The sequence below is a fragment of the Acartia tonsa genome, chromosome 3, assembly GCF_053477335.1.
Source record: "Acartia tonsa isolate MP-2025a chromosome 3, ASM5347733v1, whole genome shotgun sequence".
Taxonomy (NCBI): domain Eukaryota; kingdom Metazoa; phylum Arthropoda; class Copepoda; order Calanoida; family Acartiidae; genus Acartia; species Acartia tonsa.
Window position 1 is genome coordinate 21713675 of NC_137262.1, and position 112376 is coordinate 21826050.

At 31.2% G+C, this 112376-nt stretch overlaps 6 protein-coding genes and 1 long non-coding RNA gene across 22 annotated transcripts; 1 reads left to right on the forward strand and 6 right to left on the reverse strand.

The window, feature by feature from the left end:
* Window positions 1-8980: 8980 nt before the first annotated feature.
* Window positions 8981-23107, reverse strand: nesd (SHC binding and spindle associated nessun dorma). 2 transcript variants are annotated; one of them, XM_080153132.1, is made up of 20 exons: window positions 23049-23107; window positions 22013-22097; window positions 21728-21794; window positions 21034-21080; window positions 20686-20828; window positions 20283-20388; window positions 18328-18436; window positions 17521-17560; window positions 17345-17397; window positions 17096-17220; window positions 16846-16938; window positions 13779-13878; window positions 12472-12633; window positions 12278-12331; window positions 12112-12164; window positions 10578-10703; window positions 10241-10342; window positions 10004-10072; window positions 9602-9798; window positions 8981-9481 (listed from the first exon to the last, which is right to left on the reverse strand). In XM_080153132.1, exons 1-20 carry the CDS (start codon window positions 23069-23071, stop codon window positions 9352-9354), a joined length of 1884 nt encoding a protein of 627 aa, XP_080009258.1. In that variant the 5' UTR covers window positions 23072-23107; the 3' UTR covers window positions 8981-9351. The 2 variants fall into 2 exon arrangements, with proteins under 2 accessions (XP_080009258.1, XP_080009259.1); XM_080153133.1 differs by lacking the exon at window positions 10004-10072 and having other exon boundaries at window positions 9087-9481.
* Window positions 23108-23114: 7 nt separating this feature from the next.
* LOC145313634 (uncharacterized) lies at window positions 23115-37628 on the reverse strand. 8 transcript variants are annotated; one of them, XR_013877431.1, is made up of 16 exons: window positions 37487-37628; window positions 36825-36975; window positions 36206-36257; window positions 35808-36082; window positions 33749-33925; window positions 33460-33584; window positions 32712-32800; window positions 32218-32333; window positions 31311-31499; window positions 29443-29549; window positions 29183-29229; window positions 28074-28237; window positions 27639-27863; window positions 26794-27332; window positions 23843-24599; window positions 23115-23611 (listed from the first exon to the last, which is right to left on the reverse strand). XR_013877431.1 is itself a non-coding variant. In XM_080153131.1 (15 exons), exons 1-15 carry the CDS (start codon window positions 37579-37581, stop codon window positions 24032-24034), a joined length of 2919 nt encoding a protein of 972 aa, XP_080009257.1. In that variant the 5' UTR covers window positions 37582-37628; the 3' UTR covers window positions 23115-24031. The 8 variants fall into 8 exon arrangements, 2 of the variants coding, with proteins under 2 accessions (XP_080009257.1, XP_080009256.1); XR_013877430.1 differs by having other exon boundaries at window positions 23829-24599; XR_013877429.1 differs by having other exon boundaries at window positions 23115-23276; window positions 32712-32821.
* Window positions 37629-37671: 43 nt separating this feature from the next.
* MED7 (mediator complex subunit 7) lies at window positions 37672-39402 on the reverse strand. The gene is made up of 3 exons (XM_080153135.1): window positions 38848-39402; window positions 38160-38226; window positions 37672-37864 (listed from the first exon to the last, which is right to left on the reverse strand). The coding sequence occupies exons 1-3, from the start codon at window positions 39370-39372 to the stop codon at window positions 37773-37775; spliced, it is 684 nt and encodes a 227-aa protein (XP_080009261.1). The 5' UTR covers window positions 39373-39402; the 3' UTR covers window positions 37672-37772.
* Window positions 39397-40727, reverse strand: ND-ACP (NADH dehydrogenase (ubiquinone) acyl carrier protein). Its single transcript, XM_080153136.1, has 3 exons — window positions 40566-40727; window positions 40031-40223; window positions 39397-39720 (listed from the first exon to the last, which is right to left on the reverse strand). Exons 1-3 carry the CDS (start codon window positions 40697-40699, stop codon window positions 39601-39603), a joined length of 447 nt encoding a protein of 148 aa, XP_080009262.1. The 5' UTR covers window positions 40700-40727; the 3' UTR covers window positions 39397-39600.
* Window positions 40728-43479: 2752 nt separating this feature from the next.
* Window positions 43480-44704, reverse strand: LOC145313638 (uncharacterized). Its single transcript, XR_013877432.1, has 3 exons — window positions 44518-44704; window positions 44042-44168; window positions 43480-43611 (listed from the first exon to the last, which is right to left on the reverse strand). It is a non-coding gene; the product is annotated as an uncharacterized LOC145313638 (long non-coding RNA).
* Window positions 44705-45426: 722 nt separating this feature from the next.
* Window positions 45427-60887, forward strand: LOC145313640 (uncharacterized). Of its 7 annotated transcripts, none has more exons than XM_080153141.1 (19): window positions 45427-45578; window positions 45755-45828; window positions 47072-47205; window positions 47456-47521; window positions 47972-48045; window positions 48516-48563; window positions 49178-49240; window positions 49576-49688; window positions 52356-52458; window positions 53030-53092; window positions 53329-53451; window positions 55561-55620; window positions 55953-56099; window positions 57439-57609; window positions 57739-57892; window positions 58014-58080; window positions 59457-59610; window positions 59832-60059; window positions 60249-60887. In XM_080153141.1, the coding sequence occupies exons 1-18, from the start codon at window positions 45500-45502 to the stop codon at window positions 60011-60013; spliced, it is 1875 nt and encodes a 624-aa protein (XP_080009267.1). In that variant the 5' UTR covers window positions 45427-45499; the 3' UTR covers window positions 60014-60059; window positions 60249-60887. The 7 variants fall into 7 exon arrangements, with proteins under 7 accessions (XP_080009267.1, XP_080009268.1, XP_080009269.1 ...); XM_080153142.1 differs by having other exon boundaries at window positions 60255-60887; XM_080153143.1 differs by having other exon boundaries at window positions 60277-60887.
* Window positions 60888-62168: 1281 nt separating this feature from the next.
* LOC145313639 (uncharacterized) lies at window positions 62169-101205 on the reverse strand. Of its 2 annotated transcripts, XM_080153137.1 has the most exons (22): window positions 100478-101205; window positions 99553-99880; window positions 98861-99106; window positions 87666-87779; window positions 82559-82618; window positions 79471-79527; window positions 79190-79228; window positions 75259-75333; window positions 74909-74947; window positions 71617-71691; window positions 69989-70040; window positions 69437-69554; window positions 67346-67407; window positions 66846-66976; window positions 66451-66510; window positions 64770-66349; window positions 64159-64427; window positions 63868-63996; window positions 63521-63563; window positions 63155-63240; window positions 63008-63094; window positions 62169-62725 (listed from the first exon to the last, which is right to left on the reverse strand). In XM_080153137.1, exons 2-22 carry the CDS (start codon window positions 99873-99875, stop codon window positions 62633-62635), a joined length of 3738 nt encoding a protein of 1245 aa, XP_080009263.1. In that variant the 5' UTR covers window positions 99876-99880; window positions 100478-101205; the 3' UTR covers window positions 62169-62632. The 2 variants fall into 2 exon arrangements, with proteins under 2 accessions (XP_080009263.1, XP_080009265.1); XM_080153139.1 differs by lacking the exon at window positions 87666-87779.
* Window positions 101206-112376: the final 11171 nt, after the last annotated feature.

The following is a 112376-nucleotide window of genomic DNA, read 5'->3' on the forward strand; positions in this document are numbered from 1 at the left end:
GCTTATCAAACCTGCTGCTAAAAATGGGTAAAATGTTACAATTAAATACCAACACATTTCAGAAAACTTCTAAATACGTGTTGTTTATTCTATCTTACTTAGGTTTAGTTGCTCTATAATTATCACATACTATATCCGTGAAAATTTCCATTTACAAGCTGTCCCCAACAATTTGCTTTTACCAATTTTAGATATTTTTATCTAGATACAAAAAATTTACTTTCCGTAAAATACAAAATATTGGAGCTGAATTAAGTAATGTTCAAAGCATCTTTACTTAAAGCTCTAGGATCAAAAGCATAGAACACCTCGTTTAATCAGAAGCTCTAAATACATATCTGATTTTCCCTTTTATATTAACTTACTCGTATGTACAGACGATGTATAAAAATACATCAATCATTACATCATCTAAAACGAGATAAAATCAATAGAAACCATTGTTTTTGAGGTCCCAAGAACCATACAAAGGACGAGAAAGCTTTTATTCTTTTGAATTTCAAAAAGCCATAATCTTTTAGGATAATGAAAATTTGTTTTACAACATGGAACTGTGACAGATAATTTTTCATCTCTGTACAATCAAGGTCTTTCAATTTCCATCGCATCACAGAAAATTACATTTCAAAGTTCAATAGAATTTTCCCAAGGTACAAGCAAGGCTATTGCAGAAAAACACTAAGAAGTTCGACATGCTTGTGGGCCAAGACAATTTCTATTTTCTTGCCTCCAACGTTTATTTTCTGGCTTTTGTATGATAGAGCAACCGTATGCAAATTTTAACATGACTTAGGCGAGGAATCGAACTAGTTACCACATTGACAACTAGCTTGAGTATAACACTACAGTCAGAGAAAGCTTAACTCTAACTTCAGTTGATCAGATCATCAATGTGTGAATTCTACGAAACTATTCTTGTTATTTTTAGTACTTGCTGTTAGAAGAGAATCTGAAAATCAATTTGTCTACTGATTGTGTTGTCACATCTTTACTTTCAACAGAGGTTCTAAATTTAATAGATTTATGTTAATCACACAAATTTTAATACTTCAACCAGCTAAAAATGTGAAGTTATTACCTGCATTTTTGGGACCAAAGAATCAATATTATCCAAATACGTATTCCATGCTGAGCAGCCAATAAATTGCAATTTTATAGTTAATCTAAGTTATAAGCAGTATATCGAACGAGGAGGTATGTCCTGTACAATCATTTAGTTTAACTTGTCTGAGAAATGAACGGACAGACATATCTAAATTTGAAAGTAGCTGCAAAAAAAATATTGTAAAAAAAAAGAGTTCTCTATATATAATAGAAACATATTAGTTTTTAAAAATTTTCAAACATCATTGTAGATTTTAATGAAACCTTTCTAAAAGAAGGTGTATCAACTTTTTTTTTATAGCTAGCCGGTTCTTTTAGTAAGTAGTAGATGTAAAATTTTTCATAGAATTCAGATATGCAATCGTTTTTTTTGTAGACCTCTTATTTTTAAAGTAATTTAAGTTTTTTAAAGTCGGTTTTAAGGTACTAAAACGCAACAAAATAAAAGAAGAAAATGGCCAGTAAGAACAAAAATAGTAAGATCTTTAATTTGACACCTTACTTTTAAAATTCTGTTGAGTAATTATTGAAAAAATCTATTTTTTTAACCTCGGTTTAATAAAAACTTTAGACCTAAATATTTTCTCAAACAGACATAAAAAACATGGGTTCATATATACCTTTAGAATCAGAAAAATATTACGAATCCATTGTAAGCAAAATTGAAAAAAGGTAAAAAAATAAAAAATTAAACAAATAGCCAATTGTATTTTTTGTTCAGGCAACACTATTGTCTTCCCTTTTTTACCCCCTCTTTACCCCCTTCCCATTTTTATACTCAATTCAAGAATTAAGACGTTGCCTGTACAATATAATATGATATTTTCATATAATTCCTTTTATTGTAGTTTATATACTATATTGTAAACTTTTTTTTTCAATTTTGCTTACAATGAATTCGTAATATTTTTCTGATTCTAAAGGTATATATGAACCCATATTTTTTTATCTGTAAAATAATAAAATTAAGTTCAAAGTTTTTATTCTCGTGGGTTTAAAAAAATCGATTTTTTCAATAATTACCTGACAGAATTGAAAAAGTAAGGTGTCAAATTAAAGATCTTGCTATTTTTGTTCATAATGGCCATTTTCTTTCTTTTTTTTGTTGCATTTTAGTACCTTAAAATCGACTTAATTTTTTTTTAAAAAACTTAAATTACTTTAAAAATAAGAGGTCTACAAAAAACCGATTGCATATCTGAATTCTATGAAAAATTTTACATCTACTACTTACTAAAAGAACCGGCTAGCTATAAAAAAAAAGTTGATACACCTTCTTTAATAAGTAAGGATGCCAGCATCCATGAGTACTAAATCACAAATATATTTTGAAATATCATGAAAGAAACACAAAGATCGTCAAATTAAAATTTCAGCCGTACATCTTATATAGAAGACGATAAATCCAGGAATAAGGTATAACCAACAAGAAAATTAATTCGAAAATTGATTTGTGGGGCAAAATAACGCAACCTTTATTAAATTGCCTTTTTCAGCTGTCGTTGGGGGGCAAAATTTGTATTTCACAATCGAGAAATTATAGGGTAATTGCGGCATTCTCTTAATATTGAGCATTATTTGTAAACAAAAAACAGAGTGATTGCAGACAATAGTTTGTAGGAATAATAAAGAGGGACTGTCCACAAGCAGAAAAAAAATTTAAAGAAGATTTCATGTTGAAATAATCATGATCTAAATTCTGACCTCTAACCATTAAGCTATTCTACACTTTTTTTGTGCTCCTTTAGTGGCGACTCTTTTAGTTTTCTTTTCTATTTTTTTTGCCTCTCAAAACGCTATATATGTACCCAATTTTAGAATATTTAGAGGTAACATTTTTAAACGGCCTTGATCGCCATGCTGTCATATAAAACCTGTCTATAATCAGAATAATATAATAATATATAAACAGAAAAAAAAGTTTTAGGAATATAGTTAAATATTTTTATAATTCCTTTTTATTCATTTGGACACACCTTAATAAATAAAAGTTCTAGTTTCAGAGATTTATTTTAATAGAAATAATAAATCTAGATGGTCAATCTGGCCTTTTAATCTGTCGAACTGTAAACATTTTTCTTTATTTATACCTTTATACGAACAACAAAAATGTTATGTCATACGCTTCATATTATACAAGGGAAGAATTTTTACATGATTCATATACCTAAGCATAGCGTTATCCTACACAATGTGACTTTTTACAGCAAACTAAATAAAAAAATAACTGCCCTTTTGCATCAAAATATATACACTATCTAACCATTTCGAATTATAGAGTAAATTCGCGACTAAAAAGATATTCTTAATAGTTATTTCTTGTATGTACATATATTTCAAATTCAATTTTTATACATATGACAATGTTTATGTAAGTGGATTATAGAAGAAACAAGGATGACAACATCCATAAGTAGCGAAGCCCAAAAATTCATGGATGGGAATACGGTTGTTTTCTTAAAACGAAAGAAAATTTAATTTTTATATCCTTAACTTAAAAAATTTGGAAAATCGGACTATATACATAAGAGAAATGGAAAAATAAGGAAAAAATTAAAAATAGTCAAAAACCTGCAAAAAGGCAGTCTGACTGTCATGGTTGTTTTCTTTAAATGATAGGAAATTTAATTTTGATATCTATAACTGAAATTTTTTGGAAATCGGACCATAAACACCAAAGATATGGAGAAAAATGGGAAAAATAGCCTAAAACCTGTTTAAAGGTAGTCTGACCGTCATAGTTGTTTTCTTTAAAAGACAGGAAATTTAATTTTGATTTCTATAACTGAAAAAATTTTGGAAATCGGACCATAAACACCAAAGATATGGAGAAAAATGTGAAAAATACAAAAATAGCCTAAAACCTGCTAAAAAGCGTCTGACCACCATTGATGTTTTATAGTTAATTGTGCTCCTTATTAATAGGAATGTTGTCAAAAAATTTCAGCATTCTATCTTTTATAGAAGCTGAGTAAATCCCATTTCCCCCATAGCGTTACGGACTGACTGACTGACTGACTGACGGACAAAGTGAATTATAGAGTAGCTTCGCTACTAAAAAAAAGAACATAAAGTCAGTCATAAGTAAATAATTGCGACTTGACACCTCATTTATGACCATTAGTCAAGTTTGAGGGTTTACCCAAGCCGCGGTTTGTTTTTTCTGATAAGGGAGTAAAAAAAAACCTTGGAGATATGATTGCAGTTATTTACACTGCATTAAATTAAATGTGACTTAACTGGTGTTTATTATGTGTTTCTATTGGAATTTGTTTGTATATATAGAAATAATGAATGTCATTTAGAAGTTTAAAAATGTAAAAATATGCTGATTTGTATGTTTAGCAGAAAATTATGCTGATTGTATCATAAGAAAATAATTTTTATTATGATATTTAGGAGGAAGCTACTCTATTATTAGATGTCTACATTGTTTGCAGCTGTGATTTATTAGGATGGGGTGTTGTGGCCGTTTAGGATACAGTATTTGATTTGCAGAAGATGACATTGCTGACATTTGCTGTTAGAACATTGAACTTACACACAACCACCTCTGAAAGTTTAAACTATTATATATAGTCTTAGTATACATTATTTTAGGTTTGTAGTTGATATAGGTGACGCTGTTAAATCAACTAAAAATAAACACCTGAAAGTTTAAATTATTATATGTAGTCTAATAGATACATGCCCCTCCCATTGAGCATAAATCTAAGGACTAATTTTTGGGAGACCTACATAATAGAAAAATGCTAACCCTCTGGACTTAGCTAGCAAAATTCTGATGATAGGCCAATTTTGATATGTATGTTACACAAGTGAATATTGTAAGTATGATTTTATAACTAATGTCTGGCCGATTAAGTTGTATTAGACGATTACTTTGAAGATTAAGTTGTATGTATAAATCTAAGGACTAATTTTTGGGAGACCTACATAATAGAAAAATGCTAACCCCCACCATTAGCTAGCAAAATTCTGATGCTAGGCCAAAATTGTTATGTGTGTTGCAGAAGTGAATATATATAAGTATAATTCTATAACTTATGTCTGGCAGATTAAGTTATATTAGAAGGTTAGATGGAAGATTATTTTTTGAAGATGAAGTTGTAATGGTAGATAATTTTTTGAAGTTGTAATGGTAGATAATTTTTTGAAGGTTAGGTTGACAATGAAATATTACTTATATTCTTGGGAAGAAGTGGCCGTTTTAGGTAAAATATTTTAAATTTGAAGAATTTTGTTTTTATAAATGAAGGCAGAGATGACATAGTAGCGATATGAATATATGGCGATTATAAAACTTGAAGATGAAGGGTTGTAATTGGCTTTGAATCGTGGTTGACATTGAATTTTGGTTTGTAGATATCATCACTTAAATACATTTTAGATGTAGATTCTAGAGTTTAGTCTTGGAATAAATATTTTTATTTAACTTAAGTTGATGTTTATACATATGTTGGATTTTTGTGTGAGGTTACTCACTTAAGTCACAAGTGAGTTTACTGCAGCTTTCACATTGTGCATGCGACTGTATGCTCTGAGAGCTTACACTAAACTTTCATCTCATTATAAACTGTTTTCCGCGGATATAGTGTGATGTACAACTATTAAATTATAGCGTGGCCACAACCAAAAAAATACTGATTCTGAACAAAAAACATGAAATACTGAAAATAAAGAATCCTAAAATAAGAAAAAATACTGAAATACTGGACAAAAAATACATATACTGAATATTTTTTTTATAACATTCCTCATTTCAAAATTTTAAATCTATCATAGCTTTATAATTAGGGGGATATTTTAAAGATCTTTTAATTTTTGCCTCTTAGATTTTCTTATGCCAATTGAGCAGAATATTTCTGACACTTGTGTAAACAGTGATTTTAAAATATTTTTGAATTTGGCCTCCAGGTTCAGGTATCGCAGGCCACCAGGTGGATTCTGGACAGGTAAAAAATTCAAAGTTAGAACAAAACTTATTTAACAGAAGTTACTACTTTATGAATGGTATGAACTAATTTGAAGACAATTTTAAAACGGGCTCCAGGTTAAGGTACTGCAGGACTCCAGTTGGATCCTGGACAGGAAAAAATAAAAGTTTAAGTTAGAACAAAATTTATTTTACAAAAGTTGCTACTTTATGGATGGTATAAACTAATTTATAGGAAAATTTTGAAATCGGGCTTCAGGTTAAGTTGCTACTTTCTGGATGGTATGAACTAATTTGAAGACAATTTTGAAATCGGGCTCCAGGTTCAGGTACTGCAGGCCTCCAGGTAGATTATTGACAAATAAAAATAAAAGTATGAGTTAGAAAACAAACTTATTTAACAAAAGTTGCTACTTAATGGATGGTATGAACTAAGTTTTGAATTCGAGCTCCAGGTTCAGGTACTGCAGTCCTTCAGGCAAATTCTGGACAGGTAAAAACTGAAATATTTTACAAAAATTGCTGCTTTGGGTTTAGTATTAACTAATCTAAAAAACAAGTTTGTTTAAATTGACTTTGACATGAAATATTTCTCTTTATTAACAAAGTAGCAGTTTTTATCTATAAATATAGATCTAAGGAAAATATTTTCAATTTCACTTGTCCAGAATATACCAGGAGGCATGCAGCACCTGAACTTGGAGCATGATTTCATCTGTCTTAACCATTTTTTGTGGAAGCTTTGTGTTTGTCAAGCGCAAATTAATTTCAAATCCCATATCCTTACTCCATTAGTGAATTTTGAGTTTCACCAAAAAACACCTCAGGTACAAATGGGTTCTTTTTGTGTGAAATTGTGTGGTATATAAGAAAAATGATAGGTTTCTTTAGGGCGTTTTAGCCAGCTAAACAAAGGACTTAATTATGGTTCTATAAAATTGTGTTTCTATCTTTATATACTTATTTTGATGTATTTTTACATGATTTATTAATCCAAATAATTTTCTTTTAATACAAAAGTACCCAATGATTCTTTAACCTTGAGAAAAGATTTTATAGAAAAATGTCCAAGTTTTTAAGCTATGGAATAATATTACGTAGTTATTTTTAATGTTTATTTGATCACTAATTGAATTTGTATTTTCAGGACAGTGTTAATAGACTAGTCAATAAATCTATATTCACACCTGCTGTTGATTGGTCCCAATTCTGGGTGGCTGTCTCCAACTTAAAATCTCTGTAACTTCTTTTGATTTTGGAAGTCATACTTGACCTAAATGCTATATGGTCAAGACATCATTTTTTACATCAAATTAGGTAATACTAGCTAAAAAGAAAGCAACTTTAGTTAAATAAGTTTTGTTTTAAATTAAATAGTAAAAAATTTCAGTTTTACCTGTCTAGGATCCACCTGGAACCCTGCAGAATCTGAACCTGGAGCCTGATTTCAAAATTTTTGTTCTAGTTAGTGTACAGTGGTACACTATCCATGAAAAAATCTGACATAATGACCTACTTGTAAAAGCATTCTATTTATGCAAAATTTATTGGAATTTAAGAAATACTGAAAAATACTAAATTTCCAAAAACTGAATAAAATTTCAAAATACTGAACGTTCAGTATTTACTGAACATACTGAATCCCATATTTCCAAATACTGAACAATACTGAACATTTTCAGTATACTGAACAATGTGGCCACGCTAATACAAGATTAAAACCAGTTATTTTAGGCCCGAGATGCCGAAGGCACGGGCTAAAAAACTGGTTTTAATCTTATAAATGTTCATTTCTATATTCTACATTAAAGGCACTGCGTCATTATTATGTTGAATATTAAATTTCGCAAATATTATAATTTATGTAACATGGCACTATAAAAATATTTAAAGGATTTCTTAATTTCTTTAATTTAAAATTAGAGAGAAGCAGTACAATTTTAATTTTATTTTGCACATACAGATCCAAGTATAGGTTCTAAAGTCAATCATATTATTCTTTTTGGAAGTTAAATTTCTCTATAATTCCAAATGTCCGTCAGTACGGGGACAAAATTTATTTTGAGATATACAAAAATTTGTCCACAGGTTATTCTTTTGTAGCCATGATTATCTGAAGACAGGAACAGATACTCACGGAGATTAGAAGAATTCGTTGGCCAAGCGTTGCGACCAGCTAATTATTTAATTAAAATTGACCGGCAATTCTGGTGGAAGGTAGTAATTATGTATACTCTACCTCCGAAACATAAATTTCATTATTAAACTATATAAAATTGCATGCAATTACAGATCCCCCCCCCCCCCCTCCTTCCTTGACTATTTCAATTTCGATACTTTTGCAGATTCTTTAACACAAACTCTATATTTAGTTATGGTTTACGAGTTATTCAACTCATTGGTACAATACGAAAAATATCACAAGTCTGTTACTTTAATGTAACAAATTGAGAGAATGACTAAAGAACCCATCTCTAGATGAATCTTTTGTTCTACTCTCCACTAATTACTTTCTTTCTTCAGAGTAAATCTTATGTAATAGATTCATTAGTTTAATCATTAATTTACTTTGCTTTATTTCTTTACTTTATTACAAAAAGAAATCCATTAGTATTTTTTTTTCATGGGAAAGATTTTTTCTCATTTATCAGGAATTAAAAGATATATCATAATAGAAAATCTTATTTTGTTTCAAACCCAATAGGGTCCGACAGATAGAATTGAAATAGAAAAAGTACTTCATCAAAAAAAAACATCTTTACATTGTTAATCGTGTATTGTATTAAACTATTAAAAGCACTTGTATAATATAAAATGTAATATCAAAGTCATTTAGTACAATAACATTAGTAAGCGTATTGGATACAATTTTAGGTAAATAAATATTAACATAAATGCCGTAAAACATTTATATTTCAAATCACATTTTGTTTGAACGATAAAATAAATTCAAGTATTAAAGTGAAATCTAATGGAGACGTTAGTTGAAGTAGTATGTAAAGTAGAAATCAAATATTACAAATAACTATAAGAAAAAATGCATAGCTTTAGAGATATAATTTACAATTCATTGTCCCCTCCTTCGTTAATGAGATATTTTTTATACTTTCACACATATAATAAATCCATTACAGATGTTAAGAAAATATTAATTATCGTTAAAAAAAATATTGCAATTGTAATAATAAAAACTTTACTTAAAATAAACTAAGGTTGATTAAACTAAAAAAAATAGTGGGTAATTTATTCATAAGTTTAAGAAAGCGTAATTTGTTGTATTTCCCAAAATTAATTTCTAACTATTTTCTAATTCAAATATTCAAATATTCCATAATAGTACTTGCTTTACTGCCAGAATTACAACTATCACTGACAGTTGCGCAGCTATTAGCTGTTATACAGCTTATTTCAGATGTCATACAACTGTCACCAATACTGGGTCTGTAAAAAATAATTGTTTTATTACTGTAAAGGTCCATTACATTGAGTAGAAAAGAAATAAATGTTTTTTTAGTTTATTAAAAAATAATGAATCTATTAGATACCTAACAATATTTATACCTGGGTAGAAAAGCAGTAAACTCACTTTCAGCAGATGTTAAACAGCTGTCACTGTCAAAAGTACACGCATCGCCATTTTGAATTTCTGTAGATCTAGCGGGAGATCTAAACTTAATATCAGCTGTCGTGTTGTAGCTGTCACAGCTTGTCTGACTATCTTGACTCAAGTTGGCTTGCGCTGTGTTTAATGGTCCTGCCTAAATTAATGAAATAAAGATAATTTTTCACATTAACTAGATATTTTTGAGTCGAAAAGGGTACAGAAAAGGAAACTTCTAGAGCTCGATCAAATGATATAGGTATATTCTTTCAGAATGAAAATAAGTTTGTTTATGATGGAAGGGGGGTTCAGATTGGTCTACTAGAATTAAAAGATTTAATATCTGAATTATCCTCATTAACCTCGGATTTTGGAGTTGAAGAGGAAATTCTATGCAGCCGGGACAACTTTTTGAAGTCTTCTCTCATTATCTATGCAGAATTAATAACTGTAAGTACTTAACTAATTCATATATAAAAACAATTTAATCTTGATTCTTATAATTGAAATGTAGCATAATATTGCATAATTCTTATTAATTTGGATTTGAATATGCAAATAAATCAAAGAATAACTAAAAATCTCCAAACTTCTTTTACCTTGTCTTTAAAAATTTGAGCAGGGGCTGATTTAATTTGAAATACAGAATCACCATCATCTTCATCATTGTAAACTTTGTGTTCTGCTTCACAGTCTTTCATCTAAAGAAGTAGTTCTATGATGTCTTTTATTAATTAAGGTACTAACTGTAGTGATCCTTTCAGTGTTATTACATAAGAAGATAAATATAGCGTAGCTGCTATAAAAGGTTCATTAAAGAAAAAGTAAATTTTACTACAGGGTATGTAAGGTCAAAAATTTAGTAAGAATCGATCCCGACGACTAAGAAAATCGTAAAAGACTTACCTATGCACTGTAATGTATAATAAATATTACCTCAACTCCTTTTCCATCAATAGATGAGTTTGGATGAGAAAGGACTGCACAGTCACAATTAATGATAGTTGTATCCTGCAAATTTGCTTTGGACCATGACTCCATTTCAATACCTACTACGCCATTCTAAAATAAGATTATATTAATGTATGAAAAATCTATTGAAGTACAAGACACAAATATTTAAATGCAAGCAACACACCCTAAAATATGTTTCAGGCCAACCCAACAAAAATCTGTCTGCAAAATTCAAATTAGTACAGTAAAGAATAAGATTTTTTAGATGAGATAATAACGTAATTGAAATAAAAGACATTGACATATTGGTTCTATTAAAAGTTTTCATTTTATTTTAGGCTAGCTACGTGGAATCTTCTACCTTAATTCTATTCTATGCTTTATTTTCTTTGCACTTGATCAGCTATATTATCATAGTTGGTAATTTTCAAAAATAACGACTGCACCTGTTAACTGTTTTTTTTAAGGCCTAGTAATGATATAGGCCTGAAATAATATTTTGCTATGTTTCCCATCCCTTATCCCTGAGTAAGATACATTAAATGCTTGCTATACTATCTAGTCGCGTTTTACTTATATCGTCTATCTAACAGCAGCTGAATAATCCCGTTGATTATCATCTATTTAAAATGTTGTTTTCTTGACTTAAGTAAAGTGTTTAACGAACAAACTTCACATTTTTTAACATGCAACACGTGATCTATTAAGATTAGCGTCACTATGAAACTCTGCCTGTGATGCTAAGTTTCTTTATACAAAACCAGTAGCTAATAGGAGATGGAAATTTTAGAATTGTGTATTATACAGTGTGTTTTTTTTTATGAGAACTTTTTTGAAAGCAATTTTATCCCACTTATAACGGCTTATTTTCTTCGTTTTTTATAACCATTTTTAGAACATAAATAGGTATAAAAAATATTTCAGTTTTTATTTAAAAAGTACAGTAAAATAAAAAATTCAAAACTTAGGTGTCAACATCTAAAAAAGGTTTTAGCGCATTTTTCTTAAGCTCAAGTCTTCTACCCTTTGCAAGAAAAAAAATTGGATTTTCAGTAGTCCACTTTAGGGGGCCAGTACTTCCTCCCTGGTTGAGATATGGCCTTCAAACTTTAATATGTTCTAGTACTTGTCCCCAAAAGTATCTGTATCAATTTTTAACTCTGTATCTACTTTGAAGCGTTTTGCAGCCATTCTTGCAAAGGGTAGAAGATTTGAGCATGAGAAAATTGCGCTAAAACCATTTTTAGATGTTGACACCTAGGTTTTGAATTTTTTATTTTACTCTACTTTTTTAATAAAAACTGAAATATTTTTTTGATGTTCTATAAATGGTTATAAAAAACAAAGAAAATAAGCCATTAATCATTAAATTCTGATAACAATAAGTGGAATAAAATTGCTTTCAAAAAAGTTCTCATAAAAAAACACATTATGTATGTATTAATATTGACAGATTTTTTTGGTACATTACTAAAGGTCTATTTCGACATGTTATAGGTAAAAATTAAGTTTTTACCTTGATGGTTGTATTTTTTACAGCTGTAAAACCTCTTTCTCTTACAACAATACCTTAAAATTAATAAATATACTATTGCAATAAACAACTAACTTATACTCTTCGACAATAAGTTATATGTTTAAAATTAATTTTAAAAGAAAACAATTGAATAAAATAATCTTACCTTTTTCAGCCAAACTTGCAAGATTAATTACAACATTTTTTATCACGAGGTTTCCTGGAATTTGAATCTTTTTAGAACTCTCTTATGGCAGAAATTAAGAAAAGGTTCACAAAAAAAGAAAAATTATAAATTCATTTTGTTTACTGAAATTGTACTGAAGCATTTTCATCATTAGGAATGGTAAATGTACCAACCTGAAACTGAAATAAGTTGTTGTGTAACTTCAGCAGGTTGAATTATTGGCCTTTTCTCGTTATGTTCTTCTTCTAGCCCCATAATAACTCCCCCTCCCTTCCCAAGTTCTTGTACACTTGACATTTGATGGGCTCCTGATTGTCCAAGGACGACAGTATCACCTGATATTTCATTTCAACAAAATAATAATTTAAGTAAACTATTATTAGGTTGGACAGGAAGGAAGGAAGGGAGGGGTGGGAGGGAGGGAGGGTATATAGAGAGCGAGACATGAGCCTTGCCTACTTAGTCTACCATGGCAACCAGTTTAGAAACTCAGTTCCGCACTACAAGCCAGAGGTAGACTAACGTTACAAACTGTCACTACGCGTTTATATACCCTCCCTCCCACCCCTCCCTTCCTTCCTGTCGAACATTCTGCTCTGGTATTCGCTAATAAAATCCAACCAATAACAGCCACTCTTATTCTGGCACCCTCATAAGTTAGAATTGGAGAGCAAGTGCTCGCTCTCACGCACTTAAATGGGACACATACCTAATATAAATATAAATTGCACAGTTATGTCATTACAGTTAACTAACACTCTTTAGTCAGGAAGTTTACCAAAATATTCGCCGTGAATATTCAACGAACATATGTGGCCGCAGCGCTCGGATCCCTAGCCTATAACCTAACCTAACCTAAAATAGTTTTTTGAAATTTAGAAAATTGAAGTACCCCTGACAACGAACATTTGTGGCCGCTGTGCGCTCGGCTCCCTAACCTATAACCTAACCTAACCTAACCTAACCTAAAATAGTTTTTTAAAATTTAGAAAATTAAAGTACCCCAGACAACGAACATCCGTGACCGCAGCGCTCGGCTCCCTAGCCTATAACCTAACCTAACCTAAAATAGTTTTTGAAATTTAAAAAATTAGAGTACCCCGACATCAAGTTTTGCTGTGGGGAAGCGAGGCTTCCCCAGAGCACGGACACGTTATTGAATTAAATTTAAGCTTGCCTTTTTGCCTTGTCCAAAACTTTTCCTCCGGCGGCGTTCTATCCAGACATCTGTTTGGGGGGGGGGGGGGGGGGAAGTACTCAAATTTTCAAAATTGATAAAAAAATTTCTAAGAGGATAACGCCCTTTAGTGGATAAAAACTTATTAGGTATGTTTTCATTATTCTTATCCTTTTTAGAGCTGGATTTCTTTACTTTAACAAAAATCAGATCGAAGTTAATTACCTAGGCATTTGTCAACGACAAAAAGTATTGAGACGACCTATTTACCCGTTTTAGCTTAGTATATAAAATATGTATTACCTGGTAGAGCTATGTCTAGTGCATGTTCTAATGTTTGAACTACATGTAAAGATGCATCTTCGTAAGTATTTGATAGTTTGTTCATTATTGAGCAAAGTTCCTAAAATCAAAGTTGTAATATCAAATTTAAGATTCAAATATCTTGAATAATAACAAAGAGCTTTTTAAATATATTAAGGAATTAAGGGGGGGGGGGGGAGTTTGTACACTTATAGGAAATGAATTTCAGTATTAAATTTTGGGAGGGACTTGTGGGGCTTGATTTTATAGTTATCAACCTAATTCTTTTTGCAAAATCTCTTATATGACTGAATGTACACGGAAAACTTTGAAAATTAAATTTAGATACTTTCCTTCTAGTGGCTAGTGGAGCAAAAGACCCCCCAAAACATTAAAAATATGAGTTTCGAGCTTATTTTTAGAGATATCAACCTGATTTTTTTAATAAAAAACTTTTTAAAAATAACTGAACTTAGTAACCATTACACATTAAATTTTGGGACTTTCCTTCTAGGGCCTTGTGGAGCAAGAGACCCCCCAAAACTAAAAATACGAGTTCTGAGCTTATTTTAAAGATATCAACCTGATTTTTTTAAGAAAACTTTTTTTAAAATAACTGAACTAAGTAACCATTAAACATTTCATTTTGGACTTTCCTTCTAGTTATTTTGATAAAGTTTTCTTTAAAAAATCTAGTTGATATCTTTAAAATTAAGCTCAGAACTAATATTTTTAGTTTTGGGGGTCTTTTGCTCCCCAAGCCCCTAAAAGTAAAGCCCCAAAATACAATGTGTAATGGTTACTTAGTTCAATTATGTTAAAAAAGTTTTCTTTGAAAATAATCAGGTTGATATCTTTAAAAATGAACTCATATTTTTAGTGTTTTGTGGGGTCTCTTGCTCCAAAAGCCCCTAAAAGGAAAGTTCCAAAATGAAATGAGTTATGGTCACTTAGATCAGTTATTTTTAAAAAGTTTTATATAACAAAATTAGGTTGATATCTTTAAAAATAAAATCAGAACTCCAATTCTTAGTTTTGAAGGTCTTTTGCTCCACAAGCCCCTAGAAGGAAAGTCCCAAATTGAAATGTGTAATGGTTACTTAGTTCAGTTATTTAAAAAAGATTTCTTTTTAAAAAATCAGGTTGATATCTTCAAAAATATGCTCAGAACTCCTGTTCTTAGTTTTAGGGGGGTTTCTTGCTCCACGAGCCCCTAGAAGGAAAGTCCCAAAATGAAATGTGTAATGGTTACTAAGTTCAGTTATTTTTAAAAAGTTTTCATTAAAAAAATCAGGTTGATATCTCTAAAAATAAGCTCAGAACTAATAGGTATTTTTAGTGTTTTTGGGGGCCTTTTGCTCCACTAGCCCCTAAAAGGAAAGTCCCGAAATTCAATTTTCAAAGTTTTCCGTGTACATCAAGTCATATAAGAGATTTTACAAAAAGAATTAGGTCGATAACTATAAAAACAAGCCCACACGCCCCTCCCAAAATTTGATACTGAATTTCATTTCCTATAAGTGTACAAACTTCCCCCCCCCCCCCCCTCCTTAATAGGAATTAAATATTGTCGAAATAGAAAACCAGATTTCAAGGTCTCTTGTAATTAGGTATAAAGGTTGATTGTATTTAAAATTACAAAATACATGCCTTAAGATATGTAAGTTAAATTAAAATACGATAAGCTGAGTTACAAGTGAATACCTTTAGATACTTTCCTTCTAGTGGCTAGTGGAGCAAAAGACCCCCCAAAACATTAAAAATATGAGTTTCGAGCTTATTTTTAGAGATATCAACCTGATTTTTTTAATAAAAAACTTTTTAAAAATAACTGAACTTAGTAACCATTACACATTAAATTTTGGGACTTTCCTTCTAGGGCCTTGTGGAGCAAGAGACCCCCCAAAACTAAAAATACGAGTTCTGAGCTTATTTTAAAGATATCAACCTGATTTTTTTAAGAAAACTTTTTTTAAAATAACTGAACTAAGTAACCATTAAACATTTCATTTTGGACTTTCCTTCTAGTTATTTTGATAAAGTTTTCTTTAAAAAATCTAGTTGATATCTTTAAAATTAAGCTCAGAACTAATATTTTTAGTTTTGGGGGTCTTTTGCTCCCCAAGCCCCTAAAAGTAAAGCCCCAAAATACAATGTGTAATGGTTACTTAGTTCAATTATGTTAAAAAAGTTTTCTTTGAAAATAATCAGGTTGATATCTTTAAAAATGAACTCATATTTTTAGTGTTTTGTGGGGTCTCTTGCTCCAAAAGCCCCTAAAAGGAAAGTTCCAAAATGAAATGAGTTATGGTCACTTAGATCAGTTATTTTTAAAAAGTTTTATATAACAAAATTAGGTTGATATCTTTAAAAATAAAATCAGAACTCCAATTCTTAGTTTTGAAGGTCTTTTGCTCCACAAGCCCCTAGAAGGAAAGTCCCAAATTGAAATGTGTAATGGTTACTTAGTTCAGTTATTTAAAAAAGATTTCTTTTTAAAAAATCAGGTTGATATCTTCAAAAATATGCTCAGAACTCCTGTTCTTAGTTTTAGGGGGGTTTCTTGCTCCACGAGCCCCTAGAAGGAAAGTCCCAAAATGAAATGTGTAATGGTTACTAAGTTCAGTTATTTTTAAAAAGTTTTCATTAAAAAAATCAGGTTGATATCTCTAAAAATAAGCTCAGAACTAATAGGTATTTTTAGTGTTTTTGGGGGCCTTTTGCTCCACTAGCCCCTAAAAGGAAAGTCCCGAAATTCAATTTTCAAAGTTTTCCGTGTACATCAAGTCATATAAGAGATTTTACAAAAAGAATTAGGTCGATAACTATAAAAACAAGCCCACACGCCCCTCCCAAAATTTGATACTGAATTTCATTTCCTATAAGTGTACAAACTTCCCCCCCCCCCCCTCCTTAATAGGAATTAAATATTGTCGAAATAGAAAACCAGATTTCAAGGTCTCTTGTAATTAGGTATAAAGGTTGATTGTATTTAAAATTACAAAATACATGCCTTAAGATATGTAAGTTAAATTAAAATACGATAAGCTGAGTTACAAGTGAATACCTTTACAGGTCCATTATTCCACACCAGGATGATTCCAGTCGTATCATTTACTCTGTCTTCCTTTCTTTGTCGAGCTCTTTCTGCTTTTAAGGCCTAAAATAAAATAGTACTTTAATAGAAAAAGTTACATAGTACCATCCATGGTGTTTGATTTTGATAACTGAATAGTGATATTCAAATTCAGTAACTAAACTTTGATCCCTCCATGATCTATAATTATCAGTTACACAGAATTAAATAATAAACTTACTGAATAGTTAAGTTTTCCATAGATAGGGTCATCTAACAGCTTAGCTTCGTGTGTGATTTCATGTGCCCGCATAGCTAGTTGTTGGAGCTGCGCATGTACTTCCTCCATTTCTTCATCCTCGAGATCTTAATTAGCAATACATATTGCATTAGAGGCCAAAAATAAATGTTATGATTATTACTCTTAACGCGATGATATAAAGGATTTGATTTCCATTGTTACTTTTACATATTTATAAAAAAAATTTACCGACAGCAGTTTCTTCAAGTTCAGATATTTCATCTTTTGTTCTTTGTGCTTCACTAAAAAAAACATTCATCAACACAAAATATTATTATGTGTATAAAATTGATATATATTAATACCACACGTAACCAATGTCATTTTTAAAATGTGCTATTTTTTATGTTATTTTACTGTTTTACCTGGCTAGCTGCTGTAACCTCTTTGCAATCACATAGCTTCCTACAAATATCATTTTGGTAATTACTGAATTGTAAATTGTAAATATAGTATAAAGTAGTGCGTTTTTAGGGTGGTTTTAGGCGAGTTTCCTGACATCCCATAGCTTCCCAATAAAGATAGGGGAGAAGTAACTAGTTTTTTTTTATATTCATAAAATTACTAATATTATATCAATGGATCTTGGACAAAGTAGCTTCAGACAAAGTAGCTTCGGACAAAGTAGCTTCAGGACAAAGTAGCCTCAGGACATTACTGAAGAAAAGTAGCTTCCTAAGAAAGATAGTCTCCAATATGGCCGCAGCGCTTGGCCCTATGGCCCGCCTAGCCGTGGGCGCTCGGCCCCCTAGCCTATAACCTAACCTATCCTTCTGTTAGCCTCAGAACATTTATTTAAGAAAAATATCATCAACTGATAATACATAGATGGTTTAGAATTTCGTGGATTTTGCAAAAAGTGGTTGATAGATTTTTACAATTTTTAATAATGTTTTTACAATCTTTAATAATGTTTTTACAATTTTTTGGTTAGGTTAGGTTATAGGCTAGGGGGCCGAGCGCCCGCGGATAGGCAGGCCAGGGGGCCGAGTTCTGCGGCAATGGCCATTATTAACAGTGGAGGATACTTTCCTTAGGAGGCTACTTTGTCTGAAGAAACTTTGTCCGAAGCCACTTTGTCCAAGATCTATATCAATGATATTAATGTTAAATTTGTGTCGATCGTTACTTTTAGGTAGCAACTTTTACCAAAAATGAATATACTATGTTACCTGTTTTGGATGTATGGTCCATCATTAGGTTGACTCTTGAAGCCAGATTAAGTTCAACCCAGTTACATATCTCCTCATCTGCAACTGCATCCCAGGGCCGCCAAATATGCTAAAATTTATTTTTTATCAATATGGGCTTATGTGTGAAATAAAAAAAAACCGTTATCATCATTTTGTTAACTATATGAGTAGGGGGGGGTAGATATACCACACTTTTCTGGGATCTTGCCAGATCAAGTATCAACTGTGGGGAATATCAAAGGATCAAAGGATGACTCCATGCAAAATATGATTTTTATAAAAAAAACCGGTTTTTAGAGGATATCTGTAATTCGATTCAGCTGGAGCAAAACCGGTTAAAGAAACAAAAAAATTTACTTTACATGAAATTTAGCTAATGCAATTGCCTACAAAAATATACTTTATCATCCTATCATCATACGTGATTTTTAAAAGTATGATCACTTTGTGGGTGTGGGGGGCACTGAACCCGTCACCACAGGGTCACCAAATATAAAGTCTAGGCGGCCCACAATGCTGAATTTTCACCAAGTGAAAGTCTTGTGTCATTATCTCTTATGAGAAAAAAAGTTATTAATTAATTAAAATTTCAAATTGTGATTTTTTGATGGATTTCTTTGATGAAATGACAGGCCGGTCAATTTTTAGGCCATTTTTTGCGGTTTTTGGCCTGTCACGCCCAAACGGTTTGAGATAATCTCACGAGACCTTATGCCCAATCTAAGTCTGGTTATTTGTGAGGTCTAGGGAAAAAAATCAGACTTACACAAAAGATTATAATAATAATCTTTACACAGAAAAAGGGCACAAGGTGAGGGTTTGAGGGGGCAAAATGAGCCGACCAGCGATTTTTGACGGCGCGCAGCGACGTCGTGCTTCATCCAATCCGGGATTTTTTTCTTAGACCTCACAAATAACCAGACTTAGGTTGGGCAAAAGGTCCCGTGAGATTATCTCAAACCATTTGGGCGTGGCGGGCCGAAAACCGCAAAAAAATGGCCTAAAAATTGACCAGCCTGTCATTTCACCAAAGAAATCCATCAAAAAAATCACAATTTGAAATTTTAATTAATTAATAACTTTTTTCTCATAAGAGATAATGACACAAGACTTTCACTTGGTGAAAATTCAGCATTGTGGGCCGCCTAGACTTTATATTTGGTGACCCTGGGGTGACGGGTTCAGTGCCCCCCACACCCACGAAGTGGTCATACTTTTGAAAATCACGTTTTTTCAGTTTTTCCCCTTAAAGGAGGGGAAGGAGTCGTTTTAGAGACTTCAAGCTTCTCTTTAATGTTGAACAACTTTTTAAGGCGGACATTTCTTTACTTATGTTTGATTCGCCTCCGGCTGACCGTTTAGCCGTTATTCGCCGCCGAAGGCGTGATTTTTGGCGATTTTTGCCGTTTCTGAGGTTTTAATGGACATTTAGGAGGGGAAAGAGTTGTCCAATCAAGTTGATAATGAAGTACATTTTTGTAGGCAATTGCATTGGCTAAATTTCATGTGAAGTAAATTTTTTTGTATCTTTAACCGGTTTTGCTCCAGCTGAATCGAATTACAGATACCCTCTAAAAACCGGAAAAACAGTTTTTTTTTTATAAAAATCACGGCCGGTTTTTGCCGGATCAGGCTCAAATTTTGCATGGAGTCATCCTTTGATATTCCCCACAGTTGATACTTGATCTGGCAAGATCCCAGAAAAGTGTGGTATATCTAGGGGGGGGGGGGTGATGTGCCAATACCTGACCTGACACACTTCCACCCCCTCCTACTCAAAGCATTTATATTAATCTCCTATAATGTAAGAAAGGTACATAACAGTTAAGATAGGGACAAATCTTTACTTCTTTTAGTGATGTTTTATTTCTCAGGTAACCGTAAGCGAGCGTCTCTACCACCTTATAGTGACGTATATAAAACTGTTACTTTACTTTGTAAAAACATCTGTACAGGGTCAAAGCTTCGGCTGTTTCTTCTATATTCATATAGTCACTATTAGCTTGGTTAGATAGAGGATACAGCTCAGATATATCAACCCTGAAATATGTTTAAAATAAGAGTAGTTTTCATGAAAACTAAATTAGGTTTATGTAAGTAGTTACATAGTTATCTATCAGACAGAAATTATTTAAGTATTGACCATTTCATTATCAAACTTCTAATTTTCCTTCATGATTACACTTTTTTATTCTTAAAAAAGAGGTTTTTTTTAATACATAAATAATTCATATCCCTTGACAAGTTTGTGACAAATACAGAACAGCACTATGATCGACAGAATTGCAGAGAAACTTTACTGTATCAATGCATCTTAGTGTCGTAAATGTCTAGTACCTGATTACTTTTTCTTCAATATTAATATTATTCGGAGTTTTAAGGAGTTCAACTTCAGCGAGAAAGTTTTGAGGTTCCACGTTATGAACTTCGACCACACAAGCTCCGGCTCGACCTTCCATATACTCGTAATGTTCAGCTGTCTACAACACAAAATTAGGAAGTTTTAATATAATAATTCTACAGTTAGTTTTACATAAGAAAGATCAACAGACAAAGATTTGAGGAAAGAATAATGTTTTTGTGTAATAATAGTTTTGATTCAACAGGCAAATTTTGACACTTTTTAAACCCGTTTTAAACTTGAGGAGTTTTAAATCGTAAGATAAAAATAAATCGTATCTGAACCTTTTTAGATGGTATCCAGACAGCCATCCATCCACAGGGCTCTATAACTAAAAGGTAAAGTATGTTGAAAGTTATGCTGGATAATTCCCTCTACTTTGTAACTGGGTTGTTTCTGTAACAAGTTTTTAAACTTCTATAGTTCGGCTTACAGAACTTTCAGAAATTTTTACTTATATCTTATCCAATATTTGTAAACCCAGACTGTCCACAGAATTGTGACGGAGCTACCGGCTATCCGGCATTATAAATCAGCTGGATATCTGTATCCGTCCAATCCGGCCCAACCCTATTATTTATGTATGCATTTTGGCAATTTATACTTTGGAATATTGCTTGCTAAACCTTTGTCCTTCATATGTTATAATTTAGACGGCTCCCATTTTTTTGGGTAAATTTCAGGCTTATATTGACACACTAGAATTGAATTTTTGAATTGAAACAGGCCTTTTTGCAGATTTTAAAACTTTGCAGTGCTTGTACCATCGCAAGTTTTGCATTTTTTGCCAAAATTTTTCTAAAACGGGACGGGGTACTATATATATATATACCAATGATTTTTCAATATATGAATAGCGGAAAGATAAAGATGTATACATAGAATTACTGTGCTACGTGAATTAATTTGTTTTACTTACTACTAAAAACTTCAACTTATATTTAAAATGAAAATATTTTAGAGTAGCAGTGATTATACCTGTTTCAATATAACCGACCCAGGCATCCTCAATATCTTGTGAACCAAGGCTATCTGACAATATTAACTAAATAAAAAGAATAATCATATTTTGTATTAAGTTTGTATTTTCGTGCCTAGAAACTTTGGGCGATTTGCGGCCTTATTTCCTTAGTTGCTTCTTTCCTTAATTTATTTGGCGTTTATGGCAGCTAATGTATAATATGCATCCCAATCCAGTTTACAATAAGCCAATTACTGCAGTTTTTATCAGATACAACTTACTAATTTTGAAATGGATCATACCTTAAATTTTCTTAAAAACTGTTCTTTTGTAAATGTTTGAGATATCATTTCTGGTAATTCTATACCAATTTCAGAACTGGCAGTACTAAATACAAACAAATTATTAGAACTGGACAAAATGTAAATATTTATAAAATAAATTCTGGTAATTCTGTACTAGCTTTATATTAAAAATATATAAAATCAAGAATGCCTACATCTAAACATAAGAGACGAAGCGTAACTAAGCAAAATGAAAGATAAAACAAATGGACTGACAAAGTAATGCACATTTAAGAAATTTTCCTGAGAAATTTTAGAATACGATCTCCACAGAAATCAAATCTCCCTTAGCATACCATTAGAAGTGGTCGAGGTCGTATTAAATCACACTTCCCTAATAAAAATGACTCTTGTAGCATTGCTGACAATACAGACGGACAAAACAATGTATATTGTATATAGTGGATGCACATAAAATTAAATATATTTACAAAAAAATCTCTAATAGAAGACTAGAAAAATTATATTTACCCAGAAAAATTTAAATGTCTCGTACATTGAGTCAAAGAGTAGCTTAACTGCTAACAAACATTAGAGAAAATGAATTCAAAAATTTCTCCAAGCCATAAGCATTGGGTATTATTTCTACGCAAATTTGAGCATATATCTAAGATCAAATTTCTAATAATGAAGGTACATTAAGGCATGGTTTGGAAACTGTGCCTTTTGACTTTATAGACAATTTCAAATATAATAAATGATTTGATTTTAGCTAGGGAGGAGGGAGATGAAAAATTTAATATTTTTTGCAGCAAGGGAGAAATGAATATTGTGTAGAATATACATTATACACCCCTGCTTTTTTAGTCACGTTATTTAATATTCTAACATAAAAATGAAATTGGAAAGTCAAATAAGTGTGTGATGGCCAGACAGGACAGAAAATTTTTAGAAACATTATTTTAGAGATGTTAAGGACCAAAAAAGAAAAGCATATAAAAACATTCAATTAGTGAAAAGTTAAAAACTACATGCGAAAGGCATAAAAAAGAACCTATTTGAAGTATCCATTTCCATTTCTAATTATCTGAAACAAAAACAAGAAATGAACAAACATAAATTGTAATAGCAAAATGTATTTATTAGTAAACAAAACAAAGAATGTACTAAAAATTTGAAAAATGTATGATAATTTTCAATGAGGTATTTTACATTTAATGATATCTTGATACATATTTAATCCAGATTTACATACTTCGAAATATAATTCTGAAGATTTAAACTAACAATTTAAAATTTTATGGCAAGTTTTAAACCTATAGTTATTTCTTAACTAGACTAGAATTCGCGATAAACCTTTTTGTGCTTTATTTGAAAGTTTGTCAGGTCAGTAGAAAAGGTATTAAATATAAGCCATAAAAACAGGAATAATAAACAAATATTTAGAAAAGTAGAATCGGCTGAATTTTAAACTAATTTTATTTATGTTAAGCATTAATGTTCGGCAAAAGGCCAACATTTATTAGTATGGTAAAAAAGGCACACAGTAAAATATTTACAGTTTTGATTTAATACTTAGGTAAGTGAAAACTTGTATACATCACAGTTTACATACTTCTTTTATTTAAAAGTTTAATTCTATATTATTATATCCAGGCTCTCCCCTTTTCCTTATTTTAAAAGAATCATAATGCGATTGCAGAGCTCTTACCCTAAGACGATTTCAAAAATGTTTCTTATTTTCTAGAAATTTTTTGTAATAGGCGAGGGGAGAGGTTGGAGAGTTGCCCGTTCCATGTTCCAAATAAGGTACAATTTAATATAGAAACTAAACCCTATAATTTTAACCTGGGCAATAAAACATGTTTTATTGAAGTAGTACAAAGATTTTCAATTAATGAAGTTAGCTGTCAGTTCTTATCGGCCTGGCCAATTAATCTTACAATTTAACCCACATATTAAAAATCTTTCATTTCTTAGTTTTTAAAAATTCTTTTGCCAGGGCACAATAATTTAATTACAATAATTGAAAATCATTCAATATCTTTCACCAAGTCTATTTCTTACAGAGGTTCTTAATCCTGATTCAACTCTTTTCCTATCATCTTCTCTAGATCTTTCTCTGCTGCCTCTGTCAATGCGTGCTCCACTACTTTCTCTTGGTTTTAATGAGTAATTATCTCTTTCTTGTGGAGATCTACTTCTTTCCCTATAAACGCTGTTCTTCGATAAACGATCTTCAATTGCTGGACGTTTAAGCTCGCGATCGGCAATCATCGTACCGACCTTACTGCCCCCGGTACGGCGATTATCATCATCACGGCGGCGATAACTTTCCTCAATACTTGTGCTTCTTCGAGAAAGTTCTCTGTTTGATTCTTTTCGATATGAATTGGATCTTTCGTCGGAATCATGTCGTGAACGATCTTCTGAACTCCGATTAGAACGGATTTCTTCCACCTCCCTACGTCTGTCGGCGTCAGTATATGTGCGTTCAGATTTTGTTCTGGCCAGAAATTGTGCCATGGTTTCAGTGCTACTTTTTAACCTTGAAATAGTTTCCTCTTTCCGTGCAATCTCCCGTTCAATATCTTCATCGTAAAACCTTAATCAAAATGATAGTTGTACAATCATTGTAGGCATAGGGCAGATATCATAATAGTAATAGCATACGTATCAGCGAAAGATTAATTCAAATGTGTAAGAGAAATTGAATAAAAAAGCTTATCAAGTGATAAAATACGTGTGCCATGTTAGAGGGGGGGGGGGGCGGGGGAAGGGGGTTAATGCAACCATCTCGTTATCAGTGAGCAAATGGAACATAGAATTCAAATTTCCATCTGAAATTTTGCATGAGTAATCCTTGGTAGGTCTATTTTCCCTAAATCGAACAAAAAGTTGAAAAAAGTAACGGCTAACGGCTCAGCCGTTTTGCCATTTTTTTGTAGTTTAAATTAGTCACGAAACCTATATCCACATAATACTCTTTGTCACTCCAAAACGCTATCAAACGGTTCTAGACTGTAGCTGTTGGTACCAGAAGTTTTAAAAATGGTTATTGCTATCATTTAACATGAATTAAACCAAAAATATGTTTTTAAAAGTTGATTCCTACGTAATTGATGATGGATTTACCTTGAAAATAGGCAAAAAACGGCTAAAAACGGCTAAACGGCTGAGCCGCCAGCCGTTACTTTTCCAACTTTTTGTTCAATTCAGGGAAAATAGACCTACCAAGGATTACTCATGCAAAAGTTCAGATCGAAATTCGAATTCTAGGTGCCATTTGCTTACTGATTACGAGATGGTTGCATTAAAAAAAAACCTTTAGTATTTAGGTATTTTTAACATGTTCTCCCGTGAACTCTACAGAACCACTATAGTTTTTTTAACAGAAATTAAATCAATGTGATCACTTGCTTTATCTGCATCACTTGTTTATTTGTGTAAAAATAAATTTTAACTGACAAAATACCTACTAAAACTAATAAATGACCGTTAACCCATTTAAATAATTTTAGTGGTGATAAGAAAGAATTGTAAACAAGTTTTGATTTGCTACAAACATGCAACTAATGACAAGTAAGGATGTAAAAATCCATAAAAGGAAAGCTCAAAAAATCAGACAGACAAAAGACTAAGAACAACGCATTTAATATAAAAAATATCTGTTCTTAAAATCTGTAAAGGGGGGAGGGGGGGGGGGGTATAAGGTGACTCGTAACACGACATTACAGCAATTTTATTTCGGGTAATACTCCCTTAGTTTAAGAGATAATTGGATAAAAACTATTTGGTTGCGTCAGTAATAACCCCAAGTTTTAGTATCTTCCATAAAAAAAAACTAACCCAGTGATTGGATTTGGTCATTCTATCTTAAATTCAGTACTTCTCCTGTGCTTTTAATGATTTCGAAACAAAATCTGTTATGGTGGGTCAGTAAAAATAGATTCAAATAGAAGAAACGGCGATTTGACCGCCGCGCCCCCCGTTCACCGACGTTTTCAGCCTCCGCCACCAAATTATTTTTATATTTATCGCCGAATTAAGCGATTTGGAATTATTTGGGACCATGTTGTTTTTATTGGCAGCGGCGGAAAACGACGGTGAACTATGGAAGCGGCGGTAATGACCAACCTAAAAACATATTTGAAAATAAATAACATGGTCTTAAATGATTCCAAAATGCCTAATTCGGCTAAAAATGCAAAAAAAAATTGGGCGGCAGCTGAAAATTGAAAAATTTTAGAAAAAAACATGATCTCAAATGATTCCAAATTGCCGAATTTGGCTAGAAATGCAAAAAAATAAATTTGGGGTGGCGGGGGAAAATGGCAGTGAACGGCCGGGATGCCCCCCTTATCTCAAAATTACTTGATTACTTAATACGAACAAATTAAAAATTTTAAATCTGTAATATAGATATATTTTAATAGATGGGACAATTCGAACACGTTTAAATTAACGGCAAGAGCTATCCGTTACGGACGTTTGAATTTAACCTGTTAATAGAAAAGCTTTCCTCTTTAAAATATATTTTATTTGGTGTTTAAACAAGATTAATCAGTAGGTATATTACTTAGAATAAAGAATTTTCAAGAATCTTGCTATCTTTGTATTTAGGGAAGATCTAAGACTATTTTCATGTGAAAAGACTAGTCTGATGGAATTTTGTATATTTGTAAAGGAATTACCCCCCCCCCCCCCCACCCCCCTTTTCAACCTCCCTTCCTTACATCTTGAGGTACACGAAGAAATTTAATTTTCAGTAAAAATACTGAAGAAATACTTAAGCTTACCTAGCTTGGGGGGTATGTGTTGCTTGTTGAAAATTAACATGTACTGTCTGATGATTTCTAACCGACATTTCAGATCTTTCCATTCTATCACGAATACTTGACTCCTGTCTTGAACCTGCCAGCCTTATTGACCGTTCATCCACCATTTCCGGACTATATTCTCTCATTCTTGGCTGTTGTCTTTCCGATGGTGGAATATCATCTATATCTGGGCTGTATGAATGCATTCGTTGTGTAACTTGACGATGTCCGTCCCTATCATCCTCTATCCAGCGTTCTGCACGTTGACTAGCTAAATCAGTCTGCCGAGGACGTGAATTCACAACATGAGACGGTGACCTGTCATCAATTACTCGCATTGACCGGTCATCAACAACTCTATGTTGGCGAATATCACTTATACGCTGTTGTATCATTGAATCACTGAGAGAATGTTGTAATCGTCCTCCTAGAAGAGGTCGATCTGCTTGTATACGGGAAGATTGGGGGGAACGGGAGCGCCGGGTATCGTTTTCTCCATAATGTCTGACCTCGTTCATCTAAATAAGGTTTCTTAATAATCACATATTATTGCTGCAATTTTTTTTTAATTTTCCTCCTAGTTTTTTCTAGCAAGAAAGGGGGAAAATGGAAAAATATTTTTAGAACTCTTTATTTTATTCATATTATCCCCCCTCCTACATATTCTTTTATTTTTTTTCACCAAGGAGGGGAGAAAAGTGGAAAAAATGTTTACAGTTCTCTTAATTTTTACAACCCTGTATTATCGAGAAAAGGTAGGTATTATATTTTTTTTTGGCAAAAAGTAAGTTATACCTATCTTTTATCTAAGCATAAAAACCTACCGAAATCCTGTTAATCTGTCTTGGTCGAACATCCTCTATTTCATCAGAGTCCCTTCTAGACAACCTTGATGCAACACTTAAATTTTTTGATTGCCTTGACTCAACTGCAGAACTAAGTCTGGGGGAAAAATTTGATCTTGGTAACCTCTCGTCCGATACTTCAGTTATTCTTGTTCTTGTCAAAGATGTTTCTTTAGGTTCACTAACAATCTTTAACTGCCGCACCTTCAAAATTATTTAGTTATGTTTTGTTGTTAAACTTTTAACTTTAGTTTAAGAGCGGAAAATACAACAAAAATATTTGTCAACTTTGTTAGAATGACAGTTACAGTATGAATATGTGCAATCAGAAAAACCGTAAAAACGATAGGTTGGTTTAGTAAAAAGAAATATTGATAAATAAATTTTTTTTGAAGACACTAAAAATTGGCATACTTCTTGGTTATCTTGATTAAGTGAATCTCTCTGAAACCCAGGACGCAGAGTTTCAATACTAGTTTTAGTTGGTTTAGCTACCGCTGGGGAGAGACGGGACTGCAGGGAAGGATTCAGTGTGCTCTTCGTTACCATTGATTCTTGGTTAGGTCTAACTGGCTCTGCTATAAAAAAAAACACATAATAAACTACATATTACATTGTCGTACAATGGTATAATTACTTTAATTCCTAAGAGCTCATAATACACGACGAAACTTTTACGTTTTCAAACTCCAAGTTAGCAAAATTATATCCCAAAAAAGATTGCTATTTTGAGGTGGGTTACACCTCCTAAGATATTCCGCCCCGCTCACTACCTCGTGGTTGTGAAAAAGGGGGTGGAGGGGGGGGGGGGGCACTAAAGGATTTGAGCAAATTTTTAGCTATTGAAAAAGAGTAAATGGAGTGGGGGAGGACAAAATGGTCTAAATTCTTGAAACTTTGTACATAAGCCTAGTCCTATAGGTACTACATCTAAATAAAAATTTTGTATTTCTAGGTTAGGTTAAGTACGAAAACCCTGCGGAGATGGGGTTTTTACTTTTTAGGCCTTTTTTGGTCTATTTTGATGTAAAGACTTACCTTCAATTCTCTTTTCTTAGGTTTTTTTCCTTGAATACGCTGTGTCTATTCACAAGGACATTATTTAAGTAGATGAATATGCGGGCTAGATTAGTGGCTACCAGGGGTAAAGTGCTTTTTTTCATGTTTTGTGTTATATAAAATTAAAGGTTTTTTGTGTTTCGGTCCCCAACTTGCTAAATCATCTTGAATAATTTCCTATTGAATAAGACAGTGTATTCAAGGAAAAAAAAATTATAAAAAACAATAAAAGAAAGTTTCTACATCAAATAGACCAAAAAGGCCTAAAAATCCCATTCCCGCAGATTTTCTTATCTAATCTAAAAAAAATAATGGATTTTATTATTTAGATGTAGTACTTATAGGACTAGGCTAATTTACCAAGTTTCAAGAATCTATCTCAATATTTAGACCATTTTGCTCGCTGTTTAAGTTTAGATGTCATTACGCCCCCTTATGGGCATTAAAATGAAAAGTACTTTTACCTTCTTTCAGTTTTTCTTTTCCCTTTACTCCCTTTTTGCAGTAAGCCCTGAAAAAAATATTTATTATATCTGAAAATTAGTCCTTGATATCTCACTTAATTTTTTCTGATAATTTCTTTTTGCTTTTTTTCTATCTCATTTCTCACTCAGCCTCTACAATCGCATTTTGTTAATTAATACAAATTAAATATCATCAGGGATGATCGAGTCAAAGAAACTACACACGAAGTGAAATGCCTGAATTAAAAAATAAATCTTACTGGTATCTGGGGTCTTCCGGTGGAATTTCCTTTTTCATCATTGTACCATCAGACATCTTTCTTATCACATAAATCTTCTTCAACACTTTCTTGGTAGGAATAATATCCTTAAACATTTGATATGCATAATCTATAGGTACAAATAAATACTTTGCGCTTGAAAAATAATTTAAATTATTAAATATTTTATTTATGTTTAATTTAAATTTATAATTTTAATTAAAAAGTAGTTTTCGCCCCATTAAGAACTTGGTTTAAAATCTGACAAAATCTTTTTAGACGGTTAATAAATTACCCATGGTAGAGTGATCTTTGATAGAAAACGGTAGTTAGAACGCCCCAACCTTTGTAAACTGCTTGCAAAATGATAAATAATGTGATATTTGTTAAAAATTGAAAGGGGACTATCCACGAACAAGAGCACTTGATTCTAAGTACCTTCCAGCATTGATCCTGAGTGTTTTCTTTCAGAATATAATAGGTCACTATTAATACCTAAATAATATATTGACGAGAAAATTTATGTTTTACCACTTCAAGTTGAAGAAAAGTGAAAAAAATGTCCAGCATTTTTAGTCAAAATTCTATCAAACGTTTTGTTGAGTTCGGGGTGTCTTTAATTGTCCATGTTGTCAAATGATAAAAATTAAAAAAGTCAAAAGCACATTTACTATATCTCATATGTATGTTTAAATTAATGCTAATATGGATTAATTCAAAATCTATATAACACGAGTATTCGCATATGTATCATCATATATCTATTTTATTAAAAGAATTAGCTTCATAAAAGTTTTCAAAATCAATTAAAATACCTAAAAAAAACATGGTGAAACATAAATTTTCTCGTCAATACATTAATGATATATGTTGACCTATTATATTCTGAAAGCAAATACTTAAGATCAATGCTGGAAGGTACTTAGAATCATGTGCTCTCGTTCGTGGATAGTAGGGTGGGCCCATTTCACCCTTTTTTTAGATTTTACTGTTATCATAAGTTGTGGAAGTCATATATATGTATGATAAGCCCCATTCAAGTTTTAAAAGTGACTTGGCTCTTATGGCTGCCGGCGCGCGGGGGGTATAAATAGTACCCACCCCCTTATAAAACCAAAAATTTAAATTCCTTCAAACACAGGCATGTTGCATATCAAAATGACCGTATTGAAATGCTGATTACGAATCCGAAAACCGTTTTGAAAAATATTGCTCCTAGTTTGAATAAGATCTCATTAAGTACCTAAAAACAGCTGATTTTGTCAAAATTGTTCATTTTAGTAGGTTATTTGAAAATCATTTCAGACTGAATCAATATTTTTCAAAACGAATTTCAGATCTGTAATTAGCATTTCAATGCGGTCATTTTGATATGCAACATGCCTGTGTTTGAAGGAATTTCAATTTTTGGTTTTATAAGGAGGCGGGCAAATTTTATACCCCCCGCGCGCCCGTTGTTTTTGGATTAAAAAACCTCTTTCAAGTTTTACAGGGTTTTATATTGGCCCAGAAACCCTTGCAAATGTCTACTAATGTGAAATTCCAAAATCGACCCACCCTAGTGGATAGTCCCCTTTAAGAAATGTCATACCCTAGGAAAATATTGATAAAATAAAACTTTGTTTTAAATTCAAGGAAATAACAATTAAAATTAGGTCCATGACCAGCTATTTTGCTTGAGTGTACTTGCAAAATTTTGGTGATAAAATTAAACTCTAATATGTTTATTTTCTTCGCCCCTTTATTACTCTCATAATTGTTTTGTAGAGCAGTAACTTCAGAGATAATATTAATTTTATGGTATTGTTCTGTTGAATGTTTTTACACAAGTTCCTTGGATGAATAATGATATAGAAGTTAATGTTTACCTCTTCAGCCGAGACATCACTGAGGGTAGATTTTTTATTAATTTCTCCAACACTATCAGCTTGTTTAACTGTGGCTTTCATTGCAGCAGTATTAGAAACTTTGATTCTCAAATCTTCTGTCTTCTTTGTTTCATGTTCTGTTTGTTTTGCTTCCTGCTTCTTTTTGATGTTCTGACGTAAATCATCCACCTGTAAATTCAACCATTATAATAATATGTGTATTTAACTAAAAATGTATTCTAACAAACCAAGAAGAATTTAATTTACTTGAAACAATGAACAAACAAGTGTAAAAACACATGCATTTTTAAATAGATAGAAATAATATTAATATATTCACTGTCCTAAATTAAACTTTAGACTTTTAATGAAAATTTCTTAAATTTGGTACATGGGACTATAATCCCAAAATAATATTTCAAAAGAAGGATGTGCTCGACTTTAGCCATATACAAGTCTTCTATCCAGGGGTGTATATTCTGCACAAGATTGATTTTTTCCCCTGCTGCAAAATTTGTTATTCTTATTTCCCTCCTGTTTTTTTCCAGCAAGAAAGGAGAAAAAATGGAAAAATATTTTCAGAACTCTTTATTTTATTCATATTATCCCCCCTCCCACAGATTATTTTAGTTTTATTTCCCCAAGGAGGGCAGAAAAATATAAAAATAATGTTTTCATTTCTTTTAATTTTCATATTCCCCCCCCCCCCCCCAACAAAATATTTTTATATTTCCCCCCTTTAGCAGGGTAAATTTTTCAGAATATACACCCCTGCTCCAATCTCTAAAATTAATATATCCTAAAACATGTCAGGGACCTGTGTGAGGCTTTCCTAAAACGATAATCTCAACTGGTTCTACAGAGAAAAAACCTTACTACATAAAATATAAGGATAAAAAATGAGTGCCTGAGCTGCCATAATCTTCTTATTGAAAGTGACATCCTTTAGTTCCTCTTCGTCTCCACTACTATCCATCTCTCCGCCCTCTGCTCCAGCTCCGCCCCATAGGCGTGTCTTTATACCTAACAAAATTATCGTTTAGTTCAAATATATCTCTAAAACTATCTATGTTTCCGCCTCTATTTCAAGCTTCGTACATGTGTGCGTGTCTTAATGCCCGAAAAAGTATCACCCTTCCATACCTTGGCAACTATTTCACTGCCTCATAAACTTAAATTTAAGTATTTTGCTATATATGATTGCTTAACAAAAATAGCCTATTAGCTTCTTATAGGTATCAGCTTAAAAACTTCTAATGATACAAGGAGTAAACTCTTGTAATTTGTGTAAAGACTATGTAAACAATTCATGGAAAACAATATGAAGTAACAAAAGAATCATGATATTTTTTTTAATAATTCAGATTCAAAATTAAGTTAAAGGATAAATCTTATGAATACCTTGTCTCGGAGAAACAGCTCTGTATTCGTTGTGCCCAAAGCTGACTCTAATCTTTCGTTTCTTTTCTGTGGATACATCGTCTGTCTCCCTAAGCAAAGTTTGTTCTTTACTACAAATAAAAATTATATTACAAATTTGAAATTTTGCAAAACAAGATTTTATCAGTAATTTCAGAAACAAGGACATAGTAAGTATAAAATCACTTGATTGCATACTGGGGCAAAGGGTTAAAATATAGTTTTAAAAGGTCGCCGCGGGCTTGGAACTTGATTTTTGGTTAAAAGCAGACATGATAGATAAAATCGTAACTCCAAGTTTTGGTGATTTTTAACCCAATTCCTGATTGTGATTATACTATAAAGCGAACAGTAAGTTAGAAATATTGGAAATATGCATTCTTAACGAAAAGTTTCAATCTAAGACATTTGTTAATACAGAAAGACTAAATAAATTAAACATATTTTTATCAATTCTTAGAGAAAGGGTTTTTTTCCGACGAGCCTCGGGTTATTCTTGGAATATTAAATACGAGTAATCCCTGACCCCCCAAAAAAACATTTTGATAATATAGAAAGAACACTAAACTAGGTAGGTATGTAAATAATTCAATCTTATTTCTTATTTATTTGTCCCACAGTCCATTGTATAAATTTCTAAAAACTTTTTATGTATGTTTCATATCTATCTACTTAAATCACCGAAACAGGTGCTTACAGTCGATAACGAAATTATTACTTTTTTTATTACCTTGATTTTAAAGAAATAATGCTGGAGGCAGATTTGCTTTTTGTCATCCCAGATTTTCTTTGTTTTAAAATTCCTTTGCCTGGGTTCATTGGTTCTGGGGTGGTTGAACTACTCACTTTTGGAACCTGATATGTAAATAATAATAGGTATTACAATATAAAAATAACGAAACCTACACGTATATTTCAGCTGTCGTTGGGGGGCAACACGTCGTAAAATTGACGACCTCTCCATTTGCCCCCAAAATAAGTTAAGTTGTTCTTAAATCAATTTTGGTTGAAAAACTTACCTGTGTTGAATCAGATTTAGCGTCAAGCCTATCAAATGCAGATCTCTGTTCATCTTTAGTAACTTTACTTGATATTATTTTAGTTGAACCACTTGTGGTTACTACTTTACTGGGTCCGCTTGTTGTAACTATTCGAGACGTAGGCTTCGCCGAATCTACATTAATGCTTTCAGGTTCCTTAAAAAACAACATCTATAACTATGAATTTTATGATGATGATTGTATGTATGTAGTGATATGGTGGTGTATAGCGCACTTCTTCGTCGTCGGAGGTGATAGGATCGAATCTTGGTCCAGCACCACGTCATACTAAAGACGTTAAAAATGGTTCCTAATGCAACTGTGTCAGGTGCGCAACATTAATAGTTACAGTAGGAGGAATGCCATGGTCCGAAACGGGCGCAACTCATTACCATGCACAGTTAGGACTTCTCAGTCAAAAGTCGTGCAATTAAAGGGTTGGTTGTCTGATAGGCGTTCCTTAACCTAATACCCCGAGTGTCCGGATGTTTGGACAAAAAAGAAGACATTTAGCTCCCCTAGGTTATCCTGTGTTGTTGAACCATGGCGTTTAAATGTCATGGACAGCATCTCCGCCCGTATGAGGTAATTGACGAGGTATGGCAAGTGCAACAATATGGCACTTTCTTATGTAGTTAAAAAAGGAATGTGTTTAAAATTAATGCTGTGAAACAAGGCCGAAACTTAAGTATTGAATTAATTTGTTAACATTTGCAGTTTTGTATTTACTACAGGGGTGTATAATTATATTCTGAACTCTTTATTTTATTCATATTATGCCCCCTTCCACATATTTTTTACTTTTTTTCACCAAAGACGGGAGAAAAATAGAAAAAAATGCTTTTAATCCTCTTAATTTTTACATCACCCCACCCCCCCAACCACATATTTTTTATTTCCACCCCCCCTCAGCCGGGTCAAATTAAAAAATATACACCCCTGATTTACTATGAAGCACAAGTAAGAGGTCTGAATTTTGATAAAAAGAATTTGCATTTCCACCAACAAAGTAGAGCACATAATAAAAACAAGGATGACAACATCCATAAGTAGCGAAGCACAAAAAATCGTGAATGGGAATACGTGCAAGTAGATTTTAAGTGCTCATAACAAAGGGAAAAATTATTTTGAAACTGATTTCCCAAAAAGGTTTGAAAATTGGACCAAAAACACCAAAGATATGGAGAAATATGTAAAACATATAAAAATAGCCAAAAATCTGCTAAAAGGCAGTCTGACCGCCATAGTTAATTTTTTTAAATGACAGGAAATTTAATTTTGATATATCATATAACTGAAAAGAAATTTAAAATCGGACCATAAACACCAAAGATATGGAAAAATACGTGAAAACTTTAAAAAAAAAGCCAAAAACCTGCAAAAGGGCAGTATGATCGTCATGGTTGTTTTCTTTAAACGACTGGAAATTTTATTTTGATATCTATAACTGAAAAAAATTTGAAAATCGGACCATAAACATCAAAGATATGGAGAAAAATGTAAAAAATATAAAAATAGCCTAAAACCTGCTAAAGGCGGTCCGACCGCCATTGATGTTATAGTTAAATGTGCCCCTAATGATGGGAATGTTGTCAAAAAATTTCAGCTTTCTATCTTTTATAGGAGCTGAGTAAATCCCATTTCCCCCATAGCGTTACGGACTGACGGACAAAGTGAATTATAGAGTAGCTTTGCTACTAATAATTCTATGATTGTTTTCCAAAGCTAGACTAATAAACATCAGAAAATATTATCAACAACTAAAATTAAAGGGAAAAGTAGGTATCCGGTAAAATCCGTACCTAGTAAAACGATAAAAATTATGTTAAATTTGTCTATAGTTCTTTTATTAAGAAATACACACATTTAGTAAATATTATCGTTCTACTACTATTTTTAAGCCTTAAAACACACGCCTTTACGGATTTTACCCGCAACCTACTTTTCCTTTTTTAACTTCAATTCAGCATTTTATAACGGTTTATATTATTTTGAAATGTATTGTTGTCATCCCATTCCCAATTATTAGAAATATTACCTGTTTGACACCATCCAATCGATCAAAAACATTCTTCTTAGCTACTTTGGGAGCTGAATCCGCTTCGCCCAATCTTTTGAAAACAGAAGATTTTGTATCTTCTGTTGAATTGTTAGAAGCAGGAGGGCCCAATCTTGAAGACAATTTAACAACCGGCTCCGATTTAATGGTTGTGGTTGTTTCTTTATTATCCAGCTTTGTTGCTATTTTTCGTTTGCGTGCCTGTTGGGCCTGTGGTGAGGGAGAGCGAGAATTTTCCGTGGATTTTGGTGATTCTAAATAAAAATTGTATTATGTGTACATTTTTTTCCGTTTCTATTTTTAGCGGACAAATCCAGTCACTTTTGGATAATGATAGATTGTTTTTAAAAATTATAAAACTGACAAATATTCTTTACCTGAACGTTTCAATTTTATTTTCTTTGGTGAAATGGTTGCTTTTACATCATCCTGCAAAATATCATGATTTATAATTTAGGAAACTTGAGATTTGCCAAATATTTAATCAAAAAGGTTAATATTTATCTAGATTTATTAAAATACATTAAAGCTATTTCTACTAATTACAATTTTAAGTAGGACAGGGCAGGCGTATATTCAAAATAGGGTTTTTTAATTCGTAGAAATAGCTTTATATGATATTAATAAATCTAGATAAACAATAAACATGTACCTTTTTTATTAAATATTCGGCAAGGATTTTACTGTAACTTTGCCCTTTAGAATTTTTTATAAATTAAAGAAACAGTTGCATGAAGTAAAATTGGTAAGGTGAGATGTTTGGAGTAGTAATCATTAAAATATTAACGTAGAATATGATAATTATGGGTTAGCAATAATGACATCTAAAAGAAAAACTAACTTTTACCGGGACGGGTGGTTTTTGAGTTTGTTATCTACTCAAAAATACGTTTAATTTGTGATTGTAAAAATTACCATTTCAGAAAAAAAATTTAAAGCATTGTAGGTACTAAAAAAATTTGATATTGTTTAGTGTCATTACAAAAAGCTAGGTACCTCCAAAGACTTATTTATAATTCTATCTGAATTCAGCTTTTCCGCCACAATCTTGGCGTGTTTAGTCACTTTGATAACATCTCCCAGAATTGTTACTCCCAAGATCTTGAGAGTATCTCTGTCTAAATCTGTTAACATTGTCATATCCATCCTAAAAGATAAATAAGTGTTAATAAAACTCAAACTTTACAAGGACAGCAGCATGCATACTTTATTTTGTTGAATAATATCACGTAACTGTAATGCTAGTAATATTAATACGAGACTGAGAAAAAACCCAGGCAGCTACGCTTATCCTATTTGCAAGGTTTTTGTATGTAGCTTAAGATATCGATAACTTGTAAACAGATTAGGTTCTTCATTTGAAGGACGCTGAACATTTGATCCGGGGTGGTATTGGGCTATTTCACTTTCAGATTTGGAATGGTTTTGTGCTAATTTTCGACCCATTCTTTCTCCTTAGAATGCGGAACCTTTAAGAATGGAAACGAAATTACAAAGACTCCGTATAATTTTCTCTTATCTTGTCGGTTAAGGAGTATGGAGGAATAGAAATTGCGTAAAAAAGGTTATAAAAAGTATTTTGTTGTGTGAGACGGATCTATTATGAAAATTTTACACTTATAGTTTTAATATGGAGGGGAGACAATTGTATGACAAACCTGTTGCTTACAAAGCTATCCGCATAAGTTGCAGCACTCTCATCTTCTATCCCGGCTTCACGAAAAAATCTGACCCATTTCTGGATCAAAACCATTTTGTAAACTAACTAATAACTGGTCTGTAATTATACAAAATGCTTTAAATATTTATAAATATTTTATAAATTGAGACCGAATAAAAGACATTATTTCAAAATGCAAGATTAATAACATATATTAATACAATAAATATCACATTTAACAATATGTTGCACATTTATGATGTTTTGGATTGATTAGGAAGAGTTTAGTTAGTATCTAGCATGTCACACATGAGCCTGTCCATGCTAGAAACTGTTCCTGCATCGCCATCCCCCTCCTTCAGTGCTCCAGTAAGACCTATAAACATGATTAGATGGATAAGCAAATATAAGTAAAAGTTTTTAGTGTGAAGCTCAAAATGCGAGAAAGTCCTGGTCCGACATTACTACAAATGTAAATGAAATTTTTTTTAATGAGTCTAATTATCATCAAGTTAGAATGTTGATTTTTTAGTGGTTTACACTAGTTCATCATATATTACATTATAAAATTATCTTTATAGCTTGTTTAACTTAACTTTATAAATGTTTATGTAACCAATTGAAACAATCAAATACACATTTTGTCTATTTTATTATCCATGAAATCCTGCCTGTGTCAGGTTTACTGTCCTCAACCTCCATTGCCTCTTGTGGCTCAGGTAAAGAATCCAGAGCTTCCTAAACAGATTTAAAGATTAAACCATCAGCTATAATAAAAAAAGAAGGTGGGGAGGGGTAAGTTATTCAGACCATTTTTTTAGTTGTAACACCCCCTTTTAAAACATATTTAAACTAGGTGCCAGGAAATAAAATAAACTTTTTAAAAATTTTAATATAACCCTTGATATATTTCATACCTTTCATATCTGACACGCATTGCAATCATAAAGGGGTAGTTTCACGAAAGGCATTTGAACTTAATTTAGTGAACCGCATATTTTTTCCTGGTTAATTGGTTAAACTACATTTATATGGCATATATTTGCAAGAATTTCAATTTTCTACCACGTAGTTTTTAAAATATCATTTTTAAATTGCATATATCACAAAAAAAGACGATTTACGAGTCTTGATCTTTTAAAAACTACGTAGTAGAAAATTGAAATTCTTTCAAATGTATGCCATATAAATATAGTTTAAATGCATTTTGTGAAACTACCCCTTTCATTGTTTCAAATTTCTTTTTATTTAACCTTTTGGTTTCTACTTTAAGTTCACTTCATATACGGATACAAATTAGATAACTAAACGGCATACTACATAAGATGTTTCTAAAAATGAAAATTAATTCAATTTTACCTGAATAATGTTCTTGACTTTATCCAGCTGATCTTTGAACTTTGTGGTAAACTGAACTCGTCTTCTTTTCTGAACCATTAGCATGACCCGCAGGGTTTCACGGGCTTGGTGAGGTCTGTACTCGTTAATGAGATGGTGCATGTGAATGAATAACAAGTTTATATCATCCAATTTTTCTTCGCGTTTACTAGATTCTGGGCACTTTATTAGCATGTCTAATAGATCTAGAAAATTCATTAATATGGAATGATTTAACTTTCTTAGTTCTTTTTTACGGTCTAGATCTTTAGATGGTAATAACTTTTTAATGCCTTGTGATTCTAAACTTTGAATAATAGCATCATCGTTATTTATAGTTAGACCAAACATGCAGTATGTATCATGTAAAGGGGGAGGTGGTTTAGGTGCAGTTCCTTTTTTAACTGCTTCATCTGTATACATTTTTACATACTGCATAGGTGGAATAGGCATGGAGCTAACTTGAGCAACATCTCCATTTCCATTTTGTTGTTGCTGTGCTGACATTTTCTTATAAATATAATATTATAATCTGTAATTAACATTCAATGATTAAATGTTCAGCATTTTGTAATTTTTTGTATGAAATTTATAACATTTATTATGTGTTTTTGACCAAATATTGCCAACACTTAACCACCATCCTGTATGAATGAAGCTACAAACATAGATATATAATAATACCCACAATAAAATAAAACTAAAAAATAATAATTTAACAAGTAATGTATGACATTAATGATAGATATCTTCATGGTCAGCAACGTATCTGATAATCTGTTGGGGAGTGAGAAGTTTCTCTCCATGGTCATCAGGGATCTCAAAGCCAAATTCATCTTCCATGGCCATGATAACCTAAAATAATAGATTGTTGATTTCATTAACTTTTATCCCCTATAAAATCTTTGATACTTGATCTAAAAAGTAATCACTGTCCACACGAAGTCAAGATAAAGATCTCGGAAAATAAAAACCTTTCGTCGAAACTTCCTACTTTTCTGTTAATTATCATTCAATTCTACCAAACAAGGCACTTATATGATTGGTATAATCCTCTATTTTAAAAGATCAAGGGTTCTAGTTATAGATTTAAAGGAAAATGTTTTGTTTTTCTTCTATTGTTTTGATTTCTTGAAATAAAACACACAAAGAACGAAATTAATACCTCAACATGATCAAGAGAGTCAAGACCAAGGTCTTTGTAAAAGTGAGAATCAACAGTCAACTTCTCAGGGTTAATTTTATCATACAGGTTGAGAACAAGGAGAACTCTTTGTTTGATGGTCTCTAGGTCCATGGGTTCAGCACCAGAGTAATTTCTGATTTGGTTCAACATAGAGCCAGCGGGGGCGATAAACCTAAAGGGAAAAATTTACGAAGACTGGTTTAATGTTGAATGAAATTGGAGAATCGAGATATGATAAGCTTATTGTATAATATTAAAATTAGGGATTATTTACCCAGCTTATTACCTAATCTATTTATCTTAAATGCAATTACATATCAAAAAGACACGTCTTTAAAAGAAAAACAGTTTAAGTAAATAAAGGTTCATTATCTTAACAAAAATAGGAACTAGCGTGAATTAAATGTAATTAATGATTTGTATAATATAAAATGAATTTACCTAATTCATCAATTTAAACCTATCAGTATAGAATTTCCTAAAAACTTTCTATTTTAATAATCCCTACACAGACCTGGTATTGGCAGATTGAACATGTCTAGACAAAGGTAAAGATGCCATCCTAGACTCTACTGCGGAGGCAACCATAGTTCTGGCAAGGGTATTCCTTCCCAATCTGGACATACACAGCCTGGATACAAAAGACATTTTTTATCTGAAAATATTATAGTTAATTCATTTAGATAAGCGATAATTAATATTAAAATTTATTAAACACTAGACAATTAAATTAATTAACAAAATAGCAACTCAATAATTTTTATGTTGTTCTACCTATTCAAAATAAACTTAGACATCCTTGCCCAAGAGATCTCTTAACATCACATTTCAATTACAATTTTAAGTTTAGAAAATTTTATATATTGATAATATTGAATTTTTGGGCATTTTCATTTTAAGCTCAGTTCTGTAAACCTATTTGTCACACCTTCGACAGCTTAATCACAGGTGGCGTAGGTGTGACAATCACACGTGTCGTTCTTTAGTCAACTCACACCATACGCAATCACACCTTCAAGTCACACCTATGACGTCAATCACCCCTATTTTGGATTCACACGTTTTCGTGTGAGAAGATTTTCATCACACTATGCTGTCGCAGCTGAAAACAGCTTAATCACAGGTCCAGCATGGAAATTTTCAATAAAAACGCGGCATTGCGCATAAGAAGGGCTTTCCTCTCATATCTAGCAGACAATTACAAAAAAAAATAAACAGAAGAAACGTAAATAAACAAACAGACGAGACGAAGCGAACATATACACAAAGGACGAATATTTGATTTATCATTTTTTTCTATGTTTATTTAAATGTTTAACCAAATTATGATTTTATGAATAATTTCAGATAATTTGCAGTAAGAAGGTGAATAATGAAGAAGACAACATTGTGGATTATAAATGGAGATTTACAAACTCTAATTATCAAGTGAAAAAAAAGCTAAAATCGAGATTAGATACATCCTAAAAATATATAGTGGATAATGCTTTACAAATTATAATTGCAAATGATGGTGAAAGCTATTGCAGTAAAACCTGCCAAAAATAGAACATTTTTTATTACAACCCATAACAGTTTTATCAAAGAAAAAATCGGTTTCGGATATATTAAAGAACTTTTAATATTATATATGAAGTCATATTTGGTTCCATTAAGTATTTATAATATCTTATGTATGTATAAAAAAAAAAAATAATAATCTGCCAAAATATCTGCATTTCTTTTATTTCTATGTTACGTATTATATTTGTATCAAACTGCATCATAACTACAGACGGCATAGCAAGACGTGCAATGCAGGGATCTCAAGGGATAAGACAATAGTTAATAAATATATGTATATCCCCTATGATTATGCATAAAATTACCCCTTCTGTATATTGAAATTAGTGGTTGAAACTTTTGAACACTCAATTTAATAAAAAAAACTATTAAAAATTTAGCAAGAGTCCCATTAGTGTAAAGCCAACGAATAAGAAAACATTATTATAAAACTTTGGGGACTGGTATAATGAACAGACCATTGTCCCCATCTCTCTCAGCATACAATGTCATTACAATTGAAGGGAAAATTAACAGGCAAATCTTACAACTTATTTGCATGGTTTTAGGCCATACCATATAAATGCTTTGTGTGCAGCCGCTCAGGGATCTAAATGGATAAGAAAATGGTAATTAAATTTATGTAAATCCCCATTCATGATACACAAAATTACCCCTTCTGTAGATTAAAATTATTGGGTGAAACGTTTAGACACACATCTTCATAATTCAACCAATTAAAATCAATTGAAGTCCCCAAAGTTGTAAAGCAGACGAATAGAAAACGTTATAAATACTTTGTGTGCGGACGCTCAGGGATTTAAAGAGATAAGGCAATGGCCAATAAATTGATGTAAATCCCGATTGATAATGCACAAAATTACCCATTCTGTAGATCTAATTAGTGGTTGAAACGTTTGGACACACAACTTTATGATACAACCAATTAAAGTCCCCAAAGTTGTTGAGCCAACGAATAAGAAAACGTTATAAATGCTTTGTGTGCGGCTGCTGAGGGATCTAAAGGGATAAGGCAATGGCCAATAAATTGATGTAAATCCACATTGATGATACACAAAATTACCACTTCTGTAGATTACAATTAGTGGTTGAAACGTTAAGACACACAACTTTATAATACAACCAATTAAAATCAAAGTCCCCAAATTTGTTAAGCCAACGAATAAAAAAACGTTATTGTAAGACCTTGGGGACTAGTGTGATTAACAGCCCATAGTCCCCTCCCTCCCTGGCGGCCGCTAGTACTTTATATCTGGAGAAAAAAACGTAATATGACAGATGTCCAACCTTAACAGACGAAATTCAAAATAAAAATTGGTCCTTTTTTATTCTTCTTATCATTTACAGGCAACTAACCAATTGATTGCAGCAGTAGATAAACCTATGGTCAAGCAGCCTATTAGGCCGGCCCCTTGGTGGAAACCCGGACAGGGTAAATGGTCAAGCAGGTGTGTTTGATGCAGGTTTGCCCGGGGACTTCTTCTCCATCTCCCCGGATAGGACCACTCCGGAAAAGCTTGCATCCTCGGTCCTATTGATATCTTATAACGCGGTTTAGGTAAAGAATCAAATCCGTCAACACGCTTTAGCACAATAGTACCTTGAATTCTTTAAATTTATTAATTTTATGTTTGTCAGTCCGTACGGTTATCTTTCTAATAATGAATTTAGGCATGTACTTTCATACACTATAGGTAATTGGTACAGAAACTAAGCTTCTAAAAACACGATTGATGTTGAAATATTATTAAGATTTACCAATAATAAAAGTAATGAAACATTCAGACTTAATTTTATTAATTTAAGCACAACAATTAAAACATTTATGAAAATAATTTAGAATGTAAGTGAACAAATATGGTATTATTTTTGTTTCTAAGTGTTGCCACTACTTTTAAGGTTGTCAAGGTGGCTTATTAACAGAATAATTCTTGGAAATCTCGTTAACTGGGGATGGGAATTAACAATCCTGTCCTCCTCCTCTGACATCCAAAGTCCTTAACAAAAAGATTAACTTTAAAATTAAAATATTGTCAAGTAGATCAGGTGTTTACATAGGTACTTAAAATACATAATACCTATTGAAAAAAAAAGAGATTGTAACAATTTAAAAAAACATTATTATCCTATTATATAAGGAAATTTATTTATTAAGATTGTGATATCCATGGAAGGTTTTGGGCCAGTTATAATAAATTATTTAATAATATTATGGCCAGTTATAATAAATTATTTTTATAATATGGCATAAGTACATTATAATTTTCCTAATTTACAATGAAGGGCGAAAGCCCTACATTCTGAGGTCAGAGTAACTGGAAGGTTAAATTAAGAATTGAAATATTTTACTTAATATTTAAGTAAAAAAATGACATCTAAAGATGAAAGTAAAATGGGTTTAGTTTTTAGAAAAATGTGATAAAATACCTGAATAAATATATTGCAATTTGTATGATTTGATGTTTGCTTCCCAACCATATAAACATTAGCTTCATAGTTCTGTCCCCAAATTCCACGAGAGAAACAATCTGTCAACAAATGAACTTCATTCAGTCTGAAATAAAAATATTGTTTAAACCTCCAAATTATAAAATTTATTTTTCACAAATAATATTAAAAATAAAAACAGTAGGTATTTAATTATAATTAAACATTAGAGTTAATCTGTTAATTAAAAAACAATCAACAACCCGCTTTACGATTTTAAAACTTAAGAAAATGACGAGCTTAAAATGCGTGTTGTTTCCGTGCTAGTCAGCTAACGATTGAAAATTTTTTTGTTTTTGGAAGACGATATTCGTAAATAAAAAATTTTACGCGGATTTATAAAATGAATTCTATGGCTTATTGTAAGTTTGACTTCTAAAGTTGAGCAGAAGTTGATACAAAAGTGTTGTTGTTACCGGTGTACACATTGTTGTTGACAGCTAAAATCTTGTCACCCGTATGTTGTTGTTTCACACCTAGCAGTCACACCACACGTATGTTTATAGAACGGCTACGTGTGAGCAATTTCCATCACACCTACGAAATCGAAATCAGGGGTGAGATAGGGGTGACTAAATTCATGCGTGATCACAGCTTACTCACACGGTGTTTAAAGAACCGACCTTTAGTGTCCGCCATAGTTTATTTACTTGGTAGCGGCATTGCGCCCACAGCTGATTAAAATAAACGGCTGTAAGTATATTTATGTTTACAATTACAAAAAATAATATAAGATAATAATGAAAAAAATCAAAGATTGAAAATTGACATGAAAAAATATTTTTAAGAAAATAAAACAATTTTTAAAAGTTACTTTTATTGTAAATTACATCCTAATTGAAAAAATAACATCTAGTTAAAAAGTATTTGCTAAAAGCCTAGACTTTCCTTCAGATAATTGGCGTTTTCTTTTGTTGAGTTGAAATAAAATCATTTGATTAAATTATTTTTATTTCTGATTATTAGAGTTTGAAGGAACTGAAAAAATAAGTTCAAGATTTTTTAATGAAAAAATTCACACCGAATAAATGCGACAACTTTTGTTTTATTCCGAAAAAATGAAGGAGGTATTTTTAAAAAAGGGGAAGGTTCTAAGGTAAAAGCCGCTCAAGTTAAAGATTTTCACCTTCACTCCTTTCCTCTTTCGAAATTTGTGCAAGTTTGGGGGGAGGGGGGAGGAATGAATAACAACGATAACGAAAGTAGACAAAACGCGAAAAATAAAAAGAAAGAAAGATTAATTTCTGTTTGTGATTATTTTTTATTAATGTGCTAATTATCGCTAAGATTCTAATTCTTGATTAATATTATAATAGTTTGATTATAATTCTTGTGAACATATTTAAAGATGTATATATAACTTAAGTTTTTCTTCAGAGACCTTAAAAAGTGAAAAAAATGGAGAATAGTGAAGAGATTTTGGAAGAATTGATTGAATATGATAAAAATCCTACAGCTACTATTCCACAAAATCTAGGTATCAGCATATTTTAAACTTTTTGTGTTTTGAAATCTAACAAATATTTTGTCATATCTCTTTAGATACCAAATTAAAAATCAATGTGTTATATGTTTAACATGTAATCGTACTTATCTTATTTTCTAATTAAAGCTAATTGGTAATTCTTAACCACAATGTTTTTTTTTATTTAGAAAACTACTTGAAGCAGATTGCAAAGACAGGATACACAAGATTTCCATGGCAAAGAATCAAAACTCTGTTTAAGGTAGACAAACGATACAATTGTAGTGGCATTTTTTGAATATTGTATTAATTAAATTCTGATATTGGAACTAAACTGGAATTGAAAGACAATATATCCCAAAAGAATAAGAGACTAGAACAGAATTAATCTTTGAGATTTAATTTGGATATTAGTCCTGAAAACACCTTAAAGACTTTAAAATCGTATTCTTGTGATAGATGCATTTTGTACAGCTGGCTTTATTTCACAAAAATAGCATCAAGACCAAAATATTGATATCTAATTGTTTGATATTTATTGTAAAACATATATGTTTGATGGTATACTTGTAACTTTTGCTTAAAATCATTTTTCTGAAATACACTATTACAACTATTACTTTGCACTTAAATCAAAATTAGGTCATTTGAAGATTTAAAGAAAGTTTTACGTTTATCATCCCTTTTTACACACTTCTCCTTGTTTTAAGAGGAGAGAGGCCTACTTCCTAAAGAAAGGAATACCTCTAAAGTCTGAATATTTTTCGACATACCTACATAAAAACTTTTATTTTTACATTACTGGTTTTTGTTAAAATTAAAAAATTGCGTAGGATTAAAGTTCAGTATACGTACGTTTTCAAAACACCTAAATATATTTTACAATTTCTAATTTCTAAAATCTTGTTTGCATTTCTAAACTAGGTATATGATGTAACAGTAGAACAATTATTAGGGGTGGGGGATGCAACCATCTCGTAATCAATGCGCAAATGGCAATAAAATCAGAATTTCAGGATGAAATTTTGAATGAGTAATCCATGATAGGTCTATTTTCCCTCAATCTAATAAAAGTTGAAAAGTAACGGCTGGCGGCTCAGCCGTTAAGCCGGGTTTTGGCTATATTCAGGGCAAATTCATCATTAATTACGGAGGAATCAACTTTTTGAATGATAGTTTTACATTATTTGGTATAAAAATGATACTCTTGCCATTTTATTACTTCTACCAGCCTTTTTAGTTGGTTTTAGCTGTTCAACAGCTGGTACTAGAAATTTTTATAAAGTTTATTTTTATTATTATCGATAGTTGCCCTAAAAAACGGCTGAGCCAACAGGCGTTAGCCGTTACTTTTCCAAATATTTATTTATTTATTGAAAATATTCCTACCAAGGATTACTCATACCAAATTTAATCCTGAAATTCGGATTCTAAGTGCCATTTGCGCATTTATTACGAGGTGGTTGCATTAACCCCCCTCCCACTTATATTTAACCTAACCCTAGGTAAAGCTAGAGAACGTTATTGCGGACTTTAGCGTTGTATCTCCAGTAGAAAATGTACCCGCCATGCCAAATGTAGAAGTATTTAAGTATGAAGAAATGAAAACTAGAATTTTTGAACAGCTGGAATCATATAGGTAAAGTCCATTTTCTGAAGAAAGAAAAAAAAACAAATTTTTTGCACCATGTCTATTCCTATTCTGTCATTGTCCACTTTTATATTTTTTCTTCGTACTCTCTCCCTTTAAGTATATAATCTAAAAAGGTGATAAACTTTTAGACATTGATTTACCGTCCATTTTCTCTTCTCATCATGATACTTGGTTGCACTTGAGCTGTGCCTGCTAGGTGTTGTTAGGGAAAAATTAACATTTAAAATTTGTTCAGTGGTGTACCTTTTACCATCCAGAGAATATGTGAGCTTATCACTACACCCTACGATTATTATAAAAGGTAAGTTTATTAAACCTTTTAATAATCAGGTTCAGTCGGTCCGAATATCAGTAATTGATAGCTCTTATAGTTATTTTAGGCATGTACAAAGTTAGAACTGTTCTATCGATTTTACACTTTGCATGGTGATTCCTGTAACTGCATAATCATTACCAGAAATTACGTTTTCTAATTTTAAATATGATTATTTTTAAAATTAAAAAAAACAATACCTATTGTTAATGATATAATCATCCCATTCACTTAATTTTTAAAGCATTGATTCTTAGGGTATTTTGACATATTATAAGCTGAGTATCTCAACTATTAAGTTTAATGTAAGTAAGTACCTATGTATTATTATATTTGGATAGATTACCTAATATAAGATTTTTTTTTCAGATTTCTAAATAATATCTAATATTAAATGCGTTGATACTTTTTGCGGACTGTATGTTATATGTATTTTAGAATTGATAAATTCATGCGAGGCTTGGAGAGGGTAATGCTTGTTGTAACAATTATAGATCCAAATCCTTTACCAGGTACAGGTTTTCTCCAAAGAATTAGAAATACAGCTTATAAATAAGATACTCAGAAAACTACCTAGTTTAATAATACAGCAAAATGTTAAATAAACAAATTACATTCTACACAATACCAGGGTTGTATATCCTGCAAATTTGACCCTGCGGGGGGGGGGGGGGATAAAAAAATAAAAAATATGTGGTTGGAATTTGGGGGGGGGGGATTTAAAAATGAGGATAACTGAAAGCATTTTTTTTTCCATTTTTCTCCACTCTTTGGTGAAAAAAACTAAAAGAGATGGGATGATATGAATAAAATAAAGAGTTTTGAAAATATTTTTCCATTTTATCCCCTTCCTTGCTGGAAAAAACTAGGAGGGAAAAAAAAAAAAAATTGCAGCAGGGGGAAAAAATGAATCTTGCGCAGAATTAACCCTGCACAACCTAATTTCAGCGATTCTAAAAACATTATGTATTTTTACTATTAGGTGGCGGATTGTCTAGCTTGGCCAATGGTTTCTCTCCAGAAATGTCAGGTATTCCTACTCATGTCAGTTTGAGTAGGTTTAATTCAATTTTATGTTAATCATTTATGGATTCACGACAAATATGCTGAGAGATAGCTCCCTATTGTATTTATTTAAAGGACTTCTCGTCCGAAATTTTTCTAAATTTCAATTTTAAGTGTCTTTCTAAATAGTTTGATGTTAGTAAATGGTTAAAAATTATAACATTTAGCGATAAGTTTTGGATAATAGATGTTCATTTCAATTCGGCTTCATTTAGCTTTCTAGAATGTTTCCTAATGTACTAAAAGGTTGGTCTTGTGGATCTACACTTTAATCGTGTCCCCCTTAAAACAGGTGTTGTCATTCTATCTCTATATTTATATTTTGCAAAAGTGTACCTCAACCCTCCCAAGAGAATTCTCTCATAGAAAAAAATTAGTTTCCTTCGATCTTAAATTTTCACCGTTGTCCTTTGTAGGCGAATTTACGCTCATGATAAATTCACTGAGTGAAAAAGTCTTTGATACTTCCCAGCTATTTATTGAAATATATTTCGGTGGACATTGCACCCTCTTCAGTCTTGAGTTTAGTTGGATGTTAAAAACGCTCATTTAAAGTTTTTAATTTCAATACTTTTATAGTCCCAGTAATGGATGACGCTGGAACTAGCAAAGGAAAATCAGATGGTGAAAGTGGAAGTTCAGGTATTTCTTTTCTTCAGTTGCAATGACTTTTCAAGATTATTTTTTTTTTTAAATGTAGGTACCTACCTAGTTTATAAAACAATTTTCTCCACTTGCCCACATGAGTTGGAATATATTTTTCCTTCTTCGATAAAAACCCCACACCCTTTCACAAGTTTCAAAAGAAAAGATATACCCTCCCATCAGCCGATACCTATAGTTATACCAACTTAATTTATAACATTTAAGCTGATTTTTACATTCACAGTTTTACAAGATGATTTTAAGGTTGGTAATAATAATTGTAGTTGTTTCCTCAACTGAAATCATAATCATAATATATTTATACATTTCAGGAATTCGTCGGCCAGGTGACAATCTGGTACCACCAGCCAAGAGGATCCGCATCAGTCAGGAAGAGGATGGAGGACCATGTGACTCTGCTGATCAAATCCCACCGCCTCTACAGGTACATAACTATGTTTGAAATAGGTTTAAGTTAAACTTTTTGAAAGAAAAAAAATTGTCTTAAATTTTCGAAAATTATCTATCTAATTAAACAAGAAAAAGTACTAATAAAAATTGACTGGCTGAAGTGAAGTTCGATGGCAGTGGCGGTTCAACTGCCGTTTCTTCACATTTTCACACTGTACATTATTACTTACTAGCGGCTACGCCCCCTAGAGGCCTCTACAGGCACTTGAGGAGGGGGGAGTCGAATTTGATAACCCAATTTCTTATTTTAGATTTTAAAAGAAAAAGTTTAAAAAAATATATTTTGGGGGGTGGAATTTTTTTTTTTTGGGGGGGGGGGTGCGGTGCCCCCCCATCATTTTTAATTTTAGTTAAAAAATGTAAAAAAAAAAATTTTTTTTGGAGGGGGGTTATTTTTCATTTTTAGGGGGGTTGGGGGTGTCCCACCCCCCAAGAAAATAGTTATAAACCTTCCCGGGACTTATGAGAAGCTACCCAGTTAAGGAGAACCCGATCGGTTCAGCGGTAAGCGAGATCCTTAGAGACACACAGACAAACATCCTGTTACTTTAGTATAAGGATGCTGTTTTAAAGTCTTAAAGATGGACTACGGGGCTAGAAAAAAAGCTCAAAAACCATCTCAAGATAAATTTTAAAATAAATGAGTCTAAAAGGAATTATGTGAAACTTGCCTAAAATAAAGAACCCTATTGGTCCAGTAGTTATTGAGATCTTAAGCTTCAGACAAAAAAAAAACGGTACTAGTTTATTTAGTTATTATATATATAAACACAGGTTATTTCTTTAACTTTTTATTGATGGAAAACAATTGTTTCACTATTAAATAGATCATCAGTTCCAATTAAGATGTATAAAATAAGAGTTAAAAAATATATGTCCTTGCATTTTGAATCCGTTTAATAGACTAAATAATAAGAAAGAAGTATGTGTAAGAAAATTGTACCCCCTGCAGGGTTTTTTACAAGTTATATCCTAGATGGGCTTGGGGGGGGGGGGGATAGGCATCTTTATATAAAAAGGGGGAGGTGTTAAAAGGAAATCTTTAAAGAGAAAAAAAATAGGTTATATTTATCATTTGCAGTTGCAATAAATACATATAATACCTATAAAAATTATAAAAATATATTTTATATAGTTTGATTAGTATTAAAGAAAAATATCGTTTAAAAGTTCATTCCTACGTAATTATCCTGAAAATTGTAAAAAAAAAATAGCTAAACGACAGAGCCACTATACTAGCCTTTACTCTACTTTTTATCCGAAACAGGGAATAGTTATTTCTCGCATCGTATTATAAACGGCTTTCCGCGGATATAGAATGTACAATTATGAGATTAAAAAAACTGTTTTTAATCTTATGATTGTACATTTTTATATTCGTAGAAAGCTGGATATAATACGATGCTAGACATAGTTTTTCGTATGGATGAGAACCGGTTCCTATCCACCGGATTCGAATGAATACGAGAAAATAGTTTAATTTCCAAAAGGCTAATTTTTCAGGGGTTCCATCTTAAGGCAAAACGGTAATATTGTCATTTATGGATTAATTTCAACCTTAACAATGAGGTGCATCTCAAAAACTTAAGTTCTAAAACTAGTCAAATGGACTATCTTAACGACGTGACCAGAATGAAATATCCCCACCTTAATTGTTTATAATCTTCGAAGAACTTTAGGTACAGTTTTATAAAGCTTTCATTCATTAAAATCCTTTGTTCTCTTTTTAATCGTATAACAATCAATTTTTTATTTTTCTACATCTTGTAAAAGAATTTTTTCTAGCGTCGTTTTTACACAATCTTACTATTTGTTTACATATTTTGCGTCGTATTATAAAAAAGGTCTACCTAGGTATACTCTATAGGTTTGTGTAAAGTGGCATTTTAACATGAATACAATTAATGTTCTGTAACTTCAATCCTTTTGTCCTTTTATATTCGACTAACGGTATAGAAAGGTTTTGTTAGTATTTCTTAAAGCGTTCAATAAGGGGGGGGGGGAAGTTTTGACACATTTGCGTAAACAGGGAGCATAGGCTTTATCTTTGGACTGAGAGGATAGGTTATTAGGGATAAAATCATTCTTATATGATGAATTTTCCCAAGTTTTAAGATTTTTTGGATAGGCCTCCAGGTTTTTTTTTAAGAGTTAGAAGTCAACCTATGAAACAAAATATGCATATTTTTGAATGTTATTCACATATTTAAAGAAAAAAATGCAAATTTTGTTTCATAAGTTGACTTCTAACTCTTCAAAAAAATTTTTTTTTTTTATTTTTACCTGTACAGAGAGGACCTGGAGGCCTGGAGCTCCGGAACTAGGAGTCCTATCCAAAAAAATCTTAAAACTTGGGAAAATTCATCATATAAGAATGATTTTATCCCTAATAACCTATCCTCTCAGTCCAAAGATAAAGCCTATGCTCCCTGTTTACGCAAATGTGTCAAAACTTCCCCCCCCCCCTTGAAACTTTCAACGCATTAATTATAGAAAAGTTTTAAAAGATAAGTTGTGATTGTCCAATGTTTATAATTTTGATGTAAACTTCATAATAGTTGATTCTTTGAATGTATTTAGTATTTAACTGAAAAAGATTTAAAATTTTGACCCGTACGGTATAGAATGATATTTATTTTAGAATGGAAGTCCGCCTGGTAACGAATGCCTGTCCTCTGGTGGTTCCATGGTGAGCAGTCCAGACACAGCTACCACAGGTTCCAGCACTAGCACCAGTATTCCAGGTATTATGATAGTAAGGTTTCTTTTCTTTTCAAATGATCACATTTTCTTCTAGTAAATGGAATTTCAAAAGTACTTATTATTGACTGCTGTAAAATGCATTAATTTTTCGTATTAAATAAAGATATACTTATGTATTTATTTAGTTTAATATTTATAAGTTTTTTGTGTATATGAAATTTCTTTTATTTTGTCAGCAAACAACCCTACAAGTTGTAATGGTGACTATAGTGTTCTCATGAACAGTGATGAGACACAACCAGAGGATGTAAAGGAATAGGTTCAGTGTGAGCTTTACGTACTTATATCAGATGAAACATTTTAAATCAGATGTCAGACTGACAATCTTAACCGTAGCTTACTGATTCTTACCTACAGATGACATGTGTCCTACTTTTAATCCAGTACAAGGGATATAATAGTAATGAATAGGAGGAATTAAAATCATAACATTTTTGTTATGGTGTGGGTAGATAGATTAGAACTATTTTCTGATGCCTGATTTATAACCGTACAATCTTTAATCACCTTGTTAACCAAATATTCCTAGATCTTAAATATATTAAATTTTAGGTACCCCCACCTTGTTACCAACGACATCAGCTGGCCCTAGCTCAGCTTCACCATCAACTTCAGGTAAAGTTAACATATTTTAATTTCGCCTGGCTACTGTTTAAGAGGTAAATGTTAAGAAGATTACAAAAAAATGATTAGGTAGTTCTTTTCAATTTTACATATTATTCATCATTATCAAATATCTTTACATTACAACTCTACAGTCAAAACAAAATTAGGGAAATAAATGCAAAGCAAGCAGTTTGATTATCCATTGATAAGCATATTTACAAAAAATAAAACATGATTTACTTTAGGTCGCTCAGGCGCTGGCGGCAACGGAGCAGAAGGTTCACCCTCCACATCTTCGTCAGCTGTTCAAGGAGAAGAAGCTGCCGGCGGTAGCTCCTCTACTTCTACAGCAGATTCTTCACCCTCAGGTAGAATTATTGCACGCCCATTTTAGTCAATTTTTGCTTAAATACTAAAAAATCTACTACTTTTATTAATAGCATAACTACTCATTAAGTATGTTGTGTTCTTTCGTGAATCTAGAGCTAGATTCCTGAAACTTGGTACATAAGCCTAGTCCTAAAGGTACTACATCTAAATGAAAAAAAAAATTATTTTTAGGTGAGGTTAGGTATGAAAAGCCATGCGAAAATGGGTTTAGGACTTTTTTGGTCTATATTTATGTAGAAACTTATCTGCAATTTTTTTTCTTAAATTCACTGTGTCAATTCACAAGAACATTATTTAAGTTAAGCAAGTCGGAGACCGATCCCAGCGAGCTAAGTGGGTGTTTCGCAGGTGTTAAGTGCATTTTTTCATATTTTATGTTGTCATATTTCAAATTATAGATTTTTTGAGTTTCTGTCCCCAATTTGCTGAATCATCTTAAATAATGTCCTTATGAGTAGACATAGTGTATTCAAGCAAAAAACTTAGGGAAAAAAACAATAACAGTAAGTTTCTACATCAAAATAGACCCATAAAGACCTAAAAATCTTATTTTCGCAGGGTTTTCTTTCCTAACCCAAGAATAAAAAAAAATATTATTTTTTTTCATTTAATGTAGTACCTATAGGACTAGGCTTAAGTACAAAGTTTCAAGAAACGAACTCAATATTTAGTCCATTTTGCTCACTGTTCTAAGTTTAGATGTCATTATGACCCCCCTCTTAGTAAATTTCTTTCTGTGCAGTTTATAGTTTCGTTAATTTTTACCTTTTTTAAAAGCGAAGCTTTTCTATAATTAGGGTCGGTCCGTCCGTACGTCCGTCCGTCCGTACGTCCGTACGTCCGTAACGGATAGCTTTTTTCGTTAATTTAGACATGTTAGAATTGTCCTATCGATTTCAAATTTTGCATGATGATTCCTTTAGTAGTTAGGTACGATTTAGAAAGCGTAGCAACTCTATAATCATTACCAAAATGTCCGTACGTCCATTTTAAACATGTTGATTTTTTTTACTTTTTTAAATAGCTTTTTTCGTTAATTTAGGCATGTTAGAATTATCCTATCGATTTCAAATTTTGCATGGTGATTCCTGTAATAGTTACGTACGAGTTAGAAAGCGTAGCAACTCTATAATCGTTAACAGAATGTCCGTACGTCCATTTTAAAAATGTTGATTTTTTTAACATTTTTAACAACAAAGGGAGAGGTCATTTTCTAGTAAATCCCGTAAAGGTGTGTGTTATAAGGCCTAAAAATAGTAGTAGAACGATAAGGTGCTCTATATATTTGTATTTCCTATTGAATAGAACAATAGGGAAGAAATTTTTTTTTTTTTTTTTGATAACCGTACCTGGAATATCTGAAATTTCTATCAAATGCTTTGTTTGGCTCAAACTGACACAAATAAAAAAAAAATATAATTATAATAAATCAACCTGTAAAGAATGACTTCTTCCTTTGTTTAATGGTATAGATTGTTCTTAACCTTTACCTTGTACCTATAGAAAACATTATTATTATAATTATATTTTTTTTAAATTTTTGTCAGTTTGAGCCAAACAAAGCGTTTGATAGAAATTTCGTATTTTTTTTTAGATAATCCAGGTACGGTTATCAAAAAAAAAAAAAAATTTCCCTATTGTTCTATTCAATAGGGAATACATATATCTAGAGCACCTTATCGTTCTACTACTATTTTTAGGCCTTATAACACACACCTTTACGGGATTTACTAGAAAATGACCTCTCCCTTTGTATGTGACCTAATTATCCGATTGGTCTGATTTTTAGTATACTGATTCCTGGGACTACAAAGTACAATATTATAAGCGAAGCAACTCTATAATCAAGTCCTAAAAATGTAAGTATGTCCATAATCATTATCCTGTATCAAGCAGTTTTTCAACAAATTTACTTACAATTTTGCTTTGACTCTTATACATTCGCATTCTGATTATTCAGTTCTGACATTATACAAGTGTTAATGTCCGTTTGTCCTACCGTTTCAGAGCTTCGCTTTTATGGATGTTGTCATCCTTGTTGTTTTTATATGGACGAGGACAATTATTTTCATTTGATCCTATTTTAGATGACAGTATGGAAATTGATGTAGAGTGTACTAGCAGTTTTAGACTAGAGTCAATTTCAGGTCTTTAACATTATATGATAATAATATCGGCTACGCCACTAGAGGCCTCTAGGGACACGTCAAATTGTTTCTTTTAATCTATTTTAAAATCAGTGATTAGCCAATAAATATTTTTTTGTCGCTAGATGGTTTTAGTTATGTTTTCAACTAATTGCAAAATATGTCCGCAGAGCGGCGTTTTTTTTATTTTTAAACCTTCTCGGGACCTATGAGAAGTTACACTGTTAAGAAGAGCACGATCGGTTCAGCGGTTTGCCAATATATTTGTTTTTTTACTTTCATTTTATTTTATAAAATACATAGGTGTTTATTAATAATAGTTCATTTTGTAGAATCCTCCCCCAAGCCCGAGACACGCGAAGCCGTTCCTGAGACTCACGAGGACGAGGACAGTAACTCAGGAGGGGAGACCAATAATGAAGCTGAGATCAACACAGACACGGCAGATGGCAGCCAGCAGGAAGAAACCAATTGCGCTGGTAAAATACATGGATAAATATTAAATAGGCATTGGGGAAAAAAGTAAAGTTAAATCTTGGCATAGAGAAAGACAATTCTATTTAGAGATTTTTTTATATAGATGTAGCCAGGGTTGTCGAATTGGGCACTTTTTTTTATATTGGGCGGCCCAATTGCCCAAAAGGGTTTTGGGCGGGTTTTGGGCGCCCAAAAGTGGTTTTGGGCACCCTTTTTGGGCAAATGTCGTAAAAAGCATATAAAAAGGATATAAATAGCCTAAAACCATACCTAGACTTATTATTAGAAATAATATAACCTAAAACCATCTCAGGACCTATAAAAGCTCCACTGGAAAGGAGAACCATATCGGTTCAGCAGTTAGCAAAATCCCTCTCTAGATACAAAAAAGCTTATTAATTTATATAGTTAACTAGCGGCTACGGCCCTAGAGGCCTCTAGGAGCACTTGAGGAGGGAAGAGTCAAATTTGATAATCCAATTATTATATTAGATTTAAAAAGAAAATTTTTTAAAAATTTGGGGGGGGTTAATTATTTTTTTTTGGGGGGGGGGTGGGTTTCCTCCCCTCATTTTTATTTTTAATTTTAAAAATTTAAAAAAAAGAACATATGAGAAGCTACCCTGTTAAGGAGAACCCGATCGGTTCAGCGGTTAGCGAGATCCTTCGGTACAAACACACAGACACACAAACAAACAGACACACATCCTGTTACTTTAGTATAAGGATATCACCCAAGAAATAGGCCCGCACCCCCCCTCTTTTTTAACCCCCTCCCCTTTTTCTCTCCCCCTAAAAGGGGGGTGCCCAAAACTGCCCAAAGGGACCTTATATTGGGCGGTCCAAAACCGCCCGCCCAAAACTGCCCGCCCAAAAGCGCCCGCCCAAAATGACAACCCTGGATGTAGCGCTTTCATTGATTGGTTGTTTGATTGATTAGCCATAGTTTGGACCTAAGGCGTCATGGATTAGGTTGAGGCACTATGTAAAGCCACTGCATGCATTATGCCGACTTCTCCACGTTCAAGTACATTATAAATTGACCCGTTATCTCATATTTCATTATTCTTCTTGCTATATGTAATCAATTATAATATTAGTTATGTACAACATTTTTTTCTCATGGTATATAAAAAGGTCTTATTTTAACATAACCTGTATTTTCCCAAATTAAATACCTATGTAAAATTGGCAAAGAAAGGTTTTAAGATTTAAGATTTTTTTAAAAATTCTCTTTATTTATCATCTACTGTTACATTAAGTATTTGATTTAATTAATCAAATACTCTTCATACAACCAATAAACAAAAGTTACACGGACTATAATTGTGAATGATATAGGCGAACCCTCCACTGTTAACACAGCTGATGAAACCGACAGTGGTGCAGCAGCTGCCAGGGACACAGAGTGTGGAGCTGAGGAGGGAATCAGCACCAGCGGAGAGAGGGGGGAAGGAGCCAAGCCAGTGCCGAGGGGGGCAGAGGAGGGTATTAGTACTTCTGGCGAGTCAGGTAAACATCTCTTACTAATTTTTACAGTGAGATGCCCAAATATGACAAAAAAATGCTATTTCTCAAGAATTATTTTGCTTTAAAAAAAACTATTCTTACAATATCTTGCAATAAAAAAAATACTCATAGGACGTGAGAATATGCCTCAGCCACAGCAGGTTGAAACTAACTCCGAGGCCGAGGCCAGTAGCCAGGAGAAGGCTGAGGAGCTCCCCACAGAAGAGAGGATGGCCTCAGAGGCTCAGGAGATCGTTGTCAGCAGCGAAGCTACTCTCGAACCTAGGTACTTTATTTTAACATCTTTGGTACCTAGATTCTTTTGATCTTGTAGAAATAATAAATTGGCTTTGTTAATAAAAATTAAATTTAATTTCATTAATATCAGATAATATATTTTTTATCAGAGTTGAGGAAATGCCTGGCGCAGCCGATAGTTCTGATCAAGTTTCTGCCAGACAACAACCTTGTGAGGTACACCTTAAATACCTTGGTAGATAGATAGATAGTTCAGATCAAGTTTCTATTAGACGCAGTGATGGTCCGGCCCAAAACAGGTTTTGGACGCGGTTTTGGGCCCTTAATCGATTCCCTTATGGGCAAGTATTTGGCACCACCGTATTTAAGCTGATTTTTAGAGGAAGGGGGGATGAAAACTAGAAAAAAGGGGAGGGGGGCTGATTTTTTGGGTGATATTCATTAATTGATTAACAATTATAAAAAGTAGTAAGCCTTTTTTTGTGTGTTGCAAAGGATCTCGCTATCCGTTGAACCGATATGGTTCTCCTTTATAGTGAAGCTTCCTTTATGTCCTCAGATGGTTTTAGGCTATTTTATTTCTAATAAGTCTCGGTATGTTTTCAGGCTATTTTTCTGCCTTCTCATAATATTAAAGAAAATTTTGCAGCGTCAGCTGATTATGATCTTAGATGCAGACGAACACCATTTACGAAATGTAAGGGGGGGGGGGTAATGCAACCATCTCATAATAGATACAAAAATGGCATGCACTTAGAATCCGAATTTCAGGATGAAATTTGGTATGAGTAATCCTTGGTAGGTCTATATTCACTATATCGAATAAAAAGTTGAAAAAGTAAAGGCTAACGGCTGCCGGCTCAGCCGTTTACCCTTTTTTTTGAGCTTTTTTTATGACAAAATTATCGATAGGTAGTAATACCAATAAACTTTTTAAAAATTTCTGACTAAAAAAGGCGGGTAGAAGCTATAAAATGGCAATAGTATCATTTTATACCAATTAATGTAAAACTATGTAAATTCCTCCGTAATTAATTATGAATTTGCCCTGAAAATAGTAAAAAAATACGGCTTAAAGGCTGAGCCTCCAGCCGTTACTTTTCCAACTTTTTATTCGATTTAGGAAAAATAGACTTACCATGGATTACTCATTCAAACTTTCATTCTGAAATCCTGAAAAGATGGTTGCATTATCCCCTTTGTATCAGAAATATATAAACATAGACAAATTATTGCTGTTATATAATAAAACTTTAATATTTTCATTTCTTTCCTTTGCAAGTCCAATGGTCCATACAATAGTACCTAATTGTTATACATTAAATAGTTACTATATAAATTGACCTATAGGGTTTTTTGCTGTAAGTAAAAATATGCTTTTACGACATTTGCCAAAAGGGTGCCCAAAACCCTTTTTGGCTGTCGGGCCGCCCGAAATCGCTAAAAGTGCCCAATAGTCCATCGCTGACTAGACGATAATCTTTTGAGATAATATACACCAAGAATTGAATATGTGTAGATATAATAGGTAGACAAATTGTTTAGACAAGTTGCTCGTCTTTGGTTTTGTAGGTAAATTTTTAATTGTTTAGGCAATAGAGGAAACCGCGGAAGCAGCTTCAGTGAGTGCTACAGAGGAAGCCGTGACAGCTAAAACTGCTCCGGCTGAGGCACAAGCAAGCAGTGATGGGGCAGCTGAAACTGCTTCTGAAGGCTCCGACGCTGAAGCCGTAGCTGCTGCACCAGGTATTTTGTCCTTAAATTACAATTAGAATACTTCACATAATATAAATTTAAAAAATATTATTAGTGGTTCATTAAAAGGCTAAAGTTAGGTCCCTCCCCCTGGTTTTTCTATAGAATCTCTACCTACCACATTCAAATTATAAATAAAGCAGATGGAAACATTTATTGATAATTATATTTTCTTATTGATGTAAATGTTTATCTTTTGAATATTTTATCAGGAGAAGAAGCAATATCAGCCGCTGTGAGCGAAGAAAATGCTCCTACGGTACATAGCGGCGAAGCACAGACAGTTGCAGCCGCAAGCGAAAGCGCGGCTGCTTCGGAAGAGTCTGCAAACGAAGCTGTTGAATGTAGCGCAGCGGCTGAAGAAAAAAATGACTCTCCGGATCAATCTCTTTAATTTCTTTCCAGCTATTTTTTATTTCAATAATGTATGTTTAATTATGGTTAATATCAAGAACAGGGACAAGAGTCTTGCAAAACAAATATTCGGCAAATTAAAAGGCAAGATTGTTGACTTTTCATCTCTCAATAATTTTTTGTTGGATTCTTTGATTTTTTGGCCTGTGAAATGTTTTTGTATGAGGCGTGCTCTTGTTCCAATAATTAGGTTTTTTTCTTGTATAACTAACTAGATTTAGTTATGATATTTACCATAACAAGTACAATTATAAACATACAACAACAAAAATATTTGACCATAAAAATCTAGAAAAAATACGATTTGTTTACCTAGCCAATTAAAATTCACAATAACGCACTTCAAGTTTATAAAAAAAAATACGAAAAGCTTTACATAGTCTAAAATTGATTTTTATATTCATCGACAAAAAAGTTTATTAGCAAATTTAAATTACCTGTGATTTCAAAAACACAAAAATTTGAACAAAGAAGTGGATAATTTTTAAATCATTTGAAAAGTAACATAAAAATCATAAAGATCTAAAAAAATGTCACCATATCAATGGTGAAAATAAACTCAAAAACATTTTTGATGTTCGCATTTTATTCATTACTATTATAAATCACAATCATTTTATTGTAACACATAAATAATATTAAATTACTCTATATACTTAGTTAATTTTATTCACTTATTTTCACTTTAAAGAACATAAAAGTAAAAAAATATTTTTTCCAAATTTCTAGAATTAGTGCTAATTTAAAAAATATCAGTAAAATTTCCAATATTTATGTTCCTTAATGAAATATTTTGTGTTACTGTATCTAAAAATAGTTACAATTTGATATTTGTAATAAATTATGACAAGTTTTGTTCTTTTTTTTTATTAAAGTATGATTCTCTATCCGTATCTGATCAATATCATCCTTTTCAATCTGTAACTAGCAGCACAATCATTCTTATCTGCTGTCAAACCAGAAAAAAAACTTCAGTCAGGTGCAGTCATTTCGATTAAAAAAACATATCAAGTCATTAGTGTTGAAAAGGACGAGAGATGAGAGCATTTATTTAGTCAGGAATCAAAATAAAAATTATTTCTCCCATGTATTAGGTATAACTAACATGCGAAATAAATCTATAATAATATTTGAGAGAGTGGAAAAAATTTCGTTAATTCAGCGACAACTGAATTTCTCTGCAAACCTAAAACGGGAATAAAACCTGTGTACAGGTTAGATAAAAAAGATTGATTTTAATTACATATATTTAGAATAATTATTTTAACCTATTTACAATTACACATTACAAAATTATTCAATTACATTTATTACAAAATTTTTATCACAGCCAGAGCGAGTAAGGAGATTTATGACAAATATAATATAAATTGGTATTGGTATTCTAAAATTTTTACAGGAGAATTTTAATGGATATAATGCATTTTACGATAAAAGAAAAAAACTAACAACTGCTGAACATAGACATATACTAACATCTTCATAACCGACATAAGAAGGCTTTCTTGAATAGTTCAGACCTAATATTGCTAGAGAATTCGCGTATTAAAAGGACTCTCCACAAGAAAATAAACTTGTGATTTTTGAAAATTTTAAAAGGGCTTCGATCGCGATGCCACAAAAACAAAAAATGCCTAAAATTGAACAGAGAATAATAGTTTCAGGTTAGATTTTCAAAAATCCAAAGTTTATTTTTCTGTGGAGAGTCCTTTTTCGCGCGGGATAACTAAGCATGATTAAGTCTTAAACTATTTCAAAGGGGGGGGGGGGGGGGCGAAAGTGACACTTTTTGAAACCAAAACTAAAAGTCAAAGGAACTCAACTAAAAAAAGAGTTACAGGTCTGACATTTTGCATGGCAGTTGCTTTATAGGGGTACAATATGGAACTGTGAAGAAACGGCGTCGCAACCACCGAAAAAAGGCAAAAAAAAAATTCGGCGGTTTTCGGCGGGTGCGCCGCCGTTTCTTCACAGTTCCATATTTTACCCCTATAAAGCAACTGCCATGCAAAATGTCAGACCTGTAACTCTTTTTTTAGTTGAGTTCCTTTGTTGACTTTTAGTTTTGGTTTCAAAAAGTGTCACTTTCGCCCCCCCCCCCCTTTGTTGTATTTATGTTTTAAATTAAAAACTACATTTTCAAATTTCATAGGTATAGAAATAATAAAGTAAAATAAATATCAGAATGGATAAGGCATTAGAAGACGAAAAGGTCGAGAGCATTTCGTACCTATTTCGCAAAGATAATGTTTTTATTTTTGTATAAAATAGATTATGGTACATAGAAATAATAGTAAATATTAAAGCTAAAAGGTAGTAACGTTTTATCCAATACAAATTGATTCTTGAATTCTTAATAAAATCAAATTATATACCTATCATTTTTTAAAACATGATTTTAAAAATTCAATATGAATTAAAAATATTCCCCAAACTAAACTTGTAACTGAAAAGTTTAAAAGAATATCATGTAAAATTTTTGTTTTTCACTTGAATTTCTATTTCTAGAACACGTAAATTAATAACTTTAATGTCAAATAAAGATTACTATCGGATATAGTTGTCACCTATGTTTATTAATTAAAAGAAACAAGATATTTTAATTGGATAAGCTTAGGTATAACTTTGGATCTTGTTTCTTGTTAATATTTTGGGGTTTAGATGTTGGATAATTTACCATCACATAATCTTCCTGCAAAATTAAAATATATTAGAAATAAATCAATATTGTGAATATCCTGTTAAGTAGTAAGGTTTTTTGTATGAACCATATGATCTCAATAACTACTGAACTGATTGGGTTCTCTATATATTGATGATTTTAGGTTTTTTATTTTCAGATTTAAGTTTTGGGATAGTTTAAACTTTTAAGCTATTTTCCCATCAAATACAGAGCTCTAGTTGCTTGTGTCGTAGTCGCTAGTACATCAATATAGCATGAAAGGAAAATTTAAGAAGAATCTGATGATTTTACCTTATTTTTATTTCCTTTCTTGTGTCTTCTGTATTCTCTGTTTTCTTGGGCAACGTTTAGAAAGTATTTCAGTTTGCCTTGTAAAACCTACAAAAACATAGATTAATTTGAATGTCCAAAATCATTTGTTAAAATCTTAATCTTTACCTGAACTTGATCATCAGTCAATGATTTAGATCTAAGAAGATTTGCTGTTGTACTTGAAGCTGCACTTGTTCCATAGCTCATATAATCTAAACAAATTAGTTTTCATTAAAAAAATATTACTGCCCTTTTATTTACAGACATACAACAAACCCCATTAAACATCCAGAAATTAATTTCAGAAAAATAAACGCCAAGTTACACAAAAAAATTTACATAACTTACAAACAAACACCCTACTACTTCGATAGAGAGACACTTAATTATTTTCTAATGCCTTTAGCAGAAGAAAAATAAAAAGTGTTGCAAAAGGTAGCCTTGATATTTTCAAATTTTCGCATGAAAAAATTTTAATATGTTAAAACTTACTTGTTTTTGCAGCACCATTGCCTGAGGAAGAAGAGCTCTGCTCCTAAAAAGTTAAGCTTGAAAGTTTCATAATTAATACGAAGAATGTATGTTAGACCTTAACAACGCCTTTAAGTTTTCAAATTTATAATTATTGTGTCGTTATCTTGGTGAATTTTTGTTTCATATATCAACATAATATCAGTTATCTTCAGTTTTAATCTCATTAATAGAATAGAACAACATGTTATGAATACTTGGAGCACCCTTTGACAATTTTATAGTAGTTTAAACATTTATAAATAACCTTCATAATATCATGCCAATATTTCCTTATTTGAGATTACATACAAAAAATTTAATAATACCTGTGAACTTGTTTGAGGTTGATTACAGAAGGATACTTTTCTAACAACACCACTCGCTGAACCGTTAACGGGAGCGTATGCTCCACCAATACGAGGATCTTTCAGTACATCTTGAAGTACGGTAACATCCTAGGCAGGTCAGATACTTTAATTTTAATGTTTGTTATGAAACACCTCAAATGTTAAATTGCCTATTTAAATTTTTTTTAAAACACTATTGAGTATAATAGGAAATGTTAAAGCATACCAACATATGTAATTGTATTGCAAAAATTATTTAAGTATTTGTACCTGAATAACTCCACCTCCCATAACCAGATAGCAGCCACTTGTATCCAACTCAACAGTGGGCGTTCCTGCCGACGTGGTTGAGATCTGCCTGTCCGCCTTGGGCTTTAATTTGATGGCGGACAGACGCCGAGTAATTGGTGATAACTTTGAGCTCATAGAGTTTCTGTGGGTTAGGGAAGTGGTGCCTGTGGTCACTGGAGGTGATAATCTTTTTGAGTCATTTGGTGATCTGGGTGATGTAGGCTCTGGTGACGTGGGGCTTGTAGCTCCTATAAATAATCATGATAAAAATTTTGCGTGCGCAACGTTTCACGTTTGGGATGTGAAACAAATAAAGTGAAAAAAGTGGGAGGAATGCACACTTATTGGTAAAACCATTAAGTGTATCAGATTCATAGAAAAACCCTTAAATTACAAAAACATTAAATGTATTTTCGTGTCAAATATTCAAAAACATGGCAGTATCAATATGCAATTTCAATTGTTTGACAAACAACAATGTTACGTCAACTCTAGATGCACTGCATATTAAAAAGTGGTCATTACTGGATTAGGAAGTGACAGGACAGACATATACTGTAATAGAGAAACTACACTAAGAAGATAAATACCTGCAGCGCTTTTGCTGTTACTGCTTCCTGGCTTTGGAATAATCAGCTGCTTTGTAAATGGTAACTTGAACGCACCAAAAGTTCTTGAATATGTTGACGAGGTTGTAGTTGACGTTTGGGGGGCTGTCGGATCTTTGCACGGGTCCAGTGTCACACTCTCTTGACTTGGTGATGAATGGATAGTTGTGGTTGGAATTTGGCTTCCTTCAGGGTTGTAGATTAATATATATTCGTTGTCTGGAGAGTTTGTAGTATTCACATTATTATCTAACTTCCAATGTTCTTTAGAAGGTGCTTTATTAGAAGATGACATGGTCATATAGGAACTAAATTTGGGCTGCTCTTTTTCAGGTGGGTCCATGGTCATGTATTCATTAATATCACCAGGAACAGACTTGCCATGGGAAAGGCCACTCTTTAATATTGGCTGTCCACTTCCTGCACTTGTTAACGACGTATTACTAGCTGATAGATTAGCCAGCGATGGTTGACTTACGGAGGAATGTATTCTTGGTTGTGGTGCCAACATTTCTTCACTTGTTGATGTTACTAGAGCTACTAATGGTTCATTAATTGATGGCAGAGAAGCTACCAGTACACATGGAGTTATTGAGGATAGAATATCAGCAGATGAAGTTGACGGATAACTGGTCACTGCACCGGATTGACTCATGTCCATGTAATTATTATCAGCTGAGGATGTTAGAGTCATTAATAGGTAGTCATTGCATGGATTTGATTCATGAGATTTACCCAAATCCATGATTAGATATTGATCACCTTGAGTTACGTTGAATTCTTCAGTCTTTGGAATAATGTGAATATTTTTATTTGTGGGTTCCATAATCATGTATTCATTGCTGTTTTCTGCCGTTGCAGGCGGTTGAGAGCTAATGCTAATGCATTTTGCATCAGTTTTATTCACAGGCTCCATAGTCATGTATTCATTGCAATTTTCAGCCGTCGATAGCGGTTGTGATATAATATTCTTCACCGTTGCATCATTCTTGTTTGTAGGTTCCATGATCATGTACTCATTAGTATCTTTGGCCGCCGACAGCGGCTTTGAGTTAATGTATGTAACTTTAGCATCTATTCTGTTTGCAGTTTCCATAACAATGAACTGATTGTAGTTTTCGGCCATAGTTAGCGGCTGTGAGTTAATATTCGCCCTTGCATCACTTTTATTTGCTGGTTCCATAATCATATATTCAGTGCAGTTTTCAGCTGCTCTAGGCGTCTGAGAGTTATTACTCAAAACTTTTGACTCAGCTTGGTTAGTGGGTACCATAACCATGTACTCGTTGCTGTTCTCAGCTGCTTTAGGCGGCTGTGAAATATTTACATCATTTACATGGCCGTCCATTAACATATAACTGTTTTCACTTTGTGGTATATTAAAGGTATCGTTCAAAGGAGGAAGATGTTTGCAAGGTTGACTTTTTTCAGGACCAGGCGACCTTATTTGGCCGCTACTGCTGGTGCTAGGTTGACTGCTAAAGCCGCTACTGCTCTCAGAGACAGTTTCGCGACGATGGTTAAGTATGTTCTTCTCTGGAGAGGTCTTCAAAATTGAAGGTCTAAAAAAGGTTACAGGTTTTCATTTAGTTAAGTGTCGAGAAAATTTGGAACGCAAAAATTTAATTTCTTTAAAATGAACAAAAGATATTTGATTATTTACCTATGCATTGAGCTCGTGTCGGATTTTGTTCTCTCAAAAGAAAATTGATCACTCTCATCACTAAAATAAGAAAATTGATTTTACAAATTTTTTGAAAAAGTAGTAACTATAGGGATGGAGGGGTCCCCAATACTTTTTACACATTATCTCATTCGTTGGTTAAAAATTTGGAGAACGTTTAAAAGATAGTACAAACATGCAGTGTCCACACTTTTCAACCAACAGTTTTAATCTATAAAAATTATTGAAATATTGTTACATGACATATAAACCATTTCATGATGCCCTGACAACTGGTTTAAATTAGATACCCTTCTTTACAAATTAAATTATATCATATAAAATTAGATACCCTTCTTTGCAAATTAAATTATATCATATAAAATGCTGTATACCTTGGTGTATGATCATATAATATATAAAGAGAATTCTCGACACTGGTGGTTGATGAACATCTGGGACATAAACAGCCAGCCATGAATGTACACGAACTCTCAGAGGCTGCGAATGATGAAGTGCTACACTCCTAATATATTAAAAGTGTTATCAAGAAGAAATGTAATAATATTTATAAATTTTAATCATTTCGTCTCTTTGTAGAGCAGCTATAACTTGTTCATATTAGTAGGTTCATAGGACAATCCGTCACAACGTAAAAGTGCCTCAGCCTACAAGGTTTTGGTATTTTTTAGTATTTTTGGATTATTTTATTAAACTATTTTCTTAACTTTACTATCTTGTTTTTTTTTATCAAGTCTATTGTATATTTTCAATGCTGCACTGCTTGTGAATACACTTGTCCTTATTTTATTAAAAGTAAGACTTTATTTGAGATTTATTCCATTAGAGTCCAAAGTCTTAAATTTCTTATAATCAAATAATAAATAGATCTTACTGAAATATTTCTGTAACTTGCTCTATCACTACACTCTGAATACTTCTTTCTGAATTCATTTCCTGAAATAAAAATATTATATGATGCCAGGTGAGTGTACAGAGATCTACTACTTGGTGATTGAATCTTAATGGGTTTAAAAAGTGGAAGGTATTCAACCATTTCATAGTAAGAAATGTTTCTCTCATTATGTTTATGTCAAACTATCAAATACAATGACAAGATCTGATATGGTTGAATACTTAATAATAACAATCAGAAGTATTAAAATCTTTTAAAATTTGAATTATTTGCTTTAAAAACGGAAACAAAAAATAAAATTTGCTAGCTTTTAGGAGAAATACTTTAGGTACTCTTTTGAAAAGGCGTTTAAAGATTTGGCTAATTGTATTGTACTTCTTTAAGTAAAATGTGCATACTTTTCCCTAATCATTACTCAAGTTTATGTAAATTCTGTACTTTCAAATTTTCAGACATTTTCTGTAATATGCAGACACAGACACATTTCTAACACTAGAGATACACTGCATGTTTGGACATATAGACAAGGACTAAAATAACAATTGTAGGTGAATATTTGAGCAAAAGTAATTTCAATAGTTTTTTATTTGGTCTTGAAAAAAAATTGAAAAAAATTATTTAAGTATTTTTTGCAATCATTCATTAGAAAGTTATTTATACCTATCCCATTTTAATTTAAAGAAAAATTGAAAAAAAGATATTTTGTAAAATACGTACTTTGAGATGTTAATCATTTGTTCGAGCATCGAGGTTAGATAGTTTTAGCTTTCTTTACTTCGTTATTATAATGATTTCTTATTTTCAATAGAAGATGCAAAAGAAGAAAAGATTATTTTGGAGCATCAAGTATAATCGAAGGAAATGAATGGCACATTTTATCAGGAAACCTTAACCTTTAATGTATATTTTTTTCCTAGAATACTTGTGCTTGATTCGTTGTTGATATTTTGATATCGAAAACAATGATAAAATATTATTATTATGAAATACTAAAGGTCAATTATTATCTTTTTCTAATGAAAACTGGAAAATCTTACGAAGACTATATATAGTCGACCAACATTCCCTCAAAAGTTTCTTTTTTTGAGATTTTTAAAAATGTTTTTTTAGTGAAGAAACTCTACAACTGACCCTTGTCATTGTCTGACCCTATGGCATATATACTTGGCTGTAATTTAAAATTAACTTTCATTCCCCTGCTTAAAAGCTTTAATCTGTAACACTTTTCGGCTTTTGTATTAGTCAAGCTGCTAATTGAGAGAGAATCCTTAAATTTTTTGAAATGGTACCACTATTGACTCTGACCCTTTAAATTACACTTGTAGTCAGTGCCCAAAACAGGGCTATGGGCTATCTAGAGGATAATATTAATTTCATTTGGTGTTTAGAGTTAGCAGTTTTCATTTCTTTATTGCCCTTTATGTATCAACATATTATTTTATCATAATTCAAAGGAAGTATTGATTTAAAAATAAAATTAATGCGTATTGTTTTATACTTGATGAGTAAATATAAAATTATTGACGTACTAGCACAATTTCTTGTAATAAGATACAATACTAATTGTAATAAACATTTGATATTATGCTGATTCTTATATTTCATGGACTGCGTACCCATTTAGCTTTAATATCCAATAAATTGTAAGAAAGCTTTTGAATTGCAAAGTTTTTCAAGCTTAAACGACTAATCTAGTATTGGCAAATCTATTTTTATGTCGTTAAAATTAGTTTAAGATAAATTATTTTTGAAGGTCAGCATTTACAAGATCATCGCAAAACATCCAAATTCATAAATTTGATGTTTTTGCACAATAAAAATTTAGAAAATGTGATGATTGACAGATGCTAAATTGATTGCTAAACAAGAATGATACAAGAATGAATATTAACGACAAAAAAATGTACAAAACATCTATTGCTAGCTATAAATAACAGTTTTAAAGCGCTTACATCAAATGATAAATTTTTATAGCTAAATTATGTAAAATTTTCAGCTAAATATAATTTTCTAAATTACCTAATGAAGAAGAAAAACCTAGCTATACAAAATAAGGAAGTTCATTTTTACCTGATTTTTCAAATTGTGGAGTTTGAACTTTTTCTTTCTGTTTTGTGTCCTGATGTTTGACATGCTGTTGTGGCATCGTTCCAACACCCCATAAAGGCATAGGAATTATTGGTAGTCCCTAGACAAATAATTATGAAATGTTGTATTATTATAACACTTCATAAAGGAAAAGGAGTTATTTGTATGCCGGCCCTGTATACAACATGAGACGTTTTGACACTTTTAAAGTTTTAAAAATCAGGAATATTTGCTATTCCTTATATTGTATCAATTATCACAATAAAAGCCTCAAACAGGCAATTTTTGAGACTTTTTATGTTAAATGTTTTAATAAAGTCAAAGTGTTAAATTTATGTAATATCAGATCAATAATAATTAGTCTGCACTTACATAGTGAGTAAGATAACATCTCACTTTTATTGATCTATCTCTATATTATTTAGAAAGTTATAAATTTTTATTAACAACATAAAAATAAAATTTGTAAACGTAAAATTTATTGTAACGATATTATCATAATACCTAGCTTTTATTAAATATTGAAGAAGTTACCTTTTGTTTGCTATCAGCTACTGTCTGTATAACAAGAGGACACTCTTTCCAACTAAAAATATATTACAATTACAGACAACAAAAATAAAAATGGTAAATTTCAAGTAAATATTAATTAGTTAAAAAAAATATATTTAAAGGGTATATTTAGCTAGCAGTCTCCTTCCCCTCTAGCTTTTCTTTAAATATTTTATCCTGAAAATTTATATTTAAAGAACATATATTTTGCTGTAGTGATGAAACATAAAAAATGAATAGTTTAACAATTACACAAAAACAAACAATAATATAGTAAAACAATAACAAGGACAATTACATCATTCAGTTACGCAACATTATTATAGCTAAAAAAACTAACTATAATACTTCAGTTAGGTCAAGTAAATAATCGTAAACTGTTAAAAAATATTGGAAGTCGTCAGATAGTTATTATAACTGACGAATTATAAAGTTGCTGCTCTACTAAAAATAATAAAAGTTGGTAAAATAAAAACATTTGCGTCATTTCAAATATTCAAGTTTATATATATTATTAGCAAATAAAATAAAAATTGCTTACAATAAATAAGAATAAATATTGAATTACATATAGTTTATTCATATTTCGGGTTTCCCAATTAAATTTATAATAGTAATAAAATTTTATTTGACAATTAAAAAAAGTAGAAGAAAAAAAAATCTAATTTATAAATATTATTTTTATCAAATTCTTGAAGAAACTTAAATCTACCAACCCATGAAACCCATATATTTTTCAAATTATCTTATTGTTATTTTCCCCTTTATGTAAATATTTGTAGTTTAGATACATAATTCTTGAATTCACATGATGGACTAACATTTTAAGTACTTGTATCAAACAAATCCCATTTTCATCGTTTGCATAACAAATTCCTCATTTCTGCGAGCGAAACTTCCTAATATAAATAATACACCCTTTGCCCGTCGGCCAATCTAGACAAGAAAAAGTGTCTTTTTGATCTGTTCTATTAAAATATAACGAACATTAGATATAGGCTAAGAACACTTGAAGTGCTCAATTTTCATTGCTTCACTACTGTTTATCAAAAGAGTTCTTGTTCATTAACAATTTAATTTTTATATTCCTAAACTCGTATTTTTGCGCTTTATAGATCTTAAGGCCGAAAATTGTTGGCCAAATTTTAAAAAAATAATCAAGTAGGAATTGACGTAAACAAATGAAATCTGTAATTTTCTATTAAACACTTTTAAAATTTGATGCTGTTACACAAATACATTGCCATAAAGTCTCTATAGATTAAGGATGGTAGCTTATATAGTTTAAAGTAATTATGCCTTATTTTGGATTATGTCTTGTTATATCTCAAGGAGTCTCGATTAAATATTAAATTTAATCTATGACCTGTTTAATACTGATAGTAGAACTTTTCAAATAGTTACCATTTCATTTGACAAACTCTGTAATAAAAATCTACTTGCATAACCATATGCAAATGATTTAGCTGTTACTCCTCAAATTAAAATGACAATCAAATATTTGTTATAAAGCTTAATTGTATTAAAGTTAAAGACAGTTTATTCCTTTTGTTTAATGATCCTTTTGATGAGGACCCATTAAGAAATGTGCGCAGCCATAATTGAATTACCTTGTTTGTTCCTGCTCTTCATCTCTCTCAAGTTCTGGAGGCGGGCTCATGGGTCCAGGCTCTCCAGTTCGATTTCTACAAATAAAATAAAATTTGAAACATCATTAATGTATTTTTGAATCAAGTAATGTTTACTTTTCCAAACATCTACTTATGAATTATGAGGCTGAAACTATAACTTTAAATGATCTTTACATGTTTTATAGGGTTAAGATATAAAACAAATATTATCCTACACTAAATTAAATACAGTGTATACTGGCCTCTCATTGAATAATTTTTTTCCAATGAAGCTAGTAAAAACGCGGCACAGATTATGACGTCAAAAAAATTAACCAATAAGAGGCCAGTATAAACTGTAATTGGCCAATGGTAAAAATTTTTTTAAAAGTTATTATCTGTGCGTCACTTTTATTAGCTTCATAAAATTGTTAACTTTGATTTAAATAGAAATACAAATAAATAGTGGTTGCGCTTCTAGAATCTAAGAGTTCGGTATGCGTAGAGTAGAAAATAGCCTAAAACTATCCTAAAGCATTAAAAATAAAATAGCCTAAAACCCTTCCGGGACATGTTTGAAAATTCCCTAAATTGTAGAATTCAATAAGTTCAATAGTTATCGAAGTCTTAAACTACAGTCAAAAAATCCTAACTACTTTGTGTAAAGAGGACATGACTTTTTAAATTCCAAATTCTTAATGTCTCTAAGTCTAATGCCATTGCAGATCAGAAATAAGTTTATGAATCTAATTATAATGTGTACAATGTTCCTAATTATCTATTCTAGGCCTTTGTTGTTGCAAGATAAAACATGTGCTTAACTTTTTTTATGTTAAATATGTTCTTGAATCTTTATTTCCCTTACAAATAAAGCAATTCTTATATTTAAAAAAATTATACAATATACATATAAGTTCTTGACTTTTTTTACATCTAAATTTCCATGTATCAATAATTCTGTTTACAGATTTTAAAAAAAGCTTGTTATGGAAATGTTTATCCTTGGTTTTTGTAAAAGTGTGTGTTTTATGTTTTTGTGTGAGTTTAAGTGACAGTAAAAATGCATTTTATTTTGTGTGATGGCGCCGTAGCTGCTCCTCATTACCACTTTTAGAAGTCATTATCCCCCCTTTTTAGAAGACAGCAATATGTCCCTCAGAGATTAAATGGATGATTCAGCAAAATACAAAATTTTTAAAAATATTCTGAGAGGAAGCCTGCAAGAAATACTGAAGGCTAAAAATTTTAGGTTTTGTGTCTACTTGTGGCAGTCTTTTAGCAGGCTTTCTCCTTACACTTTCCCTCTAGACGTCCTTAATAGGGCATGTAAACCGCATTAAAATATGCTAAAGTTATTTCTATTGTTTTAGCAAAGTTCCTTCTAATATTCTAAAAGAAAATTATAGGCGGATTGAAAATTACTTTTTTTGTGAAATAAAATAAAATAAAATGAAATAAAAAAATGCCTATTCCTTTTTATTTCTGTATGTCTATGAAATGTTTGAAATTGAGACAATCTTATATTTTCCTTTTCACTCTCTGTCATTTATTGTTCAATTGTTTTATTCAATCAAAAGAATTTCTAACAAATTTCATACACAGAAATATCTGTAAGTTTAGGTAAAAATTGTTTGGTATTTTACAAAATATTTTAGAGGCCTGGCAATTATATAACTAGTAAATATGTAGTGCGTAATTTCAACCTTGTATTGATGTCATAAAATTACTTTTTGGCATTTTTTCAATACTTCAAAGAAGAGATTATAGTATTCTTAATTTAAACAAGGATGACAACATCCATAAGTAGCGAAGCACAAAAATCATAGATGGGAATACGTACAAGTAGATTTAAAGGGTATTTATTAAAATCAAGAATAGATTTATTTGATAAACCTTGTTTTATTTTGTATGATGACGATGGTCAAAGTAAATTACATTAAAGATGCACATAACAATGGGGAAAATTATTTTGATCCTGATATCCCAAAAAAGTTGGATAAAAAAACAAAGATATGAGGAAATATGTAAAACATATAAAAACATTCAAAAACCTGATAAAAGGCAATCTGGCCGCTATGGTTGTTTTCTTAAAACGACAGAAAATTAAATTTTTATATCCTTAACTTAAAAAATTTGGAAAATCGGACCATATACACTGAAGATATGGAGAAAAATGTGAAAAATATAAAAATAGCCTAAAACCTGCTAAAAAGGCAGTCTGGCCGTCATGCTTGTTTTCTTTAAAAGACAGGAAATTTAATTTTGATATCAATAATTGAAAAAAATTTGAAAATCGGACCATAAACACTGAAAATATGGAGAAAAATGTGAAAAATATAAAAATAGCCTAAAACCTGCTAAAAAGACAGTCTGGCCTTCATCGTTGTTTTCTTTAAACAACGGGAAATTTAATTTTGATATCTAAAACTTAAAAAATTTTGAAAATCGGACCATAAACACTGAAGATATGGAGAAAAATGTGAAAAATATAAAAATAGCCTAAAACCTGCTAAAAAGGCAGTCTGGCCGTCATGGTTGTTTTCTTTTAAAGACAGGAAATTTAATTTTGATATCAATAATTGAAAAAATTTTGAAAATCGGACCATAAACACTGAAAATATGGAGAAAAATGTGAAAAATATAAAAGTAGCCTAAAACCTGCTAAAAAGGCAGTCTAGCCTTCATCGTTGTTTTCTTTAAACGACGGGAAATTTAATTTTGATATCTAAAACTAAAAAAATTTTGAAAATCGGACCATAAACACTGAAGATATGGAGAAAAATGTGAAAAATATAAAAATAGCCTAAAACCTGCTAAAAAGCGGTCTGACCGCCAATGATGTTTTATAGTCAATTGTGCTCCTTAATGATGGGAATATTGTCAAAAAATTTCAGCATTCTATCTTTTATAGGAGCTGAGTAAATCCCATTTCCCCCATAGCGTTACGGACTGACTGACTGACTGACTGACGGACTGACTGACGGACGGACATAGTGAATTATAGAGTAGCTTCGCTACTAAAAAAGGAGTTTATATTAAAACTAAAGGATATAAAAAAAAAACTGCTTGGTAAGGTCAGAGAAAGACAAATTTCCAATTGAAGTAACTCAAAGAGATAGTTTTTTTCTGACAAATTAGGTTTTTTTTTCATTTGCATCGATTAAAGTTTATTGTCAAATTAGGCTTAAATCTAGGAATACAATACGTTTTAATTTACTATTTATCTTCTCATTAATCCAAGAAAGAAAAAATGTCAACCTTTTTGTTTATTGAAATCTAAAACAAATTTTACCTTGATCTTGAAACTAGTTTGCCTATTGATTTCTTAATTCTGAATAATTTTATCAGTTTATTTGAACAAAACAAATAGAATCGGATATAAATAATTAAAATGGTATAAAAAAAGAATTTAAAATTGCTTAAAGACAATTATAATAGATCCTGTAGTCTATGACCTAATCCTCCAATTTATCAACTTTACAGAACGTACGGCCATATAAGGAAAAGGTTAAGACATTCAGTTGCTTTTGAATATAATGATATGTCAATTTCCCTGCTACTTATAGGAGACTGATGCCTGGTTGCGATCCCTCCTCTATATATCACAGTAAATAAATGTAACAAATAAAACTGATAAAATTCCTTGACAATGTATGATTTCCAGACTCTTTGGTTGTCACAGTTTCACATGACTTAGCACTTGATATCTCACCCATACTGAAATAGATAATCTATATTATTTATACAGGACCCATTCTCAAAGATATAGTTAAAATATTTTTTTATGACAATTTTACAGTAGTTAACACTCAAATATTTTTGGATGGTTTGCGGCTATGTTACTTCGCCACTAGAGTCTAGGGGCGAAGTAACTTGTTAATGATAAAGTATTGAATTAGATAGATATAAAAAAGAAGTAGATGAATAAATACATTTTGATGTTGAATTAATAATTAAATGAATTGGATAACAAATATGTTGTTAAATAATTATTCTTAACTAAAATGCTTAGTACCATTTTCAATACACCTTTGTCCTTTAAACTCAAGAAAAATAATATTCAAATGAAAAGATCAATTTGTAGAAAGTATAAATATTAATTTACATTTTACTGAGGGTTTTGATTTTTATTTAGTTTCAAAGCTTATCTTAATGATCACTGAAAATTTTTGCAAAAGTTTTAAAAACTTATTTCCACATCTCTTAAGCAATAAATTTAGCTTATTGATGTCATTATTATTTAGTTTTGAACATAATTATAAAACCGATCACTGAGATACAATTTTAGTTTTATTAGGCTTTAAAATACTGATATTAGATAAATTTTTACCACTAAAAAAATACCAGAATAGTTATTTCTCGCATCGTATTATAAACGGCTTTCCGCGGATATAGAATGTACAATTATAAGATTAAAACTAGTTTTTTAGCCCCGTGGTGCCGAAGGCACCGGCTAAAAAAACTGGTTTTAATCTTATGATTGTACATTTCTATATTCGTAGAAAACTGGATATAATACGATGCTAGACATAGTTTTTTCGTATGGATGAGAACCGGTTCCTATCCACCGGATTCGAATGAATACGAGAAACGCTATCAAATATGAATCAAACGATATGGGTTTTAAAAAATCTTTTTTGGTGTGTGGTATGCCTCCCTAAATAATTTGTATGTACTATGTTACATTTTTAATAGTTTTTCAACAGGCCATATGATAATATTTTCGAAATTACGAACTTATAAAAATTATATTATTGCAAAAGTTTGTCAAGTTATGTATAAATGTTTTTTGGACGCATGTGCTAAAAATAAATTGAATTTATGACTACAAAGTTTCTAATATTATATGACTGACACGCTAAAAGATACACATCTAATTGCAGAAATAAAATTACGGTAAAATTAAAAAACATTTGGCGCAAAAAAAATCCAATAAAAATATTTGAGCTTGAGGTGTACTCCTTTTTAAATTCTTTTTTGCTTATTATAAACCTTTGTTTACCTATTCAATCTTCTTAGAAATAAATAAAGAAAGGCAATTTCATTTTATTTTGCTATTGCTTAAAGCCTGTAACTACGCACACTGTGTGTGTAAACGTGGCTGATGCATATTACTACTGATGATAGGGCAATGAAAATTATACATGTTTTATAACACATATAAATAGATCTATTGCAGAATATACAAATGCGCATCTATCTGCTACTCTAGGCATCTCTAAATTTAAATGCACAAATAGCTCACATCATATTGGAATAGCAAATGTGCGAAAGAATAGAGATTCTTATTTTCAAAGACAAGACGATAACTTACAATTTATGATTCATTTTTTACTGTCCCGAAAAATTGTACAATTTGATTGATTTATGCTGAAGGACTAGACTCAGATCAATAGGTATTACATTAGCTAGGCATCCCAAAACATTAGAATCTGTTTGTGAATCTTACTATTGAAGTGTAATGAGACTAATTAATTGTTTATGGTCAGAATATTTGTCTGGTGTAAATGCTAGTTCTGTCTGCACGTGCACACACAATTTTATTTTCACCCCCACATTAATTGTTGCTGGTTCACATTTTTAAAAATATATATGGGGAGGGGTATAAAACGTGTGCAGGTACATAACATTTATCAGTGACGTACACAGAGTCTTGCTAGGGGGGTGCGGGAAGTGATCCAGATAATTTTGACACCCTCCGGAATAAGGGGGGGGGGGTGTTATACAGACAACAAAAGGGATGTTATATAATCGATAGTGGGTGTAAGACATAGGGTGTAAGACATTCATTTAGTGTGGTGTAAACCAGAATAGTCAATATAATAATCGACCAATTAAATCTTTTTCAGAGGTGCCAGGTATTGGTTCAGACAGACATACAAGAGTAAAAAAAAGATAAATTTTAAATCTTTTCTAATATACCCCCCCCCCCCTTTAAATATTAAGTGTAGTAACTTTTTAAAAGCGAAGCTTTTCTATAATTAGGGTCGGTCCGTCCGTACGTCCGTCCGTCACGGATAGCTTTTTTCGTTAATTTAGACATGTTAGAATTGTCCTATCGATTTCAAATTTTGCATGGTGATTCCTTTAGTAGTTAGGTACGATTTAGAAAGCGTAGCAACTCTATAATCATTACCAAAATGTCCGTACGTCAATTTTAAACATGTTGATTTTTTTACTTTTTTAAATAGGTTTTTTCGTTAATTTAGGCATGTTAGAATTGTCCTATAAATTTCAAATTTTGCATGGTGATTCCTGTAATAGTTAGGTACGAGTTAGAAAGCGTAGCAACTCTATAATCATTACCAGAATGTCCGTACGTCCATTTTAAACATGTTGATTTTTTTACATTTTTAACAACAAATTTGTATGTGACCTAATTATCCGATTGGTCTGATTTTTGGTATACTGATTCCTGGGACATCAAAGTACAATATTATAAGCGAAGCAACTCTATAATCAAGTCCTAAAAATGTAAGTATGTCCATAATCATTATCCTGTATCAAGCCGTTTTTCAACAACTTTACTTACAATTTTGCTTTGACTCTTATACATTCGCATTCTGATTATTCAGTTCTGACATTATACAAGTGTTAATGTCCGTTTGTCCTACCGTTTCAGAGCTTCGCTTTTATGGATGTTGTCATCCTTGTTTTACTTGAAACCCTTCTTTATTATTTTAGGGTGTATCCACCCGACTTATGTAAGTTTTTCCGTACACTATCTGTAAAAAAACATGAATGCTAATTGCATAATATTTAAGTTTAAAATTATTTCCTAGAAGTTAAATACGCTTTATACTACTATGCTATGCTAAGTTGAAAAATATTTTAAAACTTGACACGACGCAGTTTTCTAGCTGTAAAGATATTATTTAACATATACATTTTTGTTAAGCAGAGCTAGATAGCCGTCGGAGCGACCAATATTTTTCCTAATGTAAATATTATAGACCTTATTGACCGCTGCCGAACAAAAATCTACTACAGGTCGATTATGATAATTTGTCCAGTCGTCTAAAATCAAAAGCCATTTTTTACTGATCCAGATTTACAGCATTTTTTTAATGATATACCAGCTGAATGTAACTCCTATGATACAAACTAATATATAAGAATATAAGGTGATTTTCTTTTTTACTATTTTCTTATATAATTAGAAAACAATGAGAAATAATTACGAATTCATCCTCGTACATATGAATAATTTTATTCTGTGTTTTTCTCTCAACTTTAATTGATAAAATGCATGTTGTAAAACATTAAATCTTTGAAACATTTCATTTGAAATTACGCAAAATCTTAAAATCTTATATGTATTATTATAAATACATATTTAACATAGTAATTGAAAACTACTTGACCTATAGTTTGTGATTAAAAGATATATAACAGTATCCTATGTAGATAAAAAAAAAGATAATTGAAAAGGGATTGAGCACTTACAGAAAATTATTTTTGTTAAATCCCAAACCCATAATAAATATTTTTTCAGATATTATATTTATGTCCCTGGCTATAATGTTTTGTTGTTTTCCTGTAACAAAATTTGTGAAAAAAAAGTTTTTTGTACCTGTTTGAATTTGAGGGCTTGGCTACTGGAGAGGATAATCTACAAGTATTTATACGACTATTAGAAAATTTGATATTATCTTAAACAAAAGATTAAATTTCTTGTAATAAACAATTAAATTATTCTATTGTTATCTAAAAGTTTCTTTAAACCATTACAGTTTAAGCTTGTGGTGTGCACAGTGTTTTTGCCGTGGTGTGCGAAACGAAAAAAGCTATAACGGACGTGCGGACCGATACCAATGTATTTTCGCTTTTAAAAACTAGATAATTAAATTTTACCTTTCTGAATAAGAAAGAGAAGATTTTATATTTGTTAAACTTTTACCAGTTCCAGATCTAAATAAAATAAAATTAAAAGTTATAGCGAGTATAATATCTTTTCTACCCTATACATCAATTAAATACATTGTAAATAAGAAATAAATATAGAATATTCGTCCGTCACTTTGTTAACCCGCCACAGAAAGTAACATAAAATGACTTAGTTATAGTTATAAGGAACACAATAAACTTAAAAATAAAATAAAATGTTAATAAAGTTTGGCGTTTTCCCCCTCAAAGCTAAGTGACTGGTTCTCCTCTTATTTTTGAAGAAAAAGTTAAAATAATGAGGGGAATCTAACCCTGCGGGGCTACGCAATATAACCTAAGCTGACCGAAAGTAAACAAAACACATAAAAACTACAATCCCTTGTTTTAAAACAATTCAAAACAATGGGGAAAACCACCAAAATTTTAATTCAAAGGAATATTTGAATAAGAAATTAGAATGTCGAAAACGTTTAGTACATAAAATAAAACTTAATTTACCTTTCCCAATATTTTTTATGCATTTATAAAAATATTATGTCCACATACATATTATATAAAGATAACAATATTATTCTAACTGTATAAAACTGCCTCTCTGTAACTTTATTCAATAATATTATTATACTAAAATTGTGTTATGATGATAAAAATGTTCCAAGTGTTGGACTGTGAGGTGTTGTAAAAGTTAGTTGCATGAATTGTTTTCTGTGTATTGGGTGAGGTACTTTAACAGAGTGTAACAGTTATAATACTAAAGTATTAAATAAGACTTTCTTCAAAAGGCATAACTGAGATCCATAAAAGTAAGGTAATACTACATTTGAACACCAACAATCAATGCTCGTATCTTACTGCTATAAAGTATAGTACATGTATGTCAGGTGGACATAAAAGGGTTCCCAGAATTTCATTAGTAAAAATCACAAAGCACTTGTATCCTCTTCTCAACAACTTTTATTGTGTGATTCTACTCAAATAGGATAACTTGGAACCCAAAATAAAAAGTAAGATAACAGAATAAGATAATACGAAGTAAAACGATGTCTGTCGGTCTGTCAAGCCAAGTTTAAAATCTCTCAAACTGCTTTGCTGAACTTGTCATGTTTTTCAAGGAATATACTCACTGGAAATACGTAAGTTTTAAGTTATTTTCTTGGAGGGACACATTACGTAAAAAAAATAAAAATATGATGCTGATGTTGATTTTCTGTGGATTTATGTATGCATTGGATTTAAGCAAAATTATTTCAATTTCGCTTATTTGAGTGGTGTCATAATTGTTTTATCATTTTAGTTGCTTCAAGTGTCAAGCCTTTTCCAGTCCTGTGCTAGAAAATACTAGATTCAAATTTTCTTTATCTAAAATATTTTTATTCCAAGGAAAGGACAAAAGGCGCAAAAATTACGCAATGAAGATCTGTACTAGTTATCCCAATTATGCCATTTCATTATTCAATAATATTTAATAAATTTCTTGCGAATAAATGCGAATAAATGTAATTGTACAATAATAAAAATCTTGAAAATGGTCAGTTGAATTTGAATTACCGAATGTGTACACAGTTTCCTCGGTGTTTCCTCATAGTATCTCAATACTTACTACTAGCTAAAAAAAGCTTCAAACTTTAAAAAAAAATCAAAATTTGAAAAATTTACATTTTGAATGTATAATGTATAAATCGTTTATACATTCAAATTTTGAATTTTATTGGAAGTTTGAAGTTTTTTAGCTAGTAGTAAATATTGAGATAGGATGAGGAAATACCGAGGAAACTGTGTACACATTCGGCAATTAAAATTCAACTGAACTTGAAAATTTATTGTAAAATTGTAGTAAAGCAGCCAGAGCTAAAGTGACCACGTCAAAGTTATTTAGATAAAATGACAATACAGAGTACCACGCCCTCTTTAGATAACTTAAACTTAAATAAACCTAATTTTGAGATAAAACCAAATAACCAAAGTAAAGTGGGTATGAAGGGAGTTTTATAGTTGTAAAGCTACAATATGATTCGAAATGTCCGTCTGTAACATTTTGGGGGAAACGTGATTTTTTAAATTTTATATCTCACACATGCAAAATGTACGCCAGTAAAGTGTGAGGCCCTAAAAAATGTGATTGTGCAGTTTTTTTTATAATTTTTGTACACTATAATCAAATATTGTTCATAATTTAAAAAAATATATTTTGTAATTTTTGATAGATTTTTGAGACTGGGACAACTATTCTAATAAATAAAAATTAAAGCAAGTCGAATGAGTTATTTATATGGGAAAAATAAAAATTCAGTTAAAAGAAAAGTCAAATGAATGGCAATTCAATAAAATATCATTCCCTAAAAAATCTTTTACTTTGTAGTTCTTCTCATTGTTTTTTAAAGAGAAGCTTTTCTACAATATTAAGGGTCGGTCCGTCAACAGAACTAAATATGACGAACTTGCAAAAATACAAAATTTAGAAAAGTCTTGATTTAACCCATGAAGTGTAAATAGGGTAACTATTTAAGGAAAATACATTATTATTCCTAATATCATAATAAATATTTATAAATATACCGCAGTTAAAATTCATTGAAAGTAAATATTTTTCATTAGAAAAGCATAAATAGAAAAAGGCCAGCTTGACTTTACCAAAGCATTTGGTATATTTACTAAAGTAAATCTTCTATGGGTATCCTATAATGTTTGTTTTACTATTTACTTAATATTTTATCCTTTATACACTCGTCGCATAGTAAACTTAAATAAAACACAAAAATATTATATGTTGACAAAAATTTTGCATAAAACAACGGAATTTATTGCGTTCTTTACATGGAAATAACATAAAAAATGTAGTGTATACAATTTTAACCAAAAGAATAAAAGTCAGGTAAAAATAACAAATTTATAACAAAAAAATATTTGTTAACAAATATTTTGCTACGGTCAATATTTTTGTATTTCATTTAATGCGTAGAAATATATTTTTTACAAAAATAATATTACTGTTTACATATAGTAGTAAAGCTACCTAACATGCATAAGAATCAGTCTGATGGACGTTTAATATTACCTGAATGAAAATGAAGAAGAACTTCTGGATGGAAAGTAGGTTTTTGAAACTGTGTATCTCCTAAAGAAACATTACATTAGTTACAGCAAAAATATTATTTCAAAATTACATTAGGATTAAACTTAGTCTTTTATATACAATCCAACATTTTTGAAACACAGGATTAACTAAGATGTAAGTTTAAAAGAAACAGAAGGCATGATCTTAGGACGGCTTTGCTACCCCAGCGATGAGATGTACAGAAAAAGGAGACTGTGGTCAATTGTAATCCTAATATATAAAGTAGTAAGCGTTTTTTGTATGTCCCTAAGGATCTCGCTAACCGCTGAACCGATATTGTTCTCCATTAAAGTAAAGCTTCTTATGGGGCCTGGGAAGGTTTTAAACTATTTTTGAAGAGGGTGTCCTCACTCAAATTTAAAATGGGCTGAGGTCGACTTCTCCCCCTCCTACCAGTGCCACTAGAGGCTTCTAGGGGCGTAGCCGCTAGTATTAATATAAAATGGGTTGTATAGGAGCTATCTAAAAACGCATCTGTTGATAAAATGCATCAATGTTATTAAATTGTTTAGAATGTACAAATTAGACCCTTTGTATACATTTTAGCAACAACTGCAGTTACAACAGCAAAGATATTCCATAATTATCCCTGATCCATTTGTATATTCATGTAAAAAAGTAATTTAATATTCTCGCTTTTCCCCTCAGGCTATAAATATTGAAAAAACTAAAGCTGGCATTCTGAAAAAAAAACTTATTGATTCTTTGTTATGAGGACAGTTATCCTTAACTTTTAAAAAAAGTAAATAACGAATTATTGAATAGATTAAAAAGTTAAACCTATTGTTATCTTTTCTTTTGAACATTAATTGTTTTATTAATTATTAAAAGATGTCACTTTTTTCTGGGAAATAAATTACTAAAGAAAATAAATTTAAGAATCATACATACAATAATTCAAATAAAAATTAACCGACCCATTCTATACCTATATGAGCGACTACTTTATCTGTTTCTTACCTTATGAATTATTTTCGACAGATTTTTTATAAAACGGCTTGCTTTATTGCATCAAGATCCATGACAGATCTATATAAGGAATAAACGTCTAAAAATGAGTTCGAGTCTTCCAATAGTAGATTGTTTACTACTCATAATGCTCCAATAATCCATGATAAAATCTCATTGACCAGAACGATAAGACCCATTATTTTCTCTATGCACAATAAATTCATTTTTTTATTTCATGTTGCTATTTGAATTATATTAAAGTATTAAATTTCTATTCATAAAATAGAAAATTTAAACTTATAAAATAGTAAATTAAAGAAAACTTAGTTTTAGAATAATTAATTTGATACTAACGACGCATCCATAATGTGTTCAGATATTGAACTAAAATTTACCAGTTAACTAAACATTTTAACCCTTTCAAAAAGTGTCTCGTCCTTCTCCATGACTACTTAGGTCCAAACACTAAGAAACTATGGCTACACACACACACACACCCTTTCAGGACGATAATTTGAAAAAAAATACTAAGATTCTAAAATATTTTAAAGATAGAGAGACAAAATTATAAGTACGGTTTTAAATAAAAATAATGAAATTTCCAAAAGATGGAAGGATAGGGAAGTGAGAGAGAGGGACATTTAATCTTTAAAAAATGATGAAAAAACGAAACTAAAGTCGTTGTAATCTTTATGTGTGGTAACTTTTTTGTAGTTGGGTTGATATTCAGGGATTGAACAATGGGAGAAAAATATTAATATTCAGGGATAGGACAATGGAAGAAAAAGATTAAATTCAGGGATAGGCCGATGGAAGAAAAATATTAATATTCAATCTAGCCAATAGCGTTATAATTTTAGAACGCCACCTCTAGAATTATATAAAAGCAATGCTTTGAATAATAATTATTTATATCTATATTGTTTGTTCCAAATAGATAAACCTTGAGGCTTAAAATTATTTAAATAGTAGGACAATTATTTATTTCCATAAAAAATAAAAACATCAATATCAGATATATTTTAAAAGTTTGAATAACTTAAAGAAAAAATGCTTAAAATAAAAATAAGAACAGACAAAGATGACAACATCAAGTACAAAAATAAATCATACGGTCTGACGCACAGCAAAGAATCTTCAATTAAAATTGAGCCATCTATCTCTAATAACATTATTTTCCCTTTCCCATAGTATTACCGATAGACAAACGATCAAAGAAAGTTATCATCTGAGGAATTTAAAACAAATTCCTTTAATAGACTGGAAATATTCACAATAAAAAGCAAATGACAAATCACGTGCGGGTATACGTAAAGACACGAGGACAAAGGAGCTGTAGAGTAATTTAGCTACATAAATTGTTTATTATCATAAACTTTAAATTGCCTTTTATCCCAATTTTCAATGAACCTAAATCTTTGTTTGATAATACTTTTATAAGTTTTAGCTCTTCCAGATTTAATTATGAAATTTTCCATTAAATCATTTCATAAATGTTTTTTAATAATAATTTGACAATTTTCATGTGTGTATTTATGTTTTTCTAACGAGACATTTACACAGACAAATATAATAGGACTTTTTCATACCAGACTTAAAATTACAAAATCTTTGCGTTAAACTATTTCTTATTTATTCTACATATAATTCAATGGATTAAAGTAAAATCAAATTACTGAAAGCTCCGCTCCTAAAAAAATATGCTTTCTCGCTCTTGAGATGTCTGCAAGACGATGCACAATTTTCAATAGAAATTGACAGAAAAAATGAATCTGTACTTAAAAATAGAATTTTAGTTAGTATACGAATATTTTATTTTAAATACGCTTAATAAGTCTTTAGTAGCTGTTTATACATTTTTTCGACTGTCTTCTACTAAAAATAAAATACTACACTGCTTTGTTTATTGAAAAAATTTCCAATTTTATCAAAAAAAATGCTAAATTTATTAAGCAAAAAAGTTGCGTCCAATGATTTATAGACAATATCCTCTAAAATTAATTAGTTTCTTTTAGATAAACCAACATTAGTGTGTGCTCGTTAATTTAACTTGTGAATGTGTCTTTGTTGTTTGAAATATCTGTTAATGAAAAGGAACAATAAACATAGCTAAATACTTAGCTTTAAGCCTAGGAATTTGCTTTGCTAAGGTCTAAGGTGCTAAATAATATTTTATAACAAAAATTAATGTCCATAACTGTCAAATAATATATAAATTTCACCTGAATTTAAATGAATAGCTCGTATATTTTAGATAATATCGAGTGGACTTTGATCAAATTTGAGACAATAAAGTGTGTTGTTATTTAGCACAAATAGGAGATAAGTAAAATTATTTGTTTTTAATACATTTTAATCTGTAATAATTTCAGCTCTAAAAAATAGAAAATAATATTCACAAATTAATTACAAATCAATAAAAAGTTATTTTAAAGAAAAATGACTTCTTGACTAAAAGTATTATTGACAAATATGTTTGCTTAAATTGGCTTTTTAAACTACGTATTTTTTATAAACTTCCCTTTTCTCCTGAGTTTTAGAGACAATCGGAGCTGAACTATCTAACATAGTTTATGTAAGTTTCAGGATTAAATAAATGAAATGAGAAAATCAGGTTCTTATTAATTGGGTCAGGGTAAGGGATTCGATAGGTGTGGTAAATAGGGTCGGTTTAAGAAGTAAAACAAGAAATTTTAAATTATGGAAACTCCTTGATTTTTTAAAAATTTGCAAAATAACTCTAAATTTAGGGGGTGGAGGATTTTTTTCCTGATGAGAAATGACGTTTTAATTAATTTCTTTCACTGCATTAGAAGTTTAAGGACTAAAATTTCTTACACTGCATTAGAAGTTTAAGGACTGTAATTTTAATAATTTTAAAAAAATATTGATGTTTTTATTTTGTATAAAAAAAAATTATTATGTATGTACATATTTCACAACACATTATTTTTGAGAGGTATTTAGTATTATGGTACATATGTGTTTATTGTTTACACGAAGCAAAATATTTACTCTCAGATTGAAAAATAAATCCTTCCATATTTTAGTACATAACATATACTCTCTTACACCAAAAAAAAACAATATTAAATCTATTCACTAAAAATAGATATAAGGGGTTAGCGGAATAGTAATAATTTTGATGAAAAAAGGTAAAAGCATCTGAATAATGTGTAGCTTTAGGAAGCGCTGGAAAGTGTCATGTGTGATATCATAAAAATACGTCTAAAAAGGAGGGATGAGAGGAGAAGTGGGAAAGGAAACCCATAAAAAAGAGATGGATAACTACGTATATTTATGAAGTCACACATGACACTTTTCAGCGCTTCTATCTTTGGCTGTTACCGAGGGTCACTGTATTAAAATTTTGCGGCTCAAACTAGTTTAAGCTTAAGATGGCCCAGTATGGCTGTGGCTCAGTCTTCCTTATATCAATGTTAGAAATAAAGGGAAAGACTATGGCAAAGAAAATTTTTATTGAAAGTAAAGATACTCTATGTATTAATAGTATATGTTCAATTATACAAGTTTTCCTTTCGGACATTTAAATTTAAAGTTTCATGTAGACAAAAACCACATTTTAAATGTATACAGTATGTCAAATGTTTTTAAAAGTTTACATCATAAAATTTTTAACTTTGCATAAAATAAATTAGCAAAAAGACACAATGCATTCATTTTATTGATTACGCTATTCTTGTTTTTTTGAGAAAAAACTTTTCCATTCATCATTTATCACTTTAAATTTATATTTTATAGAATAGAAATGATATCATCAATTATTATTGTTTTTATCAAATTTCAATTAACAAGAAATTAAAGAATTATTTCAAATGAAAATATATTTGACACTTTATTGACAAAAAAAATTTATTCGAGTTATTTTTAGTAGTGCGAAATGTTTGTTTAAATCGACTATATTTCAAATAATACTTAACAGGTTGCTTTTTTTGGTCTACAGTGTATAGTATGTTTCATGTAGTGTTCTATGATTCTATCTTTAAAATATTAACTACTTATTTATGTATCAATATTTTAGATAATTATTATGTGCAGAGAAATGGTGATAAATGTAAAAAGTTTAATTACTTGCCTTAAGTTGGTTGGTGGGTTATTATGAAAGTGGGAGGAGCTGCGCGCAATAATTGAGCCAGGGGCACTCGGCGCGCTACTAGACAGGTCATATGAACAATAATCGGGGCTAAACCTAGATACACAGATACATAAATTTAAGAAAAATGATATTAGAGAGAGAGATTACAGAAGATCACATATTTTAATCTAATAAATAAAGACAGATAAAAAAATTGTTACTTTTGTAAAGACAGAACAAAAAATATCAAAATATAATTAATATATCAAGAATTTTTGTATTAGGAGAATGTTTTCTTATCATATGATAGCCTGCTTTAGATTATTTAGGAAGAGTATAATTTATCTTCCACTGTCCCTTCCCTTTCTGGACAGACAAGCTAAAAATATAAGCAAAGCATAAATTATTTGGGAAATACAATTTTATGTTATTCCTATTTTGGTTTTACTTAACCGTATAATCTTCATAGGTTTCGTTTTCATAAAAATATGAATCACTACAGATTTATGAAAACAAGGATGACAACTTTTGTAGAGTGTCAGAACTGAATTAGCAAAATATAAAAAAAATGTTGTAAGTGAATTTGTCGAAAACTGCTTAAATACAGGATAGCGTTTAAGGACATTTTGCATATTTAGTAATTGATTAGAGAGATGCTTCGCTTATAATTTTCAACTATGTTGTCCTAGAAATCAGTATTTAAAAAAATTAGAAAATAGGATAATAATATCACACAAAACTCTTAATCTATCGGTTAAGGACTTAATGATCGACCCAAATTAAAGAAAAGCTTAGCATTTAAAAGAAGAGTAGAAAAATCGCTTTAGTTTACAACAATTAACCTATATCACAAATAGATTAAAGGTTAACATTTTAATATATATTTTTGTCTATAATTAATTCATTGTCAATAATATTTCATACATAAAGCAACTTATTACAAAAATTAGATATCTCTTTAGTTTGCATCTTTTTACCCCCATCACATGAAAATATGACACAAAATATATAAAACAACATGCTATCTACCACATAGTAATAACTATTCATTATATTAGGTAGGTACACCTATTTTTAACTAATATTAAATAAACTGTTATTAACCTGACAATGCTAAATTGTGTGTGTAACTGAACTACTCTATGAATGAGGAATAAATTTGTTGAAACAACAATGATACAATATTGATACACATACAAAATATATATTAACAGGTAGTTAGGTGCATAATTGAGATATTTTAGAGTTATTATTAAAGATCTTGGTTTTAATGTCGATGTAATAAATAGGTCAGAATTTGGCGTTTTTTTTAATGACGTATACTATAGACAGCAAGAATATCATTAATTTGACGACATTTCAATAATATGTCGTCATATTTACTTATATTTTTTATTACCAAATGGTTGACATAAGGTGCTTTAATATTTTTTTCGTTATTCAATTTTGTTTTAGGGTATGAAATAAAAAAATAGTTGATTTAATTACCTATTGTTTCCTCTAAGACTAATTGTTACAAAAATTTAAAATATTAGTAATCATGAATGTAGTTTTTTTATACAGTATTAATTCATGACTTTTATGTTATCTTTTATGTTATGATATCATTTACCTTAAAGGATCACTTATTATACCATTGTTTATCATTTATTTCAAAATAATAATAATAGAACTAAACATATCAAAAAGCAGGCATCTTTGTTTTTAAAAGTTAGTAAAACTTTATTATGGCATTTAAACTATATTCATTTTCAATAGACGTCTAAGGGGGTGTTAACCCCCTCTATAATTTAGAACCGCTCATTTACCCCCCCCCCCCCCCCCGAAATTTTAGAAATTACACTAGATCATCACCCCCTTAAACCTTTGAAACTCTTCATTTTATCCCCTCTAACAAAGCTTAGTCGTCCTTGGTTCATCATTTATATTATGTAATTAAATTTATTGTTATCGTTAAAAGGTTTCATTTACGAGGTACTAGAAAATAATTTACTTTTTTATTTGGTAAACAAAAGTTATTCAGTTATTTGTCTTAATACAAAAGATTTAAAGGTTTTTAAAACAAATTGTAAATTTAAATTCAATAAAAAACTATTTATTTTTATAAGGATATTGCATTTTTAAATTAATAATTTTATATGTATCTAAGAACCTTTTGATATGAGTATAGTGCAAAAACTGAAACTTTTTATGCAAAAATTATTTATAATAAAAATTAGAATGACCTCGAACAAAAATTCTCATTATTTTTTTGTACTAATCTAACCAGGAACGTGCAGAAAGGGGATGTATCCACAAAGAAAAATAAGGAGGGTTAACACCCCCCCCCCAATGTCCACCCACCTTCATCATTCTATACCCAACTTCACAAGAGTCCAACCACCATGATACAATAATTTACTAATAAAAAGACGTTTGTCTCACTCTTATTTATGTTGATCATTTTTGGCGTTAAACACCCAGGGAGGCGTATCCACCTCCTGCAATAAACTCACTCCTCTGGTGTCAAAATTTTTCGGGCAGTACCCTGGCAAAACCCTGTGCACGTCACTAAATCTAATACTGTCGAATCTAGAGGCATTGTGTTGATTTAAAAATGGTTAAATTAAGTTGACTGACTACATGGCTTCAACATTAATTTTTAATTTTAAAAACATCTTAACTTTGTTATAGTGTTATGTTGATATAATAACAACAATGAAGTATGACAGGGAAATATTTGCATAAATACAAATGTTTCAGTTTGTCCACGTGTCGAGTCTCATCATGACTTTATCATTATTCAAATCTTCAAACAAAAAAGCCAGACCAAAATATAAAATAGATAACTTATTTTTATATCTAAGCAATCTATTTTTTGTTTTATCATTGAACTTCCAACTGGTTTTAATAACTCATCTAATGCTAGTAGTATCGAATTTTTAGTTTTTATGTTATTTTTTCTGCTAAAAAGTAGAAACATACAAATTGTATCTTTAGCCTTTATCAATTTTTATTAGCGAAGCTACTCTATAATTTGAAATGTACGGAAGAAACGTTTTGGAAAAACGTGATTTTCTCGGCTCCTATTCAATATAGATAGCTGAAATTTTGAGTGAAGATTCCTATGACATATGCCCAACTAATCTATACATTGTTCTGTCCATCTTTCTGTTTTTCAAGTTTTTGTGATTTTTTAACTCCTATTTAAGATAGAGGGCTGAAATTTTATATTCTACATATTTTTATTAAGTTTCATTAAGATTTGTCTATTAAAGAGGGTGCTAGATCGATTCCTAGATTTTTAGAATTCGTGGTTTTCTCTATTTCTATTCATGATTGACGACTGAAATCATCAGGGATTGAATATGTTCATAATCTACATATTTCCATAAAGTTTCATTAAGATTTGTCTATTAATTGCAGTACTAGATCGATTCCTAGATTTTAATTTTTTTCCCGATATCTATTCATAATTTTTGAGCTTAGCTACGTATGGATGTTGTCATCCTTGATTTCTTCCCATTGATTGACTGATTTATTCCTCGTAACCAAAGTTTATTTAATATCTGAAAATTGACGTGTCTTATTATTATATAATTCTGTTTATAATATTTTGCACCTATTATTAGTTCCCTGATAAAAATCTAGCTTTTTTAATGTATCAAAATAGACAAAAAAAACTATTAAGTGGGAGAAGGTGGGGGGGGGGGGGGGTAATAAGATTACAAATTTCACCTAGAGGTTGACTTTTCAAATAGAGATTTAGGACGAGTATATTAATAATAAGGTGAAGCACCCTTATAGTTAAATCAACCAGATGAACATGGATTCATTATGCAGGCTTCTAGATAAAACTACACATTTTTAAAAATATTAAAGCACAGACACTCTATGATTATTAATGGCTGTATGATTTGTTGAGCTTTTCTTAATTGTAACTAGTGGCTAGTGCTGAAGAGAACAAAACACTGTGCAAGCCACTTATTGTAACCATATTAATAGTTAGAATATTTGATTGAGTCAAATCTGAAATATTTTCATGGAATTGACATGAACACAAGGAAGTTATAGCCTGCAAAACTATACTATCTTTCCTCTTTCTGTCTGTATGTATGTATTAGGCAATTCAACAATTTTATAATAGAGAAACAATGGTCTTGTTTATAAAAAAAAATATTTCAATTTAAAAATCTAACAAAGCAATAGATAAATTACTTTTAATATAAACGTTCAGAACTTTTCCTTGTTTTATAATAAATTTAAACAAGGGGGGGGGGGGGGGAAGTTCTGACACTTTTGCGTAAACAGTGATTATAGGCTTTGTCTTTGGAGATAATGGTTAGGTTATTTGGCAAAAAAGTTTCCTTTTGGGATGTAGTTTTCCTATTTTTAAACAAATTTTGGATTCGGCCTCCAGGTTCCGGTACTCCAGGCCTCCAGGTGGATTCTGGACAGGTAAAAATTGAAAATTCAAGATAGAACAAAACTTATTTAACAAAAGTTTGTACTTTATGGATGGTATGAACTAATTTGAAGAAATTTTTGAAATCGGGCTCCAGGTTCTGGTACTGCAGGCCTCCAGGTGGATCCTGGACAGGTAAAAATTGAAAATTTTTAATTTTAAAGTTAGAACAAAACTTATTTAACAAAAGTGGCTTCTTTATAGATGGTATTAACTAATCTGTAGAAAATTTTGAAATCGGGCTCCAGGTTCAGATGCTGCAGGCCTCCAGGTGGATCCTGGACATGTAAAAATTGAAAATTTTTACTTTAAAAGTTAGAACAAAACTTATTTAACAAAAGTGGCTTCTTTATGGATGGTATGAACTAATTTGAAGAAAATTTTGAAATCGGGCTCCTGGTTCAGGTGCTGCAGGCCTCCAAGTGGATCCTGGACAGGTAAAAATTGAAAATTTTTAATTTAAAAGTTAGAACAAAACTTTTTTAACAAAAGTGGCTTCTTTATGGATGGTATGAACTAATTTGAAGAAAATTTTGAAATCAGGCTCCAGGTTCAGGTACTGCAGGTCTCCAGGTGGATCCTGGACGGGTAAAAATTGATAATTTTTACTTTAAAAGTTAGAACAAAACTTATTTTTACAAAAGTGGCTTCTTTATAGATGGTATTAACTAATCTGAAGAAAATTTTGATATCGGGCTCCAGGTTCAGGTGCTGCAGGCCTCCAGGTGGATCCTAGACAGGTAAAAGTAAAAAAATTTTACTTTAAAAATTAAAACAAAACTTATTTTTACAAAAGTGGCTTCTTTATAGATGGTTTTAACTAATCTGAAGAAAATTTTGAAATTGAGCTCCAGGTTCAGGTACTGCAGGCCTCCAGGTGGATCCTGGACAGATAAACAGTAATTTTTTACTTTAAGTGTTTGAAAAAAACTTATTTAAAAAAAGTGGCTTCTTTAAAGATGGTATGAACTATTTTGAAGAAAATTTTGAAATCGGGCTTCAGGTTCAGGTACTGCAGGCCTCCTGGTAGATCCTGGACAGGTAAAAATTGAAATTCTATACTTTAAAAGTTAGAACAAAACTTATTTAACAAAAGTGGCTTCTTTATGGATGGTAGGAAGTTATTTGAAGAAAATTTTGAAATCTGGCTCCAGGTTCAGGTACTGCAGGCCTCCAGGTGGATCCTGGACAGGTAAAAACTAAAATTTTTTTCTATTAAAGTTGGAACAAAACTTATTGAACAAAAGTTGATACTTTATGGATGATATTAAATACTTTAAAGAAAAATTTGAAATTGGGCTCCAGTTTCAGGTACTGCAGGCCTCCAGGTAGATCCTGGACATGTAAAAATTGAATTTTTTCACTTTAAAAGTTAGATCAAAACTTATTTTACAAAAGTTGATAATTTATGGATGGTATAAACTAATTTGAAGAAAATTTTGAAATTTCAAAATTTACTTCAAATTACTTCCTACCATCTTTAAAGAAGCCACTTTTGTCAAATAAGTTTTGTTTTAACTTTTAAAGTAAAAATTTTTAATTTTTACCTGTCCAGGATCCACCTGGAGGCCTGCAGTACCTGAACCTGGCGCCCGATTTCAAAATTTTCTTCAAATTACTTCCTACCATCTATAAAGAAGCCAATTTTGTTAAATAAGTTTTGTTCTAACTTTTAAAGTAAAAATTGAAATTTTTACCTGAACCTGGAGCCTGATTTTAATTTTTTTTTCAGATTAGTTAATACCATCTATAAAGAAGCCACTTTTGTTAAATAAGTTTTGTTTTAACTTTTAAAGTAAAAATTTCAGTTTTTACCTGTCCAGGATCCACCTGAAGGCCTGCAGTACCTAAACCTGGAGCCCGATTTCAAAATTTTTCTTCAAATTAGTTAATACTATCTATAAAGAAGCCACTTTTGTCAAATAAGTTTTGTTCTAACTTTTAAAGTAAAAAAATTCAGTTTTTACCTGTCCAGGATCCACCTGGAGGCCTGCAGTACCTGAACCTGGAGCCCGATATCAAAATTTTCTTCAAATTAGTTCAAACCATCTATAAAGAAGCCACTTTTGTTAAATAAGTTTTGTTCTAACTTTTAAATTAAAAATTTTCAATTTTTACCTGTCCAGGATCCACCTGGAGGCCTGCAGTACCAGAACCTGGAGCCCAATTTCAAAATTTCTTCAAATTAGATCATACCATCCATAAAGTAGCAACTTTTGTTAAATAAGTTTTGTTCTAACTTTTAAAGTAAAAATTTTCAATTTTTACCTGTCCAGGATCCACCTGGAGGCCTGCATCACCTGAACCTGGAGCCCGATTTCAAAAATTTCTTCAAATTAGTTCATACCATCCATAAAGTACAAACTTTTGCTAAATAAGTTTTGTTCTATCTTGAATTTTCAATTTTTACCTGTCCAGAATCCACCTGGAGGCCTGGAGTACCGGAACCTGGAGGCCGAATCCAAAAATTTCTTCAAATTAGTTCATACCATCCATAAAGTACCAACTTTTGTTAAATAAGTTTTGTTCTAACTTTAAAATTAAAAATTTTCAATTTTACCTGTCCAGGATCCACCTGGAGGCCTGCAGTACCAGAACCTGGAGCCCGATTTCAAAAATTTCTTCAAATTAGTTCATACCATCCATAAAGTACAAACTTTTGTTAAATAAGTTTTGTTCTATCTTGAATTTTTTTTTTTACCTGTCCAGAATCCACCTGGAGGCCTGGAGTACCGGAACCTGGAGGCCGAATCCAAAATTTTTTTGAAAATAGGAAAACTACATCCCAAAAGGAAACTTTTTTGCCAAATAACCTATCCATTATCTCCAAAGACAAAGCCTATAATCACTGTTTACGCAAAAGTGTCAGAACTTCCCCCCCCCCCTTACTTATTCAGACCTTAATTTGTGTTTTCTATTTTATAACAACGTATCGTTGGTAAATTTCTTTTAAGTAAATGTTATGATTTAAAATAGTAAGAAAATTTTTATTAAGAAAAAAATTACTATTGATTCTTTCTTAGATCTTTTGGCATTTCAAAGTTTAACTTTTATGCCATTTCCAAGCGATTATATTTTACAGATAATGAATTGCTTATCATTGTCATTTAAAACTAAAATATGCTGTTAAATAAGCTGTAAACAAGGATGACAACATCCATAAGTAGCGAAGCTCAAAAATTATGAATAGACATCTGGGGAAAATGATCTATAGAGTATGTTATAAAAAACTTCAATAATAAAAATCACGAAACCTTTTGAAATTCCACCCGTTTATCTTGAAGAGGAGTTAAGAAAATCACAAAAACTTTAAAAACTAGAAATCGATCTAGCACCCCAAATAATAAGGGTACCGTAATAAAACTTGATGGAAATATGTAGAGTTTGAACTTTTCCAATCCCTGAAATTTTCAGCTGTCTATCTTGTATAGGGATCGAAAAAATCAAGAAAACCTAAAAATCTAGGAATCGATCTAGCACCCCAACCAATAAAGGCATTTTAATAAAATTTGATGGAAATATGTAGAATAGATGGACAAAACAATGTATAGATTAGATGCGCACATGTCATAGTCATCTTCACTAAAAATTTCAGCTGTCTATCTCTTATAGGAGCCGAGAAAATCACGTTTCCCCCATAGCGTTACTGACTGACTGACTGACGGACAGACAAAGTGAATTATAGAGTAGCTTCGCTACTAAAAAAGAAAAGTACACAGTTGCATTTTCTATTGTGGGGTCAGCTTATAGAAAAGATATGTTTCAAAACAAGGAAAATTGGGAATTGTCGTCATGTTCCTAATCATCAAAGTACTTAAGTTAAACAGGGATACAGGGACTAATCAATCCTATTATATAAAGTAGTAAGCTTTTTTTTGTATGTAGCGAAGGATCTCGCTTACCGCTAAACTGATAAGGTTCTCCTTAACAATGAAGCTTCTTATAGGTGCAGGAAAGGTTTTTAACAATTTTTGGGGAGGGTATCACCACCCTCCCCCCCAAAAAATTACCCTTCACACACAAAAAATTATTTTTTACTTTTCTTTTTTAAACTCAAATTGAAATATTATCCCCCTACTACATTAGGTGCCCCTAGAGGCTTCTAGGGGGCGTAGCCGCTAGTGGTCATATAAAGTGGCTGCAATTTAAATCAACATATTCTTTCTACAGAAATTAATTAAATTTGACAGTGTTGATTAATAAAGGTAATATCTGTTTTAATGTTTAAAATCTTTATTAATTAATAAATGATCTACATAACTTATGAAAAATATATAAATCTATAATAAAAAGGTTCTGTTGTTAAGAGAAAAAGATAAATTTGATATCTGAATGCTAATTTTTTGCAAACTTTATCTGACTTGTGGTAAAACTATTATGAATTGATACTAATTTTCTTTTAAATTTTTTAATAAGGAATTTTTTTTATAGTAAACATGGGATTATTTCAAAATAGTTTGGAATAGATCACTAAGATGTTCCTAGGGAGCGATAATTATACAACATTTTAGGTTCTCTTCAAATTTCTACTAACTGGTGCGACCTTCAAAAAATCCAAAAATTGGCAGAAAAGTCAAAAATTTTAATCAAAAGTACATATAAATAAACCAGCAAAAAAACTTTTTAAAATTCTCTGTTTTCGAATACACAGTGGGATCCAGTGGGACATCCAAAAAATTTAAAATTGACTTTTATCTATCCTAGGAATTAATAATGGCTGTAAGTAGACAGCTAGAAAAGAAATTTTTAAAAAATATTCATTTTTGGCGGATTTATGCCATTTTTAAAAAAGGTAGTGAAAAATTTCTTTTCAGTTTTGATAATTTTCCAGATTTTTTTACACAATTTTTTCAAAGCAACAAAAAATACATTTATGTTCATCTTATGAAAATAATTTTTGATTGAGGTACTTTTCAGAGACCTGTACCAATATCTAATTAAAGAAAAATTTAAAAAAAATATTTTTTTGGTGGTGTAAATTGACATTTTGTGAGAAAATTTCACCAAAAATATTAAGATTTTTAACCCCAAAAAATCAGTTTTCTCCATTTTACCCAAAAACGGCCAGGATGCCCCGGGTTTTGCAATAATAATATTAATATGCAACATGTATTGTGTTTAAAACAGTTTTCATAACCTGGGGCCTCCCGGCCGTTTTTGAGTAATTGAGCATTTTACATTGCATGGTTTGAACAATTTCGTTCTTGTTAATTTGAAATTTTCCCTCGTTAGAGGGGGAAGGAGTCATTTTAGAGCAATGTTTTCTAACTTTTTGAGGCGGAACTTTCTTTACTTATGCATTATTTGCCTCCGGCCAACCGTTTCGCCGTTATTTGCCGCCGTAGGTGTGATTTTTAACGATTTTTGCCGTTCTCGCGGTTTTAATGGACATTTAAGGGAACAAGGAGTCCTTAAAAAAAAACATGACTTATAAATACTTTTATTTTAGCAATTAAATTTGCTAAATTTCATGTGTTCTGAAAAAAAATTGTATTTTTAACTGGTTTTGGTTCAGCAGAAATTCAAATTCGGGGATTAATTATAATATTGCAAAAACATTATATATGCATCTGAGAGAGAGAGAGAAATATACGTTCGAGAGAGAATATAATATAAGCAATTATGTTTATATTCTTATACAAACTTTAAATAAAGATAGCTAGACTTAGAATAAAGGTATTAACACAAAATCAAAAGTGTTTTTAAAATTATGTTATTGTTGTTTATATCTGTAAAAAAAAAACATTAGAAAACATGCCTTATTAGTGTCCTATTTTACTTATACTGGACCTACCTAAAAATGCCGGGACTCGAACTGGGTGCACCTGACGCTATATTCATGTTTACAAACATTGTTTGCATTGAAGAAATATTTACATAGACGTTTATTTTGTTAAAATATTCCTATCCTAACTAAAGTTATGAAGGTTTATAGATTTTTTTAAAAATATGGTAGCTTCGCTCCTCCAAAACCGCCAGACGTACTTACCAAATGCACATTAGAAGTTAACAGGAGCAAAATTTATGTTATTTTTGAGTTAAAGCAAAAGAAATTACATCATTTCGTCAAATACAAGCTTTTTTATTGATGTTTACTTTTGTCTACCCTTAATGTCCCGTTTTTTGGCAAAAGATCCCACTGTGGAATACTTATAATAATTGCAATCAGCTTATATTATTGAAATAATTTTGCACAAAAATATTTCAAAACTATTTTTTTACCTAAATTTTGAATTTAGAACACAACTGAACTAAAAAGAGTGAAAAGTCATAACTTTAATACGTGTTCTTAGATTTATTAATAGATTTTATATCAGGCACGTGAATTTTTTTGTGCACAGTTTATGTATCAATATTTAGAGAGGATTATGATCTATATTCCAAGCAAAACAAAGCCAGCTACAACAATAAAATCTCCTTAAATCTCACTTGAAATAATCTCCTGTAATTTCACTACATTTATTCCAATTTTTTTGGGATTTTATTAAAATACATAATGTTGATGAAATTAAGATATTAAAGCTAAATAAGTAAAATTATGACCAACTGTAAAAGAAACAAAAGTATTGTACGTGTAAAATAAATTATTGAGAAGTATGATTTTATAATATTGAACAATAGACTTACTACGTTAATTCTAAAATTTCAAAAAGAATGTTTAAAACGTTTCATAATATGAGACAGAAAGACAGAGTAGAAAAGGAGGGAGGTAATTAGAGCAAAAGAAGAAGAATAGAAAGAGCTGTCTTACCTTTTACAACTAATACCGCCAGGTGACAAATACTCCCCGCCATCGCCAATTGACTTGCTCACCGCTGTTGTTCGAACCCGATCTCCAACAGGCGAAACTTTCTCGCGGCGGCGCCGGGTGTATGACTCTGCGGCAGAAATTGTTGTAGCGCGGCGGCGAAAACTAAATCTTGTGTCTGGCCACAGTCGGAAAGAGGATTCTGGTGAGGTTTTGACACAACCGGGTTTTAATTTTGAATCTTCCTCACTAAAAAAATTGTATTAATGACCTCAGCGCATTAATTATTGAATGTAAATAAAAATACACGCATTTATTTTGTAATCTTAATACTAAGTTTAATTGGTAATACAATTAATAGAACGAAGAGTGTAAATCTGTTGTTGTTAAAATGATTTATTCTTGCAGAAAAAAAAAATAAAATTCTAGTTAAGCTTTGATTCTTATCCTCTAATCTTGTCAAGGAAACTATACAAAAGTCATTAATTTTAATATTTTTAATCTTAAAGTGGTAATTGTCTCTAACAAACATTAAATAAAACAGATGTGCATGAACATAATAATGTTAGCATGAGTGTTATTAGAAAAAAATTAAAATAATGTATTTTTTTTTATCTGGTCTTGCTATGTATGTTTGAAAAAAGTATGTTAACGTCTAATAGTTCAAAAAATGATTTATTTGAAAAATAACCGACCTGATGCTGCTGTTGGCCGACCATCTTAAATCCGTATCAGACGGTGTTTTAGAGGATTCCTTCCTGCCTCTCCTGCGACGAGAAGCTGAATCAGTGTCCGGCTCCCAGAGACAATATTCAGACTCAGCCTGAGAAACATTATTATTCAGCCTGTGATCTTCTTTACACTTTAGATTATTATCGGTCGTTTGTCTCTTTGAGGGGTCAGATTTTTTTCTGTGTGTTGGCGGCTGCCAGGGAATGTATTGGTTGGTGTCCTCTTTTGGAGAGTTGTCTTCCTTGTCAGGAGAATCCATGGGAAAGGTTAACTCAACACTTTCCATAGTTTCTAAGAAAAAAAAATTAAAGATAGTTTTAATAAATAACGTCCCTAGCCTCTTTAAATAAATCTCAACAAATTAGCATTCATTTTGTCCTAAATCAATCTAACATATGTTTTTTTTTCAGAATACTTCTTTTTTCGATATTCATTTTTAATTTTTATGATAAATATTAGTGTCTGCTTTGAAATTAGGACGCAATATTCAACTATTTATTGACAATTTTAAAGCTGTAACAAGAATGAAAAAATCTACAAAGGCCAGCCTCATAAATTAAAACTTTATTAAAAAGGACCTAACGACTAATACAAATTATTGAAAATGTCCTTAATTTATTTATTTAGATAGGAAGGCGATGATGCTAGTATTTGAAGTAAAAACCCTAAAATAATAAAAATAATTGATAGGTACTAAAATCTTTCTCCTTTAAATCTATTATTATCAAAAGCAAGAGAAAATATTTTTATAATATCTGGAATTTTTCAGATTTTTATTAACAAAAATAAAAAGCCTGTTTTAATTATTAAAAATTATTTGAAAATTTTCTCTAAATTTGTCTCGCTCTTGTTGTACATAGTTAAAATCAATTCTCTAAGAACCTTTACCTGCTTAAATTTACAATTCACTGTAAAGTATAAATATCTGAGTGAAGTAAAATTTTGTATTTATCTCATATAAAAACATATGTATTAGACAGCTTTTTATTGGGCCTAAATTAGAGTATTAGGCCTGGGATAATATTTAATTTTCACTCAGTCTTTATGTATAAAATATATTATAACATATGTATTAATTTATAAACTAAACATCAATATATTTATTTGATATACAAAGTCACTTCTTTTTATCTCACATGAGCTTACACACACATATGTCTAAAACTGCGTATTTTCTGTAAGTTCAATGTAAAGATTGTCTCTTTTTTAGAAAGCTTTTTACATTTTTTCCTTTTTTGCTTGTTCGGTCACTTTATGCCCTTCTCACAATTTTGTGCTGCAATGGGTTTCAACTCGAGTCGATTATAAAATGCGTCACAAAATTGTTGTGTGTCTATTTCAGTGACATTTTTAGCAAATGTTTGTGCTTTCACAAATTAATTTAAACTAATCAATGTAAATACGTGTATCTATCAACTAAACAATACACATTATTTTTGCTTATGATAGCACTGATAAAAATGTTATAAGAAACAAATAAATTATTAGGAAATATGGTGTGTGTGTGTGTGTGTGTGTTGTGCGGCTGTTTGACATAAACTGGGAAGGGAACTTGTCTATGATTATCTGAAGGAGGAGTTAGTTTTGTTGTGTTTTACTTTAGAGTTTTACGCGTAGTTTCATCACTCATTCTCTCTCCGTTCTCTGTCTCTCTCTATTTTACATCTTTTCTTTCCTTTTTCTTGCTTTTTAGGCGCCCCCAAAAATACTAAGACGCAGAAGTTGTAACAAATATTCTAAAGATAAAAAATAAGATATTGACAGAGTATCAAATCAAAGGAAGAAAAAGGTCGTCATTACTACTCAAACAACCCCCCCGGCTTCCCATTAAAAACAGACGAATTCACGAATTCACGACCAATTTCTTAATACATTTCAATTATAATTAATTCAATTGTTGGTTTTGACACATTAATTCTGTTTTAAACCTAAGAATATGTTACTCCAAGAATTTATTATTTTACATAAAATTCATAGGTTTTTAGCAGTAAAAATAAATGATCTGAATACAGGTCTCTATCCCTTACTAGCCTACAGCTCACGTTGTTCGCTGGTCTGTAATGCTCTTAAGAATATTAAATATCCTTACTGGAAAGGTAGAAGTCTGATGCAATTATTAAGGTATAAAATCCGATCAGTTAAGAATTTGTAGAGGGCCTGATCTTTCAGGGTTAAGACAGAAGACTTATTTTATGTTTACTGACCAATGCACGTCTACTCTAAGAATGATATTGTCTGTCAGTCTATTGGTAATGCTCTTAAATAATTTCCCAGCTTTTATCGAAGATATTTTTTTGTGTACTTACTATGTCTGTCTGTTGTGCACCCTTTTTTTTTCATTTGCTTTGCCTTTTATTTTTTTAAATTCAAGAGCTTCTATAGTTATGGATGTTGTCATCCTTATCTACCTGTTAAATTTTAGTAGCAAAGTCAATTAATATTAAGTTAAATAATTTTATTCCTCACTTAGTCTGTTAATCTGTCTATAGTGCTTCGAAATAAATAAAATTACTGTAAGGGAAATGTTTATTTTCCCTTCTGCTATTTAATATAGAAGGTTGAATTTTTTTTAGACCAATGTACTTCTGTCCGCCTATCCTTCGATCAATCAGTACTGCACATAAACATAATTTTATTTTCTGATATCAAAGACTAATTTGTGTGAAGATTTGTATGACCACTGCACTGATCATCGTTCGTCTGTCTGTCGCTTATACCGCGTTTTCTTCTTTTAACTTTTAACTTTTGTGTTTTTACTTTTATTATTAGGAACTTTGCTACTTATGGATATTATCATCATTGTTGATGATTTTTAAACTTAGGGATCTTAGTAGATAATGTTCTATATTTATTTTACATCCCAAATGATGATAAACAAAGGTAAGCCTTCTGTTGATTTAAGTTTGGACACTTCTAGTATGTATAGAACTGATGAAACACTGATTAAGTTTTTTTAGTCAACGTGGTTACTAAACTTTGGTTAACAGTGTAATTTACAGTCAAATGTTCCCTCCTTCCCTGAGGAAAAGAAATTTTGGTATTGAAACTATCCTTCTTCCTCTAAATTCATATGGTCCATTAGTCTTTTGGAGACATCATATTTTAATAGCTAAAATATTTGTTTTCACAGCTGCTATCAAAATTAAATGGCTTAAATTTTTAATCAAGATTATAATGGAACATTTGCAAATTCCGCTGTTATTTAGTAGCGAAGCTTATTTATAATTCAAAATGTCCGTCCGTTCGTCTGATGGCTAGGATTAGGGGGAAATGTGATTTTCTCTCTTCAATTTTTCAATTCAATGCCTGAAAAATTGTGTGAATATTCCCTACATAGCTTGTCAGTGTGGACCTCATTTATTGGTCAGTTCGTTCATCCAGTAAGAGGGAAGGAAATGGGGTAGAAGGGTTGTATAATATTAATGATCTATTTCTACAGTTGTTCTGTCCATCCGTACGTCCCTAAAAGAAAGTTCTGATTGTTAATTTAGGCATATTAGAATTTGTTCTATTGAATTAAAACTTGACAATAAAATTCATGAAACTGTCCTGCAATGAAGTCAAAGTAAATTTTTACCATTGCTTTACATAGTTTCCCCATCACCATGACGTTAGTATGTCCAAATAAAATAACTTGTATTTTCTCTTTTAAGTGCAGTTACTCTATATTTCTTAATGTTCTTTAGTATTTAGTAGTTCTTTTGATTTTGTCACCCTTGTTAATCTTTCCCTCTCTCTCTCTCCCCCCCCCCCGTTATATTTCTCTCTCTACCCCCTCTCTCTCCTTATCTCTCCCCCCCCCCGTTATCTTTCTCTCCCCCCTCTCTCTGTCTCGTTACTACGACTTTTTAATGTCTTACGTTAGAATATTTGTTTAACTGAGTATTCAGTAATTAGTTTATATTTTCCCCCAATTTAAAAATACACGATTTAACGTTTTGCTTCCTTTTTTAAAATCATTTATTAAAGATTAAAATCCTAATATTTTTCATTTCAAATTTTCGTGCTGAAAGGGTTAAAACATTTAGTTCAATATCTGAACACATTTACGGGAGTGTCGCACGAATCAATTCATTTCAAAACTAAGTTTTCTAGGATATACTATTTTTAAAATTTAAGTTTTCTGCTTTAAGAATAGAAATCAAATACTTTAATGTTATTTGAATAGCAACATGAATAAAAAAACTGAATTTATGATGCAAAAAGTAGAATAATGGGTATTAACGTTCTGGTCAGTGAGAGTTTAATAGGGATTATTGAAGCACTATGAGTTTTTAACACTATATGCTTGGAAGACTCGAGCTTGATTATAGACGTTTATTTCCTATATAGATTTGTCATAGATCTTGATGCAATTAAGCAGGCCGTTTTATACATGTTAAAAATTGGAAGATTTCATTAAATAAAAGTTGTCTCAAATATAGGTATTAAATAAAACATACGTTTTAGTATGATCTTGTTAGTTTTCTATGGCGGCGGAAAAATCTTCCAGTTTCTAGATGCGTAGCGAAAATAAAATATTTTTTTTTGCTAGCAGCTCAAATCTCATGACATGTTAGTAGATAATACGTTTTAGCACAATTTCTGTCTCTGAAATTAAAATAGAATAATAAATTAAAGATTAGGAATAAGACGATAAAAAATTAGATGGATTGGAAATGAATTGAGTAAGTGAGAGAAAGAGAGAAAGAAACCGAGTGAGTGAAAAAGGAAAACAAAAAGAAAAAGGGGAGAAATTTGACATCGGCTACGAATGTAGAAATTTTTTGTCCTTGTAAAGTACAAAACTAAAAGAACTATTCTGTAAATTATTTGTCCTATATTTTTCATTATATTTTAATGCGATAATTGTCAGTAAAGTTAATGATAATAAATAAATTAAGTGGTTTTATTAAAAGGTTAAATGTTATCTTTATTTGACAAATGCAAGTATCCCTGCAAGCAGTTGTTATAAATGCGTTCTTCAGGAAAATAGAAAAGGGAAGGAAGGGACAATTAGGGACAATGACAAAATCACCCAAATTTAAAAACCTTTAATGGCATAATTGTAAATTAGTTATGCTTTGTTGGAAAGATCATTTATATTTGATTGTCGTATCCCTGCAATGCTAACTAATTATGCCTACTATAACTACTGGCGCCACAAAAATGTACACTTGTTTTCTCATTATTACATACATAAATCTGTGTTCTAAAAGCATTGGAGTTAGACTCTTATTTTCATTAAATATGCTAAATTAATATAATAGAATATGTTACAAGAATAAAGAAAAACTTAATTACAGATATCTTAAAACTTCTCTATTTCCTAGTGTTTCTTAAAGTTGCTCACAGTTTCCATTTTTATTTGTTATGTGTGTTTCATTTCCTTGTTTTGCTTTAACTGCAATACACATTATTATTAGCAAGTCAAAGTACAAATATAGAATTACGGTAGTTTTCCTCAAAATATTCAATCGAGCACAGAACCCAACCGCAATATTTAATAAATATATGCCCAGCGGGAAAAGTGCCCACCATAGGAGATGTTAGGTAGGCATAGGAAAAAACTACCCCCCATTTTGTTCAATATTTCTTCTCACAAAAATAGAGAGGGTGGGGGCAGGGGTGTCCAAGCTTTTTAGTTTGTGGGTGGTAAAATGGCGCAAATTTTTTATTTCCCTCCCCCCTTGGACGTCCTTTGGTGGGGTGGGGGGAGGGTTGTTCAGTTTTCGCATCCAGAGGGAAAGCATCATAATTAATACATAATAGTATAAATCTATTAAAAGAGCCTTATTTTTAACTCTGAAGTTAAAAATATTTCACCCGCATTACATATAAAGCAAATATAACCATAGAATACAAATCTTCTCTAAAATTGCAAAAATCCGTCTGCCTGTCCTTCCAAACGGCTGTTCGTTGGAAACATTTTGTGAAGATTATAACCTTGGTCCATCGGTCTGTGGGGAAAAGTCCGACAGACATAAAAGGAAAAGAAAAAAAAATTCTATGGGCAATTGAAATAGTCATAAATCTTCTCATGACCTATGAGAAGCTACACTGTAAAGGAGAACCATATCGGTTACAGAGATCCTTCGGAACACACAGACAACCAGACATAAATACACACACAGACACATATCCTGTACCTTTTATACAAGGTCTAATGCTGAATTTAGTTAGTTTTGTTTTGTGCAAGTTTTATTTATTATTATTGTCTGTATAACATACATATATTGTGGCGTAGTTTTGTGCAAATATAAACTGATTGAAATTAGATTATACAAATCATGGTCTACTAACTAATTGTTATAGCTCTTCCGAAACTTTGTATTAAAGTTACATAGAAAATAGTTTAAACCAATATCTACAACAACAAAGAACAATCTCATAAAGAACAAACTAATCGCCTATATACTGAAAAAAATAACTAACTTTTATGAACTTAATTAATCCCTGAAAATTTCAGCTGTCTCTCTTGAATAGGAGTTGAGAAAAACATGAAAACTGAAAATGAACACAGAAATAGTGTCTGACTGATCATGACGTAACAAAAAAAATTAGCCAATGAGAGGCCACTATAAATTTTACCATTGGTCAATAACGGCCTCTCATTGGCTAATTTTTTTTGTTACGTCATGATCAGTCAGACACTATTACTGTGTTCCTGAAAATCTCGAAATCGAACCAGCACGCACCCCAACCAATACGCAAAGCTCAATGAAAAAGTATGCAGAATTTAAATTTATTCAATCCCTGAATAGGAGTAATTAAAATCATGAAAACCTAAAAATCTAGTAATCGATATGGCATCTCAATTAATTGACGAATCTTAATGAAACTTGGCGAAAACATGAAGAATTTGAACTTATTTAATCCCTAAAAAATTCAGGCGTCTATTTAAAAAAGGAGCCAAGAAAATCATGTTTCCTCCAAAACGTTTTAGATTATTCAAATTATAAAGTAGCTTCTCTACTAATAAAAGAAATAATCCATAATTACACACTTGCATCTCCTCTTACGATATTTTCATTGTTCTGTAATCATTTCCTGGGAAATGAGAGAAAGGCCGACAATGCAGTTTTGTATATATATCAAACAAGGATGACAACATCCATAAGTAGCGAAGCTCAAAAATTAGGATTGTATATCAGGAAAAAATACTATAAAGCAGTGTCATATAATAAATATTAATATTGGTAAAATAGGAAAATCATCACACCTTTAAAATCACGCAATCTTATAATCATGAAAACTTAAAAATCTAGGAATCGATCTAGCACCGCAATTAATAGACAAATCTTAATGAAACTTGATGGAAATATGTAGAACATGAGCATATTCAATCCGTGATAATTTCAACCGTCAATCCTGAACAGGAATTGAGAAAACCATGAAAACAAAAAAATCTAGGAATCGATCTAGCACCCCAATTAACAAACAAAATATTAATAAAACTTGGTGAAAATATGTAGAGACTGTAAAATTAATTAATCCCTGAAAATTTCAGCCCTTTATCTTGAAAAGGAGTTAAGAAAATCACGAAAACGTAGGAATCGATCTAGCACCCCAAATAACAAACAGACGGACAAAACAATGTATACATTAGATGGGATTGGGCATATATAGTGGGAACCTTCACTAAAAATTTCAGCTGTCTATCTTGAATAGGAGCCGTGAAAATCACGTTCCCCCCAATTCATTAATTACGGACAGACGAACAGACGGACAGACGGACGGACGGACAGACGGACGGACGGACGGACGGACGAACGGACAACATACATATATCCATCAATTTATAACTTGCATGTTCATTGCACTGCTACAACATATCTATAATACAAAGTAGAACGATGTCTGTCATTCTGTCTGTTTGTCTGTTTGTAGCGAAGGATCTCGATCGATAACCGCTGATCCGATCGGGTTCTCCTTTACAGGGTAGCTTCTCATAAGTCCTTGGAAGGTTTATAACTATTTTCTTTGGGGTGGGACACCCCCAACCCCCCAAAAAATAAAAAATACCTCCCCCCCAAAAAAATTTTTGTTTTCTTTTTAAAACTAAAATTAAAATAGTGGGGTCAAAAAATTGGTTTGATCAAACCTCTTGGGGCAAAGCCCCTAGAGGCTAGGGGCGAAGCCGCTAGTCTATAATACAAAGTAGAACGATGTCTGTCTGTCTCTTTGTTTGTTTGTCTGTTTGTTTGTAACGAAGGATCTCACTAACCGCTGAACCGATCGGGTTCTCCTTAACAGGGTAGCTTCTCACGGAAAGGTTTATAACTATTTTCTTGGGGGGTGGAACACCCCCAACCTACCCAAAAAATGAAAAATCCCCCCCCCAAAAAAATTTTTTTTTTGAATTTTTTTAACTAAAATTAAAAATGAGGTGGGTAGGGGGCACTTTTTCTTTTAAAATCTAAAATAAGAAATTTAATTATTAAATTCGACTCTCTCCTCAAGTCCCCCTAGAGGCCTCTAGGGGCGTAGCCGATAGATTAATAAATTTTATAATAAAACAAGGTTAACTCAAAATACCTTACGTACATGTAAGAATATTAAAACGGTGTGAATTTAAGAGTAGACAAAAAATTTGCCAAACTTAATCTAATGGAATCCTAAATACTATCGCACTAAAACTATGAAGGAAATTGCACTGTAATGTTTTCAATAAATTTTATAATCTTTTTTTGGTTAGAGTTTAAAAATCTCAATAGTGGGGTAATTGATAAGTTTGGAGGGGGTTGGTGGTGGGGGCATGTCATTGGCATATTTATAATATCCCTTCTCCAAGGATGTCCTTGTTTCAGAAGTCAAGTTCTTACATAGGTATTACTTTCCCACAGCGAGGGAGGACACACCGAACTCTTAATTGGTACACAAAGTTTCTAACCAGGTTGTCTTATTCGTTGGTTCAAAAACTTTGGGACAGACGAACTGACAAAGCCAGGTTTTTATTTGCAATAAAATCAACTTTTCTCCCCGCCTAGGCATAGTGTAGCTTCTCTATTAAAACTAAACAAAGAACAATGATATTTTTTTATATTGTATTTATATGAGAACAATAACAATCAAATTGTAGTAATAATTGAAATTTATAAAAAAAAATTTTCATTTTATTTGGCCATTAATCTTTAATCTTATTCTAAGTAAGTTGTGTTTTATAAAGCTTAGGCTTCCTGATTTCTTCAATATAGCAGCTGCTTTTTGTTATTTACAGGGCATAAATTTCGTAATTTTAATCATGAAGATAATAAATATTAATAAAGTTCTACGCAAAGCAATAATCACTATATGAAAAAGTATTCTATGTTTTATTTGCAAAATAGCCCAATTTCTTCACTCTTGTTTTATAGTACTTTGGGAACTTCATTCATTATTCATTGTTAAATATCAATTAAATCCTATTAATGTTAAATAGGAGTAGAGAAAAATTAAAATATTTTTTACTTATAATTTATCTTACTATTTGAGTGTTAAGCTTTAATCGTCTTTTTCTTGTTTTAAAAATGACACTACTTAAACCGACAAGCAAACAAATAATGATAACTGTAGAGTTTCCGCGCTGCCTAAAAATAATCCTACGTATATATTTTTTCCTATTTATTTTCTGTTATTTGCGTCACAAATTACATACAACAAATAACAATAGAAGCATGATTGATACAGAATTGATAAACAAATAAAAAATTTGCCAGGCCATATATATATTGCATAACAACATAAGAAATATCTTTAGAGGTGGTTAAAATAGACAAAATAGTTACACAAAAAAACTAATGTAAAAACTGCACTTCAATTTCATAGCCAAATTTTTTTAAAAGTAAAAACTATTAATAATAAATCGTTTTATAGGTATCTTATATATATCATCAAATAATGTCAAATAATAAACAATTTTGGAAGTAGATTGCTATTTTTAAGGTTGCAAGAACTCTATTGAATATTTTTTCTTTTGTATTAAATTAGAGAATTTCTTTCAATAACCCACCGAGAAAATTATTTGATGAAAATAAAATTATTCTGCTATACAAATACAATACATTTCTCTTAAATTAGATAATTTAAACTAAAAACAAGGACAGTTATTGTCATAAGTTGCAAACAAAATAAAAAATGAATCTAATTTACGCATTATTTAATACATAAGCTCTGTGTATGGATTGGCGTTTTCCATTGCCTGATTATTTATGTGCACAATAAAGATTAGTTTGTAAAGAATGCAGGCTTTTGCTCTCTGGCTTTTTATCAAAGGCTTTGATGATATCAAGCTTCCATGAAATATTTTTTTCTAGGCTTTTCTGGCTATATATTATATGAATTACAAAACATTTCTGGAAGAACAGTTATGAAAAGATATAAATAAACATTAGTCATCTAAAAAGAGTAATTTTGGGTTACTGCGTTTGTAAACAAAAATTGTTACACATGTAGATTAAATTGTAAATACACACTTAAAGATGCAAACATATAATTATATCAAGCATACATTTTTATACAAATCTTAAGATTTTCTTATATGTGGTTCTCAATATGTAGTTAAAAACTGTACGCAGAATTTAGAAATGTATTAAAGCAGCTAGCAATAAATCTACCTGACCAGGCTTATTTAAAATGAATTGAAAACATGGTTGCTAGTATGCTTAAAGGAAAAGGTCGACAATTTATGCAGCTGGACAAACAAATATCCTGTTATATAAAGTAATAAGGTGTTTTTTTTTCTCTTTAGCAAAGTATCTCGCAAACCACTGAACCAATACGGTTCTCCAGAGCTGGATCTTTAAATCATTTTAGTGGTGAGCCAGATTGGGGTGAGCCAAATTTCAGCCAATCACAGCGCGGCATTTCATAAAATGCTGTGCTCTCATTGGTGGAAAGTTGGCACACCCCGATCTGGCTCACCACTAAAATGATTTAAGATCCAGCTCTAAAGAGTGAAGCTTCTCATAAGTCCTAGGAAGGTTTATAGCTCTTTTCATGGAGGGTACCACCAACCCCCTCCCCAAAAATACATTTTCACTTTTTTCTTTTAGAAACTGAAATGAAAGCCTTTATCATTACAAGTGCCCCTAGAGGCCTCTTGTGGACGTATTCGCTAGTTAACAACATATAAACTACTTCCAGTATTAAAAATAAGGAATATCATTGAGAAGTTTGAACAAACATTATGTCGCAAATTGTATAAATACAAGGAGTTTTAAATGGACGTAATTACATTTTGCCACATGATTGTAAAGATGTTTCATTTAGACTGTACCCTATCATTCTATGAATCACAGTTCAAGGAATAATGGTAATAGGATAATTTCATGCTGTAAAAAAATAAAGAAATGAAACTGTTACTCCACTAAAATGAAATCATCCATACAAAATTTGATATAGATAGATTCTTAAATTTTCGATCAGAGCTAAACGTTGAGGCTGTGTTGTAATTATATGTAACTTTTTTAAAAGTAAAGAATGGAGTTGTCCTTGTTTGTAAACTATAAAATATAATACGCCTATTTATGTAAGTATGTTTGATGATTAATTAACCCTTACAGATCGGGCCCCAATTCCCACCTTAATAGATCGGGGGGGGGGTCATATTGACCCCCCCCTCTATCTCGGCTTCTGTTACAGATAAAGACGTAAAATTTTTTTCTGGTGGTTCATGTGTATTTTTAGAGAAAATTACTTTTTCTAGTCATAGCGGTCAGGCCGCTCCTTAGCCGCTTTTTAGCGGCCAGCCGCTAAATTTTAAAACAGCTGTAGAGCGGCCAATTTTGCAGCTAGGATGATCAAATTTTAGAACGAACTTTTATTTTTCATAACAAAAAAATTACTTTTTCTGATCATCGCCGAAAAACGGCAAATAACGGAAACCGTTATTTTCGGCGGTTACGGCGGTAAAACGGCGGTTGGCGGCGCCAATTAATATTTTTATCTGTTTATTGTTGCTCAAGAATTTACCAAAAAAAATTATAGGTCTCTAGCTGTAATAGAAGCCACGATATTCATGATATATGTCTGTAGTAAAAGCCGGACAAAAATCGGCCATAAAGTCGGTCAGGGTGCGGTCAAACGGTCATAACACCACTTTTCTCATAAGGTCATTGATATCTTAGTATTCACCAAAAAAAATTTAGGTTTCAAAAGTCATAATGTAGAAATTAAGATTTATTTAGAATTTTTTTAAAATTTTGGTGCTACCCAACCGACTTTGACCGGACACCACGACCGACACAGACCAGATATCCTAATAAAATCAACTCTTGCCGATGCATAATTACTAAACTTAAAAAGTCATGAAGTCACAGCTCTTCATCTTACCTACAAAAAAAATGACATTGAAAAAACTAGAGGGGGGGGGTCAATATGACCCCCCCCCCGATCTGTAAGGGTTAAGACATGTCAATTTATATTTCAGTGTGGAATTTGCCATTTTATTTGTGCAACTGTATTTGATATTTTCTGTCTTTTTAACAATAAAGCGTGGATTTTTTTATTTGAAATATTTTTTTACGAGATTGGTTGAATTAGAAAATAATCCACTCTCCCATTTGAAGCGGTTAGCAAGATTCAGTCACTGGCGGCTTCAGCCACACTCAACAAGCCGATATACATTCAAACTGCTAGGACAAACTGAAGAAGCAGCCCGAACAAGCCTAGCTTATACCAACAATGAAATTAATTTGGAAAGAAATCACGAAACCTGTATGTGTTTTTCATCTGTCGTTGGGGGGCAACATGTCAAAAAATTGACGACCTCTCCATTTGCCCCAAAAATATTATTTTAGATTTATTTCTTTTGTTGGCTGTCCCTTAT

Excerpts from the sequence above, each read along its gene's own strand:
- LOC145313640 (XM_080153140.1), top strand. The coding sequence starts at position 45,500 with ATGGAGAATAGTGAAGAGATTTTGGAAGAATTGATTGAATATGATAAA. Across the intron at positions 48,564-49,177 it reads TTTCTCTCCAGAAATGTCAG|TCCCAGTAATGGATGACGCT; the intron begins GTATTCCTACTC and ends ATACTTTTATAG. Across the intron at positions 53,093-53,328 it reads AGCTTCACCATCAACTTCAG|GTCGCTCAGGCGCTGGCGGC; the intron begins GTAAAGTTAACA and ends GATTTACTTTAG.
- nesd (XM_080153132.1), bottom strand. The coding sequence starts at position 23,071 with ATGGAAATGGATACTTCAAATAG. Across the intron at positions 20,389-20,685 it reads ATTGAAGAAAAAGTAATCAG|GGTTGATATATCTGAGCTGT; the intron begins GTACTAGACATT and ends AACATATTTCAG. Across the intron at positions 10,704-12,111 it reads TAAAAAATACAACCATCAAG|AATGGCGTAGTAGGTATTGA; the intron begins GTAAAAACTTAA and ends ATCTTATTTTAG.
- MED7 (XM_080153135.1), bottom strand. The coding sequence starts at position 39,372 with ATGTCAGCACAGCAACAACAAAATGGAAATGGAGATGTTGCTCAAGTT. Across the intron at positions 38,227-38,847 it reads AAGTCAAGAACATTATTCAG|GAAGCTCTGGATTCTTTACC; the intron begins GTAAAATTGAAT and ends AAATCTGTTTAG. Across the intron at positions 37,865-38,159 it reads GGACAGTAAACCTGACACAG|GTCTTACTGGAGCACTGAAG; the intron begins GCAGGATTTCAT and ends TCATGTTTATAG.
- LOC145313634 (XM_080153130.1), bottom strand. The coding sequence starts at position 37,581 with ATGGTTTTGATCCAGAAATGGGTCAGATTTTTTCGTGAAGCCGGGATA. Across the intron at positions 36,258-36,824 it reads TTATAAATAAGTCTTTGGAG|GATGATGTAAAAGCAACCAT; the intron begins GTACCTAGCTTT and ends GATATTTTGCAG. Across the intron at positions 32,822-33,459 it reads ATTATTTCTTTAAAATCAAG|TAAAGAACAAACTTTGCTTA; the intron begins GTAATAAAAAAA and ends TTTTATTTGTAG.
- LOC145313639 (XM_080153137.1), bottom strand. The coding sequence starts at position 99,875 with ATGGAAAGTGTTGAGTTAACCTTTCCCATGGATTCTCCTGACAAGGAA. Across the intron at positions 99,107-99,552 it reads TCGGCCAACAGCAGCATCAG|TGAGGAAGATTCAAAATTAA; the intron begins GTCGGTTATTTT and ends CAATTTTTTTAG. Across the intron at positions 71,692-74,908 it reads AAACTAGTTTCAAGATCAAG|AAATCGAACTGGAGAGCCTG; the intron begins GTAAAATTTGTT and ends TTTTATTTGTAG.
- ND-ACP (XM_080153136.1), bottom strand. The coding sequence starts at position 40,699 with ATGTCTTTTGTATCCAGGCTGTGTATGTCCAGATTGGGAAGGAATACC. Across the intron at positions 40,224-40,565 it reads GTTCAATCTGCCAATACCAG|GTTTATCGCCCCCGCTGGCT; the intron begins GTCTGTGTAGGG and ends TTTTCCCTTTAG. Across the intron at positions 39,721-40,030 it reads ACTCTCTTGATCATGTTGAG|GTTATCATGGCCATGGAAGA; the intron begins GTATTAATTTCG and ends CTATTATTTTAG.